At 46.5% G+C, this 144,179-nt stretch overlaps 1 protein-coding gene and 1 long non-coding RNA gene across 3 annotated transcripts; both read left to right on the top strand.

Moving 5' to 3' along the window:
• The first annotated feature begins 37,392 nt into the window (after window positions 1-37,392).
• Window positions 37,393-38,825, top strand: LOC147668697 (uncharacterized). Its single transcript, XR_015303841.1, has 3 exons — window positions 37,393-37,539; window positions 37,968-38,350; window positions 38,436-38,825. It is a non-coding gene; the product is annotated as an uncharacterized LOC147668697 (long non-coding RNA).
• A 1,280-nt stretch (window positions 38,826-40,105) lies between these two features.
• LOC147668696 (E3 ubiquitin-protein ligase TRIM7-like) lies at window positions 40,106-132,775 on the top strand. Of its 2 annotated transcripts, none has more exons than XM_086948502.1 (6): window positions 40,106-40,529; window positions 56,039-56,134; window positions 57,688-57,918; window positions 73,222-73,244; window positions 81,793-81,866; window positions 132,119-132,775. In XM_086948502.1, exons 1-6 carry the CDS (start codon window positions 40,116-40,118, stop codon window positions 132,646-132,648), a joined length of 1,368 nt encoding a protein of 455 aa, XP_086804628.1. In that variant the 5' UTR covers window positions 40,106-40,115; the 3' UTR covers window positions 132,649-132,775. The 2 variants fall into 2 exon arrangements, with proteins under 2 accessions (XP_086804628.1, XP_086804629.1); XM_086948503.1 differs by lacking the exon at window positions 132,119-132,775 and adding an exon at window positions 103,986-104,788 and having other exon boundaries at window positions 40,116-40,529.
• The last annotated feature ends 11,404 nt before the right edge of the window (window positions 132,776-144,179 follow it).

The raw sequence follows: 144,179 nt of genomic DNA, 5'->3' as shown, positions 1-144,179 counted from the left end.
AGCCTGTATGGCAAAGGCATGGCCCTCCAGATTCTGTATGTGCATGTAGTTTGCTCACTTGCACCCTCGGTCTTGCATCTCCGCACATAGGTGTCACGCATGAGAAGCCAGTCTGTACCAACATCACCTGCTTCTGAATACTGGAGATCGAGTACCCCTTTCTTTCTTCTAGACAAATCCCAGGAGAAACACTGATGCATTTGTCAGCCACCTCACACCATGCAGAACAGCCTGTCAATTTTTTTATGGTACGGTCATAGCAATTCTTTTGTTTCACTTAATGTCCCAGGTAGCCTGAGCGCGTTCAACCATGCACGACAATTGTCGCTTATAACAGGCGCCCGACTTGCGGTTCATTTACTCCCGCCAGAGTCTGCCCAGATCCTTGATCCCCACACATAAGGTGAGGTTACACAAAAGGGGTTATCTAATTATCATTTTAAGGGGCCGCGATCTTGACCATTAACACGCTCATGGTTCTACTCTGCATCTATACTCACGTACTGCAAACGATGCCCCTTATTTGTTTTTTAAATAGATTTTATTTATCAAATAGTACATAAGGAGCAGAGCCCTGAACCCCAGAAGCTTCTGCATAAGTTTACATCATCATGACTTTGACTTTTACAAAAAAAGAATCAAGAAAAAATGGATGAACGGAAACAGATCAACAAAGAAAACAAAACAGAACCAACCCTCCCCCATCGCACTAACATCTATTTTCAATTTGCATTTCATTCGGAAATGTAGACACATCATAGGCATCTTCACTCTATTACACCTGAATCCACATCTTATACCAACAGAAACAAAATTATACTGAGACAAGGGGCCCTGCTATAGTGGTGGGTTCCAACTGCAGGCCACGATAGTCCACCCATTGCTTGCAAGTTTTAAAATGTTTCTGCGGGCAACGATGCCCCTTATTGATGGGACGATCGTAGCAATTTTCTTCCCTGACTTTAATTACCAGAGAGCCTGAACACGTTCTCACATGCGCTATGATTGACGCCCAGTACAGGTGCTTGACTCGCGGCTCCATGAATCCTACCAGAGTCTCCAATTATCACGAATTCTCATGTAAGGTGAGGCTACCTGTAAAATGGTCTATTTACCGTTCCTATGGGCAGCGGTTCAGGTTGTGACTACTCTCTGGAGCACAGCCTTCCAAACTTTTCAGGTTGGTGACACACTTTTTGGAGATGCATCATTTTGGGACACAGTAAGGCAGTGTAGCGAGCGAGTGTTTCGAGCGAGCTTGAACCACCTAAGGGGGGTTCGGAGCATTCTCCCCCCGGAGGCAAAATTTGAATAAAAGTGGGCAAATGGTGCATTTTCAAGCATATTTGAGAAAGCAGGAATGTTACCAAAGCAGTTGTGACAAAGACAGTGACTGGCAAAAGTGGGGAGGGGCGGGGCTAGAACAAAAAACAAACGGTGACCATGAGGTTGAACACAGGCCCCTGCAGCGGATGCCTTCGTCCACTGAGCCAGCAGACCCGGCATTGTCAAGTCAAGTCAAGTCAGGGAATTTATATAGCGCGCTACATACCCATAGGGTCTCAAGGCGCTTGAGGAAGGGTGTGGAATTACTTGTCGAATATCCAAGTTTTAAGTTGCTTTCTGAATGCTAGGTGGTTCTGAGTAAGGCGAAGGTGAGTGGGAAGTGAGTTCCAGGTTTTAGCTGCCAGGTAGGAGAAGGATCTACCTCCCATGGTGGTTTTGTTGATGCGAGGTACAGTGTCAAGGGCTTGGTTGGAGGATCGTAGCTGACGGGAGGGGGTGTAGAAGGACAGTCGTGTGTTGAGGCATTCGGGTCCAAGATCGTAAAGTGCTTTGTGTGCGTGGGTTAGGAGACGGAAAGTAATCCTCTTATTTACGGGGAGCCAGTGGAGGTTTTTCAGGTGACCAGAGATGTGTTCTCTACGCAGGATGTCTAGTATGAGCCTGGCTGAAGCGTTCTGGATGCGTTGGAGTTTTTTCTGGAGTTTTGCGGTGGTACCGGCGTATAGGGTGTTTCCGTAGTCCAGGCGGCTCGTGACCAGTGCGTGGGTGACCGTTTTTCTAGTTTCGGTGGGGATCCAGCGAAATGTTTTTTGAGCATGCGAAGAATGTTGAAGCAAGATGATGAAACGGCGTTGACTTGTCTGGTCATCGAGAGTGAGGAGTCCAGGATGACGCCCAGGTTCCGTGCGTGGTCCGTCGGGATGGGTGCTTTTCCAAGGGCCTCTGGCCACCAAGAGTCATCCTAGGCGGAGGGGGAGGTGCCTAAGATGAGGACTTCTGTTTTGTCTGAGTTCAGTTTCAGACGGCTGTGTTTCATCCACTCGGCTACTTCTTTCATTCCTTCATGTAGGTTGCTTTTGGCGGTGTTAGGGTCTTTGGTGAGTGAGAGGATCAGTTGAGTGTCATCAGCGTAGGAAATGATGTTGAGATTATGTTGGCGAGCGATGGCCGCAAGGGGGCTCATGTATACGTTGAAGAGGGTGGGGCTGAGTGACGATCCTTGTGGCACGCCGCAGATGACTTCAGAGGCCTCTGACTTGAATGGTGGGAGGCGGACTCTCTGGGTTCTTCCGGTGAGGAACGAGGTGATCCATTCCAATGCTTTTCCTTGGATTCCGACGTTTCTGAGGCGCTGTAGAAGGGTGCTATGACAGACTGTCTCGAAGGCAGCGGAGAGGTCGAGGAGGATGAGGGCGACTGTGTCTCCATTGTCCAGTAGAGTTCGAATGTCGTCTGTTGCTGCGATGAGTGCGGTCTCAGTGCTGTGTTTGGCTCGGAAGCCGGACTGTGAGGGGTCGAGGGATTTGTTGGTTTCGAGGAAGGTGGCGAGCTGGTTGTTGACAGCTTTCTCGATGACTTTGGCCGGGAATGGAAGGAGCGAGATGGGGCGGTAGTTTTTGAGTTCGGTGGGATCAGCTGTGGGTTTTTTCAGAAGGGCGCTGAGTTCTGCGTGTTTCCAGCTTTCCGGGAAGGGGGCGGAGTTGAGGGAGCAGTTGATGACATCTCGGAGGTGTGGTGCTATGATGGAGTCTGCTTTGTTGAAGATGTGGTGAGGGCATGGGTCCGTTGGGGATCCTGAGTGGATGGAGCTCATCAGGCGGATGGTGTCCTCAGTGGAGATTAGGTTCCAGTCGTTAAGGATGTTCAAGGGGGGTGAAGGTCCTGCAGAAGGTTGGGTGGGTTGGTGTCCGGGTCGGTTGTCGAAGCTGTTGTGGATGTCTGCGATTTTGTTGTGGAAGAAGGAAGCTAGGGAGTCGCAGAGGGCTTGGGAGGGGGTGATGTCGTTGGAGTTGGCTGATGGGTTGGTAAATTCTTTGATGATGTTGAATAATTCCTTGCTATTGTGGGCGTTGTTATCTAGTCGGTCTTTGAATGCGGCTTTCTTGGCAGACCGGATAAGTTGGTGGTGTGTGCGGGTGGCGTTTTTGAAGGCGTCCCTGGTGTTGGTGTTTGGGTCTTTTTTCCCGGCCTTCTCGAGGGAGCGACAAAGTTTCTTCGATTTCTTAAGATCATCGTTGAACCAGGAGGCGTTTTTGCTGCCTAGTTTGCTTTGGCGTTTTTTCAATGGTGCTAGGATGTCGGCGCTGTTGGATAGCCATTGGGTGAGGTTAATGGCTGCTTGGTCGGGGTTTGAGAAGTGGGCGGGAGGGTTTAGAAGAAGCGATGAGGAGATCTGGTCGATTGTGATTTTGTTCCAGTTTCTTCGCAGGGTGGGTTGAGGATTGTTATGGATTGTGGTCTTATTGTAGGTAAAGTGAACGCAGCTGTGGTCCGTCCAATGAAGAGCTGTGGTGTGACTGAATGAGACATGTTTGCTGGAGGTGAAGATGGGGTTGAGTGTGTGGCCTGCAATGTGGGTGGGGGTAGTGACAAGTTGTTTGAGTCCGAGGTTGGCAAGATTGTCCAGAAGGGTGGTGGCGCTGCTGTTGTTGCTGTTTTCCAGGTGATAATTGAGGTCTCCCAATAGAATGTAGTCCTCGGAGGGGAGGGCGTGTAGAGTGATAAAGTCAGTGATGTCGTCACTGAATTGCGCACGGGGTCCTGGAGGCCGGTAGAGGAGGGTGCCTCTGAGTGTGGTCTTGGGGTCGGTGTGGATCTGGAAGTGAAGGTGTTCGGCGCTGGTAAGGTTGGCGTCTGAGCTGGTTGAGACGCGGATGGAGTTCTTATGGACGATAGCGATGCCTCCTCCTGTTTGCTTGATGCGGTCCTTACGGATGATCTTGTATCCTTGTGGGATGGCAATGGTGATGTCTGGGGTTGAGGAGGCGTTCATCCATGTTTCTGTTAGGAAGGTGACGTCCGGTGCGATGGTGTCTAGTAGATTCCAGAGGTCGATGGCGTGTCTGTGGACCGAGCGGGTGTTGAGCAGGATGCATTTAAGGTGGTTGGTGTCAGGTCTCTGATTGGTGTTGGAGGATGAGGAGTTGGTTTTGGTGCCGTCGAACTTGCAGGAGTTGCAAGAGAAGGGTCCATGGGTGTGTCCAGGAGCGGCTTGGACGCAGTTGGGGGAACGGCCGGGGTTAAGGGCTAGGAGGGTGGTGGCATCGTAAGTGAAGCGAGTGGGCTGGGCATTACGGGAACCAGGGGGTCTCACACATCTTTCTCTCTCTCTCTGTCTCCCTCCCTCTATCTCTCCCTCCCTCTCTCTGTCTTCCTCCCTCTCTCTCTCCCTCCCTCTATCTCTCTCTCTCCCTCCCTCTCTCTGTCTCCCTCTGTCTCACTCACTCTGTCTGTCTCCCTCTCTCTCTCTGTCTCCCTCTCTCTGTCTCCTCCCTCTCTCTCCCTCTGTCTCCCTCTCTCTTCCCCCCTCTCTCTCTCTCCCTCTGTGTCTCTCTCTCTCTCTCCCTCTGTCTCCCGCCCTCTGTCTCCCTCTGTCTGTCACCGTCTGTCTCCCTCTTCCAGTCTACCTCCCTCTGTCTCCCTCTATCTGTCTTGCTCCCTCTATCGCCCTCCTCCCTCTGTCTGTCTCCCTCTGTCTGTCTCCCTCCCTCTTTCTGTCTCCCTCTGTCTCCCGCTCTCTGTCTCCCCCTCTCTGTCTTCCTCCCTCTGTCTCCCTCCCTCTATCTCCCTATGTCTATCACCCTCTGTTGGTCACCCTCTGTCGGTCACCCTCTGTCGGTCACCCTCTGTCTGTCACCTTCTGTCTGTCACCCTCTGTCACCTCACCCCAGCTTCCTGGACACACACACAGCCACACCTGAGTACTTCGAAGGTCTTTAAAAGACCATTTACTTGTTAATGAGGCTTTATTGTGAATCGCCCGGCCCCCAGAGAGCAATCAATCAATCAATCAGGAGTTTGTTAAAGCGCGACTACTCACCCGTAAGGGTCTCAATGCGCTAGGGGTGGGGTTGCAGGTTCCATTCCATCAAGGAGGGGGTTTGTCGAAGAGCCAGGTTTTGAGGTTTCTTGCGAAGATGGGGAGCGATGTTGTCTGTCTGAGGTGGAGCGGAAGGGCGTTCCATGCTTTGTCTGCGAGGAAGGAGAAGGAGCGGCCTCCCGATCTGGTCTTTTTGGTGCGGGGGACCACGGCGTAGGAAAGCTGGGCTGATCGTAGGGTCCTTTGGGGTGCGTGAAATTTGAGTCGGCTGTTCAGGTATGCTGGTCCGGTGCCGTGGAGGGCCTTGTGTGCGTGGGTGAGCATCTTAAAGGTGATTCTCGCCTCGACGGGGAGCCAGTGGAGTGTGCGCAGGTGCTGGGAGATGTGGCAGTGTTTTGGCAGGTTGAGGACCAGTCTTGAGGTGGCATTCTGGGTGTTCTGTAGCTTGCGGATGAGGTTTTTGTTTATTCCGGCGTAGAGTGCGTTGCCGTAGTCGAGTCTGCTGGTGACCAGGGCGTGAGTGACTGTCTTTCGGTGTTCGAGGGGGATCCATTTGAAGGTCTTACGAAGGAGGCGGAGGGTGTGGAAGCAGGAAGATGAGACAGAGTTGATCTGGCGGTCCATTTTGAGCTCGGAGTCCATGATCATTCCCAGGTTGCGTGCGTGGTCTGTGGGGGTTGGCGGGTTTCCGAGGGCGGTGGGCCACCAGGTGTCGCTCCAGGCGTCGGGGTTTGGGCCCATGATGAGTACTTCTGTTTTGTTGGTGTTTAGTTGTAGGCAGCTGTTTTTCATCCATTTGACGACGGCTTCCATGCCTTCTCGAAAGTTGCGTCTGGCGGTGTTGGGCTCGTTGGATAGGGAGAGGATGAGCTGGGTGTCGTCTGCATATGATACGATGTTGAGTCCCTAGGTTCTGACGATGGGGGCAAGTGGAGCCATGTAGACGTTGAAGAGCGTCGGGCTGAGGGAGGAGCCCTGGGGGACTCCGCAGGTGATAGGTGTGGGGTCCGAGAGGAAAGGGGGGAGTCTGACCCGCTGCGTCCTGCCGGAGAGGAAGGAGCAGATCCAGTCGAGGGCCTTGTCCTGAATTCCTGCATCGTAGAGTCTGCGTATTAGGGTGCTGTGGGAGACTGTGTCGAAGGTCGCTGATAGGTCGAGGAGGATGAGGGCTACTGTTTCTTCTTTGTCCAGTAAGGTGCGGATGTCGTCTGTTGCGGCGAGGAGGGCGGTTTCCGTACTGTGTTTTTTTCTGAAGCCGGATTGGGAGGAGTCGAGGATTTTGTGTTCTTCAATGAATGTGGCGAGTTGGCTGTTGATGGCTTTCTCGATGACTTTCGCTGGGAACGGGAGCAGGGAGATGGGTCTGTAGTTTTTGAGGTCGGTGGGGTCCGCTGAGGGTTTCTTTAGGAGGGGATTGACCTTGGCGTGTTTCCAGTCGTCGGGGAACGAGGCGGTCACCAGGGAGCGGTTGATGGTTTGGCGGAGCATGGGTGCGATGGTGTTGGCGGCTCTGTTGAAGATGTGGTGGGGGCAGGGGTCCGTGGGGGTCCCTGAGTGGATTGACTTCATTGTCTTCAGTGTGTCTTCGGTGGTGAGGGCTGTCCAGTCATCAATCGCTGGTTTCCGGGTGTCGGGGGTGGTTGGTGAGGGTATAGTGTGTTGGTTGTCTTCGTCGAAGTTGTCGTAGATGCTCTTGATTTTGTGGTGGAAAAAGATGCTGAGTTTGTTGCAGAGGTCTTGTGAGAGAGGGATGTCGGTAGACTCGCTGGTGGGTTGGGCGAACTCCTTGATGATGCTGAAGAGTTCCTTGCTGTTGTGTGCGTGGGTGGAGATTCTGTCTTCAATTTTTTCCTCGTTTCTCTGATGAGTTGATGGTGGGCGTTGGTGGCGGCTCTGAAGTTGTTGTGGGCTTCTGTGGATTTGGTGTTTCTCCAGGCCTTTTCGAGGCGGCGGCATGTGCGCCTGGACTCTCAAAGTTCGGTGGTAAACCATCTGGCTTTCTTGGCACGGGTATTGTTGTTTTTCTTGAGGGGGGCTATGGTGTTGGTGCTGTCCGAGATCCATCTATGCAGGGTTCGGGCTGCGGTGTTGGGGTCGTCGTTTTCCGCGATGGTTGGGGTGGAGTTGTTGAGTGAGGAGGTGAGCTGGTCATCGGTGATTTTGGTCCAGTTTCTTTGTGGAAGCAGGTGCTGGTGTCTGTGGATGGTAGGTGTTCTGAAGGTGAAGTGGACGCAAGGATGGTCGGTCCATGGGGGTTCGGTGGTGTGGCTGAAGGTGATGGAGTTTCCTGTAGTGAAGAGGGGGTCGAGGGTGTGTCCTGCTGAGTGCGTGGGCTCGGTCACGATCTGGCGGAGTCCAATGTTGTGGAGGTTGTCCAGGAGGGATGTGGTGTTGGGGTCCAGTTGATTGTCGAGGTTGAAGTTGAGGTCTCCCAGCAGGGTGTAGTTGGTGGATGCGATGGCCTGCGGGGAGATAATGTCCGTGATGGAGTTGACGAAGGGTCCGCGGGGTCCAGGGGGTCGGTAGATGAGGGGTCCTCGGAGGGCGGCGGTGGGGCTGGCCAGTATCTTGAAGTGAAGGTCTTCCATCAGTTCTGTGGACTCGTCAGGGAGTGTGCTCAGGCGGAGGCTGGATTTGTGGACGATGGTGATTCCTCCTCCTGGGTGGATGGGGCGGTCCTTCCTGGAGATCTTGTATCCTTGGGGGATGGCGATGGCGATGTCCGGTCCCGAGGTGGTGTTGGTCCAGGTTTCGGTGAAGAATGCTACGTCTGGGGTTGTGCTGTCGAGGAGGTCCCAGATTTCTGTGGCGTGTTTGTGGAGGGATCGGACGTTGAGAAGGATGCATTGCAGGGTCTTCGGTTCGGTTGTGTTCTTGTGGGCGGGTTGTGCTGGATCCATGTTCTTGGCGGTGCTGCAGGTGTGCCGGCAGCGGTGACAGCTGAAGGGTCCATGGGTGTCGGCTGGTGATGCTAGCTTGCAGTTGTTGTTGCAGCCTTGGTTGAGTGCGTGGAGTGCTCCTGGGCCGTAGCGTTGGCGGGGCGGAGGTCTAGGGTTCCTGGTGCTGGTCGCGGACGGGTCGTAGACGGGCGCAGACGTGCTTGCCTTTGACGCGCCTTCGGTGCACCAGCCGCGCGCCCGCAGCCCGGGCCGCGCAGTGGCCGCCATTAAGTAGGGGTCGGGGAGGGCTGGACAGCTGGGAGGCGGGAGCGGGGAGGGGAGCTGGATTGGGCCGGTCGTGCTGGGGGGGGAGGGGCCGCGGGGGCAGCAGCGGCGGGAAAAGGTAAAGGGAGGAAAGAAGGGATAAAGAAAAAAGGGAAAATAAGCAGAAATAAGGCACAAAAGAGCAGAGATGCAGAAAAGAGCAGAAAGGTGAAAGATAGAAAGGGTAAAAAAACGGGTGAAAACGAGTGAAGGAGCAGAGGGAGAGAAAGGGAAAATGGACAGAAATAAGGCACAAAAGAGCAGAGGTGCAGAAAGGTGAAAGATAGAAAGGGGAAAAAACGAGTGAAAACGAGTGAAGGAGCAGAGGGAGAGAAAGGGAGAATGGGCAGAAATAAGGCGCAAAAGAGCAGAGGTGCAGAAAGGTGAAAGATACAAAGGGGAAAAAACGGGTGAAAACGAGTGAAGGAGCAGAGGGAGAGAAAGGGAAAATGGGCAGAAATAAGGCACAAAAGAGCAGAGGTGCAGAAAGGTGAAAGATACAAAGGGGAAAAAACGGGTGAAAACGAGTGAAGGAGCAGAGGGAGAGAAAGGGAAAATGGGCAGAAATAAGGCACAAAAGAGCAGAGATGCAGAAAAGAGCAGAAAGGTGAAAGATAGAAAGGGTAAAAAAAACGGGTGAAAACGAGTGAAGGAGCAGAGGGAGAGAAAGGGAAAATGGGCAGAAATAAGGCACAAAAGAGCAGAGGTGCAGAAAGGTGAAAGATACAAAGGGGAAAAAACGAGTGAAAACGAGTGAAGGAGCAGAGGGAGAGAAAGGGAAAATGGGCAGAAATAAGGCGCAAAAGAGCAGAGGTGCAGAAAGGTGAAAGATACAAAGGGGAAAAAACGGGTGAAAACGAGTGAAGGAGCAGAGGGAGAGAAAGGGAAAATGGGCAGAAATAAGGCACAAAAGAGCAGAGGTGCAGAAAGGTGAAAGATACAAAGGGGAAAAAACGGGTGAAAACGAGTGAAGGAGCAGAGGGAGAGAAAGGGAAAATGGGCAGAAATAAGGCACAAAAGAGCAGAGGTGCAGAAAGGTGAAAGATACAAAGGGGAAAAAACGAGTGAAAACGAGTGAAGGAGCAGAGGGAGAGAAAGGGAAAATGGGCAGAAATAAGGCACAAAAGAGCAGAGGTGCAGAAAGGTGAAAGATACAAAGGGGAAAAAACGAGTGAAAACGAGTGAAGGAGCAGAGGGAGAGAAAGGGAAAATGGGCAGAAATAAGGCACAAAAGAGCAGAGGTGCAGAAAGGTGAAAGATACAAAGGGGAAAAAATGAGTGAAAACGAGTGAAGGAGCAGAGGGAGAGAAAGGGAAAATGGGCAGAAATAAGGCAAACAAGAGCAGAGGTGCAGAAAGGTGAAAGATAGAAAGGGTAGAAAAACGAGTGAAAACGAGTGAAGGAGCAGAGGGAGAGAAAGGGAAAATGGGCTGAAATAAGGCACAAAAGAGCAGAGATGCAGAAAGGTGAAAGATACAAAGGGGAAAAAACGAGTGAAAACGAGTGAAGGAGCAGAGGGAGAGAAAGGGAAAATGGGCAGAAATAAGGCACAAAAGAGCAGAGATGCAGAAAGGTGCAGAAAGGTGCAGAAAAGGTGAAAGATAGAAAGGGGAGAAAAACGAGTGAAGGAGCAGAAAGAAAGAAAGGAGACAGAGGTCCACTGGACCACCAGGGATGAGGCGCAGGGAAACCTGCGGGTGGAGGAGGGCCTCGATCACCAACACTCAAGAGTGCAGGGGCAGGGGCACCTCACTTAATGGTGGAGCTGCGAGGGTGGGAGAGCAATTTCACTGACAGTGAGTCAGAGCAGAGTGTCTCAGATTCCGCGCTGCTGCGGCGGTGTTTGCTGACACTTTTTCAAAGGAACGCCTCTTAATTAGCAGCAGTTATGTGCTGAGTGCTGGTTAATACCGGTGTCATCACGCGACACACCCACCAATTGCAGGCAACACAGCACTCTGTCGGGACACACAGTTTGGAAAGCTTTGCTCTAGAGGCTTTGTTCAATTGATATCTCAAACTGTTGTTTTTGATACCAGACAACCTTTCCTTGGGTGTCAGGGCTTTGTTTTGAATGTGATGCAGCTTATTCCTTAAAGCTACATTTACGCATTCACATGATTCCCTACAAAGCACTGACTTGGCCCGTGCATACACATTTGATTGACCTATAAACATTGTTACTTTATGAGGGATACACTTAGAATACAGTCGGAGTATTAGGAGGGAACAATGGGCGTTTCACCATGATAACACGCAAAGTATTCCTTCCACTCCGTTCTCTTCACTGTTACCTTTATATTCATACATAATTTTTTTCACTGATTGATTTGAGATAAGATTTAAATATTTGTCCACCTTAGTACTGTGCTTAGTGCTTTTAGAAATGTGTGTTTTCATTGTGTTTCCCTTCATCTTTACTTATGTTGTTATACCTTATTAGAGAGCTTTAAGTGTGAAAAGACTCAGTAGAAGGTAGAGGTGGACCATGCACTTTGCCCTTGGGTAAGGCCCTTATATACAATCCTCAGGAATATATATACACGATTGATTAAGGTGATGGTGCACATTGGTGTTTTTCTAAAAAGTTACATTAATGCATATGTTTGATGTGTGCCTATCTAGACCAGCTGACCCACACATCAACTCGTTGCCACTGTGTACTGTTGGTCAAGATCTAGGCTTGAATATATTTTTTTGATATTTTGACATTAATATTTACACATGTTTATGTAGCAGAGTGACACTACATAATGGTCCTGAAGAATGCCTGGAACATCTAAGTCACATATGACAGAAACAAGTTGACCGCATACAGAGTGAATATCAATAACCCTGTCTCACTATGATTTTAACCTCTATCCATTAGGACATGGGAATAACATTGTTTTGCCCTCATTGGGATAGATTTAAGCCCCTTTTTCTGTTGCGCTCTGCCCCTCACTCTTACCTTAGAGGGATTAACATAGAGACGTGCAATTAAAACACTCCTGCTCCATTTCCTGTGGGAAAGTTGTAGCCCACACTAGGTGCCCTGTGGTCCCAGTGTGTGGAGGGACCCAATGATAAAGCATGTCACCCTCAGGTGAGTGAGGGTTCTCATCCAAACACCTGGACTGCCCCCACCTTCTGTTCCCATTTCTTTTGTTCTTCCTGTGCTACTCTATACTCTGTGTGAGCTTAATAATTTGACAAATACACTATTGAGGAGGCACCACAGTCCCAAGGTACAGCAGGTTGCGAAGTGCTTTTTCTGCTACAAACTCTTCCACAAATGAAGGAAACCACATCTTTATGGTGGCACTGTTTGTGCATATGGAGAACGATCAGGTGGACACCATGGCTAAGCAGTGTAGGACAGCATTTGCTTCATCAATGAGACTTCATGTCATTCCTTTTGCAAACAATCTTTTCTCTGTGGATTTTAATTTCAGAGATCCACATGTCAGCTGTTGTGTCAGATTCTGTTGGACTATCTCCAGCTGAAGTGATGTTTGGGAGATACGTGAAGGCCCAGCTCACACACAAGAAGGGGGCTTCTCTGTTCGTAGATCATGAGGTGCACATTTGAGATCCTCATCCACAGGAGAGGACTTAAAGTTTATACCAACAGTAGGAGGAGGTGTGCCAAGGAGATGTGTGGATGAGATAGAAAGGCAGCCTTTTGACATAAGCTGAATGAGCAATATTCATAGGACAATCAATGAGTATGTATAATGTTAGTAGCAACACTTTATGGATGCCCGACTACAGGTAGGTACTTCTTCTCTCCATGTATGGGGCCTGATCTCCCTATTCCTTAGGGGATTACCGGATCTAATATCATTCATTTTAGTGACTATATTACCTTAACTCTTACTACGCATATGAAACTGTCCTTCACAGCTTTACACCTTAATCATGGTCTAAGGGTTAGGCAAGTGCAGTGTTAGAAATGGGATTTCCAGTTGGCTAAGGTTTGTGCCAAAGCCAGGCAGAAACAACCACTCTAGTCAGGGCAAGGGAGTTACACGCCAAACATAACCCCTGCTCACCCTCTAGGTAACGTGACGCGAGCAGCAAGGCTAATCCCGGAGGCAATGTAGGTTAAGTATTTGCGCACGCACCCACCAGCAACAACATCCCAGGTCCCCAACAAAAGGAACTCCACACAAGGTTATATATAAAAATAGCCTTTGTATTATACCAAACACATTAGATAAGAACCACACATTTTACAATGGGCCAACAGGCACGGGCAGAATTTACAGGGGATTATATACATGGGACAGGGCCACATGGCCCACTGTCAGGAATTTGCACTTTAAGAACTAGCACTTGGTAGAATTAGCACTTTGTAGGAATAACACTTAGGACATAGCACATATAATTGTAGCACCAAATAGCAAATGTTGCACACAACCAGTAACCACTGGTAAAAGGTAAGTACCACCTATGCAACCCTAACCACTTTAGGAAAATATCACGCAGGGAACCATGAACTCACTAGTATAACTATACTAGGAAAAACAACCACCTAAGCATAAACATACATTTAGGGGTATAGGCCAGAAACTTCACACACGATGCATAAAAACATATTCAGAGGTGTCAGAACACAGGGTGCGCAAAACATACTAAACACAGTACATTTCCTAACACCCAAAGCATTAGCTCATAAATCATAATAGCACATTAATCACATTTAGCGCAGAAATCACATGTAGCACATAACTCACATCAAAGTCCAGGTTGCGCCACTGCGTCAAAACCTAAACGTAGCAGCTGCCCACTACTTGCTGGGCAGCTGAGGGACAAGAACGGGGCCTCAAAGCTGCAGCTGGCACTAAGTGCTGCGCAGTTGGGGAAGGCCAAGGTAGGGATGAAGAGGGCGACTCACTCCTAAGTCCAAAGAACAAGTCCCTAGAAGGAAAACCTAAACATAGCAGCTGCCCACTACTTGCTGGGCAGCTGGAAATAAAACTGCGTCAGGGGGCACTCGCTAGCCCCTCAGGATAAAAGACTACGCCAAAACATTGGAGCCGTCTGGCTCTGAAATAACCAAGGCGCAAAACGGGGGAGCCATCTGGCTCTGGAGAGGGGAGGCAAGAAGGTGGGCATGAACATGGGCCCCCTCTGGACCCCTTTAAGAAATAGATGCCCCCCTGGAGCACATGGGCTCCTAGGACAACTCTACGCCACTTGTGGAACGCGCTGGCTCCTAATCTCATCATGCCCCCTGTTGGAGCCACGCAGGCTCAGGAAGAAACATGCCCCAAGCACTGTAAAAAACGCGGGCCCTTCTATTCCCTCTTTTAAGTCATGGCCCCTTTCAGCAATGTGGACCCGCAAAGCCAATCAGTCCGGAACCCTTCCCTGGGGCTCTGGAGTAGATAGTGGGCACGTGGGAGCAGGCTGGCGCTCAGAAAACCAAATATGCCCGCGCAGTTGGAGTTGTCTTGCTCCCGACATCCCCACTCACCGGCAATACGGGGATCTTCACAGGACTTGGCCTCCGGGGCTCCCCTCGCTCATGGGAGCCCCAGTGCACAACACCGGGCACCAGGACGGGGCGCCGCTTCACCCGGTCCCCCATCACGGGACTAGGACTTGGGGATAGAGCTTGCGGGGCTCTGGGCGGCTGCAGGCAACTTCCCTAGCTGGGCGTCCCTGGACTCTGGGAGCCCCGCACTGCCGTTGGCGGCCTCGGCTGCCACTTCAGATTCACCCTGTAAAAGGCAGGGCCGATTTCGACCAAGAACCCTTCAGTATTTGCCCGGCGTTAGTCGCCTCTCATACCATTCAATATTACCAAACAAAGAGGCAGGCGCTGGAGACTGGAAGGCAAGAAACAGAAGTTTATTCCGACGGAGCAGAACACGTCAAATCAGACAACAGGGTATCTTCTTGAGGTGCTCTAAACGCATCCTTGAGGCCTGGCCTCTTATACACAAGTTTATAGCTTTATTACATGAAACACGTTCTTGTCAATACTTTGATGTAGGGAAAGACATCCTCGGAATCCCCGCCTCAAACCCGTTCCCACATACATTTACAGTAGAAGTTCCCACCCCGGTTATAACAGGTGATGATTGTCACGCCGCTGGGCATTCCGCCGATTCCTGGAATGCATGTGGTTGATCGGATCTCATGGGGTGGGGGCTTTGATCAGTTGGATCCTTTGATGGGGAAGATTCCTACTGCATGGGGGGGCCAATAAATGGCATCCGCAGGGCCAGGTGGTGGCCTGGGAACGGGCTGGGCAGTCGGGTACAGAGGAAAGGGAGTCCATCAAAGGATGGGGAGGTGTTGGCCGGGTGCGGAATGCGCTTCCGAGGCAGAGTCGCGCTGGAGGGGAGGTTTATGGTTCAGGCATGAGAGAGCGGGGGCTGTCAGCGCGGGGGATGCTTGCGAGGTCAGAGGGAGAGACGCGTTAGCTAGCGGCACTGGGCAGGGAGACCATGGTTTTCAAGATGGCCGCTGCTCGCGAGTGCGTACGAGCCTGAAAGGGGGACAAGATGGTGTCGATAATGTTGACATTGCAAACCAGATTTTAACAGTCCTCCCTTTTCAACATGTCTAGCCAGCTTGTCTAATCGATATCGATCTTCATAAAATTCCTGACCTCGACATCGTACAATGCTCTCATGCGTTCGCTTCCAAAGTCCAAAGTCTTAGGGCAGATACAGTTTGCACACAGTGAGCATAAAGGTGGTAGGCATTGGATTCCTAGGCAGAACCCACGTAACACAACAACGGGTATCAGTATAATTGTAAACAACCTCCACCCCCAGTTTTTTACAGTGTTCCAGAACCATCCACCAAGTGACCATTCTTCTTGTTCCTGGTGAACTTCTGAGGAAAGTCTGTGGAGATGCTCGATGGCTTTGTACAATGAGGGTGAATTGTCCGGTATATAGGTGCAGCAGCTGGACCCAATGATGCGGCATGCTCCTCCACGATCTGCTAGAACCACATCTAGAACAAGGCGGTTCTGAAGAGCCACCAAGCGGACCGCCTGAAGCTTGGCTGTGTTGTTCGTGAGGATACCAGCTGTGATGTTCATTGTCGTTTCGACTGCCTGGGTCAAATGTCGGATGGCACGACTGTTCGCCATCGGACCCCAGAGTGGAACAAGTCCCTTCATTGCATCGAGGAACTGTGCTCCAGTGGAGTCGGCTTGTTCAATGTCCTTGGCTCATTTTTGTCTGTGATGGTTCGCTGGAGCCACATAGGTCGGAGGAAGGACAAAGGCAATATAACAGGTGCCCCCCCAGCCTTTGGGGAGCCAGGTGTAGGCCTTTGTACCACAAACAAAGTACATATTCGGTGAGGAGACAAAAGAGGGCGGATCAATGGAGTCCAAGGTTCTGATGATGTGGCAAGCGCTGCGGCCTACCAGCTGTGTCCCAAGCCCTTCGATGCACATAAGGCCTGTGACGTTGATGACAGATAGGGCCACAGTCAGGGTGGCAGCTGTTCGTTTCCGGAGGTAGGAGAAAGTGGGTCTGGTCGGATTGTTAAACACCTGTATTTCAATCCGTTCTTTGACGGGGATGTCCAGATGAATAGAGTCATCAGATGTCAGAGGGCAGAAGGGAGTAGCAGTTTTCTCTGTTTTGTTCTGCCAGACTCCATCATAGAAACGTGCTACAGTCTTACTGGAAGTGGTGTTATCCCTGTAGCTTTCTTGCAGGAGGATCAGCCAAGCGAGACATGAACCATGGACAGAGAAAGGCGAGGGAATGAAAGGGATAGAGTGTCCAGTGGCGTGGGGTAGCAACCCACAGATCCAGCAGTTGGTGGCATTGGTAGCGAGATTGTGCTGGTGCAGCAGTTGCACGAAGGAGTTGTTCCAAAATTCTTTTCGTCTCTCTCGGAGCTGGGGGGAGAGAGAGATCAGATAATGTTCTTTCATTGTGGTCGGTTGAGCAGTGGTCAGGAATGTCTCATGGGCTGGTGCACTCTCTTCCACAATCCAGAGGGTGGTCATAAGGAGGAGGCAAAAGAGAAGAGCGATAAAAAGCGCATAAGTCTTTGAACTGTAGATTTTGTCAGTCTTTGGGTTTCGGTAGTGAATCTTCGGATGTCCGGTTGCTTCCATCATCTTCTTATCGGGCGCTTCCATCATCTTCTTATCGGGCGCTTCCATCATCTTCAAGGGGTTCGGTAGCGGGCAGAACCACAAACTTCGTCTGGCTTTCTCTCCTGACAGCCTTAGAAGTGTTAGGCCACCGTTCTGAGAATTATGACTTAGTCAGTGGTCTGCTTAGCCGAAGCTCCCTCCTTTCGTCGCAGATTATACCCTTCTCTGGATGGCACAGTGGGATCGGGAATCTTTGCCAGTTCGAGTGTCTCTGCGTCTGGATAGCAGTTCAGTGATGGCCGGTCTTTGTTCAGGAGCTCTTCCTGGGTGGTCACGTCTTCGGTCGTCGTCAGAGTCGAGGAGATCCGCTTGCAGTGGTGCGCATGCACCCAGTTGCGTTTTCCCTCCACTCGAAGTGCTGTTCTGGTGGTGATGAGGACTTGCCAGGGGCCGGTCCACCGGGGTTCCATACTCTTAGCACGCTGGAAATTCCGGATCAGAACGAAATCCCCAGGTTGGATGGTGTGTCCGGGACCCCTGGAAGCGTCAGGGATGGCATGCAGCACCTGTTGGTGGATAACAGACAGTGTCTTAGTCAACTGGCATAAGTAATCAGACATTAGGACGTCCGGGACGTCATGAATGGATGTCGGTTTTGGTGCAGACCAGATATTCATAGGCCGGCCGAATACAACCTCGTAAGGTGTCAAGTGGTGTTTGGTGGGGGTGGAACGCATTGAGAGCAATGCCAGTGGGAGTGCGTCTGGCCATTTCAGACCTGTGGTAGCCACTATTTTGGCCAATTTAAGTTTCAGTGTGGCATTATGTCGTTCAACTAATCCAGCAAATTGGGGGTGGAAGACTGCGTGGAACTTTTGTTTTACACCCAACCCCTTTAAGATGAGTTGGATAACTTCGGCTACGAAGTGGGGGCCATTGTCGCTCCACAAAATTCGACAAAGGCCGTAACGAGGGAAGAATTCCTTTAGTAGTACCTTTGCGGTGGCAATGGCAGTGTTGTCACGGGTTGGGTAGGCCTCCACCCACTTGCTAAAGGCACACACAACCACAAGCACGTACTTCAGGCCTTGACATCTTTCTAGTTGGATGTAGTCCATCTGCAGGACTTCGAACGGGTGATTGGGAACCCCAAACCCTCCCCGGGGTACTACAGTTCCTTTCCCAGGGTTGTGTTGTAGGCATATCAAACATTGTTGGACCAGACGTTTGGCGGAGTCTGCGATTTTATCATTGTGCCAGACTTTGGAGACAAGTTCGGTCATGGGGGCTGGTCCTATGTGAGCAGGGAAGTGTGCCATGGTCAGAATGGGAATCAAGTATGAATTGGGTAGTAACCATTTGTTCGTGTCTTGTGTCCGCCAGCAGCCTTCATCATCTTTCAATCCCACCCGTGCCCATTCAGTCAATTCGTGTTGTGAGCTAGCCATTTGAATGTCCCTAATAGTGTCCCTAGCGTCCGTCCATTTCTCTGCTTGTGACCTAGTCACGTACATGCGTGTCGCCGTCCTATTTTCAGCTGTGGTTCGAGCAGTGATGTCGGCTAGTGCATTTCCCTGTCCAATGAGGTCTGTCACTTTCTTGTGTGCCTGGCATTTGATGACTGCAAGTCGTTTGGGGAGGAGGACGGCTTCGATCAGGGCGGAGACTAGATCTCCGTGTAAGATGGGTGTACCATGCGAAGTCAGGAATCCCCTCTCCTTCCTAAGAAGCCCAAAATGGTGAACCACCCCGAAGGCGTACTGGCTGTCGGTGTAAATGTTTGCTAAGATGCATGCTCGGGTGAGGGCAATCAGTTCTGCTGCCTGTGCAGATCGTTGTGTGATGCGTGCCGTTTCCACTACAGTTCGGGCTGTGGTAACTGCATAAGCGGCTGAGGTGGTGCCATCGGGGAGTTTGATGCAAGAGCCATCCACCCACAGCTCTCCATCGGGGTCTGGGAAGGCTGTGTCTCTGAGGTCAACCCTACTCCTAGTCTGTTCGTCCGTGAGGGTCACGCAGTCATGCACAGGGGACACATTGGGGTCGTTCTCTGGTAGGGGTAACAAAGTCGCTGGGTTCAGTGTGGGGCATCTCTTCAGGGTAATATGGGGTGCAAGTAGAGTCAATTCGTACCCAGTCAGTCGTGCACTAGTCAGGTGCTGTGTCTTGGTTTGGTTCAGGAGGGTGTCAACCGCATGGGGTACTAACACCGTGAGGGGGTTCGAGAGTACGATCCCCTCACTCTGTCGGATAGAGATAGCAGCGGCAGCTACAGCTCGAAGACAGGCAGGCAGAGCTCTGGCTACGGGGTCAAGAGTGGCAGAGAAGTAGGCGCATGGGCGCTGCTTGGGGCCGATGGATTGGGTGAGGACTGACAAAGCGCATCCCTCCCTTTCGTGAGTGTAGAGGGAAAAAGGGCTTCGTGTAATCGGGGGTTCCTAGGACAGGGGCTGAACAGAGGGCATCTGGGAGTTCCTTGAAGGAGGATTGGCATCCAGGGGTCCAAGGGAGTGGGGAGGGGACATCTTTAGCTAGCAGGGAAAGCAGTGGTTTCACAATGAGGCTGAAGTTTGGCAACCACTGCCGACAGAAGGAGGTGAGGCCTAGTAGGGAGTGGACTTGTTTCTGTGTTTGCGGGACGGGAATTTCGAGAATGGTCTGAATTCCATCGGGTGTAAGTTTTCTTCCGTCTTTGGACAAAAGGTGGCCTAGATAAGTGACCTGGGGTTGACAGAATTGCAACTTCTTTCGGGAGACCTTGTGGCCATTTTCCGCAAGGAAGTGCAGGAGTTGGATGGTGGCTGTGACTGCAAGTGGAGTGGTGTCAGCCGCCAAAAGAATATCATCGACGTACTGTATCAACACCACTCCATCCGGTAGCTGGACTGCGTCCAGTTGTCTCTTGAGGGCCTGACTGTAAATGCTGGGACTTTCAGTGTAGCCCTGGGGTGCTCGACAAAATCTATATGAGCGGGCTTTTAGGGTGAAACCGAAGAGGTATCGGCTGTCTGGGTGGATGGGGATAGAAAAGAAGGCGTTTTTGAGGTCAATGACAGTGAAGGTGGTGGCAGTAGAAGGAATCAAAGTCAGGATAGTGGTGATGTCGGAGACTACAGGGTACTGAGGTACGACCACTTTGTTAACCTCCCGGAGGTCGATGATGAAGCGGTACGCTTTCCCATCTCCCTCGCCTTGCTTCTTAACAATGGGTAGGATAGGGCTGTTGCAAACATTACTAACTACTTCCTCTACCACTCCTGCATCTACCAAGGACTGAATGATCTGCACCAATGCCTTCTCGCCCTCGGGCGATATCCGATATTGTGGAAATTTCGGGATTATTGCATCTTGTCGAACAGTTATGTGCACTGGGTCGATCATCATGCGTCCTACGTCCGAGTCAGTTTTGGCCCACAAATATGGGGGTAGGGTGTCGAGTAGGGACAAGTCGGCATCAGTAATGGAAAACATGCGTCGGGTGGGGCAAAGCCTGAGCAGGGTCGGGTTGTCGTACAAAAAGACTCGAACTCCATCTTGTGAACACCTAATAGTGGCTCGGAAATGCTTCAACAAGTCAAGTCCCAAAATGGCGTCAGGGGTATTGGAGGAAAGCAAAAACGTTGTGTCAGTGATGTTATTTTCTAGGTCAAAGGAGATCGGTGTGGACAAAGGGTTAGTGGAGGGCGTTCCATTGAAACCTATCGATGTTACAAGTGAGCCAGACAAGGCTGCCCTTGGAATCAGTCGTTTAGATAACGCAAAACGTGTCGCTCCTGTGTCTACCAGACATGGAGACTTCGTACCCAGGACCTTAGCGGTGACATAAGGGCCTTGCTGGTCAACACAGAGCTCGACTGGATCCCTCCCTTGCCCTAGGCAGTCCTATGCGAAGTCGTGAGTGTCATCGCAGTCAGACTGTTGGTTCTGACGGGGACGGTCAAATGTGTTCGGTCTGCCTGGTCTGTCGTTAGTCGTGTCATTCGTGGACCCTCGTCCCTGTCCTCTATTTCTCGGACCACCTGCTACATCTCTGGGGTCCCTATTTTTGTTCATCTCCAACAGAACCGGGCACTGGGATTTCCAGTGGCCGAATCCTTTGCAGAACGCACATTGGTCTTCGCTAATATCTTTCCGTCCAACATAGGGTGCGGGAGCACGGTCCTTAGGGGGGGGATTCCTAGGGGCATTCGTCTGGTAATTCCCTTTGTACTGCTCTCGACCTACAGTCACCCCTTGCAACTGTGCAATCATCACCCTCTCCTTCAAGTCCTTTTTCTTTTTCTCAGTCGCCCTATCATTTTCGTTTTTCTGATGCTCATAATACTGAGCCATCTGAAGGATAGCCGCAGGCTTGGAGGCTGCCCAACTACTCTCGCTGGCCTGCAGTTTCTGAGAGACCTCCTGCGACAGACCTTTGACGTAGTTCTGGACAAATAGGTGGTGTCCGGTTGCAGAGGTCATGTCCTGGCCACTGTAATCGGAAAACACCGTCTCAAACCGGGAGAAATATTCTGATACGTCTTCCTGGGGTTTCTGGCGACAGGCCGTCACGATCAACCAGTCTACTTTCTTTTCTGGGATCAGAGTTTTCAATTTCTGTACAATTTTGTCTGGGAGTTCTAATATGGACTTTAAAGGTTTCTGTCCAGCCTCTCGTTGTCTATCTATGCCATCGAGTTGTGACCAGGTATGTCCGAACAGCTCAAGGTGGTCGACTTTCCGGATTTGCTTCCACACATCAGCTGGCAGACATAACCCGAAAAACAAGTCGATATCAGCTAGGGTCATAATCGTCGAACCTAAGGCGGTACCTAGTTCGGTGTAGAAGGCAGTGGGGTTTTTCCGCAGATCGGGCAGAGATTTTCGGAACGTCAGGATGTCCTGTCGATCCCACGGTTGGTAAACCCAGTTATACATTACCCTCCCTCTAGCATCCCGATGGTTAGCGTCATCGTGTGTTCCCTGGCCTCGTGGGGGAACCCAGTAGGGCGCAGCCTCTCTAATCGGCATCATGGCGCTAGTTTGCTCTATTCGTGGTTCGATCGCTACAGGTGTCGTAGGTTTAGCTTCCAATCCTTGTTCAGTGAGGTGGCGGAAAACCTCGAGCGTTCGCGCAAGGAGATCCGTCACATCACACTCGCCCTCATCCCCGATATCGACCTTTCTATACAGAGTCGTTAGGCTTTCGGGACCTTTGTCTCGATATCGGTCCTCATACGCATTTAGGGCATGATAACACAATCGTACAACAAAGTGTCGTCTGTGGCTCCCAGCGTAGGAGTTGAACATATCCATGATGTGTTCCTCACTCTCCTTTCGTTCTACTAGTGTCCTGACTACCTTGTCAATCCCTGCTCGCTCATCTTTGCTCAATCTGTTCGTTCTCGTGGAATCTGTCTTTCGGGTCTCAGGATCATCTAACATTGTTGCTTGTGCTGTTTCTAGTACAAGGGGTTCGGCCGGCGCGGAGGCCATGGGAACCGAGGCCCTGGTACTACTCTCGTCTGTGCTTGGGGGTGGCGGGTGCTGCGCTAAAGGTTGGGAAGGGGCATGTGGAGGGGGCATGTAGATGATCGGAGGGCCTAATAAAAGATAATCGTTGGCTCGCTGTTTTGAGGGCAATTCAGGGTAGATCGTAGAGGGTGTTCTAACAGGACACTGACTCGATGTTTCGGACTCTTGTTTCCGTTTGGCTTCCTCTCTCTCCTTTATCTCTTCTTTTAGTTTTCTAGCGGCTAGGTGAGCTGCTTTCCGTAGTTCTTTCTGTAATCTAATCTTGTTTCTTTTCTTACGTTGTTCTGTTTCTTTACGCCACATGCCGAAGCTATCAAGCATAGTGGGCGTCGTTTTATTGGTACAAAGGGCTGTTTCTAGCGCGCTTATTTTATCTTCATCGAAGGATCCTATCAGTGGCCACTGACTTTCTCGATCCTTTTTGGTGTATTTATGCCACAGCCTACTATAGGCTATAGCGACTAGTCCATGCTTTGTGTACATGTCCTTATTAGGGGTGCCTTCCAGTGGAGCCGGATGGTTCATCTCTAATAAGTGGTCCGGGCTGAACCAACTACCAATCAGTGGGGAGAAGATGGGCATGACGGGTTACAACGGGGACAAAAGTCTTTACTACCTATCTTTTCACTGCTTACAAAGGCTAGACAGAATATCTCTATTCCACGTTATTTGTAAGCAGAGAATACCTCCAAAGAACCAATATCGAACAATCAATGTTCGTACAAACAATCAATCAGTGGCGAGAAAGAAATAGGCACGACGGGTTACAACGGGGACAAAAGTCTGCGTTACCTACCCTTCATTACCTGCAAAGGAAGAGAGAATCTTTCTATTCCTCTCCGTTTGCAGACAGAGAATCTCCAAAAAGAACCAACAATTCAAAGAGTAATACTAGTATTTTCCAAACCATCGATCAAATATTTCGCAATTTGTCGTGTTACACGACCTTACCCGGACCGCATGGACAGTTTCTTGTCTACCGAATCCAGCGCCCGATCGTCCTCTATCTTCTGTCGCGGCACTCCTGATGGTTCCCAGTCAGGACCGTAGATCACTCGAGAGAGGTCTGTTCGGAACCAGTGAAGTTCGGATGATCGGCTGTCAGACGAGGGTCTATCGGACAGGAGCTCTCCCGATCGTTGCAGTCGTTCACTCTGTCGTTAGGACCTCTCCCACTGGATCCACGTGTCACTGATGGGCCCCACGTTTGGGACGCCAATTGTAAAAGGCAGGGCCGATTTCGACCAAGAACCCTTCAGTATTTGCCCGGCGTTAGTCGCCTCTCATACCATTCAATATTACCAAACAAAGAGGCAGGCGCTGGAGACTGGAAGGCAGGAAACAGAAGTTTATTCCGACGGAGCAGAACACATCAAATCAGACAACAGGGTATCTTCTTGAGGTGCTCTAAACGCATCCTTGAGGCCTGGCCTCTTATACACAAGTTTATAGCTTTATTACATGAAACACGTTCTTGTCAATACTTTGATGTAGGGAAAGACATCCTCGGAATCCCCGCCTCAAACCCGTTCCCACATACATTTACAGTAGAAGTTCCCACCCCGGTTATAACAGGTGATGATTGTCACGCCGCTGGGCATTCCGCCGATTCCTGGAATGCATGTGGTTGATCGGATCTCATGGGGTGGGGGCTTTGATCAGTTGGATCCTTTGATGGGGAAGCTTCCTACTGCATGGGGGGGCCAATAAATGGCATCCGCAGGGCCAGGTGGTGGCCTGGGAACGGGCAGGACAGTCGGGTACAGAGGAAAGGGGGTCCATCAAAGGATGGGGAGGTGTTGGCCGGGTGCGGAATGCGCTTCCGAGGCAGAGTCGCGCTGGAGGGGAGGTTTATGGTTCAGGCATGAGAGAGCGGGGGCTGTCAGCGCGGGGGATGCTTGCGAGGTCAGAGGGAGAGACGCGTTAGCTAGCGGCACTGGGCAGGGAGACCATGGTTTTCAAGATGGCCGCTGCTCGCGAGTGCGTACGAGCCTGAAAGGGGGACAAGATGGCACCGATAATGTTGACATTGCAAACCAGATTTTAACAACCCGGGCCCACTCCTGGGACCCGGGGCTTTGTGCCATCACTGCGGGGCTCCCCCTTCAACATGGGAGCCCGGCGAAAGCTCGTGCCGGCCTCTTCCTTGCCGCGCTCCCCCGATCAGAGCGCGGCTGTGGGCGGGACTTCCCTTTGAAGCCAGAAGTCCCGCCCCGCGTCAGGCACTACGGTGCCTGACTTCCTGTGTGCTGCGCGAGGGCCGCAGCAGTGATTTTCGGGGCACAGAGAGGGGTAGGCACCCTCGAGATATAAAATAAGAGTAGAACTGGGGTGGGCACCCGTTAAGGATGCCAATAAGCGGGGTGAGCACCCGCGGAAATTACTAAATAATTTGAAAATGCAGGGTGGGCACCTGTGCACTGGGCACAATGCAGGGTAGGCTCCTGCCAATTAAAATGTCTCAATAAACGGGCAAAAATGGCGAAGAAGCGCCCCAGGCGCTAGGGGAGAAAGAACTCCAGTTCCACAGAGCAACTAGGGAAAAACAAGGTAAAGTCCTGGGCATAAAGACATGGAGCAACAAGCTCCCCAGCCCAGGGAAGTCCTGCAGTCCCCCAGGCAAGGCAGAGGGGTCCCAGCACAAGGTCCATCAGGCATCCAGGGGCTGGGCAGGGCCCAGGGAGGCAAGCCTTCCCCTGGGCCCCAGCAGCAGCACGCCCCGGGTAGATTCAAGTCAGGAAACAAGAACAAGAACATTTACTTGGGGTCACAGCCCCTCTTTTATACAGCAAATCCTTTGTCTACAAGTGTTAGGTCAAGACATCAGACACACCACAGGAGGCGGAGCCAGCATTGTGGAGGGAAGCACAGCCCTGGAGCACTTTGTTTTGCCCAGCTCCTCTCCCCTATTCACAAGACAGGCCAGGGTCATCAGTTGCACCACAGGGGGCGGAGCCAGCATTGTGGAGGGAAAGCCCAGCCCTATTCAGGTCCCAGGTGCAGCCCCTCCCTGTCATCAACAAGCAGATCTCCCCATTCACCACCGGGGCAGTCCCATCCAGACTCCAGGAGCCTGGCACACCAGTGAGCTCCAGCCAATCACAAGCCAGCAGATTCACTGGACAGACAGGCCAACTTCTAGAAGTGGCACTTCCACACTAGACACATAAACGCCGCATACATCATCGCACAGCGGTCAATCTCACGAGTTCGCACATACCAAACTCGACCTTGCACTCCCCACGCATCAGGAATTACCATGGACACACACATTCCCCATGCATTCCTATGGGAGGGCAGGCCAATCTCACACACGCACTCAGAGAGCGCACGCACTTTACACTGCGCCACAGTGCTAAAGTGCACAAAGACCAGAAATCATTATAATTATATAACACTAAAAGGCAAAAAGTTCAGGGGTGAACCTGCCAGAAGGGCCACGTCCAACATGCAGGAATCTGTGCTCCTGAAGAAGGCCACGGACCCACCTGGGCTTCGTTGTAGCCCAAAACATGTCTACGTATGGATGTGGGAACAATAGGTATTATGTAATATCCACTTCTTGTCTTGGTTTGTAATCTTATCAGTGGCACTGCTAATAAAATTACAAAGGGGGCTCCACTAGGTAATTTTAACAATATCTCTTATTTTCCCACTTATTATTAATGACAACATCTTTGAGAGTTCCCAATCTCGGTTGAGGCCATTCAGGCAAAGACGTGCACTGAATGTGGACAGTTCCCTAGGATGAGACATACCACTAACCAGTGGGTGAGGGTTCTTTTCCCATCACACAAAACCAGCACCACAGAAATGCCGGTCACACATGATCTTCTCTTATGTTCACTACACCTGCCAGTGTCGGGTGGTCTGTGGGATGGACAGTTCCTCCTTCTGAAGAACTTGTTGTTTCTCAGAATCCTGGATGGAGCTCTTTGTGTCTTCCACAACATGTGACTGTCCTGCCACAGAGATGCTGTCGAAAGAAGATTGTGGCCTTGATGAGGCTGAAGACACGCAACCAGTCATCATCGCTCCTAGACTTTCAGAGGAATATCCTAGCTCCAGATTGGCTGATCGCTGTCAAGGAGTGATACTTGTTCACTGCGTGATGTTCTGATATGTTGAAGGGGACATGTAGTGAAGTCAAATCCAGTTGTTGCTCTTCCCGACAGGGAGGAAAGGGAAGTGAAGGAGTGGAGCTTGCAGACTATGCCAGAACTAAAACAGGGAGGACACAGCTGGGCTGAGTCCCATCACACTTGGCACATGTGATAATCGCAGTTGGTCATTAATTGCTGAGTTACCTGGAGGATGATCCAGCAGAGGCCAGACTCAGAGAACTCCCAAATCCCTCAGCCAATTACATCCAAACAGGGTCGGATTGGTAAGGCGGGCACTCGGGCAATGGCCGAGGGGCCAGTATGGATGTTCTAGCTGTGGACTGCTTTTTTGGCATCCTGGGGGGCCGATTTGGTCTGTGTCGTGTGTGTTCAGATGTCGCCTGCGGCCCAGTGGGGCCCTGAGTGGGCTTTCTGGAGACAGATGGGCGTCCATTACCTCCCTTTTCTCAACAGGCAGGGTGTGTCACTTCCTTTCTCTCGCTGGGCCGGCCAATTAATATGTGCATACTGAGCGGGGGCAGTGGGTCTGAGCAGAAGTGGCCTCCTTTGTTTTCAGGTGTTTATAAAACTGCGCTGAAACAGGGTTTTGCGGAAAGGCAATATGGAACTGCGGAGCACTTTTTAGGTCTCGCCTACACAGCGCCCATGCGGTGCATAGGAGGAGACCTTTAGGAATCAATTTGCTTTTTCGTCCAAAAACGTGCACGCTTTGCATTGCTTTCAGTGGCAAGGCGTGCACGTTTGGCGATTCCCTTGCTGGAGTGAGCTTTGAAAACATCTGTTTGTAATTAACTTGCAAACAGATGGTGCCCCTGCGCGCTCCCGCAAGGGAAACGTGCCACTGAAACCCCATTGAGTGTTGCCCTCAGCATCGCTTTAACTTTCGCGGCCACGGGCCACGCTTGTCTTTTTATGGTGTGTTTGTGAGGGAGCACTCTCGCTTCGGGCTCTTTGACGGCGCGGTGGCACCAGACTTCAGGACTCTAGAAATCCATAGCCATCTGCACATTTAAAGGCCTAGCGTTTCAGTCGTTTATCAGCGGACTGTTCCTTCAAGCCCCCGGAATGCAGGCAGCATAATTAGTTTAAAATACAAAACAGGGGGAGGTAGAGGGAAAGTTCAGCCAGGTTCGCCCTCCACAGCAATACTTATTCAAAAAAAGATCTGAAAAATTCAGATCCAGAGAACCTGGCTAACTGCTGGAACATGACACCTTTAGGTCTGTTTCAGAAAACAGGGAAAGAAAACTTTTTCTTTATAGTCCCCTCACTCACCGGAGTTTCCTCACGGTGACATGCTTCATCATTGGGGCTTCTCAACTCGCTGCGGGTTGAGGCGTGCTGCGACTATCGCGATTGCGAAGGAGCACTTTTATATGAAGACTATGTGTCGTGTAATGTGTGAGAAAGGGGAAAATGAAGTGGAGTGAAAAGTTAAAAATATCCTACTAGTGGGCTAAACTAACCTTATTCAGGCTCCTAGTGGATATATTAAAAATGGGGTGGTTTACTAGGTAAACCGGTTCTATTATGGGAACACGATGCCTAGTAAGAGTGTCAACTAGTTTCGAGCTGTACCCCACAGCTCTTCTTCAGGACTACAACAGGTTCCAGCCCTGTGAGTACCACTCCAAAACAGTAACAAAAAGTGAAAGGTATGCCTATATTAATTTTTGAATATACATACTCATTTCATCCAGTTCATTGGCATTTCTGTAAAGGAAAAATACTTCCAATGTTAATGGTACAATATTCATTTACCCAGTGATGTTATCAAAAAATCATGAGTGACATTTCATATTAAAATGGTGTCTCAATAAACTCCTTAGTGATTGTGTGGAACACCTTCATCCTTTTCACACACACACTTTGTACCAGAACCGAGTGGTCCCCTCATCTGCAGGAGCACCCTACGTGAATTATCTGTGGCTATACATTACAACAAACAACACACATGTGACCTGGTCTGTGGGTTCAACACATAACAAGACGGACAAAACAAACATTCAGAGGAGAAATTTCATACTTTTTCAAAGGTTTCACTGAACCTCATGGTCAATCGCGGGAAGGACATATATCCCCGTAATTACCTAGTAGATGAGATAATTAGAAACAAAATAAAGGTTCCCAAATTATTTAGGTATCGGAGCCACACGCGCTTCGAAAACGCGTGGTGATTGTAGCTTTTCTATTCCGATAGCTAGGGTCAGTCTTACTTGTTACGAGGTGCTTGCTCGGCGGTAAACCTACTCGGCTCCCCTTGAGACCGGCGATCGCTTTCTCATGCTGGGAGCAGTGTGTGTTATGCTTCCCCAATGTGCGTCTTGCTTCCGGGTCTGGAGCTAGACTGCGTTTCTAATTCAAAGATGGCCGCTCGTATTGGAACCGAGCGGAGGCCATCTTTGAATTCTCGGGTTGAATACCCGATTGGTATAGAGTTATGTGGGCATCAAAATATATATATATCTCGGAGTTTACCAAATGCAAAAGGGATAGTAAAACTAGTTATTAGAGTTGATACACATCCTGATATTTTAATATTATAATCTGAATGTGAGTGGCGGACAGATGTTATTCTTAATCCACTCTAATTTTAGAATCCATTAACTAGAAAAGGGAGCAACAGAGACCATTGTATATTAGACTGGTCTATGTGTGGTGACACTAACCTTCTTTTTATTTTGTTATGTTTTGCAATAGGGGGTACTCATTCCTTGAAATGAGCAAGTGCTAGCTTGAGGGTCTTTAGTTGATTCAGACTAGATTAATACTGAATTATGGAAGACAATTAGTCATGGGGGGTTTTTTAAGTTAATTCAGAGATCAGATTGCAAAAGACCAATAGCAAGATTCTTAGCATGACAATCGCTATAAACAACGCATATAGGAAACTTACGAGATTTTTGGAAGTTCATTGTTTTAAACATATACAGATCTTAATCTCTCATCCATGGTTATGTATGCAGGGTGGATTCTGCTACCTGTAACACAGTTCTTAAAATTTTTACCCTTATTTTGCCAGAAGGCCCCATGGAATGGTGTCATTAAGGCCATGGGTGTCAGTTTTCAGCTTATACACCCAACGTTGTTCTTTGTTTAGGAGGCGCTGTTCCAAGTTATCCTGTCCATACAGTCTTTCAAGAATTACCCATTTCATATCGTTGGGTGTATGATTACATTCAATGAAATGGGATATCATTTTTGTTGTGATTCTCTTCCGTCTGATATTACTTCTGTGTTCAACTATCCTAGTGCTCGCTTTTCTCGTTGTCATTCCAATGTGATGCAATTGACAGTTGCAAGTTATCATATATACTACTCCAGAAGTATTACAATTCGTAAAGTCCTTCAATTCCCAAGTCATGTTGTTATTGAATGTTATTCTTTTTGTGGCTTTTGTCAAATGACAGACGCTACAATCGCCACAAGGGTAATGTCCTGTGGGCACTGTACTGATAGTTCTTTGTTTCGGGTTTTTGTGTTCTTCTTGTGGGCGGGTATGGACTAGATGATGGACTTGAGACTTGAGCAAAGTAGAACATGAAGCTCTGAAGAAATTGTCATCCCAAAAGGAAATTACAATAAAGCCAGCTGATAAGGGTGGAGCGATAGTGCTGCAGAATACAACCACCTACAGGCAAGTCTGTCTTGACGTCCTAGCGGACCAAAGGAACTATGTGAGAATTACAGAAGACCCTACCAATCGTCTCAGAAGGGAGATAGCCTATCTAACAGAAGAAGCCACCGCCAATAACTGGCTAACGAAAAAAGAAGCGGATTTTTTGGAAACCAAAAACCCAATAGTCCCTTACTTTTATACGACACCAAAAATTCATAAATCCATAACACATCCTCCGGGCAGACCGATAGAATCGGGCATAGGATCTATATTAGAACCTTTATCCAAATATGCCGATGCTTTCCTGAGACCACTGATTCAAGCCACTGAGACCTATCTACAGGACACAAAATCGGTCCTTACAGTATTGAGAGACCTACCATTTGACCCGACTAAGAATATTCTGATTGGATTAGACGTGGAAAGTCTTTACACTAGTTTACCCCATGCCGATACCCTTCAGACATTGGAGGATGTTTTATTTGAAGCAGACTGGGAGTACCAGACACCACGCCATGTCGTCTTGGAAAGTTGCCGCCTGGCCTTAACAGAAAACTTCTTTCGCTTCGAAGACACCCTCTTTCGACAGTCCCATGGTACTAGCATGGGAAGTACTTTTGCGCCGAGCGTAGCGGGACTATACGTTCACCACCTGGAAAAATGGAAAATTCTTAATGATTCTAACCCTTACAAACATCACGTGAGTCTTTGGAAAAGGTATATCGATGATGTCCTTCTCATTTGGGAAGGTACGGAGATAGAGGCACAAGAATTCTTGGTTTGGCTAAACCAACAAGATCCTTTTCTCAAATTCACGCACACTATGAGCAGGTCAGAATTAGTGTTTCTGGATTTAAACATTATGGTTAATGGACTGTCTCTCAGCACTACGACGCACTTTAAACCAACTGCAAGAAATTGCCTGTTAGTGTTTGATAGTTTTCATCCGAGACATTTAAAAGAGAACTTACCCTTTGGCCAGTTCTTGAGACTGAGACGAAATTGTAGTTCCAAAGAGGATTTCAACCAACAAGCCAATGACCTCACGAAAAAACTACTGGACAGACAATACCCAGCACATCTGGTGAAAAAAGCAAAAAAACGAGCTGCTAACAATAATAGGAAAGCATTATTGGAGCCAAAGACCGTCAAAGAGAACTGTGAGAAAAGACCAGTATGTATCACTACCTACAATATTGCCTCTAACATGGTAACAAATATCGTCAGAAAACACTGGCGCACCCTGAACTGTGGGAGTCTGAACATACCAAAACGGATGTTCAGCCATAAAAGAAGTAAAAATCTGAAAGATCATCTAGTCCATACCCGCCCACAAGAAGAACACAAAAACCCGAAACAAAGAACTATCAGTACAGTGCCCACAGGACATTACCCTTGTGGCGATTGTAGCGTCTGTCATTTGACAAAAGCCACAAAAAGAATAACATTCAATAACAACATGACTTGGGAATTGAAGGACTTTACGAATTGTAATACTTCTGGAGTAGTATATATGATAACTTGCAACTGTCAATTGCATTACATTGGAATGACAACGAGAAAAGCGAGCACTAGGATAGTTGAACACAGAAGTAATATCAGACGGAAGAGAATCACAACAAAAATGATATCCCATTTCATTGAATGTAATCATACACCCAACGATATGAAATGGGTAATTCTTGAAAGACTGTATGGACAGGATAACTTGGAACAGCGCCTCCTAAACAAAGAACAACGTTGGGTGTATAAGCTGAAAACTGACACCCATGGCCTTAATGACACCATTCCATGGGGCCTTCTGGCAAAATAAGGGTAAACATTTTAAGAACTGTGTTACAGGTAGCAGAATCCACCCTGCATACATAACCATGGATGAGAGATTAAGATCTGTATATGTTTAAAACAATGAACTTCCAAAAATCTCGTAAGTTTCCTATATGCGTTGTTTATAGCGATTGTCATGCTAAGAATCTCGCTATTGGTCTTTTCCAATCTGATCTCTGAATTAACTTAAAAAAAAACCCATGACTAATTGTCTTCCATAATTCAGTATTAATCTAGTCTGAATCAACTAAAGACCCTCAAGCTAGCACTTGCTCATTTCAAGGAATGAGTACCCCCTATTGCAAAACATAACAAAATAAAAAGAAGGTTAGTGTCACCACACATAGACCAGTCTAATATACAATGGTCTCTGTTGCTCCCTTTTCTAGTTAATGGATTCTAAAATTAGCGTGGATTAAGAATAACATCTGTCCGCCACTCACATTCAGATTATAATATTAAAATATCAGGATGTGTATCAACTCTAATAACTAGTTTTACTATCCCTTTTGCATTTGGTAAACTCCGAGATATATATATATTTTGATGCCCACATAACTCTATACCAATCGGGTATTCAACCCGAGAATTCAAAGATGGCCTCCGCTCGGTTCCAATACGAGCGGCCATCTTTGAATTAGAAACGCAGTCTAGCTCCAGACCCGGAAGCAAGACGCACATTGGGGAAGCATAACACACACTGCTCCCAGCATGAGAAAGCGATCGCCGGTCTCAAGGGGAGCCGAGTAGGTTTACCGCCGAGCAAGCACCTCGTAACAAGTAAGACTGACCCTAGCTATCGGAATAGAAAAGCTACAATCACCACGCGTTTTCGAAGCGCGTGTGGCTCCGATACCTAAATAATTTGGGAACCTTTATTTTGTTTCTAATTATCTCATCTACTAGGTAATTACGGGGATATATGTCCTTCCCGCGATTGACCATGAGGTTCAGTGAAACCTTTGAAAAAGTATGAAATTTCTCCTCTGAATGTTTGTTTTGTCCGTCTTGTTATGTGTTGAACCCACAGTGTGCAAATTATAAATACATAGAAGTTATTATTAGCCACGCTCGGGGACGCCACGTGCCCGTTAGAGTGCACTGTGTTTAGTACTCGTAGCTTACAGTAGACTAAGTGGCAAAGCTAAGACATTTATACAGTCCCTGTTGAACCAACGTCTACACCCGCATACACGCCATGGCCCGTTTCAGTCCAGTGCAAATCTGAAGGGCTCATCGATGCCCCCTGGAGGGTGTGAGGGGTAAAGGAGGTTTCCAGTGTTGCAGTCATCATTCCAGCAGGTTTCTTTCAATGGAAAGTTCACCTTGCTCTACCAGGAGTTAATCTTGGTCGCCTTAGAAAGCCAACTAAATAAATGTAAGGTACTTCTTGCATTCATTTCCAGTGACTAACATGTCTGACTCTGATGAGACCACACCTGACCTCGATGTAAAGAGAACCTGGTTTCTAGAGCTCTGCATACTGCTGGTATTTATGACACCCAAATTGCCTACATTTATGATAATCAAAGAGGTGTGTGCTGCACGGCGCAGTTTGGTGAGGAGAAATTGTTTATTTCTGCGCGTCAAACTGACCCCTTGGTACTGGGAATCTGAACCGGCCGAGTTTGCATTGGAGAATGTTACCTGCAGTACTATTTACAGCTGCATGCGGGTGATTCCTTCGGATTGCGTTCCGACCGTGCATAGGGGGTTTTAGATATTGCCATATGCGGGTCACCTAGCAAAAAGGCGACGGGTGCCCTCTCTGCCCTATTTAGATGCAATCATGTCTGAGCGTTGGGACAGCTGTCACTTCATGGCAGGTGTCCTGCATCCACCAAAATCGAAACGAGGCCTCCCTTTCGCTGTGCGGGTGGTATGTTCCAGCCAGCAAGTACATATGATTGGAGTGGAGGCAGGGCCACCGGTGCCAGTGCACGGGAAGATGGAAGGCGTAAGGAGGTGGGGGAGGTCAAAAGGCCATGCAGTGACGTTACACCGTTTGCTTTTTTAGGTCCTTTCCCTTTCAGAACCTATTCTGTGTCTTGTTTAACCCGTGGTTGGACATGGTGTATAGATGACGTCACGGATGTCAGCGGTTTAATCTAGTTTAATTCTCATTTGGCTGGTTGGTGCAGACGGTTTCCCCACATCGTATCTCATCGTATGACGAAAATGTCACAGCCATCGATGACTAGTGACTCAGAAAACGAGAGGGTATCAGAAAACACAAAAAGAAATTAGCCCAGAGAAGGTACTTCTGAAGATTTTCATGATTATCAGGTTTTTTTAGGCCAACAAAGGAGACAGACCCGTGGCTTCAGGACGCGGGGGAGGGGCCGTCAGGGCTATCGACAGAAGGAAGGGATAATGAGAAGACCCTATATGAGAACCCGCAGTCAGAAGGACTGGGAATAGATAGGAATACTCAGAAAGCACCAATAATAAACTTATCGGATAAAGTACTTACCAGGGAAGAGGTTGCAGTATTAGAAAAAGTTTTGGGCTTTGCCCCTAGTACCTCTGGATGTAGGTATTTCATGGAGAAGGATGTACGGGATTTTTCCGCAAAATTAGAATTAAATTTTTTTTTTTAAATAAAGAAATGAGGTCTACCAATAACAAATCTGGTCTTAAACCTCCTTCCACTTGGAATCCCAACATCTCAATGGTTAGTCAAGAAGTTGACACTTTTGAAAAAGTAGTATCCATAGGTTTGGAGAAATTACTGGAAGAGAAGCATTGGAGTCAAAATAATTTGACAAGAGGAGAACAGGATGTTTTAAAAAAACTCTCTAACTGTGAGGAAATAACAATAAAACCCGGAGATAAGGGAGGAAGTGTAGTTATCCTCAACACCAAAGATTACAACATTAAGATGCAGTCCTTGCTTAGCCATAAACAACATTATCGAAATTCCAATCTAGGAGAATGGAACAGATTAAAAAAGAAAGTGAGAGATGTAGTTACTTTAGCAAAGGAAGATCTGATCATTTGTGAGGATGAATTTAAATTTCTGGTAAATGACCATCCTAAAATACCAGCTCTGTATGGACTGCCAAAAGTCCACAAAAATATGATGGATCCCCCCATGCGGCCTATTGTCTCTGGTATAGACTCTATCACAGAGCTGCTTAGCAAATATGCTGATCACTTTATCCGTCCGTTGGTAGAAGAATTACCATCGTACATAAAAGATACCACGGACATGATCTCTAAAGTGGAAGGTATTGATTTTAATGAGGAAACCCAATGGTTAGTGTGCTTGGACATTGAGTCCTTGTACACAAATATACCACAGCAGGACACTATCACTATGATGAGTAAAATTTTAAGTAACGAGGAGGGTGATCTCTCAGCCCAAAATACTTTTATCCTTGAATGCATTGAAATTGTTCTGTTGAATAATATTTTTCTATTCAATAAAGACTTGTTTTGTCAAATCAAAGGCACGAGCATGGGAGCCACATGTGCTCCCAGCCTAGCTTGCCTATACGTAGGAAATTTTGAAAATCGACATATCTATAATGAAGTCAGTCCCTTCTATGAGAACATCAAACACTGGTCTAGATTTATAGACGATGTGTTTTTTATTTGGGAAGGAAGTGAAAACGATTTAAATGCATTCCTTGAATGGTTAAATTGTGGGGACTTGAACTTAAAGTTTACAGCTAACAAGAGTCAAGTGGCAGTTGACTTCTTGGACATTAAGATCAAGGCAGTGGAAGGCAAACTGTGTGTTGAGTTATTTGTGAAACCATCCGATAGAAATACGTTGCTCCACCACACTAGCTACCATCCAAAATGTCAAAAGGATGGGATCCCCTATAGCCGATTTATCAGAATCCGACGTAATTGTACAGATAAAAAAACATTTGAGAAACATGCCCAGAATCTAAAAGATAAATTACTACAGAGGGGATACCCAAAAAGATTGATTAGAGAAAGCTACAAAAGAGCCAAATACCAGAACAGGGAAATTTTGTTTGAACAAAAACCCAAGGGACAGCAACAAGATACGGGGATTGTGATGGTATCTGACTACAATGGCATGAGCTTTAAACTTAAAAATCTTATCAATAAGAACTGGTCTATTTTGAATAAAATAGGTGAAAACCCTTTCCTAAACCTATTTTCTCGTATAGGCGAAACAAAACAATTCGGAATTGTTTGGTTCGGTCATACAGAGAACCTAGAATAGGGCCTCAGCTGAGCATTGACCAAGGACGACCTATCCGTGGTAATTTACCATGTGGCACTTGTACCCATTGTAGTTCAATGGTAAAGACAGACAGAATTGACCTGGGAGGTATCTCGCATTGGATGAATGAACACGTGAACTGTAGAACATCCAATGTGGTATACATGTTAATTTGCCCTTGTCAAAAGGGCTATGTCGGTGAAACAGGCCGAGAGATGCGATTGCGCTTAACAGAGCACAGATCGTCTTTGAAGAACCATAAAAAGAACGCTCCATTAGTGGAACATTGGTTGGCGGAAAACCATAAAGTGGATGAACTGAGGTGGTTTATTTTAGAAAAAATCAAAATATCACAAAGAGGGGGTAGTTCTGAAAAAAGACGTAAACAGAGAGAGCAATTTTTTATGTCCGAATTCAGAACATACACTCATGGGTTAAACAGCAGAGAAGAGTGGAAAGGATCATTAGATAAACAAATCTGCCCTAATATTCTCTGCATTGAAAACCATCCTAAAATACTTGGTCAAATTAATAGTAAGACTGCACATAGGATTTGTAGACGATGCATTACAAGGTTTGAATGTACAAAAATCATGATGTATAGAGTAAAGTCATAAGTAAAAGTATAGATAAATAAGACTATGTATGTAGGATCCATACGAGAGTCACCAAGAGGGACAACTAAACACTGACTCAAAAGAATAACAGCATGTCTGAATGTTTCTTAGAAAAATATACATAGAATGTGATGCAAGAAAAATATTAGGTGAAGAAACATGACATGCACCTCCAGGTGGTGTAGAGAGAGACAAAACAATTTTTGTGTATATTAAATCAAATCATGTGATTGTAGACCTCAATGAACAAGTGCATAGACTAATATGTGTTTATTTAAGAATTGTTCTGGTTTATGATATACTCTGACTATGTTATGAAGGAATACTGGAGAGGATTATTATTGAATATATCGGTCTAATGTTTTTATAAATGCATAATATTTTGTGTAATTGAATGTCATCACAAATTAACTATTGATGATAATGAACAAAAGAACCTGTATTGAACATAAAACGAGTACACTACTGAGCAGGTGTCTGTAATTATTAGAGAAGTCTCATGGATAGGGACGCCTTGGTATGTCATGTGTAAATACTGAATTTCTCTATGGTCATAACACGACTGATCATTATATATAAAATAGAAAAGAGAAAACGAGGTTCGTTTTTTCGAGTAAAAAACTACAAATATGACGGCGTTTTTCCATATAAAACAATACTCGATAAACTGTATACCGATATAAATAGGTTACATGAGAGTTGTTCAAAACGGGGAGTTGATTCCCATGTTATCAATTTGGACACTAACTATTATAAAGGAACATTATTACTTAACCAAAATGTTAAGCTATATTGAACCCTTTGGAAACCCGATGTCCTAGTCCGTCCTTTAATGAATACACACGGCTAAGAATACCGCCATAAACTACAAAGATGGCGTCAACAAAGGCGAATACGATGTCGAACAATCACCTGTTTCCCATCTAACACAATAATTGAGAGATCGAATGGGTATGTAAACGCGGTGGTTCCGAAGCAGTTTATCGTGCTCCGGGAACCAGAGAGACCGGGACGGGGAACCGCTGCTGTATGGTTTTAAGGTAAGGGAAACACGAGAGGCTAGCGTGCGCTGAATACGGGAATTGAGAACCACTCGAGAGCACTATTTAGATATTGTGGACAATTTTGTTGATCTGCGCACTGAACAGGTGGGCTCTTATACAAGTAAATTTAAGTAATTGTTTGAGCAGGAACCCTTAAACTATAGACCCTGAGACCATTATTATTTTAATAACGAATATCGAAGACACACGAAGCTGCGATGAATTATTCTACGCAATGGGAACGTGAAAAAGTACTATGAAATAGGGCCACTTTTGTTGAATCTATGATCAAAAGAAAGGCTACCTATTAGGTTATTCATAAAATTTGAGATAATGAAGGATCTTATTATATGAGTTAGGAGCGTGACACATAATCTGGTCTTTGAAGATACGACCGTAATGAGACGATCTATTTTATGATTTAGGCATACAGGATCCTACAAAGATTACAAAGAGGGATCCACTTGGGACACGACAGAGGAGGCATATTACCCCCCTGCCAGCAAAGGTGGAGATTGATAAAGCCTGAGAGCCCCACGACCGGTGCAAAATTAGAGAAATGCACAGCTGTCTATACATTCAGTAAGTGTGTGACTGGACCTTTTGGTTCTATTTTTTTAAACAAATTGATAAACTTTATGACTAAAATTGAACAATATTTCTATACAGAATTTTGGGAGAAATAGACTACTGAAACTGATGTCCTTCGTCTAATGTGACCCCAGGGAAACAAAGGAGGAAATTGATAAAGCCTGAGAAACCCAAGACTGGTGCAAACTATAGTAAAGCGCGGCAGTCTATGCATCCAGTAAGTGAGCACCTGGACCTATAGTTTCAATTCTAAAATAAAATTATAAACTTTATGACTAAAATTGAATAATATTTTCATACAGAACTTCGGGTGAAATAGACAACTGAGACTGATGCTCTTTCGTCTAATGCGACCCCAGGGATACTCATCTGGTACCCACAAAACTGAATTTAGTAAGAAGTAAGATCTGTTTATGACCTTTAACATGATCAGCCCGCTAGATTGTGAATTATGACTAAAAACTGTGCAATTATATTAATTGTATGTATCTCTTTTAGAAAGAAGACTCTATGTTTTTAAACGATTCTGTCCTGAGGAAGGTGTACCTTAATAAACGAAGCACCGAAACGCGTCGACACACGGACTATTTTTATGTATAAAGAGAATTTTTTTTATATTTGTATATTGTGTAAAATGTATTTGCATGAAATGTTGTTATAATTTATGGATGTGATGAATTGTTTATTGTCCGATAAACATACATGCAAAATAAATAATTACGAAGATACACACATGTTCATGGAATGATTATATTTGTACAGAGGGCTTTGTATAATTATGAAAATGGTCTAAGCAAATGGTTTTATGTAAGTAATTTACATGTAAGATTTTGAAAAAAACTCACAGAAAGGAATTTTTCTTTTGTTACTGTAATATTTCCCGGTCCTTTCTGGGTTCAGTTGGGAAAACTCTCTCTTTTTTAGAACCACTACGTCATTGTAACCACATTGCACGGTGAGTACATGTGTCGACAAATGTATATACTTACCCTGCGATGTGGTAGGCACTGTCGTGGCGGTGGTATTTTTGTAGATCGATTTGGCCGGTAGTCCGCACATGAGGTCTACCACTCACGCTCACTCACTCGCACTGATGCACTCCCTGCACATCAGTCTGCAAAATATGAACCCAGGTGACGTATTTATACCCTTTCCAGTTGAGCAAGGTTCGTGAAAGAGTGTTGATTTTGGCTCCTAAATCCAGACCAATAAAATTGTGTATTGTTGTGAGTAAATGTTTACTCGCCTGTGCAGGATAATGCAGTTTCCATGGTTAGGGCCAGGAACGCGAACAACGGTCAAGGCCCCCTGAGGTCTCTGAAAGGCAAAAGAAGTTTAACAAGCATTGGCATAGCAAATAGGTCTCGCCTTTGGGACCTTATAAGTGTTTAGTTATCCAGCACAATATCCTTGGTGGAACAACATCAAGTGTTGCATGGTTAAACACTTATAAGGTCCCAAAAGCGAGACCTATTGGTTATGCCAATGCTTGTTTTTAGTGTGCCTGGGCCGATTTCTAATCCCAATCCAACACTGCATGTGTCTTTTGGATTCGTTGCAGCTGAAACTCAAATATTTACACTTTGACAAATATTGTGATCCTGGGCAACTCATTTTGTATCACTTTCAAAACCGTTCTCTGTTATTGATGTCTGTACCCCGATGCTGTAGCTGTCTTAGTCTATGTCATGAAAGAGCCCTCCTCTCGCGCTGACTGTGAATGCTTCTCAACGTGCTTTCGAACCGCTGTAAAACCTGTCCGTCCAGTCGCCTCCTGTTGCCAGGGTGCGCATGAACTTGCAGTATTCATTTTCCACTGTTTCAGTTCACTGGAGTCACATTTCACATGGTTCACACACATTGTTTTGGGTGGTGCTTGGCATTCGCCAGGGTTAGGTCACACGGCTCTTGTGCACTTCCTGAAGCTCGTCTGCTGTGAAGTGAACCTTAGGTTTCGGTTTCATTTCTCGCTTCCTGGCACCATGGCTGCCGCGAGCCCCTGGAACACCCTGAAGGCCGACGCCTCGTGCCCCATCTGCTTTGAGTTTTACAAGGACCCGGTCACCACGGAGTGTGGGCACAACTTCTGCCGCGCCTGCATCCTCGGGTGCCCCCCGGGGCCGGACCAGGTCCTTCACTGCCCCCAATGCAGAGTGGCCTCTGCCCGGGGAAGGCTCAGGCCGAACCGGCAGCTGCAGAGCATTGTAGAGTCGGTGAAGCAGCTCTCCCTGCAGGCAGAGAGGCCAGGGGAGGGGGCCCTGTGTCCGGAGCACGAGGAGAAGCTCAAACTCTTCTGCCAGGAGGACAAGAAGCTCATCTGCGTCATCTGCAGGGAGTCCAGAGACCACAGATCACACACTGCGCTCCCCATAAAGGAGGCAGCCATGGAGTACAAGGTAAGGAGCCTAGAGGCATCAGATCACACTTTTTTTTAATTTTATTTTATTTATTCAATTCAATTCAATTCAGTGATTTATATAGCGCGCTACTTACCCAGAGGGTCTCAAGGCGCTTGGAGAAGGGTGGGGAGCTACTTGTCGAATATCCAGGTTTTAAGTTGCTTTCTGAATGCTAGGTGATTCTGAGTGAGGCGAAGGTGAGTGGGGAGTGAGTTCCAGGTTTTAGCCGCCAGGTAGGAGAAGGATCTTCCTCCCATGGTGGTTTTGTTGATGCGAGGTACAGCAGCAAGGGCTAGGTGGGAGGAGCGTAGCTGGCGGGAGGGGGTGTAGAAGGAAAGTCGTGTGTTGAGGCATTCGGGTCCAAATTCGTAAAGTGCTTTGTGTGCGTGGGTTAGAAGGCGGAATGTTATCCTTTTATTGATGGGGAGCCAGTGGAGGTTTTTCAGGTGTCCAGAAATGTGATCTTTACGCGGAATGTCTAGAATGAGTCTGGCTGATGCGTTCTGGATGCGTTGGAGTTTTTTCTGAAGTTTTGCGGTGGTACCGGCGTATAGGGTGTTTCCGTAGTCCAGGCGGCTTGTAACCAGTGCGTGGGTGACCGTTTTTCTAGTTTCAGTGGGGATCCAGCGAAATGTTTTTTTGAGCATGCGAAGAATGTTGAAGCAAGATGATGAAACAGCGTTGACTTGTCTGGTCATCTAGAGTGAAGAGTCCAGAATGATGCCCAGGTTCCGTGCATGGTCTGTTGGGATGGGTGCTTTTCCAAGGGATTCTGGCCACCACGAGTCGTCCCAGGCGGAGGGGGAGGGACCTAAGATAAGGACTTCTGTTTTGTCGGAATTCAGTTTCAGATGGCTGTGCTTCATCCATTCGGCTACTTCTCTCATTCCTTTATGTAGGTTGGTTTTGGCGGTGTTAGGGTCTTTGGTGAGTGAGAGGATCAGTTGAGTGTCATCAGCGTAGGAGATAATGTTGAGGTTGTGTTGGCGTGCGATGGCCGCGAGGGGGCTCATGTATACGTTGAAGAGGGTGGGGCTGAGTGAAGATCCTTGTGGCACGCCGCAAATGACTTCAGTGGCTTCTGATATGAATGGTGGGAGGCGGACTCTCTGAGTTCTTCCGGCAAGGAATGAGGTGATCCACTCCAGTGCTTTTCCTTGAATTCCGATGTTACTGAGGCGTTGTAACAGGGTGCTATGACAGACTGTGTCGAAGGCTGCGGAGAGGTCGAGGAGGATGAGGGCGACGGTGTCACCATTGTCCAGTAGAGTTCGAATGTCGTCTGTTGCTGCGATGAGTGCGGTCTCAGTGCTGTGTTTGGCTCGGAAGCCGGACTGTGAGGAGTCGAGGGATTTGTTGGTTTCGAGGAAGGCTGGTTGTTGACAGCTTTCTCGATGACTTTGGCCGGGAATGGAAGGAGTGATATGGGGCGGTAGTTTTTGAGTTCGGTGGGGTCAGCTGTGGGTTTTTTCAGAAGGGCGCTGAGTTCGGCGTGTTTCCAGCTATCTGGGAAGGTGGCGGAGGTGAGGGAGCAGTTGATGACATCTCGGAGGTGGGGTGCGATGATGGAATCTGCTTTGTTGAAGATGTGGTGAGGGCGTGGGTCAGAGAGGGATCCTGAATGGATGGAGTTCATCAGGCGGATGGTATCATCCGCGGAGATTGGGTTCCAGTCATATAGCGCAGACTTTACCCGAAGGTGTCAGTGCGCTTCACAAAAGGAACAGATCTGATACATGAGGAGAACATTACAAGTGAGCAAATTACAAAAGCAAATGTTAAGTTACATGAGGCGAAAGTGACAATTGCGAGCAAACAAAATACAAGAGGTAGCAAACGGTGCATTATAGGAGGAAAAAGTGACGTGTGCAGGTTACAAAAGCGTACAAAGTACAAGTAGAGGTAACAATGATGGGTTTATTGTTAAGTAAATTTTTTCTGATCCATCCATGATTGAACCAGGGAGAAGAGAGTGAGGAGGAGAGGAGGAGGAGTTCAGTTTTGGAGGGATTCAGAATCAGTTGATGTGTTGACATCCAGTTTTGAATGGAGTCCAGAGTAGAGCTTAGGACGGAGAGATCGTGAGTGGAGGCAACCTTGAGGTAGATTTGAGTGTCGTCTGCGTAGAGAAGATAGTGGACCCCAGATTTACTTAGGAGATCTACCAGTGGTTCTAAATAGAGATTGAACAGTGTGGGTGCAAGTATAGAGCCCTGAGGAACACCTTGACCCACCGCCAAAGTAGATGAAAGACTGTTCGCTATTTTGATCATTTGGGATCTATCAGAGAGGAAGGAAGCAAACCATTTAAGCACGGTGCCCTCCATGCCCATTCTCTGTTTTAGAGTGTTGAGGAGAGTGTTGTGATTGACAGTGTCAAAGGCTGCAGAAAGGTCAAGGAGAATTAGAAGACAAGACCCCCCCCGAATCGAGTATCCGCAGCGCGTCATCAATCACTTGCAGCAGGGCTGTTTCAGTGCTGCAGTTTTGGATGAAGCCAGACTTAAGATTGTCAAGAAGATCATTGTCCTTGATATGACGAGAGAGCTGTTTCGATACACATCTTTCTGTGATCTTCGCAAGAAAGGGTAGGTTAGTGATGGGGCGGAAGTTGTTGAGGTCATTCGCATCAGCAGTGGGTTTTTTAAGCAGAGGGGTGATCTGCCCAGTTTTGAACGGGACAGGAAGGAAGCCTTGACAGAGGGAGAGGTTGACCAGAGTGGTCCAATAGGGAAGAGAAAGGGTATAGAAGTAAATGGCAATGGCACTAGGGATAGGGTCAAGAGAATGGTTGGAGGGCTTTGTTTCGCAGATGCAATTGAGGAGTGCATCTTCAGAGATGGGGTCAAAGTTCTGCCAAATGGCTAGTGATTTGCGCCCCTTGGAGGGATAGGATGAGCGACCTGATCCACCAGTGATTTCACTTTTTTGTCAAAGAATACAGCGAAATCCGCTGCTTTCTTTGTAGAATCCTAAAATTTGGAGGTTGGGGGAGAGCAGTTAGTATTCTTAATGAGATCAAATAGTTTTTTGGGTCTATTTATGGCTAAGTCAAGGAGGGTTCTGAAGTGAGACGCTTTCCCAAGGAAGATGTGCTTGTGGTACTTGGATCTTGCTGAACGAAGCGTGGTCAAATTATCGGTGGACGGCGCTTGCCTCCATTGTTTCTCCCGGAGTCTTAGGTGCTTCCTTTCTTCATAGAGGGATTTGTTGAACCAAGGTGCTGATGGAGTGGGCCTTTTCTTTTTGCTTTGGAGAGGGGCGACGTTATTGTTTTCGATTGCAAGGACTGTGAGGCATTGGGAGGTGAGTTCGTCAACATCTAGGTTCTGGTCTAGCCTTGGAAGTGACAGCAAAGCAGATTCACAGAGGGAACCGGTGTCAATATTTTTAGTGTCACGGAACCCTCTTAGGTTGGCCAAGAGTTATAGAGTGTGCTAGGTGAAGAGAGAATGGGATGAGGAGGTGGTCAGACAAGTCTACATGAATAGGGGTAGCGATAGAAAGCATGCCTGCTTTAGAAATAAGAAGGTCCAGGATTGAGCCCTTGGAGTGTGTTGATTCTGTGCAGTGTTGGATAAGATCGTTCGCAGAGAGGAAAGTGGCCAGCGAATTCGCGGAAGAGTCTTGCGGTAAGCCCCAGTGGAGATTGAAGTCACCCACGAAGGTCACTTTGGGAGTATTGGTTGCTGATGAAGTCAGTGAGTTCCTCCATTAACGAAGGGCCGCTGCCAGGCGGGCGGTAAATGGCATGGAATCTGAGGGGTGAGCGGTGGTGCAATTGAAGCTCAAGAGATAGGCATTCAAAAGTGTGGAAGGAGCTGATAGGAAAAGCCTTAAGTTGAAGGGAGTTTGTAAAGATGACTGCAACACCACTCCCAACTTTGTCAGTTCTGTCATTCCTAAATATAGAATAGCCTGTGGGTAATAGGAGATCAAACATAGAGTGAGAGGTATCGTGGAACCAGGTCTCTGTGAGGAAGAGCATGTCAATATTGTGAAAGGTGATGGTATCGGAGATTTCAAGTTTGTGTTTTATTGCAGATCTGCAGTTGTGGAGCAGACAGCGCAGCTCTGTCAAGACTGTTTTGGTGACGGGGGCACTTGGGCTCTGAAGGGTGATCTGGATATTGAACTTATACAGGGGTGCTCGGGGGGTTTAGTTGGATGCTTGGTTCTGACAGAGGAGATGGTCGGAATAGTGTAGATAGTTGGGTTACTCGGAGATACACGTTGAAGACGGGTGGCGTTCAAGGGCTTGTGTGAGTTAACGATGTTTGCAGACGACTGATTATGCTTGTCTATACTGGGGTAGGGGGGCGAGGTGCATCTCGTGGGAAGGTGAGAGTTTTCCAAAGTGTAAGGAAAAGTGGAGATCTTGGAACTTAAAAGTGAAATGGTAGCTACAAGCTGGGAGATGGAGGTGATAATAGAGCCTAGCATATTGTCCAGAGAGAGTAGGGCAGAGCACAGAAGGTTGGGTGGCTCGATGGAAACAGGAGGGGGTGAAATTGGTGGTGAAGGGCGGGGAGAGCTTGGGGGACAGGAGGAGAGTTGGGGTATAGGGTTCATAAGTGGGGAAATGTGGAGGTTGAGAGCGGGAGTTGGTGTATCAGAGGCGAAGGGCGGGTTGTCTTTGTTGGCGTTGCAAGAAGGAAAGGAATTAAGGACATATTTAGGGGGAGATGGGTGTGGATCATGGCGGTGGGGTAGAAGGAGAGGGGAGGACTGTGTGGAATCATAGGGATGTAGGAGGGTAGGGCGGAAAAGAGGGGAGGTGGTTGGAGAGGTCCTGTCAGCTAGGAGAGGTGGCTGTGAGGGAATGAGCCTCTGGCAGAGTGAGGGGGTTGGGAGAAAGGGAAGTTGAAGAAAGGAAATGGTTCTGCTGGGCCAGAGGGAGGGAAATGGAAAGGGTTACCAAGGGGGGAGAAGGGGTAGCATATCAATGTTGGAGGAGTGGGGGGAAGAAGAGGGATGCAATGGGTTTGTGGAGAAATTGGGGTAGAAAGCAAGGGGAGGAGGGGGTAGAGAATAGGGGGAGAGGGAGGAATAAGGGGAGCGTAAGGAAAGTTAACTGGGGGAGAAGATTGGAGGAGAGGTGGACTAAAAAGGGGGGTGGCAGGTAGGAATATGTGGGAGGAGATGAGATTGGAGTACCGGGATGAAGTGGCCTAAAGGGTGCAGCTGGCACTACTTGCTGCGCAGCTGTTAATGGCCTAAACAGTGCAGCTGGCACTACTTGCTGCGCAGCTGTAAAATGCCGAAACGGTGCAGCTGGCACGACTTGCTGCGCAGCTGTAAAGGGCCTAAACAGTGCAGCTGGCACTACTTGCTGCGCAGCTGTAAAGGGCCTAAACAGTGCAGCTGGCACTACTTGCTGCGCAGCTGTAAAGGGCCTAAACGGTGCAGATGGCTCTACTTACTGCTCAGCTGTAAATGAGGGAAATGCCCCCAGGGCACTCAATGTGCCCGTTAGATGGATAGGTAGAAACGTTGCAGCTGCCAGCGCTGTTGCGGCACAGCTGTACTTGATCTATTGTCCGATGGTAGTGTTATATCAGTGGCACATGGATGAAGTTAAGAGGAGAATTCCTGAACCAGATCAGTGGGATACTGTCAGTTTCAATTTGCCCCTTACAAGATGGCCCCCAAATGCAGAGGGTGGATCCAGCCCATTTCACTCTCTATGCACAGCCGAGCATAGAGACCAGGGAGGAGGGGGCACCCCTCTTCAGTTTCTTTGACCAAAGGACAAGATGGATGCCCTGAAGCAAAAATAAAGATAAATAAAGTTAAACAAAGTGGGTGTTGTCCCTCAATGAATAAAGGTAAACAAAAAGGGCGTTGTCCCTCAATGGTAAAGCGCTAAGGGCCGCCCCCACCCCTCCGACAGTGACAAAGATGCACAGTGATCTATGGGATCCTCCCTTTTCGCCTGTGCAATCTGGTCTGTGCTCTGTAGTCGCCTGGTCGGAGGCCCGAGGATCACAAGAAGTAGCAAAGAGCTGGCGGGGCGTACCCCAGATGGAGAAGCTAATTCCACGGCCACGCGCTCCCAGGGGGCCCGCTTACCGCACACAAAGAAGTTGTCCTCAGCACGGCCGCCCCCTCGCCCGCAGGGGGGATATCCAGGGAGTCATCAGTCAGGGCAGTTGAATTCAGGGCAACGTCCCCAAGGGCAGGGGGTGACGCGCTGTCTCCCTGGGCACTCAGGGCTGCTCCGGTCGGGCCCTCCGCGCACACGAAGGCCTCGCAGGGCACTGTGTCCCTAGTGTAGAGAGCCACTCGGGCTCTCCACTACAATGTTGCGCCTTGACACGCATTCACACACCCCTCAGGGCGGGCACGCCCCGAGGGTATAATAAAGAAAGCGGGAGACCGCTCGGGATCTTTCCGGCTAACCCACTAACCTGTGGCAGTGTCCAATTATTGCCGAGTGTCCCCGTCCACGTGGTATGCCCCTACCTACCATCGCACATTGGCGACGAGGCCGGTTTGAGGCCACGCGTGCCGGCCTGTCTCCAGCCCAGGAAGAGCCTGCATGCCACTGGCTGGAAGAACGGGAGCTGCTTGGCCCACCCGCGTCACTGCCCGCATCCGCCTGCGCTCCGGCTTGAGGCCCGCCCACGCGTCTCCCCGTCGGGAGCGCCTTCAGCTGGCGGGGCTCGCCGCGAGGCGCCCATGGTTGAGTCCTCCCACTTTCCCCCCTTCTGCGCTTCATCCTTCGGCCTACCTGGCCCAATGGCTGCGATCCCGGCGCCTGCTCCGGCTCCAGCGACGTGCGCAAGCGTCGCCACGCGCCCGAGGCCCAGGAGGAGGGGCGAGTCGGCGCGAGCAGTGCGGAGGCCGGCAGATCAGAGAGCTGAGCCTCTCAACCCCCAGAGTCACCGCATGTGGAGCGGACATTGTCGCTTGGCCCGGAACAGTGCCCACTGTGTGCTGAAAGACCAAATTAAACAAGCACTGGCTAATTCAACGGCCATAGGGAAGACACGGAGGACACTGTAAGAGCCCCATCTGCCCCCTAGTCTGAGGCAACTGACCGGGTAAACACACGGGCGCTACCCCCAGAGTCAAGAAAAGGCGCCATCAAGCATTGGCGAGGACAAATGATATAGAGGGGCAGAGTACGGGCGTGGCTAGCCAGTCCACATCACCCAGCTACAGAGGGTGACGGTGCGCAGCGCATCGGGGAAGCGCGCCCGAGAACAGGTGCCAGGCAGAGAGCCCGTCACAGACCAGGCGTGTTCTGGAAGGGATCCATTGATTGTGGCCCACACTGAATCATGTCACTTCCCGCGACAGGGGCAGCAGGAGCAGCAGTTGCGGTCCAAGCAGGGGGAGACCAAGCGCAAGCACAAGCGCAGACACAGGCCATGATCCCAGCGCCCCAGCCACCTCACCACGCGCATACAGGCGCGGCGCCACTTCCCTCTTTCAGCGAGGCGGCAGATCCCGCGACGGCTGCGCCCAGGTGGAAAGCCTGAATCGGAAGACTCAACCACTATTTCAAGGGCACCCGTGAAACTGACGGAGAGGTCCCTTCTCATTCTCTACGGAGGCGCGGAGATATACGATCTATTTGAAACGCTCCCCAACACAGGGAGAGACAACGACTATGACGCAGTAGTTACCGCGCTCAACGCACATTTCGACCCACAGCTCAACCATGACTTTGAAAAATGTAAGTTCAAAAGGGCGTGGCAAACAGAGTCGGAATCAGTGGACATGTTTTACACACGGTTGCGCCGGCTGGCCAACACCTGTCCCTTCGCCAACCCGAAAGAAGAAATCAGAGACCAAATCATTCTGGGGTGTCGATCCAAGTGGCTGCGGAAGCTTATCCTCTGACAACCAGGGATCTCGTTGGACGAAATACTAATCCTTGATAGGTCCCACAAACTGTCTGATGCGAGGGGTGAAGAAATGGAGGCCGCCCTGCATACTCCGGTGGCCACGCCGGCACAGACAAGAGTCACGCCGATCTAATCGGAGAAGGTAGATGCGATTCAGAGGAGGCCGCCAGCGAACCGCCAACAAGCCAAGGCAGCGTCGGGAAGCGCATGCGGATACTGCGGCGAAGATCATCCCGCCACAGCGACATGCGCGGTGAAAGGCAGAACCTGCTCAAAGTGTGGTCGGCTAAACCATTTTGCGAAGGTGTGATAGGAGTGAAGGAAGATATAGAGCAGCCGCTCCCAGACCCAGAGGCCTGCCGCAACGCGTCCATCAGCTGTCGCTAGACCAGGAATCACCGCCACCACCAGACAGTCAGGCCCAGGAGAGACGGCGGAGGTACGAGGATGACGAGGATGACGAATTATACGTCGTCTCCTATGTCAGCAGAGCGTCCACAAAGAAAAGACCCCCGCCTATGTGCTCGATACATGTGGATACTACATGGGGGTTAGGCCCAATGACAGGAACCAGGTAGGGCCTAGAATACAAATTACAACAAAGAGTACCTGGGTTCCCACTTTTTGAATTTCAGAAAACCACACTATATTCTTTTAGTGGTTGGGTTTTATTATTTAACCTCTTATTTTCTTCAATTTGAATATTTTATGAATAGGAAATCTCTTCTATTCTCAGAAGACATGTAATACAATAACACCACTTTAAATACACATATATACAATTACTCTTCGACGAAATCAATTTGACAACATTAACACACTTATGTACAACAATTGCTCCAACTTGCTACTTGATATAGTTCATCAATACAAGCAGCATGTCAAATATTTGCCTATTTATCAAATACCATATCACGATATAGTTAATTCTTTCAATCTGTGTGGATGTCTTAGTTAATCATGAAAAACATGAAAAAATGCCCTTAGTTAAATCATTCAACCATCTGGCGTGCTCCCTGCAGGGAGGACGCCAGATGGTCTGTTAGACATGAAGAGGAATAGTGAGGAAACCGCTAGTGGTTGAAGAAAACCTCAGGGATAAAAAACGTGGGGACTGGCTCCTGTGGCGTGTCGGAAGATCCAGGCTCGGCAGAATAAAAGAAGATAGCCGCGTCCAGAAAGTCACTATAATTCTATACAGAGTTGACCCCACCCCCTGAACCTCTGTACCACCACGCAGTACAAAATACGATTTGCGTGCACAAACCAGAAATAGATTTAAGAATAATTATCGCTGGCTGCCACCCACACTGTGAAAACTATTAAACATCTATAACTTAGGAATCACCTAGAAGATTATCCATCTTTTGCCTAGAATAAGAAGCCCTGATGAAAGCCTGTGAAGAATATATACGTGGCTGGAAACGCGTCGGCATTTTTTCATGATTTGAATGATTTAACTAAGGGCATTTATTCATGTTTTTCATGATTAACTAAGACATGAGTCTTGTGGGAACCCAGGTACTCTTTGTTGTAATTCGATACATGTGGATGGCACAGAAGTAAGAGCCCTTATCGACACAGGAGCTTCCGTAAATGTTATGGATTCAGACCAATACGACAGGATGTCGCCCAAGCCTGTCCTAACTCCCTCCCGTGCGAGGATATATACCTACGGAGGAACTGAACCGATGGCACTGAGAGGAGTTATCCAAACCACCGTCGTAAATGGGGAATACTCGACAGACACCAAATTCCACATAACGGAAGGGAAGAAGGGCACCCTGTTAAGCTGCCACACTGCAGAAGACCTGGGGCTGGTATTCTTTGCCAACCGAGTACATCAGTCACATGCAGACACCCTGCTGAAAGAATTCCCAGCGTTATTCCAGGGTCTAGGGAAACTCAAAGGAAAGAAGTTCCGGCTGCACATCGACACCTCTGTGCGACCAGTGGCCCTTCGACATCGGCGAGTGCCATTCAATCTGCGGCCGCAGGTGGAAGAGGATCTCAGGAAACTAGAGGACCTCGGCGTGATTGAAAAAGTGTCAGGACCAACCCCGTGGGTGTCCCCGCTGGTTGTGGCTCCCAAGCCCAAACAACCAGGAGCGAGATCCGCCTGTGGCTCCGAACGTGGCTGTGAAGAGGGAGAGGCACATCAATCCCACCATGGATGATATCGTGGCCGTTATATAACACTACCGTAGATTGGGGGTCCAGAGGGATGATAGATTATAGACTAATAGGTGTACGCTCCCTCAAGTAGACTAAATACAAGTATAGAACACCTTAAGTCTAGAACATGTATATATGAGCCAATGTTTAGATATCGTGGCCGTCCTGAACGGGGCGAAGTGGTTTTCGAAGCTAGACCTCAACTCGGGATACCATCAGCTCGAATTGGAACCGGAGAGCCGGTACATAACCACGTTTTCGACACACGTGGGCCTACCCAGATACCGGCGGCTGAGCTTCCGGGTGTCCTCAGCCGCAGAGGTATTCCAGAATGCCATACGGGAGGCGCTGTCGGGGCTGAGGGGAGTGATCAACCTCAGCGATGATATCGTGGTGTACTCCGACACCCTAGAAGACCATCATGCCTACCTTCGAGCCACCCTACAAAGACTGGTTGACTGCGGCCTGACCCTTCACTGGTCGAAATGCTCTTTTTATCAAGAGTCCATTGACTTCTTCGGATATACATTCACGAAGGAGGGGCTGAAGGTGGATCCCAAGAAGGCTGAAGCGATTAGAACAGCAAGCACCCCGCAAAATCCCACTGAAGAGCAGAGTTTTCTGGACATGGCGACGTACTGTGGGAGGTTTATCCCGAATCTGGCGGATCTGGCAGAACCTCTAAGAGCCCTAACGCACCAAGATCAGAAGTAGGACTGGACCGTAACCGCCAACAAGGCCTTTCAAGACATCAAGGCCAGCCTCCTCGACAAAACGATGATGGCCTACTTTCAACCCAGACGGAAGACGGAGCTCGTCGTCGACGCTAGCCCGGTGGGCCTAGGTGCGGTGCTCCTGCAGGAGTATGGACCCGAAGTGTGGAAGCCGGTGGGGTATGCCAGCAAAGCCCTGACGGACACCGAAACCCGATACGCCCAGATCGAACGTTAGGCACTGGCTATCAAGTGGGCGTGACAACACTTCCACCTGTACCTGTGCGACCAGGAGTTCAGTGTGGTGACAGACCACAAGCCACTTGTCCCTTTATTCACCGGGTCGTCCAGGCTAGCGCCCCCGAGGATCGAGCGATGGGCCGTCCAGTTGCAAGGGTACAACTTCAAAATCATGTTCAGGCCAGGAGCCTATAATCCCGCGGATTATTTGTCTCGCCACCCGGATGCCACCAAACCAGCACCGCCCCTGGAAGACGGACCCGGATCGGAAGCGTTTGTCCACATGATATCAGAAGCTGCCTGTCCCGAGACTATGACGCTGCAGGAAATCGGGGAGGCCACGGCAAGAGATGAGACGCTGTCACGCGTCAAGCACGCCCTAGATGGGAATCGTTGGGCCCGCTTCATGGACGGTGCGCAGGGCCTCCGGCCGGAGGTCAGCCACACCCGACAGCAGCTGTGGCAGGTCAGGAGTGAGCTGAGTGTGGGAGACGAAGGGGTGATTCTGAGAGGACACCTCATCGTGGTGCCAGAAAGCCTTCAACCAAGAATACTAGCAATAGCACACGTGGGACACAAGGGGATGGCCAAGACAAAAGCTCGGCTGAGGAGCAAAGTCTGGTTCCCGGCCATGGACAGCAAGGTTGACGAAATGGTGCGATCCTGTCATGCCTGCACCATAACTGGTGGGGATCCGGTGCCGGCGCCAATTATAACGGAGGAACCACACCACACACCATGGACACACCTGAGCATAGACTTTGGAAGCTTACCAGATGGCAGACACACGCTGGTTCTGGTCGACGCCTTCTCGAAGTTTCCAGTGGTGGAGGTGATACCATTGATTGCTTTCCCCCAAGTCAAGAAAGCTCTGAACCGTGTATTCGCCATGATGGGGCTTCCTGAGGAGATTAAATCCGATAACGGACCGCCGTTCCAAGGGAGAGAATTCCAGAGTTACCTTGAGACCCTCCAGATCAAACACAGAAAAATCACCCCGCTGTGGCCCCAAGCAAACGGAGAGGTGGAGAGGCTGATGAGGACTCTCAACAGGGCGCTGCGAATTGCTGTGGACAATGGAGAGGATCCGGAAGCAGCCCTTGATCAGTTCCTAGGAGCTTACAGACAGATTCCACACAGCACCACTAAGTGTGCCCCCGCACATTTATTATTCAAAAGGGCACCTAGGTACAGCATCCCAACAGATCACACATGGATGCCAAGAGAGAGAGATTAAGATGCTGTTCAAGCCCGGAGGCGGGCCACGAATCAGAAGGCAAGTGAAGCACGGCACGCTAAAGAGCCAACTCTGCACGTAGGGGATCCTGTGGTGATCCGAGATCGACACCCGGGGTGGAAGTTTCAAACCCCCTACGAACCGGAGGTGTGGACAGTGGACAGAATCCAAGGAACCATGGTCACCGTCCGGAGAGGCAATCAGAGTGTGACTCGCAACGTGTCCTGTTTCAAGAGAGCGAGAGAAACCAGTGTGAGCCAAGACGAGGAAGAAGACAGCAGTCTGAGCTTCAGATGTTCGCCGGCAAGGTCATTGCAGGTGGAGAGAGCGGGAACTATGTCGCCAGGTGTGGCCAGTCCAGGTGCCAGGCTCACTCCGGGCGAGGCGGTTACCCCCTCTGGCGGTGAGAGCGGCGAGACAACCCCGGCTGGGGTTGTGGCGTCCCCGTGTGTCCAAAGCCAAAGATACAACCTTCGGTCCAATCCGGGCCCGAGCCAAAGGTTGAGAGACTTTGCATGGACTTCCCCGTGATGCCCAGCGGTAGATGAAGAAGCGGACTAAATTGAAGGAGGGCTGTAGAGAGCCACTTGGGCTCTCCACTACAATGTTGCGCCTTGACACGCATTCACACACCCCTCAGGGCAGGCACTCCCTGAGGGTATAATAAAGAAAGCGGGAGACCGCTCGGGGTCTTTCCGGCTAACCCACTAACCTGTGGCAGTGTCCATTATTGCCGAGTGTCCCCGTCCACGTGGTAGGCCCCGACCTACTATTGCACACCTAGATGCACAGGGTCCCGCACCGCACTCGATGAGGCATCTGCAGGTGTCCGGGGCCGGCGCAGCAGATAACCGGTAATTCCAGAGGGACTCCTCCCGGCCGCCAGGCAGGAGCACAAGATCGGGCGTCGCGAGGCCGCGGGTTGTCCCCCGCTGTACACGGAGCGGGCGCGCGGCCTCCAACACAGCCCCGCGCCGCGGCCTAGGTTGAATGCGGCTCTCGGAGGCCTCAGCGCAGCCATCGTAGGCACGATTATACCAGCCGGCGCCCAGCATTCAGCGGCATCTCAGGTGTGTGTTTGTGGGCTTTTAGATATTACGATTGTTAGGATATAATCAGCGTACCGCTGATGGCTCGCGGAGCTCTTCCTCTACGCATCCATCTTAATCTCCTTGTGCGCCCTATAAAGGAGGCAGCCATGGAGTACAAGGTAAGGAGCCCAGAGGCACCAGATCACACTGTGCACCCCATACAGGAGGCAGCCCAGGGGTACAAAGTAAGGAGTCCAGAGGCATCAGATCACACTGTGCCCCCTATAAAGGAGGCAGCCTTGGAGTACAAGGTAAGGAGCCCAGAGGCACCAGATCACACTGTGCGCCCCCCATAAAGAAGCAGACATTGAGTGTAAAGTAAGGATCCCAGAGACCCAAGATCACACAGTGCACTCCCCATAACGGTAGGGTGACACAGAGAACAAGAGTCCAGGTGTACACAGCCTGATGGGGAAACAACTCGGGGAAGACAATGGCAGGGTACGGGGTGGGCGTTCACTGTTCTCCTAACAGATCTGTTGAATCCTGTCTCCCTCACTCTGGATTCTAGCTGACCACAAGTGCAGGCCACCTTTATCAGCCATCTTGTACAACCTCCCCATAAAGCAAATCCCAAATAAGATCTGCTGTGTCAACAGTCAAATCGTGACACACATCCTTACTCACTCAGCTGCACACACACTAAATACACACACATGCAGCATCCACTCAATTGGATCCAGTGAGAGACACTCTTGCAGGGTGCTGCCAGGTCTTTTTAGAGGTAGAGCCGAAAGGTAACTGTCCTTGTGCTGGTGCCGGTAGAAGGCCTGTCCTGCTGTATGGATACGTTGCTGCCTCTGCTGTCTGAGTCTGACTCATGGTACTGTATTGGATTGCAGCATTTATGTACCGCTTACCAACCCTATGTGTGACACTGAAGTGTTTGCCTACAATGGTTGCACGCTATAATGGGTAGGCTGTGTTGTTGGAAGGATGTTGTCTTTGTTTTGATCCTATGCGGGAAGTGCTTGCACATCATGTGTGAGGACCGCCAAGGTGTAGTTATTGTATGCGATGCAGCGCGTACAGTGTGTGGATGAAGTGTGAGAGACAGGCGCTCAGTTTATAGTTTTCAGTATGATGGCAGCTTTGAACAGGTCTGCAGATCCCTTTATGGTATTGTCTGCTTAGCTGGGTACTGCACTGGGTTGTCCAAACTAAGATTTTGTGTATAGTTGTGGTCTTGAGTAGTCACATGGTACTCTTTTTGTAACCGACAGCACTTCACTGCTCTCCTGTGGGTGTTCCCTTCTTTACTCATTCTCTACACTTCTCTTCCATGTAAAGTGCGTCTGTGAGCTTGAAATATCGTCCACTTTTGCATTGCTGTGTGTGTACATATAACAGTGAAAGTATACGCTGGTGCTGTGCTTCCCAAGCGTTTGAGAACCACAACCCAATTTTTAGAATGATAAACTTTCATGACTCACACTACCTATAACAGACATGAGGCGTGAGATTTTTTTAATGTAACTAAAGCATTGTGTAGTCCCATACTGTCAGACAGACAGCACAAATCCCGTTGAAATGTCCACTACATTTGCACAGACATACATTTTATTGCTAAAACTATATTCCACTCAAATGATAATGTGTGGAAATCCGGTTTCAGTGAATATTTATCATTTGTTTATCACCAAGGTAAAGTGTCTAGATTTGTTTTGATTCTATGAAAATATTTGTTTGCATCACACTTCAGAATGACAAAAAAAGAAATGTGCTTTATTTTTGGCTTCCTGACTGCTGAATGGGTACGGTTTATTTACAGGTATTTACATTTTTGGTGTGTTAAAAAAATGACATCCTCCAGCTTTCCTTTCACACCACATGTATCCCAGTGAGATTGTCACATAATTCACTTTACTTTTCTTTCTCTAACTGCAAAGTCAGAGGAGTTTGTAAACACCAATTCCCATGTTAAGAAATTAAGCAGCAATTTGTCAGGAGACAGAGCCTGACATTTGCCCTCTGTCTTTGAAGTGCAGCAAATGTGACAGATAAATACAGAATTTAAAGGCATCTTTATTTATTGCTTGCACTTTTATAACCCACCAAAACATTCTTTGCCGACCCACAGTTTAGGAAACACTGTGCTAGTGCAGAGGCAACTTTGTCTGTGTTCCTTTTCCCCAGGTAGCTCTCCTAACTGTGCAGGTGCAAACTTTCATCCCATGTCTTTTCCACCCTGCAGGATGAACTCCAGAGCTGGCTTCGCCTTCTGATGAAAGAGAAGGAAGGATTCATGGCATCCAAGCAGAAAGTAGAAGAGGAATTTAAAGCTATAAAGGTGAGAGGAAACTACTGCGTCAACGTAGGCATGTGTGCGTCTGTGTGCATCTCTGTGTCTGTGGCGGCATGGTCGTTGTTGCCTGTGTTTTGTGGCTGCTGGTTATTGGAGCTGTCTGGAGACTTCTAACTCACTCCTGAACTAACGTCTCAACAAGAACCCTCGAAGGACATTGCTTCTCAGTGAATCTCTTCATGTTTTTATTGGTCCACAACATCATCACTTTCTGATTGGATGTTGAATTGTCTATGCATTCACCTAAGAGAATCCCTGTCCTGTGTGGCAGTCACAGTTGGGTTAGGTGCTAACACAAAAAGAAATGCAGCAGTCGTACTCATTTCACCTCAGCAAATTACTGGAACCCTCCCCTAATAATAATAATAATAATAAAAGGGGTCTTATCATGCGCAAACTTAGCCCAATGGGCGCCTAGTGCCATATCATCTCTGACCACTCCACTGCACTACCATATAACAGAACTACCCTTCCGCACTAGCAAGGCACCACACTACCACCTCCAGCACTACACTTTTAATAAGGGGGAATGGGTGTACAATGCTGCGTTGACATAACTGTGTTAGTGTTGTACCATACAGTCAGGTTGTATATTGTGGTGGGAGAGGTGAGAGTGCCAAGCGTGCGGTTAAAGCGTAGTGCCCGAAGTGGGAGTGTGGTGCTTTGGTAGTGTGGAAGATTAAGGTGGAAATGTAGTACTGTATACTATTCTATAAATTACACTGTTTTAGGGTGTGGTATTATACACATACACAAATCTAACATCCCTACACAAGTGGATAATGATCCCGCTGTCCTGATGAAATGCCGTCATCCTTTGGACTATAATGGGCATGAAACATGTTGACCCTTTTTTCTTTTCACACACACCAGCTAGGGTCTGAGAGGTCCATCATATCCTGCTCTCAACTTGATTTTCAAATTTTTTAATCATAACAAAGGAACCCAGTGAATAAAGAATCTTTGGGATTCCTGTAGTTATTTTTATTTTACACACCCTCCGTCCACTTCTACTCAGACACGTTTACCACACGCCCCAACACTCCACTCAACTCGCATTGGCAAAAAGAAAAGACCTTCCGCAAAGAGCCCCCCTCTGCGGGGCTTGTTGGGCATTACAGCGCCAGCCCAACGAGGAGCTGCCCGATAATGAAGCATAACACCCCTTGAGGTGTGTGAGGGCCCTTACTCCTAAAACGAGAGCACCCTTCTGTACAAATCTAGAGCTCCCTTAGCCCCATAGGAACTGCATACTTTTTTTTCAGTGTATTCGAATAGACATTCGAATAGACCTTGCGCATAACCTAGTCCTCAACTCCCTGCGATCTAATGGAGGCCTCCAGTGGAAAACATAACTGTGTTAACAAAACTCAATTTCATATTTGAAAGTGGTTCCTCAATTAATATAATTGAACTTAAACAATTTACCAATTTGGTGTTGTCCTCATATATAGCAGCAGCTTGTCTTTTATGGGTCTCTTAAATATTTGGTCATCGACCAACAGAATCGACAACTAACTTATCCTTCCTCCCGACAGAACAAGTTGGTGGCTGCGAGGCAGAGAACTGTGGCTGAATTTCAACGACTGTATCAGCTACTGAAAGCACAAGAGCAGGCCATGCTCAGGAGACTGGCGGAGATGGACAGGAAAGTCACCATGTCCGAGAACGTGAAGGTGGCCAAACTATCAGGTCAAATATCACCTCTCGATGCCCTGATCAAGGAGATCCAGGCGAAGTGTCGGCAGTCAGCAGAGGGCTTCCTGCAGGTGAGGATCTGGTGGGGGAGCACGCGTGAAGCTTGTGCTGTTCATTGTGTAATCTGGGAACATGTCTGGAGTATTGTATCAGTTTTGTTAATAATTTATGAACAGCACACGGGCATATTTACTACCCTTTCGCGTTCCATGTAAGGGAGAGCAGAATGCGTCATATATAAGATATGGTGCACTTCTGCTCTCTCCTAGCACTGGCACCACTGTGTGTGCCTAAATCCAACGCCGGCACCCTCACGTCATGCTGAAAGAGTGCCTGCATTACAGGCAGGACGGTTTTTGTGCAGGAAAGAATGCCATCACAATGCAGCACACGTAGAAAGAGGAAGTAACGCAGAGATATTGCTCCTTATTATGCCTCTTTCGGGTAGGCGCACCATTTTTGCACAAAAAACAGCTTTACAAGTCTTTGTAAATCTTTGTGTGCGACAAAATACATGGATGGATAAACAAGAACGTCCATGATCAATCCATGTAACGCCTACGCAACACAAAGTAATGCAAGGCAGAGCTATGTGCTGCGTGGTTTTACTTTGTATTTACTAAACCAAGCAGTGCCTCGCAAATCGACTTTGTATGGCTTATGACATGCCCAAACTGATTTTGTGTCAGGGCTGCACCACAAAGGTGAGGCGACCCCTCGCAAAATCGTAGTAAATCTGGGCCCTACTATCAGAGCCCTAGAACTTATTGCATCTGTTGCACGCTCTGAACACAGCACATCTCGGCATCTTCTGCTCACACAGTCCGCTCCTTCTCTCTGCACAGAGCTTCCCCTGCAGTCAATCGTTGAACGTATCTTTGCCTTTGACACTGTACATCGCTCCGCTGTCTTTTTGCTGGGCTCGGCTATACAAGTACTGTATAGATACATACATATATATACTCCTATTATGCATTCAATGACCAGAATGAGTTACAGATTGTTGGTTCCAAGGTATGCAGAGCACACTGTATTCAGACAGCCTGTATTTCCAGTGCCCGTGTTGAAATAAACATGTACGTCCTGTGGGACGAACACTACAAGCACACGCAGAGCGAAGGTTCTGATGTTCTGATAACAGAATGTCATCTGCCCCACAAGCCACACAAAGAATCTTTGCACCTCTAGTCTGTAGCTCCTTGTTTGTGCTAGCCACTCCACCTACCTCTAAAATTATAGAAAATCGCTAATCCAGTTGGGGCCAGGGGAATCTTCCTTACTTTTAAAAGCATTATATGCAACCAAATGTATTGTATGTGTCACCAAGTTGGATGCTAAACACCTTTTGTATGTTTGATAATCCCTTAGTGTGATGGTTGGGTTCTGCCCCTCGATTTTAAGCAGATTTAGTTTTCAATATTTCCTTTTAGTTTAAGACATATTACCATCTCATTCCTCTTGCTTGTCACTACCCTTATATTAACTCATGTCATCGAAACAGACAGCTCTGGTAGGCATTTATATTTTTCAAAAGTCTTGGACATCCCCAATGCTCTGACAACTTCACCCGGAAGCCCTGTTTGTAATACTCAAGCAGTACCTCATCGTTTGGAGAGGATAGGAGTATGGGATAGTGACTTTAAACAGCAGTACTCACTGTAATGTGGAGTAAGGGACTATTTGGTGATAATAATCCTGTTTTGTTAGGAGACTCTGTTACCAGCTGTTGTGTTATGCATATTCGAGGAGTGCGCTGTCACTGGGGAGGGGAGGTATCCTGGTGCTTAGCAGGTGTCTGTCTAGCCAAACCTAGGACCTAGTAAGACTGCTCGAAAAGCGAGGTCTTTAGCTTCTTGATAAATGCAAGAAGTGGGAAGGGGCCTCGTATATATAGCGGTAGGCCCACCCACCGGATCTGGTTCTTTATGTGCATGGGATTTGTGCAAGTAGATCTCCAGATGAGTGGAGGGGTCTAAAGGTTTGTGAAAACAGATGCGATTGTTGTGGTGTGCCAGGCAGTGTTATATAGAACCTTAAAAATGTGGGTGAGGAGTTTGAATTGCGCTCGTTTGTAAAACATTTTACCAGCAGTATTGTATGGAGCAGAGTTGTGGGGTTTTAGTAATGTGGATGCCCTGAAAATTGGTCAAAACTAGTCAAAAGTAGCAAATGCTTGTCTTGTGTTGACCAGGATGAATCATTAGACCATTTCCTCTTTGTTTGCCCGTTGTATTGTGCTCTGAGGTGGAAGTGGCTGCGTCCAGTATGCTGTCTGTTGGGCACAAGATCTGCTCTAACAGCCAGTAGAATCTTGAGAACTGACACTTCCAATGTAGTAGTGACTGGGGTAGCCAAATACATTAGCTGGGCATGGATTATCCGGTGTAGGGTTGCCAGAGAATGTTCTCTTGGGCCCCAGGTGGATAATAGTATTTCTCTCTAGCACCATTGTGTCATTCATTTTTATCAACATATATTGTAATATAAATTATAATTTCTGGATTTAATACTTTTTTATCTATGTTTATATATCTATGAATTTTATTTATATGTACATTACTAGCATCGGATTTTATTGAATGGATTTTATGGTGATAATATAACTGGGATGTTTTTATTAATGAAATTGTATTAATTGTATGCTAGTATGTCTTTTATGATGAAAATCGAATAAAGACTTTTTTGAATTGAATGGGGAGTCAGTGGAGATACTTCAGGTGTGGTGTCAAGTGAGTGCGGTGTGTGAGGTTGCAAGTGATTCTGGCCGCCGAGTTCTGAATGGTCTGCAGCCTTCTGGTGAGTTTTCTGTTGATTCTGGCATAGTCCAGCTTGCTTATGACCAGGGTGCGTGTGATGTTTTCTAGGGGCTGATTGGGAGCCAGAGGAAATCTTTCTCAGCATATTCAGTGTATGGAAGCATTAGGGGGTGACAGCGTTGACTTGGGTGGTGATGTCGAGTTAGCTGTTGATGACGATCCTGAGGTTCTTGGCATTGGTGGTGGGCGTCGGTCTAGCTCTGTTGGCCACCAGGTGGAGTCTTACGGTAAAGTGCTCTTCCCAGAGATCACAATTTCCATCTTGTTCAGCTTTAGGCAGTTGGCCTTCATCTAGTGGGTATTTTCACTCATGCAGACATTGAACTTGAGCCGCGCACTGTCTGTCTTGTCCTAGAGAGAGGAATGAGTTGCATGTCGTCGGCATAGGAGAGGACATTGATGTCGTGAGAGCGGATATCCTGAGAGCTGCACTCTCTAACCAGATAACCTCTGACATTGAAATCTTGATGTCACCCAGCTCATGAGCAAGGGCACATCCTGCACCCCATACTTAATTCATTCAAAAGTAACTGGCCTGTGTCCCACCTTTATCATCAATACCTTGGTGACGTCATGTGTCTTTCAGGTTTGCGGGCTCTCCAATCAGCAGTCTTTCAAGAAATAAAATCCACCCTACAGTGGAATGGCCTGAGTTGGATCTCTCTGAATGGCTGCATTTCTTCAGCAGTTTGACACTCCCTTTCTTACCTAAGACAACTGGTCTTTATTATAAATATGTTTGTGACTGTTTTCAGATTAAACCTGGGCAGTATGGCTTTGGCTACCTGTCTCTAGGCCACAAAAAGAAAAGAATTGAGAACACTGCCAATGGTATATTCAGGAACGTTATACAAACTGCCAAAGCTTATCACATACATGCATGTATATTTTTATTAAATGATAATAAACACATAAAAAAAAGTACAGCCATAAAGACAGTACACAGCTGAAGATGCTGTTGCACCTCCAAACTGAAAGACTCCAACACATCTTGTGTTAATGCATTGAATAAAGCTTTACCAAAGGCTTATACTGATTATACTGAATCTGCTAACAACCGGATATTCAAAACGATCTATGGCCTTTAAATGCCACACTTTCAGATTCCCAGATTATCCCCTTCCTCTTTCTACGTAATTCTCTTTTAAGGGTTTTTTTCTTCAATTTTTTTACAGTATACGGGATCCGATTTAAGCCGGAGGCGTCTGTGCCCCAAGTGATACTCCTCGCAGCAGGGTAGTCTCCAGCCTGAAGTATCCACAGCAAACGCAGAAAGAGGTGTGAGCTTTGTGCATTGGGCTATTGACAACTGCACCAAATAGTAATCAAAACGATACAAAAAGGACCTGACGCACCCTTGTCACTATGAACAAAAGAGAGCGGAGTCTTTAAAATGGCGGTGCTCATGAAAACGAATCAGCAGCTCCTCACAGCAAAATGAGATAATCATATGTCCAAAGGAGCCCTGTCTCCTCTTTCCCCACTTTTATGGCTCTGTCTCCTCCCTTCAGCTACAGGAATGTCAGCAACAAACTTCCACTGTCTGGGGAAAAAAGCTCCCGCACATCTTGTGCACAAGACCAGGCCATGGGCTTCCAAATAGAACCTGTAGACCCCTGTGCCTCAAGTGCACACACAATGCATGTGCCACACAGGCCACCTTCATGCTCATGCATAGCATACCATTGGAATGTTAGCACTAGGATCTGGGCTAGCGAATAGAAACAGCGATTTACAAAAGTGTGCAGTGGTCAGTACAATAGATTCACAAATCGTGGCGTGTCGCCACCCCCACTGTCCATGCTGCACCCACGACAGGGGCAGGAGTTCACTTTTGTGACAGTATTTAACGACTGTATGTTAATGTGTCCCTATGGTGTTCTTCCTGCTTGCCTGCAGGGTAAATGTCAGCTGAAGGTGTGGGGTCAGGGATTTGTGCTCCTTTGCATTAGCTCTCCCATCTCTTTCCGTTGGTATGTGAGCCTTGGGGTTTGGTGTACCTTGCTACAATTAATCAGACGCCCATCTCCGTCTGGTCTCTTTCACTCATTAAATAATGAGCCTAGAACCCTTGTGGCTGTCACTTTTTATCTAATGCTGATGATCAACATCTGTTAAAGCGAAGAAACTTTGTATTCTATGATATGTTTACCTCTTCCGTATAGGTTATGCTGAGGTAATATGAATTTTTATGGTCAATTGTGTCCCCTAACGTAGACCCCAACGGCTCCATGTACGTGCCTCAAGTACATGTATGTTCCCTCCACAACCCGCTATGAAGACGCAAATACATTTGCGTCCATCGTTAACATGTCCTCTTTCAGATCCACCATGAATGGATCGAATATTCAGTTCCTAAGTATGCCGTGCCACCGTCTTTACATGGTGCACTTTCACGTTTTCCTGGCTCTGGCGAGTTAGGCCCTGATTTCTGCCATCGAGCCCTTTCTGTCTTCTGCCTCAGAAGCTGCAGCCTGGATCTGCATCCATGACCCTTGCCTTACTCCCTGTGCGGCGAGCGGTGCCCGGCTCGGCCTGCCTGCCTGCCAAGACAATTCAGCCTTCAAGTTATCTGCTCCGCTCCTCGAAAATACATTCCTGTCTAGCGATATAGGTAAACATCTTCCCAGCTGCAGAGTAAAGGGCCCGGCCTTTCTGTCTCCGTGCAAGTAATTCATTGCTCCCGTTACCATGGTAGGCCCATGGCCCCTCGCATTACACTTAGACACGTAGACACATATGCACGCACTAGCAGTCAGTATAGAATAGCCTCTGCCCGAGAGACCTTTCCTTCTAGATAATACAGTTCCTCAAACACAAGATATCAGATATGATTTGGGTTTAGGTTGTTCTGACCCGCCAGACTTCTGTCTCCCTGTATAGTGCTAAATGTCAAGTCCCCTTCACTTTCCAGTTCCACGTCAATCACACGTCATGTTGCTTGCGCGCGCATCCAGCCACATATTTCTGCTGACACTGCAGAATTCCTCTATGGAACCACCCACCTGTGACACTTTCATGTGACGTTTCTAGTACACACCTCCGTGTACGCCCTCGTGCACGCCTTCTGTTACGTACATGTGTTCTTATCTCGTTTCTCTCAGCTGTTACGCCTTCTGTATCCATCACCATTTTATGCATTTACTATATATATTGTACTCTGTTAATAAAGCATTGTCTATCCCTTCCTGAACCTTCGTGGTGATGGAACATGATGCCTGGTTCGAACCAATTCCATTTTATGGAATAAAACCCTTATATACTCAGATGCCACGGACTCTGCCTCTCATTTCTGATTGAGTTATTCTTATTGAACTTTACCGCATAGAAATTCCGCATAGGTAAACTTTATTTACCACATAATTTGGCGCCCGAATAGGGACCCCTCCCCCACCTTACGCGCCGGCGGTGCGTTGCAGGCCTAGTCCCCTGCCACAGCCGTGACGGACAACTACGCGTACCCGCAGGATTTCCTGTATCTCCCTCAGGCCAACGGAGGTGACTGAGACTGCGATCGACACCCAGACGAGGCGGTGAGGAGTGCGGAGGATCCCGACCAGAGCCCAGCCGAGAGAGCAAGGTCCGAGGTGTTCAGAGGCCCACCAGTTCCGAAGTACCTACGTCACGAGCCGAGTCGAGTCGAGTCCAGTCCGGTCCAGTCCAGTGTCGAGTTTCCGAGGCCTTCCGTTCCGTGCTTCCCGGTGAGTACCGTTGCTGGGGACGCATCTAGACGGGTGCATTAATTTGTGTCCGGTCAAGACGGGTTTGGGTACACAGACCCGGTCTGCACTGTTTTAGCAGTGTATCTGTACTGTTTAGCAGTATATCAAGTATCAAGTTATCAAGTCATCGTTCGTTCCGAAATGTTTTAATGTGTTTTAAATGTCGTGGTATGAGTGATTGTTTGATCTTCATTACTGTGTTTATTGTATTAGTTGTGTTCAAGTCCGAGTAAGTATCAAGTGTCAAGTATCAAGGTTCAGAATGCCGCTGTTCTCTAAACTGAGACAGATAGGAACTAGAAAAGGGATACTAGAGGAAGCTGTTCCCATCCCACCCAGGGACACTCCCGGATATTTTATGTACCACAAGCACGGCTTAGATGCCGTATTATATCTCGACTTATTGGTGGACCACACTAAGGATTTAGCAGAGAATCAGAAATGGCCCGTTACAGGGACATGGGATGCCGAGTGCATCATGAGAGTAGAAGAAGCATTATGGAAAAAGAAAGCCAGACAGTCACAGAAAGATGCCATTGAACTATGGCGTAAAGAATCACACAGACGGACAGAGAAAGCACTCAGAAAAGCAGAGAAAAGTAGAGAGGATTCTGAAAAAGCTAAAGAAAAGGAACTACTAGAAGAAGGAGAACGAGTTAGAATGGAACAACACGATAGACGGAGTAATGCCATTATGACAGGATTGTATCCAGTCCTGGCCGAGGGCCTGCCTAACGCGACCCCGGAAAGACCGAAAGATCTGCCCCCTCCATTGGTTCCGACTAAATTACGTCACAAGACCGCAGCAGATATTTTTCTTTCTTCCTATTTAGACGATGTAGCCCCCGAATATACCAATGTCCCACCTGCACCTGTACCACCCCATGATCATCAGCCCCCAGGTCCGCAACAACCGACCCTTCCTACACCACTTCATGCACCCCCTATTAATTCGCTTAATCCTTTCGGGTCTGGCTCAATCCAGGTTCCAACCCAGTTACAGCAGGTACCGACCCTACAGCCAGTTCATGCTCACACCTCCGCTACAGGAGGCGCTACAGGAGGTTACCGTACCCCGCCACCAGTACAGCGATTAACTGTTAGAGAACTGGCAATGCAACGTACTCCGAAACCAGCCACAATTGAAAAGCTTAAAGAATATCTTACAGACTGTAGATATGATCCAATACCAGGCCAAGACGGTTGCATGATATTAGCCTCAATACGTATAAGACGTGCTGCAAACTTTTTAGTTCTATTTCCAGGAATGGCAGATTATCTAGACAGGATATATCATTTCGTTCAGACTGGGGAGGGTCAGGAATGTATTCATGAGGCCATGGCACACCAGAAAGTAGACACTCAAGGTTTAATATTAAGATTCCTCATAAACTGTTTCATAAGAGAACGAGACCAGCCTGGTGTAAATAAAGGTGAGATGGAGGTTCTAACTACATGGGGTCAGAATATTGCAGACGAAAAACATGATAGACAGAAAAGTATAGAGGTCATGTACAGAAAAATCCGTAAAGAAATAACAGTATTTCATGAAAAACAGAAAGCTGAAAATGAAGCAGATAATGACAAGAATGAATCCTCAGAGGAGGAGCCGGAACATACAGAAACAATAGCATATGTAGGAAAGAGTAGATCTTTTAATAAAACGTTACGTCCAGAAAGCAAGAGACTTTTTCATTCTGCTATGTCAAATCCGAAGACTCCTGAACATCTATTTCAGGCTACCGATAAAATACTTCAAGAACGAATGGGATACCATGTACTCAATTCCATGGATGAACAAGAATTAGCCAGGTCAGCAGTACAATGGGCTGACAATTCCGATAGATATAATGATGATGCATTAGCGCAAACATTTTTGAATCTTTCCCCCGACGAACAGCGACTAGCTGGTATGTATATGATACAGCACCTCCTTACGTTGTATAAGAGCCAACGTTCTGATCCAGGTCCCCTACCTGATGTATTAATAGAGTTACTCATGAATAAATGGAGAGGCCTGGGTACCGATTTAATTAAAGTAATTCTAGAACATCGACACAGATATAGTGCCTTCCTGAATCCACAGTTTATTTCAGCTCCACCCCCAGAAAGGAAAATGTTTTACATAGACAGACAGAATCCTTTACGAGAAGTACATCCAGTCAAGAATAATGATAACACCCTTACACGTGTGTATGTATACACGCCTATAACTAAAATGGAATTGTTAGAAATGAAGAAAATAGTGCCTAGTCATGGTAAAGACCCAGCAGGTTTTCACCGTGAAATAAAAGACATGTTACTCATGGGTGATTATACCTATCCCGACATTATGAAAATATTGAAAGTGTTATTGCCTGCCGGTATTTACGAGAAACTCAAAGAAAAAGAATGGGAGGTGGGAGACAAAAAGATCGATTGGGCTGCATTAGAAAACGAAGAAGCGACCCGAACCCCAGGTCTGGGTCTTGGGGACAAAACTAAAGCATTACCAGGATTGTTAGTACAGGTCTTGCCACGATTATTAGCAACTAAAAAGGAGGACTGGGATGCAATCTCAGCCTGCAAACAGAAACCCGATGAAGACACTAGTGATTTTTATTCCCGATTTGAGAAATGTTTCATTATTAATAGTGGCCTGAAAGCAAGTAGCGAGTCATACCTGCACCTTTTTGTATCCAAATTAGTCGAGAATTCATTGCCCCAAGTTAAGAATCGCGTATTAAAAGTTGAGAGCACATGGCAAGCAAATACACCTTCCCAAATGTTACAAATGTTACAGTATCACCAGAACAGAATAAGGGAAGAACATGATCACGAACAAAGACGTATGAAAGACACGAAAATGAAAATGCTCGTTGCTCAGTCAGTTCCGGTTGACGGTCAGAAAAAAGGCATGACACAGTCCAATAATTCGGCAGCTCCTGTTAAAGGGACATGCAACTATTGTAAACAGCCAGGTCACTATGTAAACGATTGTGCAGTTTTAAAACACAATATATCCACAGGTAAAACTAAAGAGAGACCGCGTCCTCCTAGACAGGATCAGGCCCAACAACACGTTACACAGAATGTACAGCCTATGCATGCTCCACAACAGACAGCCTTTTGAAGTCCTCTAGATGGATTATATCCAGATGGAACGTTGTCGAGGATTCAAATATGTCCTCGTAGTTGTATGTGCACTTTCCCGTTGGACGGAAGCATATCCAGTCCCAGATTACACTGCTCCGACCACTGCCAAGCAGCTGGTACGTGAATTTTTCCCCAGGTATGGTTTGCCCCGTATCGTGTACTCAGATAATGGTCAGCCATTCTCGTCCGAGCTTATGAAGCAGGTATCACTCCTGCTAGGATATCAGTGGAAGTTCCACTGTGTCCGACATCCCGAGGCAGCAGGTCTCGTGGAACGACACAATCAGACCCTGAAAATACGTCTTGCCAAAATTTGTAGAGAGAAAGGCGTTGACTGGATAGTAGCTTTACCAGTTGCACTCTTTTACATGAGAATGATAGCACATTCAAGAACAGGGCTATCCCCGTATGAGGTGGTCTTTGGTAGGCCGCCGAATATGTGGGGGACGCCTCTGCCTCGTAAGATCACAGATGTTGACTGTAATATGCTGACAGATTACCTTGCTTCCTTGATGTCTGCACTACAATCATGTCGTTCACAGGTAGCTGCAGCCTTTCCCGACAACACCGAGGTGAAGCCACACGAGATCGTCCCTGGAGAATACGTTTTTATCCGGAACTTCGACAGGAGGAGTCCGCTGGAGCCCCTCTGGCAGGAGCCGAAGCTTGTTTTATTAACTACAAGGACAGCAGTGAAAGTGGAGGGCCGCAAGGGCTGGCTCCACTCGAGTCATGTGAAAAGACACTATGGACTACAGCCAAAACCAGACTCCCAGCCCTGCCCCCTTCCAGAGACTGATACTAAACTCCCTTTGGTAGAGAAAACTCCTTCCCAAGATTTTCGTATGAAGTTGAGGTCTAGCAAGTCAGACAGTTTAATTGTTTAAGTCCTCCCCTAGGTGAATCGGTTAGACAAGTTCCTGACATGTACCAGTTAGACCCCAATAGAGAGAGAGATAGACAGAAACAGATCAAGAAACATGAATATTTTAAATCTCTCCGCAGTCACTGCATTGTGACATTATTGATTATGTTTTTTCTGAGTCTTATGATAATTGCTGCAAGTATATTACTACACATGTACTTTCCTATTTTCACACGTGCACATTCTTCTTCAAATGACACTGTCGAGCATACTTTCAGTGAATTGCCCCCGCACGAGTTATCTTACCGACTTGCGCTGCGCAACAATACATTCATCAGTATGTTACATCATTCCCATCAGACCAGCAATGCTACCAATTGTTGGATATGTGGCCGACTCCCTCCCTATCAGAAGTACAAGGGAGTTCTGCCCCTCTTTCCGTACCCGTTCACACATAATGGTTCCTGTGGTGCATGGTTTAGTTTAATGAATTCTTTAGATTCTGATTCCGTAGTTTACCAGGGCAATTGGGTATGGGGAAATCTGAACACAGTTTTGCATAAAGTTTGTTTCCCTGACAAGGAGGGTTTTCCCCTAAGGATAGGGACCGATCTAGAAAATGAAGTATATGGATTAGGTAATTTTACACTCAACCTCATGATTCTGAATGTCCAGTCCGATATAAAACCAGTCTTGCCCGCTATGTCAGTATTACCAGTCAAAGGTGAATTATGTGTCAGAAAGAATGGTTCAGTACATCTAGGACATAGTGAATGTACCACTGTGATCGAATTCAGTGATAAAGGCAAGTCTACATTCAAAGCTTCCCGTCATTCCTATTTCATATGTGGTCATACAGCATATATACGCTTACCTCTAGATTGGGATGGTACTTGTTACATTGCATTCCTTCTGCCACCTGTTTTTCTAGCCCCTTCTGATTATCATAGGGACTCCCATCTAGTACACAATAGATCCAAGAGAGATCTCCCGATTGTCGACTATACTGAAACGGCATGGGAGCAGTATACAGACTTCAATAAAGGTTTCTTTCCCTATTTAGGTACTGTCTTTAATAGTAAACTGATACGTAAATTGACTAGAACCCTCGAAGCAGTAGTGAATGAAACTACTTCCGCCCTAGGCAACTTAACAGAGGAACAGTCTGCTATGAGACTTGTTGTTCTTCAAAATCGTCTCGTTCTTGACGTCATCCTGGCTGATAGGGGCGGAGCTTGTAGAGTCATCGGATCGAGTTGCTGTGTTTTCATTCCAGAAAATGCACCATCGGTATATAGAGCCATAACCCGTCTCCACAAGATTGCAAGTCAGATACACCAGAATCCAGGCACCTGGACTTGGTCCGGTTGGTTCTGGAGCGTGTTATCAGCCTGGGGATGGAAAGTCCTATCCTTCCTCGGAATAGCCCTTCTCATAGTATTCAGTTGTTGCCTATGTTTACAGTGTGGACCGGCTATTTGTGGTTTGTGCGCCACATCATGTATTCCCCATTCAAGTCCACGTTCTGAATCCCGCCTGAAAAAGGAAGAGCAAATGATGTTATATGAACAAATTGATGGACTAATGAAGATCGATATATCATGAAGGGTCCGTAGGGGACAAGGAGGGAATGAGGTAATATGAATTTTTATGGTCAATTGTGTCCCCTAACGTAGACCCCAACGGCTCCATGTACGTGCCTCAAGTACATGTATGTTCCCTCCACAACCCGCTATGAAGACGCAAATACATTTGCGTCCATCGTTAACATGTCCTCTTTCAGATCCACCATGAATGGATCGAATATTCAGTTCCTAAGTATGCCGTGCCACCGTCTTTACATGGTGCACTTTCACGTTTTCCTGGCTCTGGCGAGTTAGGCCCTGATTTCTGCCATCGAGCCCTTTCTGTCTTCTGCCTCAGAAGCTGCAGCCTGGATCTGCATCCATGACCCTTGCCTTACTCCCTGTGCGGCGAGCGGTGCCCGGCTCGGCCTGCCTGCCTGCCAAGACAATTCAGCCTTCAAGTTATCTGCTCCGCTCCTCGAAAATACATTCCTGTCTAGCGATATAGGTAAACATCTTCCCAGCTGCAGAGTAAAGGGCCCGGCCTTTCTGTCTCCGTGCAAGTAATTCATTGCTCCCGTTACCATGGTAGGCCCATGGCCCCTCGCATTACACTTAGACACGTAGACACATATGCACGCACTAGCAGTCAGTATAGAATAGCCTCTGCCCGAGAGACCTTTCCTTCTAGATAATACAGTTCCTCAAACACAAGATATCAGATATGATTTGGGTTTAGGTTGTTCTGACCCGCCAGACTTCTGTCTCCCTGTATAGTGCTAAATGTCCGGTCCCCTTCACTTTCCAGTTCCACGTCAATCACACGTCATGTTGCTTGCGCGCGCATCCAGCCACATATTTCTGCTGACACTGCAGAATTCCTCTATGGAACCACCCACCTGTGACACTTTCATGTGACGTTTCTAGTACACACCTCCGTGTACGCCCTCGTGCACGCCTTCTGTTACGTACATGTGTTCTTATCTCGTTTCTCTCAGCTGTTACGCCTTCTGTATCCATCACCATTTTATGCATTTACTATATATATTGTACTCTGTTAATAAAGCATTGTCTATCCCTTCCTGAACCTTCGTGGTGATGGAACATGATGCCTGGTTCGAACCAATTCCATTTTATGGAATAAAACCCTTATATACTCAGATGCCACGGACTCTGCCTCTCATTTCTGATTGAGTTATTCTTATTGAACTTTACCGCATAGAAATTCCGCATAGGTAAACTTTATTTACCACAGTTGGTATGTGAGCCTTGGGGTTTGCTGTACCTTGCTACAATTAATCAGACGCCCATCTCCGTCTGGTCTCTTTCACTCATTAAATAATGAGCCTAGAACCCTTGTGGCTGTCACTTTTTATCTAATGCTGATGATCAACATCTGTTAAAGCGAAGAAACTTTGTATTCTATGATATGTTTACCTCTTCCGTATAGGTTATGCTGTTTGACTTAATTATTTATCACAGATAATGCAATACACAGGGATAAAATGGATTTTGTGCACTTTTTAGGTCTCGCCTAGGCAGGGCATGCGCTGTCTCTCCGAGACATCAAGTAATCTATATGTTGGGTGAAACTCCTCCTATTGCCGGGTAATATCGCCTGCCACTCGCCATTTGTTTAACATTGGCATACCTCTTGTTAGCTGGGTATTTACTGGCTGTTGAACTGATACTGACTTCCGTGTAGTCTGGAAGCAGCAGCGCCTACCTACTGTTTTCGGCCGCTTTTGTGTTTGATGCATGTTTTATGGGGAACTTTCTTTTACGTGTCCTTAATGCTTTTCACCCTTGGCGGAGCCCTCTCACTCCCGCAGCGCAGCGTTAGCTTTACACATAGCTGTACATATTAATTGCTTAGCTGCTTTTAAAGGCCACCACTTTCCCTTATTCCCAGTTATTTCCTGTAACTGCCTCGGGCGACCCGCCGCTCATCAGTGCTTGTCTGTTTAATAACACTGTGCCCCCTTAACAATGGCGCCTAGCACATGCACCCCCCTCCGGCGCCGTGCTTTTATGCTTGCCCGTAACTTGAGTTCTTCTGTCTATAGGAGGATAACATGCTTCAGAATGGTTGCTGGATGTTACACGCTCCTACCTCGGTGCACGGGTTAGGAGTTTTCAACTTCAGAGGCGAATATTTCCCACACTATATTTGTTATTTGGTCTGAATTATGTATACGTAGTATTGAGGCATTACATACCCCAGGAATCATTTCCATGGTTGCCGTGATTGGTGGATTAGTCCCAGGATTTCAGTCATGTATTAAAAGTATAGAGGCACTACAATTCCCATAATTCCCCACCATACCTGCTTCAATTGGTTGATTAGCTTGACCGAGTCCGTTACCTTGTTTCTTAAATAGGCCTGTGTTTTTTAGATGCTGTTTGGACGGGTGGACTTGCGGTATATTTCACTAACTGTTACCACTAATTTGGGTTCTCAAGTAAGGAGCGCATATGTAAATTTGAATGTCGTAAAGTGTTTGTTGCTTACCTATTTTTATAGGAACTACGAGGATACATTTCTATCCTTTTGGTTCAGCCGTAGTTTTCTATTTCCATATCATAACTGTTTTGGCGCATTTACTGCAATGTTTGTTTTAATTACTATTCACTAAAGGATAGTACTTTTTGCCTCCTCCTTTCACTTCATCATAAGGCCTCCCCCCTATCCTCTAAGGACAAACGCATCGCTTCCCTACATTAGAATGCTCTGCCTCCCTCTCAAAAAATAGAGCCGCTTATTTTGACTTTCATATACACAGGACATCACCATGTGATCTGCAGTCTACATGAAAGGGGAGGACTGTGCTTAAGCATAAAGAGGGAGGACTAGCCTAATGTCTAAACCATCTCATGTTACTGGAGTGTTGGAGCTGATGCACCTTGATATGTCACAGGATTAAGGCAGCTTAAAGGTACCAATTACACAAAAGTCATTTACGCGAGTTTACGCTATTTGCGTTGTAAATGACAATGCCTTTTATTTATGTGTTGGTTTTGAAAACAGATAAATAAAAGGTTTTGTTATTTACAATGCCAATAGCTTACAATTTCGCAAATGCGAGACTTATTGCATTGCAAATGCTTGTTTAATTTCCTCGTCTTATGTATGTTAGTATAGTAGACTTTTCTGAGGACATATATGCATGTATAATGGATGCATACGTTTAACATAAGGTCCGGCTTCAGACCTTGCTGCATGTACCAGTGCGTGCCTTGAACTGATGTTAGTCTGGTCTCTCTCTTGCAGGACTTCAGAAGCACCTTGAGCAGGTAAGTGGTTTATGGTTTCACCTTTTCTGTTACTGACAATTGAACGAGCCAGGCTGCAGTTCTCCAGTGAGGGGGGCGGGGAGGGGTAGTGGTGGTGGGGAGGGGGTGGGTGGGTAGCAGGGGAGTATTTCATCTTCCTGGTCAGTAATGTTTACGTCTGATTTCCTTTGGGCTTTGAATTTTAAGACCTAAGTTGTTGCCGCCTCTGTATTCTGGGAACATGAGGACAATGTTGCTCATTAGCACAGCACAGAAGCTCATGAACTGTAGATCTGGTCTGGAGATAGGGACACGTTAAGTTGTCTTGTCAACCTCTTCTAATAAAAAAATCAACAAAAATACAAGCCTATATATGCATATATTGAGGAGATATGGGGTTAGACCTTTTCATCCATTGGTTTGTTCAACTGCCCTACACACATGTTGCTTCTACCCACCACAGCGTACAGGTTGGGGAAAAGGGTCCGCCCACTTCTGCCATTGGCTCTCTTGCATTAAGAGTGACAGTGCAGATGTACACATTTACATGAGAAATAAGTGAATTTCAGAGCTAGGGCTTGTGGACCAATGCTTTTATTTGGAATTGAATTTATATTTCTTTTTGTTGCGTTTCTAAATATTTTAGTTGTCCTGGTACGTTTCATCAAGGTCTTATTATTACAGTAATTCAAAACCAGTAATAAATTTTCTTTGCAACAATAAATCATATTTTCTGTGAAGTGCATTTAGCCGAAAAAGGATTTGTGGAGAGGATGTAGTCTTACAGTTAGAACTGTCGACCTGGAAGCTGGGGAACCGGGTTCGAGTCTTGGCAACCACGCTCAGCATCCTGTCATTCTGGGCAAATCACTTAGTCTCCCCGTGTGTAACAAAAATGAATGTCTCCGTCTGATACCCGATGTCTCGGGTCTAGTTCGCTCTATATAAAACTCTTTAAAAAAAAATAAAAAGGATTTGTATAGGTTTGCTAACTAATCCTTCCTCCTGGACGCACACAAAAAAGTACTATTAAAATTATTAAAGTTTTTCTTTTTTTAAATTACTAATGGCTTACTACTACACGTTTTCTGTTTATTTTATTTTTTTCGGGCATATGCTTCTAATTCGGTTTTTAGGTTTTGCCTGCGTAGGCTGCGCATGTGCAGTCTCGCTGGCAAGATCTAATGATTTTGAGGAGCTTTCACTAGCGGGCTTTAAGCCCCGCCCCTCTTTCCCAGTGGCCGGCGTCACCGTTTATGCTAAACGGTGGCCAGCCATTGGGAAAGAGGTGCCGATGACGTACACTTTTTCTGCCATCCCACTTGGATGGCCTGGCCTGACTTCCTTCTGGCGTAAAAGGTTTCTTATCTTCATGGGGTCAAACACATGGTCCCATAAAGATAATAAACCTTTTACCCCAGAAGGAAAGCAGGCCGAGGCCGTCCAAGTGGGATGGCAGAAAAACTGAAAACTCTACGTCGTGGCGGGCGCTTGTTTTTTTTTACTTCTCGTATAATCGCGGCACCCGGGCTTTATTTTTAATGTTAAAAGTAAAGCGCGGTTGTCACGATTATACCAAAAGTAAAAAAATAGAAACGAACATCTATTTCTTTACATTTGCTATAATCGTTGCACCCGCGCTTTTCTTTTAACACCTTAACCGAGGCTGTTATTTCACGGCAGTGCGGCGGTTCCGCGGAGTGGGCGGGGCCGCGGCGGCCGTTGGACGTTCGCAGCACCAGCGAGGTAGTGCTTGCGACAGCCAACGGCCGACGGCAGCAGGGAAGGGGTTAACGTTAAAAGTAAAGTGCAGGGGCAGCTATTATTGCAAATGTAAAGAAATAGATGTTTGTTTCTATTTCTTTACTTTTGGTATAATCGCGGCACCCGTGCTTTACTTTTAACATTAAAATTAAAGCGCGGGTGCCGCGATTAAGTAAAGAAATAGAAAAAAAAACGATTTCTTTACTTTTGAACCCGCGCTTTACTTTTAATGTTAATGTTAAAAGTAAAGCGCGGGTGCCGCGATTATACGAAAAGTAAAGAAATAGAAAAAAAATCTATTTCTTTATTTGTGCACCCGCGCTTTACTTTTAACATTAAAAGTAAAGCTTCGGTGCCGCAATGCTTATTTCACCTTCGAGGCCCTTCCTGGCTGCCTCTTCTCGAGCCCCCGCCTTTTGCCGCCCTTCCCCACCATTCCCAGGTTGGTATTGTCTGGCAGGGTCTATAACCTGAGGCTATTGCCTTGGAGGAAAGTCAGTCCCGGCCATTTCAAGCAATGCCCTCCCTTTCACACTCGTAAACATCTTCACAGTATACAAAAGTGACATTTGTGCTTTCTTTAACATGACTGTGAGTGACCATAGGCGGTTACAATACTGTAGTCGAAGTGTGCATCTTATTACAATGTTATTTAGATGGTGCGACATTCTGTATACAGGCTCGGGTGCTTATTGCACACTGTGTACCGCCCCGTACCGCTCATGATGGGCTCTTAGGAACGCTGCAGTACTTTTCACGGATGCGCACCAGGCGGAATGTGGCTCGGAGCCATTATCATACTGTCAATGCGACAGAGCTGAGCCACACGGGTATTTAAACTGTTCAGTGGTGCTGTGAATATACACAGACTGTTTAATACTAATCACAGCCAACACAGCTTTTTTGATGTGATTTTGTTATGCGTACCCACCATAACGCATTCTCAGTCCTGTGAATTAGTAACTTAACCAAATGTGCTTAATTACAAAAAAACACCCTCACTGTCTCTCTTTTTTTAAAGGACACCGTCCATGATGCAGAATTTAAAATTAAAACTGGGTTTTACGTAGAGCTCAAGGCGGAAATGATCAAGCGATTTTTTTAAATGTTGACTCGTAGGGGGAGTCATAGCCGCAGCTATGGCGGGGCCTGTGGAAGCCGGACCAGCCATGCTTGTTCTAGCTATGACCCTGGGATCGTCCCACTGTGTCTGCTTCGGTGAGTCCGTGGGGTCCTTCCAGATTCTCCCAGTCTAGTGGTTTGCACTGTGCCGCTTCCAGTTCCTCGTCCCCCCCACACACCCAGCGCCAGTGGTGTAACAATGGCGCTGGGTCGGGGGAGTGGGGGGGGGCAGTCTTCAGGCTCTAGGGGGCCAACTCCGGTGGCTGAAAGTATCTGCTGGGTCCAGAGGAGGGAGGGGGGCGCACTAAAAACCCTTCAGGGAGGCCCCCCTAAAGTTTTGTTATGCCATTGCCAAGCATGTCCTAGTGGACCTTCTGTGACCAACCCTCTGTTAATTACTTCTCTCTCCTCTTCTGCCACATTCAACTACCCTGCATCCGCCCCCCCAACCCCCCCAGCAATGCACCCACCATTGCATGTCCAGCCCTCAGGCCAGATCCTGTGAAACTAATAGTCCACCCACATGGGCATAAGAGATTGTGTCTGCTCAGCACAAACATTACTAGTTCTCCCACACCAACTAGTGGCTAAAGACATACTTTCAGGAGTCACATGTTGCAATACAAGAATCACTTGCAGCGAATCAAACCGACTCACTAGCATTGTACCCCATCATGCTAGTTTGATTTGTTCCACACACTCATGGTAATCTACTTCTCCAACAATCACCGCAATTGAACAAATAGTTTGTCAGTGAATCTCCTTTTGTGCACCATGGCTGGGGTAACACATTCTGAAGCTACGCAATCTGCATTCCTGGAACTACCTGGGCCACCCAGTGAACACGAGTCAGTAGATCAAAAGCTTCGTGCTGCATTTGGTGGCCACTGAGTGAAGCTCAATGCAGCAAACACTCTCTGTTTGGGTGCTGAGGGCAGACTGTTTTTTGATAATATATCACCTGTTGAAAACCCGAGGGGGATGGAGAATGGGACCTTCACACAGAGGTCAAGAAAAGAATGGAGGAATATTTTGATATTAGTATTAACATCATAATGGACTGTCACAATATTAAACTCCGGGCAAAACAGGTAAGGGATGCTGGCAACTTGGCACATGCTTGCATCAACCTGGGTATTTGGCAATACCTGCACGCCGTATGTTAAGGCTAAAAAAAAATCCTGTGCCACAAAAACCCAAGCTTCGACAAAGGCAACAACACCATCAAATGCAGCAAAGGTTCTGCAAAAGGATTGAAAATGCTCAAGAAACCAGAAGAACGTGACCACAAAGTGAATCTCGTTCGAACTACACAACCTAGAGGTGAACGTACTAAACGGAGAAATAAAGAAAACAGTGTCAGACCTGATAAGTCCAGCCACGCTGAAAGTTACTATTGTGGCTCAGGAAGCCAATTGGCATCCTATAACAAGCATTGGCATAGCCAATATGTCTCGTCTTGGGGACCTTATAAGTGTTTAGCCACGCAACAGTTGATGTTGTTGCACTAAGGATATTGTGCTGCATAACTAAATACTTAGAAGGTTCCCAAGGCGAGACCTATTGGCTATGCCAATGCTTGTTTAATGTAACTGTCACACCAGCTTGCCAGAGCTATTAGGTTTGCCAATGTCTGTTATTAAAATAGCATTTATTTTATGTTTTAGGTACACTGTCTTTATTTTGAAATTAACTGTAAAGAAATGTCATCTCCTCACCTTCCTTGTTTGCTGCTGCTGAGGCAGAGACACACAGATGCCTACAGGCCAAAATCTCAGACATTTATTTTTCTCAATTAAAGTATGCCTGAATTTCTCCTTTGAGGCAGCAGCTAACAGCAGATAACCTTGTGACATTTGAAAGATAAACGATTTTGAGATTTCTTTGTGAGATGAAGTTTATAAATCATTTTTTGATACAGAATTATTAAGGACTGCCTCGATCCAGCCAGCCAACACACCAAACACATAATTCCTGCCTGGGACTGCCTTGGCATTCATGAATGTGCTTGTTAGAGGTGACCTTGTGTTAACCTTTCCTTAAGAAAGGCCTCACTAGAACTGTCCACATGGGCCCTGTCCAGGAGAACTCCTTAGCCTGATTCAGCCAGACCAGGGTTATTTGGGCTCAGTGGGCCCCAGGAGGTCCTGCTGGCTTCCAGCCAAGATGGTGGCCAATCCCTCTGCTGTGCTGCTCTCTATGGGTTCATCATCATGTGTACAGAAGGCTGAGGAGCTCTTACCAGCCACCAGAGGACTCTGCCATTTTGTGAGTTTCTACTGCCTGACAGCCACTAGCTCAGGACTTGAGCGGTGTTATTTCGTTTTGACACTGGACGTAGGTACTCTGGAAATGAACAGCGGTGCCTTGTCTGTTTAGTTCTGCGCTCAGATCCACAGATTTTGGGACAGTTCTAGATTTTGATGCCTTTCCTCTGACAAAGCCGCTAAAGGAGAGCCGAGCGAGAAAAGCACCTTTGTGCTTCTGGCTTTCTTACATCAAGATTCAACCATCAAGAGGAATTTTCTACTGGTGGACGCTTCTCCACAACGATGAGTGTTTTTGAAGGATAAAGTCTTATGGGAGCAGCAAAGGATATCCCAGTATCCACACATTGTATCTGTCTCTGGTCTTCAGGATGGTTTGTGCAGCATACATATGGCTGTCTCTGATGGGAGAGTGGCTTAAGATTTAGGGAACCTAAAGACAAGGCATTGTACTCCAAAGCCCCTGTTTGGTAACTGGCACTGCTTGAGTGCGAGTCATGTCACCAAGTATTCGAATGGTGGACAATGCCTGGAAATCCAAGGTAACTCCCACAGTCCCCATTATTAGGATGGGAGTGGATGTTGAGCCAGTTCCATGTGTTGAACAGACCTTTTGTGGCTACTTGAAGATGCTGAGCCTGTCTTCTGAGCAATACATGAAGAACTTTTACTGGTGGAGACTCCATATTAGGGTCAGGCAAGAGGGAAGAAGAATTTGAAGGCCATATTAGAATAAAGCACCATAGAACACCCACTTGTTAAAGAGGAGTTTGGGCAGATTAAATTGAAAATAAAGAGTGTGTGAGGCACACAGAATGCTAATTCGTATATGGTTTACAGAAATATAATTTGGCACAAAACTAGAAAAAGGTCCTTCTCTAAAATTGTATTAGGGAGATATGAGGAGTTCGGGTAATAGAATAGCTCACTTTTCAGGTGATATTGAAAGGAAAAGGAAAGATTCAGGGATGTCAAATTGCAGCACATGGGACATGTGCAAGGTTATAAAAGGGGAAGAAGAAAGGTTAAACTGTACAGCAAATGATTGCATGCCTTCAGCATTTTTTATTTTATTTCCTCTTTATTTTTAATTCTGCTATTTACATACTCCCATAATCTGGCTCAGGTGAGCTTTAATCCCAGCCTTCCAGATCAATCTGATTGGACAGCGATGCTGGGCAATGGATGCAGCATCACACTCAGTTTAATATTCCTCTCAGCCACCCTGGTACTGTTGACCCTGCGGGGATCTTACAGTGTCTTTGTACCTTGGGACCAGTCACAGAGGGCTGTATGAATCCTATGCCACTTCATACCCGACAGGAGGTTTAAGGTCCAAACTGTCCATTTCAGGAGAACATTAGATGCATCCAAGCTGAATGCTTTCAAGATAAGACTGAATTCAGCAAATCTTTCCCAATATTTCATGATCAGGGTCTTCGCTTCTGGGGATAATTAACCCTTTGAGACTGCAAGACGGACCCCAGGTGTGCTGTTGAGTGCACTCTGCTTACTTCACCCTTTGCCCCATGGATCAGCAACGCTGTCACAAGCTGCTCCTTCCAAGTACAGTTCTTTAAGGCTTTATTGCTGTGATTGATTACATATTGCAATCCCATCTACCCCTGCCTACAATTGATGTACATTCTTGGGCTTTAGGGGACCCCAAATCTGCCACTGCAGCTGTCACAGGTGTCCAGGTCTGAGAGGAGATACTCTTGATTCCATAGTGGAGGTTAACGAGTGAAGCCATTAGTGGTGTAAGGTATAAAATTGGGCGGGCCCCTGACATTCCCATATCTCAGATACTAATAGGTTTTGGGCTGACGGCGGTCCCTTCAGGGATGACCTCCTCTCTCCTGTGCGCAGTGGCAGCATGGTCCTACGTCATGCGTCAGGAGAATACATCACAACTGGCTGCTTAGTTTTAAATATCTTCACAAGGCAGCTGCAGTTTGTATAGTAGGAACACCAATGAAGTATGTCGAAGAGGTTGGTCTTTTAAACTCTTCTTATATTTCTATTAGAGCCACACAATTTTAGTCTGACTGACTTACGACAGCGTTTAGTCATTTCAAATTTCTCATCTCCTTCAAGAACCGTATAATATACCTTATACCCTAAGTGCACCACCGCACCTTGCTGAAGATGAGCTGTATCTAGACTTACTGTTGGCTTCCTTCAGAGGGAGACCATAGTAGGGTGCCTGACAGAGGTTAGCTGATGGATGATTCTTCAATCTCTCCATTTCTCTGCCTCGTTTAGAGCTCTGGGATGTGTGGATATCCAGATGGTAGGGTCCTGGTTGGTCTACTATCAAGAGACCTCTGGGCGGATCGAGCGTACGGGGCATGGCCTGTTTGGGGCACACCTTCCAACACTATGCCTGCTGCATTTTCCTATCTGGGACTGCAACTCACTGGCAGGAAAATCTCAACACAGGCAGCACATATCTTTGGTTTTGGGGGTCAGTGATCAAATACAACAAATACAACAAAGTAAGTGGAGACAACCATGCCAGCATGAAGCCGCAGTTTTATTCTCAGCAGTCAACTTCAGAGGGATACATTCTACCAGCCCAGCAGCATGCTGTAAATATGTCAGGATGGCAGCTGCACAGTAAGGCAGTTGAGGCCTTTGATGGTACATACTCCTGTAGTAGCATGGTAGACCCTTATCCGCTCTTTGCTTGATAAGGACAAGTGTAGGTAGGGTTGACTCGAGATTACAGGTAAAGAAGCTGCTTAACGCTCTCTGTAAGGAACAATATTTATCTGATGGGTTGTGTGTTCTTCCTAAGTCTTTCTGAGGGCCGGAGAGGGAACAGCAGGGCATCTTAGCACAGCATCTAGAAGGGCGTGTCTTCTCCGTAATGTCGGTTGTATGACATCATATCGACAGCCCAAATATTTGATACAAAAATTTCACTGAAAATATACTGAGGTCCAAAATATTGACTTAACATACATATAACATGAAGTACCAAAATATCAACCACAAAAATATTGTGAACCAAAATACAAAAAAAAAAACTTACATTCATTTTTTTAAAAGAAGATAATAAAGCTCAATTAATATGTGGGATTTACCTTTAACAGCAGAGAAATGATAGATGTCATATCTAAAATTGCATAGCTTTTTGACAATTTTAAAATTATAATTATGGACATTCGACCAATAAATATTAAGGACAAGAATCTAGTTAAAGTCCACCTGGACAAATAAATATTTGAGTATGTCATATCTGTACTGTAAGACTCCCTGTGAGATGTACTTGTGCGACAAGGGGTTCTATATTCACTCTGTGATCCTGAGGTCTGTGCAGTTCGGAAGAGGGATTGTGTCGTGTTCACCCTTGATGTTCTGAGAGCTGTGATTGCTCTGTTTTGAGTAAAACGTATAATCTTCTGTTCCAGATGTGAAAGTGCGAAGTTTCGGAAACCAGAAAAGATCGTTCATGAACCTCGAGAGCCCTGGTGGAATTATAAAGGTAAAGGCATCTCTGTGTCTTCTTTGAGCGTGCAGTACTTAGAAAATGAAAGGAATCCAGTACATTATCTCTCTTTTCTTAGCGGTTTCGTCAATAAATCAATCAATCATATCATTTGTAAAGCACACTACTCAACACCTGCGAGGGTCTCAAGGCGCTGGGGTGGGGAATGCTGCTACGGCTCGAAAAGCCAGGTCTTGAGGAGTTTTTGAAGGTCAGCAGGTCTTGGGTCTGCCATAAGTGGATGAGGAGGGTGTGCCAGGTCTTGGCGGCGAGGTGGGAGAACGATCTACCGCCAGAAGTCGCTCTTCGGAAGCGGGGGACTGTGGCGAGGGCGAGGTAGGCGGAGCGAAGCTGGCGGGTGGGGGTGTAGAAGCTGAGTCGTCTGTTGAGGTACGTTGGTCCGGTGTTCTGGAGTGCCTTGTGTGCGTGGATGAGGAGCTTGAAGGTTATCCTCTTGTTGACTGGGAGCCAGTGCAGGTCTCTCAGGTGGGGTGTGATGTGGCTGCGGCGAGGGATGTCGAGGATCAGGTGTGCAGAGGCGTTCTGGATGCGTTGGAACCGTCTCAGCAGTTTGGCTGAGGCTCCTGCGTAGAAGGCGTTTCCGTAGTCCAACCTGCTGCTGACGAGGGCCTGGGTGACCGTTCTTCTCGTTTCAGTGGGGATCCACTTGTACATACTGCGGAGCATGCGGAGGGTGTTGAAGCAGGAGGAGATGACATTTACCGGTTTAGTCATGGAAAGGGTGGAGTCGAGGATGACCCCTAGGTTGCGTGCGTGGTCAGTGAGTGTTGGAGCGGTTCCCAGTGCGGTCGGCCACCAGCCGTTGTCCCAGGCTGAAGGGGTGGATCCGAGGATGAGGACCTCCGTCTTGTCCCAGTTCAGCTTCAGTCGGCTGTTCCTCATCCATTCAGCGACGGACTTCATTCCTTCGTGAAGGTTGGTTTTGGCGGTGTGGGGGCCCTTGGTGAGGGAGAGGATCAGCTGGGTGTTATCGGTGTAGGAGATGATGTTAAGGTCGTGGCGACGGGCGACATGGGCGAGCAGTGCCATGTAGATGTTAAACAGAGTTGGGCTGAGGGATGAGCCCTGGGGTACGCCGCAGATGATCTCGGTGGCTTCGGAGCGGAAGGGGGAAGGCGGACGCTCCGTTTCGTGTGTCTCATTTATAAGTGTGAAGCGTAAAACACAGCACAGAGCAATATGTACTATGAACAGCCTGCGTCTGCTGTGATCCTCTGCACGGCTGTCTTACTCAATGCACAGCCCCGCATCATCAATCAATCAATCAATCAGTGACACTTGTAAAGCGCGCTACATACCCGTAGGGTCTCAAGGCGCTGGGGGGGGGGGGGTGCCGCTACTGCTCGAACAGCCAGGTCTTCAGCTTCTTCCTGAAGGAGAGGTGGTCTTGGGTCAGGCGCAGGTCGGACGGGAGGGAGTTCCAGGTCTTGGCGGCCAGGTAGGAGAAGGACCTTCCTCCTGTAGTTGCTCTTCGGATGCGGGGGACGGCGGCGAGGGCGTGGTTGGCTGATCGGAGGTGGCGTTTGGGAGCGTAGAAGTTGACTCGGCTGTTGAGGTAGCTCGGGCCTTGGTCGTGTAGGGCTTTGTGTGCGTGGGTGAGGAGGCGGAAGGTGATTCTCTTGTTGATGGGGAGCCAGTGAAGGTCTCTCAGATGTCCGGAGATGTGGCTGGATCGTGGGATGTCGAGGATGAATCATGGTGTAGAAGTGAGTGTGCGCTGTCTAGCAATGGATTTGTACTGAAAGCATACCATTCCAGCTCATACTCATATGCCGAGGCAGAGTCAGAAGGAATGAATGCATTGGGTGCACTCATAAACGTCAGCACGCATGCAATGCAGGGTATACATTGCGAAATTAAGACATGTCCCTATGTTAGCGTCTCTTTCAAGGAGGTGTTATTTTTTAACACAAACCTAGGTCTGTCTACCTTAGTTGATCGTGCTTTGCGTCAAAACCTATGGGTGTTTGCACTGATCTGCCCAAGTAACTCCCCAGTAATGCTTCCTTGATGCAATTTGACATAAAGTGCGTTTTGCATTGAGACAAGGGCAACTTCCAAAGCAAAAGGCTTTTTGAACTAGAAAGTACACGCCAATGCATCACTCTGCATTTCCTTGTATCACTTTCCTAATACCCAACGCCTTTGTAAATCCCTGCCTTGACTTTGTGAGGAATACACATACATGAAAAGAGACTCCTCCTGAGAAGACAGCCAAAGGTTTGTTTATCTCCTCCCCTGGCACAAGTCTAAATGAAGGTCTTTCTGTGCATCAGCATCACTGCCAGCCGGTCCCACATCACACGTAAAACATTCTTATAGTCCTGTTTCTTTTAGCCAACAACATGTTGCATTCTGGTACTGGCAGTTCTGCTTGCAACATGGCACTGCTCATGGAAGCACGCGCTGTTCACTCACAAGACTGGGCTGACTGCAGATGGCACATTTGACATGAGTCTACATGTCAGGAGTGTGTTAACGGCATGTAGTTAACATTTCTGGAGCTCTCTAGGTTGCGAATGGGTGTGTGTACTCACAATATGTAAGCAGGACATAAAGTGGGTGTGATATGAGGACAATCCATGGGGCTCCCTGGGCTCCCGGGGCTCCCAGGATCTGGTCCCGTCAACCAATCATATTGAAGGTCAACCTGGCTCTGGCCTAAAAGTGTGAGAGACAACCCACATGTGTTAATGAGAGAACTCAGAATACCAGGAAATAATTTTCCATCATGGACAGTAAGTAACTATCAGTTAGAGGAGTGCTTTACCAGTGGACTCCAGCAGATGACACCAGAGAGTTCATTCCCATGCTGGTGACAACAGGGTTGTTGAGGTGAGTACTCGGGCAAAAGAGGTCTGCCGGGGCATGTAGTCAGGGCCTCAAACTTATGCACCAGTGGAGGACCATCATCATCATCATCATCATAATAACTTTATTCGGTCATTTGTACAAAACACCAACAAAGTATACAAAAATAAAAACAGAAATAAATATAAGATTAAAATAGTATTAAACCATTACAAGCGTAGGTACAAATGACACCCGGATCAATTTAAAAACAAACGTATAAAGATACATAAATTAATTCGACCTAGTCGAGTTAAAAGGGATGCTGTGCAACCTCCAGGCTTTTAGGGTAGTATACCATATGTGCCGACTTGGTATTTTAAGATGCATAAGTAGCATATGGGAAGAAAAAGTTAAAAATGTACTTTATTGCTATACTAGGAATGTTTTGCGAATCAACCAGAAGGAACATAAAAAGCGACTAAGGGCAAAAACTATTGGCCCTGAGGTATCTGCTTTTAAAATCCTAAACGCAGTCTGGTACTGCCTAACACCTAGATTTAGGTATAAGGGTCGAATCCATCTCCTTAGTGCAAAAAATACAGGATGTGTTCTTCAGTTTTATTGACTTCGCGGCAAGCCCAACCAAGTTCTGGAGCTAGGCCAGTCGCTCTTTCCCCGGGAATTTCAATAGCAGATTGCCGTATCTAAACCTGATGTACAAACTCTTATCAAGAGGTGGTGAAATCAGGTCAAGAAAGGGTTCAAACAAAGAGCTTGATTTGATATTTAAAAATTTAGATGATAACTGTCCATTTCTTTGGTTATTAGTATAGTTTTGCCCTACTGCACTCCAGTACGTATCACATTTGGTGGCCCTTTCTGGGCTCTCCCACAAGACCATCAGGTTCAATAATTTGCACCACTTGGCGATATGTCTGAACCAGGGTAGTTGTTTTGCCCCATTAAGCACTAGGACCTCCCGCAATGAATTGCAATAATCTGTTAATTGCGGAGTAGTCCATAGGCGCAGCCAGTAAATTTGTGGTCTCAGGGCTGCTAAGTCACCTATTCTTTTTATCCCAAGATCATAGAAGAGTGGTGTGAGCGGTTGTAGGGGTGGGAGGGGGGCTGGGAACGCTCTCTATGCTGGGAACAGGTGCTGCAACAGTAACAGGCTGACCAGTATACTTCTTTAGACTTGGTTTTATTTTTATGGTACGTCTGGTTCTGAATGTCAGTCTCTCTCTGGCAAACTCCAGCTTATCCGTGATGGTGGTGTCCTGTGACCGGGGTGTCTTCAGGGGCCGTCTTCCCGGGTGCAGCATCTCCGGAACCCAAGGAGAAAGAAGACCGACAGAGGGAGGCCGTTAGTTACTTGTCTGATACTGTCCTACCCCCAACGGGACCCAGTGTTTGTGAGGGAGCACCGGTGATATTTACAATTCCACGCGTGTTCGTGCTCAGGCAAGGGAGGAATGATGTGAGGAACGCAGGTAAAGGGAAGGGAGTGGTAGCGGGTATCGGGAAGGACACAGAAAAGGCACGCACAGGGGTTTCTACACTATGTACACGGGGTACTCTTTCTCCCCACCCAGGTCGCCCAACGCCGCCGTACCTGAGAAAGCCACACTCCTCCCTCGGGAGTGTGGCACGGCGGATCACGGGGTCGTTGGCCTCCTGGCTCTCCTCCGCTCTCGGTTCTCCCGTCTTCTCCACCTTCTCCTTGCTTCGCCTTTGGACTCTCTTCGCCTTCTCCGTCTCTCAGTCCCGCGGTGACGTCACACACCGCATACAGGGCTTCCCCCTCTTTCATCCATCCAGGTCCTCCTACGTCAGCCGGAGGCGTGGTCTCGCTGAAGTCATCGTACGCCCAATTAAAGGAGCCGGTATTATTTTCCTCGTCCGGTTCCGGCTGTGTTCCCCAGTCATCCCTCGATGTGCCAGTCTGTGGGGAAGGAGGGGAGTTAGGATCAGGGGCCCACCAGTCTTCCCGGCCTCCCGTCCCGACCCCGTTACACTCCTCCCCCCTTGGATTCTCCTGATCGGGGAGAACTGGCACCCTCAACAGGTAATCCGCAATGCCATTGTCCACCCCTTTTTTGTGCACTATATGGAACGAAAAGGGCTGGAGGAACAGAAACCATCTAAGTATTCTGGAGTTTTGGGTCATGTTTCTCTGCATCCATTGCAGGGGAGCGTGATCTGCAGAGTGAAAGTCTTCCCCTCAAGGTAGTATCTCAATTTGTCCACAGCCCAGCATATCGCCAGGCATTCTTTCTCGACCGTGGGGTATTTACACTCTCTAGGGTGGAGTTTCCGGCTTATAAAGAGGATGGGGTGTTCCAGCCCATCCTCACCCAGCTGCGACAATACGGCCCCAATCCCGGTGTCAGAGGCGTCGGTTGCTAGGGAGAAGGGTTTCTCAAAGTCTGGTGGTATCAGCACTGGGCTGGATGTGATGGCCCTCTTTAGGTCCTCAAAAGCCCTGTTGGCTTCTGTGGAGGGGCTTTTCCCTAGGCTGTTTTTGGTGTTATTTTTGAGGAGGTCCGTCAAGGGAGCGGCTATCTCAGCAAAATTCATTATGAACCGCCTATAATAACCGATCAGGCCTAAGAAAGCCCTGAGTTCTTTTTTGGAAGAGGGAAAAGGGGTATTAGTGATGGCTCTTATCTTTTCCTCCTGAGGGGCAATGACCCCCTCCCCCAGCATGAACCCCAGATATTTTACTCTGGGATAGGCGGCCCTTGATTTCTTCGAGTTTATGTGTAGGCCAGCATTTTGTAAGGCCGTTAGGATTCGGTCTATGTGCTCTAGGTGGCCCTCCCATGTCCTACTGAAGATGACAATGTCATCAAGGTACACCGAACGGTACTCGTTGTGAGGGGCCAATACTGTGTTCATCAGTCTCTGAAATGTAGCCGGGGCTCCGTGGAGCCCAAATGGTAGCACCGTGAACTCGAATAACCCATCATCAGTGGCAAAGGCTGTTTTGTGTCTGTCTTTTTCTCGCAGCGGTACCTGCCAGTAGCCCTTGGTCAGGTCGAGAGTTGTGATGTACCTGGCTTCTCCTATTCTTTCGATTAACTCATCCATTCTGGGTATTGGAAAAGCGTCGAATGAGGAGATAGCGTTCAAGGCGCGAAAGTCCATACAGAACCGGGTGGACCCATCCGGTTTTGGCACCATCACTATGGGCGACGCCCAGTTGCTTCGTGATGGTCGAATGACTCCGAGTTGGAGCATGTCCCTGACCTCTCTTTTTACGTCTGCTCTCCTGGCAGCCGGAATACGGTATGCTTTCTGTTTGACCACCTTGCCTGGTTCTGTCTCTATGCAGGGCTCGGCTAAGTGGGTATGACCCGGAATGTCCGAGAACATGGGTGAGAACCGTTGCAGCCTTTGCAGGAGTTCTCCTTTTTCGGATTCCGTCAACTCTGGGTTAATGGGAAGTAGGTCTAGAGTGGTGCCCTCGTCTCGTGATGGCAACGCTAAGTTGGCTGTTTTGGGCGGGGGCCCTATCCATTTCTTCAACAGATTGATGTGGAAGGTTTGTTGCCGTCCCGGGGTGATCTGTACACGGTATGTTGTTTTACCTATGGTCTCCACCACTTCGTAAGGCCCCTTCCATTCACTTCTGAATTTTTGTGTGGAAGACGGGAGAAGCACTAAGGCCCAATCTCCCTTGTTCATGGTCCTCCATGTCTTGCCCTTGTCATATTGGTGTCTCTGTTTCTCTTGGGTTCTCTCCAAGTTGGAGTACGCTAGATCCATCAGTTTGCCCAACCTGGATTTTAATTGTTTGGTGTACTCCAACAGCGATCTTTGTTCGGCCGCCTCCTCTTTTTCCCAAGCGTCCTTGGTGATTTCCAAGAGCGATCTGGGCTGACACCCATATAACAGTTCGAAAGGGGAGAACCCTAGGCTGCTCTGTACTTGTGCCCGCAATACATATAGAGCCATGGGCAACAACATGTCCCGGTCTCTGTTCCCAGCGGTTAGCATCTTCTTCAGTGTGGTCTTGAGCGTGCGATTGTACCGCTCCACCAGACCATCCGTCTGGGAGTGGTAGGCCGAGGTACGTATGTGTCGCAGTTCTAATGTTTTGCATACTTCCGCCATCATTTTAGAAACAAAGGGAGTCCCCTGATCTGTGAGTATCTCCCTGGGGAACCCCACCCTTGAGAATAATTCGATCAGTTTGTCTGCTACATTTCTGGTTGTAGGAGCACTAAGGGCAAGGCTTCTGGGAATCTGGTATTATAGTCGACAATGACTAATGCTTAGGTGTGTCCCCTGGTTGTGCGGGGAAGAGGACCAATAAGGTCCATTCCTACCCTCTCAAAGGGGTTGCCTATGATGGGTAACGGTTGGAGGGCTACCGCGGGTGGTCTGCTCATGTTCTTTTTCTGGCAAACCTCGCATTGACGGCAGTAAACTTCAGCCGTTTTGTAAATACCAGGCCAGAAGAAGAGTCTTGTAATGTTCTGAAGAGTCTTCTCGGCCCCGCTATGTCCTGCCGTCAAGTGAGCGTGGGCATAGAACAATATCTGGTCTCTGAAGTCTTTTGGGACAACTAACTGTGGAGGATCGCCTGCCTTCCCTTCTCTGTACAACAGATCGTTTATGATCCTGAATTTGGGATACCCTTGGGTCGGTGTCGTCTCGGCTATATGGGCTGCCTCCCAAGCGTTCAGAAGGGTTGGGTCATTGATCTGTGCAAACTTGAAACCCCGATCTAACTCCCAGGGATCAGTGGTTAAGTATGCTCCCCGTGGTTGTCCTTCTATCTTTCCCCAGAAGAGTCTAAGAAAATCAGGGTTGTCTACCCCTATGATCAGGTCCTCAGGTAGGGCTTCCACTACTCCCACTTTTACTGCACAAGGATCTCCTCCCAAGAGCCTAAGGGTGAGGAGAGCTACGGGGTATGGTTTCATGGCTCTGTGTACACATCTGATGTGTACCACTAAGTTGGAACCTAACTGGGAGGGTGGGACCAGTTGCTTCTTTATCACTGATTGTTTACAGCCAGAGTCTAAAAGGGCTTTCACACATTTACTGTTCACTTGTACCCTTACATAAAAGGATGGTCCCATCTCCGCTGTATACATCACGGCTTTTGGGATATAGCCAACCTCCATAGGTTCTTCTGATGTTCTTTTCCGGGGACACATTCGGGCGATGTGCCCCCACTCCCTACATTCGAAACACTGCGGTCCCCTTGTGGTGGGTATCTCATATCGCATCGGTCGGGTCTTCAGTGGTTCCGATGCCGGTTTAGTTTTTTTTTAGGGTTTCGCCATCCCTGAGGCTGCTTTAAGACCTTTTTCTGTTTCCCACGGAAATGTACGGGGCATTGCTCGGTTGTAGTTAGAGGCCATCACAATCGCTTGTTCAGCGGTAATGCCCGAATGCTGCCTGAGCCACCGCTGGGTGCCGTAGGGCAAGGCCTCCATGAATTGCTCCAGATAGATGCTGGACATCACTTCCTCTTTACTCCTGCTCCCTGGTTTCAACCATTTATCGGCAGCCATCTTCAGTCTCTGGTACAATGTCTTAGGGTGTTCCCCGGCAATCCCTTTTTCCTTTCTCAATCTAAGCCTGTAGGCTTCTGCATCAAGCCCTAGGTAGTCTAAGATCACAGCCTTGATCGTTGCATACGGAGTTAGCCCTGCATGGTTGGCCACTTGGTAGGCCGCTTGGGCTTCGCCGGATAATAGGGGCGCCAGGAAGAAGGGCCATTTTTCCTCAGGCCACCCACAGGCTCTGGCCGCCCGCTCGAAATTGAGGAGAAACGCATCGGGATCTTCTCCTGGTACGTATTTCTGCAACTGCATTCCGGAGGGATGGGGTCCATATGTCCGTCTCTCCGTTGGTATAGGAATGCCGGGACCCTGTACTACTTTTTGTAGACCCTCAATCTGGGCTGCAATGGTGTTTTTAAACATGTCGCGGTCAGCATCTGCAGTCGAGATCTGTTGACTGATAGCCCATTCCAGCTTCTGCTGCCCCTCTATCAATTGCTGTATCACTTGTTCCATTGCTGACTCCTGCAAGGAAGGACCAGATCCCACTTCTGACACCAGTGTAGGCGTGAGAGGGGGGCTGGGAACGCTCTCTATGCTGGGAACAGGTGCTGCAACAGTAACAGGCTGACCAGTATACTTCTTTAGACTTGGTTTTATTTTTATGGTACGTCTGGTTCTGAATGTCAGTCTCTCTCTGGCAAACTCCAGCTTATCCGTGATGGTGGTGTCCTGTGACCGGGGTGTCTTCAGGGGCCGTCTTCCCAGGTGCAGCGTCTCCGGAACCCAAGGAGAAAGAAGACCGACAGAGGGAGGCCGTTAGTTACTTGTCTGATACTGTCCTACCCCCAACGGGACCCAGTGTTTGTGAGGGAGCACCGGTGATATTTACAATTCCACGCGTGTTCGTGCTCAGGCAAGGGAGGAATGATGTGAGGAACGCAGGTAAAGGGAAGGGAGGGGTAGTGGGTATCGGGAAGGACACAGGAAAGGCACGCACAGGGGTTTCTACACTATGTACACGGGGTACTCTTTCTCCCCACCCAGGTCGCCCAACGCCGCCGTACCTGAGAAAGCCACACTCCTCCCTCTGGAGTGTGGCACGGCGGATCACGGGGTCGTTGGCCTCCTGGCTCTCCTCCGCTCTCGGTTCTCCCGTCTTCTCCGCCTTCTCCTTGCTTCGCCTTCGGACTCTCTTTGCCTTCTCCGTCCCTCTGTCCCGCGGTGACGTCACACACCGCATACAGGGCTTCCCCCTCTTTCATCCATCCAGGTCCTCCTACGTCAGCCGGAGGCGTGGTCTCGCCGAAGTCATCGTACGCCCAATTAAAGGAGCCGGTATTATTTTCCTCGTCCGGTTCCAGCTGTGTTCCCCAGTCATCCCTCGATGTGCCAGTCTGTGGGGAAGGAGGGGAGTTAGGATCAGGGGCCCACCAGTCTTCCCGCCCTCACGTCCCGACCCCGTTACACTGGTGTAGTAACAGGTAATGAAATGAGAGCCCTTGCAAAATTATTTTCGCAAATCTTTAGTTTATTTACAGAGATAAATCCCCAAATCTCTGCTCCATAGAGGGCACCACTTTGGGCTTTTGCACGATAAATTTCAAGGGCTGGTGAGAGGGGTTGGGTATATGATTGTTTTTAAAATCTTAATACTGATTTAGATCTTTTGCATAGTAATCCCAACTAAGCATCTAATTCAAATTTATGCCTAAATAATCAAAACTTTTTGCCCGCTCCAAAGGTTCGTGTAGAATCTTAACCTCTCATATACCGCCTGTACTTTTCCGAACACCATAAATTTAGTTTTCGAGGTGTTCCATTCAGGTCAGTCGAAGAGAAATCCCTGGGTACACACTCACGTATGGACTTGCTATACTTTCATACCCATCTGTCTAAGCATTCAAACATCAACAGGAAAGACTAGTTCAGTACACTGTATTTGCAAAATGTTAATTTCCACACCAGAATTGGAACGTTCACAGTCTTATTTTAATAAAAGCATATACAAAAGAAGATTGGCACAAAATGACAGGTTACAATTTCAAAGAACACTCTTTGAAACAAGTGGAATAAAAACAAATATTCATAACAGTTCATTACATATACAAACAAGTTCAAATTAAATTTAAAACAAAGAAGTCATGAAAGAACAGGTATCATAGGCAGATATTTCATTGAATCACAGATCAAAAAGAAATTTTTTTTTTTTACAAACAACCCCCTACACTCACTGTGGCTTACTGATATTTTTGCCACTACTAATTTCTGGATCCAAAGGTCCTTAATTAATGCAGAAGTGACGTCAACAGTACCATTTATGTATGTGTATCAATTGCTCACTGGACCCTACTTGGATTCTATATATGAAAAAATGCGTCGACGTGTTTCGGTGCAGAAAACATAAGATACTGTAGCACCTTCTTCAGGACTTCCGTATTTGGGGTCACCGGCTTCAATGAATAATGCTTAACACCCTCTCTGTGAATACACGGGGAGAAAAGCAAGATATCACTATTTTTGAACAGATCTTGGTACAATAGCATGATCTAATGCTCTTACCACATAGATACAGATGGTTCTATAACCAATTTCAATTTCTCTCACACATCTTATTCTTATTATTTCGATTTATCTATCTTTTGTCCTTCTACCCACTATCAGGGTTCATGTGTTTACATTTAGACATACAAGATACGGAGACTCTCATTTTCCCTTCTATACATGTAATCTCACTCTGTATGGTTTATACATTTCATTACGAGCGTTCATTTTTTATGGATAATATCCCTCCGTTTCCATTTTGGTGTGGAAATAGGTATAGGTATAAGGGTCCCACTACATTTCTTGTCTAGAATTTATAAGGTCCTCACTCACATTTAAGCTATTACAATCAAACACATTCTTACCAAGTAGGTGTAGGACAGAGCACCCCTATGGATGTTTTTTTGAGTCTCCGTTCCTGGCTTCTAATCTGAGGTGTAGTTCATCCTAATGAGAGCACATGGGACACTGTCAGTATATCTAATCTTTTAGTCCCACCCTTTTTAAAAATCCGATAATAAGGGCCATTTACCTCTTCACGATTGTTGGGTTCAAAGATGGGGAACCTCTTCTATCCTTTACAGATCTATGTGGGTGCTTCCACTCCTTTTAGCCACCTGTGTGGGTATCTATACCAACAGAGAACATTATTTAGACTGAATCCCCCCACTTCTTGGTAGTTAAATGGATCTAATGGTACAGTCGGTAAAGGTTAGTTTTTTGTTGCCTTACCTTAAAAGTTTATAAAATCTTTCTTGAACGGGCATATATCTGCATAACTCCGTCGATGAACTGGATATGTTCTGTCAGGGTAAACAAATATACATGTATATGTGTGCATCTTGGAAATTAAACTGCCTATTTTTATTCGTATTTTTATTCGTACTTTGGTTTATCTAGTTTCAGTTGTTTATCTATCTCCCTTCTTAGTATACTATCACAGGAATTTTCTCTCAGTGTTTGGTATGGCTTGATTCTATTTCCCTGTTCCCATTTATATTGCCATTGTATCCGCTGCATGGCTTTATCTGTTCACTTAAACGGTCCCTCTCCCCTGCTGTCTCAGGAGTATTCTATTTGCATTTGGTATGGCTTATTTCTGTATCCCCGTTTCCATTTGTCGTATATATTGCCATTATATCCGCTGTGAGGGTTTGTCTGTTTACCTATCCCTTCCATTCAGGTCTCCTCTCTTTGCAAAAGCACAAAAATGTATCCAGTAGTGCCTGTAAACCCATGGGAGTCATAGATATCAATAAAGAGTTGTCCGCGAAGAGCAAGATGGGAACTTTACTGTTGTTCATTGAAGGGGCATCATTCTTACAACCCATTAAATAACTAACCACATCATTAATGTACAGGGAAAACAATGTGGGGGCGAGAACACACCCTTGGCGCACCCCACGTTGAATCAGAATCCTCTCTGTCAGTTCCCCATTTTCCCCCCACCTGATCTGGGCATAATTATCCTTGTGCAATCTAGCAATCATAGACACCAAGTTGTTCGGGGCTCCTTGATCGAGCATGGTCTTCCATAGCAGATTACGCGGAACCAAATCAAATGCGGCCCGCAAGTCCACAAATGCTCCATAGAGCTGCTGTTTCCTGAGTAGGACGTACTTCCAAGTCAGCAGGGAAAACCTAAAGGCTTGGACGCACGTGCTAATTTTTGCACGGAAGCCCGCTTGAGCAGGGGACAATACCATATTAACATCCATCCAATCTTGGAGTTTGTCTAAAACTTGCCTGGCAGAAATCTTCAGGAGATCATCGATTAGACTGATAGGTCGATAATTGGAGGGGACAGCAGGATCGCCCTTTTTGAAGATAGGTATTACCCTGCCCCCCTCCAAGTTTCAGGAATGTCCCCACGAGCCAGTAAACAGTTTATGTATGGTCCCCATATAGTTGGTTCTGATTTATACAAATCCCCCGGTATCAGATCAGGTCCTGGGGCTTTTTCTGCTTTTAATTTACTAATTGCAGACATAGTATCCTCTAAGCTAAAAACTAGCGAAGGAATATTATTATTTGCGATCTTATTGAAAACAGGGTTATCTATGGTTGGAGCAGCCTGATCAGTTTATGAGTCCGTCGTCAGAATAATAACGCGAGAAGTGTTCCACCCAAACTTCCTGTTGAATATGGTGATTATCAGGGGTAGAGTTTTCCGCATTGCCCTTAGATACAATAGGCCAAAACATGCGGCTATCTCTGGCATGGGCTGCTAAGACCAGATTGTTCCAATTTGTTTCAGCATGTTTGCGTTTCTGCTCTGCTGAGTGATAACCTATAGGTGTTACGGGCAGAAACTATATCCAATCTGTTGCACTCCCTGACTTCTTTTTTTAATGCCTTTTTGGCTTCCTTACAATCGTTGTTAAACAAGTTGCAGTCCCTTGCGCTAGTGGGTCTTCCAGCGCAACTCTGTTTTAAAAAAACTGATTGTAGGGCCGTGAAAAGTTCTTTATGTGCTAATGTAACATACAGGGCATCGATTAAATCAATACTATCATTATGGCTACACAAGTTAGTTAGAGAGGCAACTAAAAGCTCGTAGATTCCACGTTTGAGGTCCTGGTCTGCTTGAACTTTAGACCATGTGACTCTTCTACCATTATTGGTTGGGTTTGTCTCTATTGATTTAGAAATATAGCGATGAGCATCCCTATCCAAGACCTTGCCCTTCAGTTTTAAAAGCAAGGAATTATGGTCACTATCTGTCCTTGGTTCAATGATCATATCCTCTAGTAATGACCATATTCTGAAGTCAACAAAAATATAATCTATTATGCTTTAGTAAGTACCTCTCTTGTAAGTAGCCTTCCGTCCTATGTCCGATTGTGTTCTTCCATTACAAGCCCTCCGGGTCCTACCAGCAGTTAGGGAAGCAGCCTGTAATGAAACATTTGAGTAGCGTTTGCAACCACATTGGGGGTGGCCCAAATCCCGCCCTCCTCTTCAAAGGAAGCACTCAGTAGAGCAGTAGGCTTATCGCAGTATTAAAATCCCCAGCAACTATAATTTTGGAGTTCATTTGAAAACTCTCTACTAAAGCATCTAATTGGGAAACTACCATAGACTCACTATCGAAGGGTTCTGACCTTGCATAAACATTTAGCACAGTCAGAACTAACCCAGACGGAAAGGTAAGCTGAATGCCCATGATATCAAGTGAATCTATCAAGAGTTGGTTGTATCTACAAGCTAAGGTGTTTTTAACCAAAATTAATAGGCCACCGCTAGCCCTACCTGACGTTTTGGGTGGAAGGGCATCCACACAATATGAGATATAGTCATTAATGTGCACCTTGTCTACAGCCCATGTTTCTTGGAAAACACAAATATCAGAATTTCCTAAAGCAATAAACCAATCGGGGTCTTGGAGTTTCGAGTGTATCCCTGCTAGGTTCCAGGATAATAAAGTTAAACTATCGTTTGACCTGTTTCCACCAACAGGAACACCCTCGGAGCCATCAACTACACCATCGGTTATATGAACAATTCTATCCTCCGTAGGCATATTTAGGAAATTTACAGCAGCGTGTCCGATGGAAGAGTAATCGTCTTGTGACTCTTGGATTACAACACTGCCAGTACTCTGTTAATCTACCACTAGCTCTACAATGTGTGTATCAAAAATAAGTACAGCTTCCATACAAGGGCTACCTGTAGTAGATTTAGCAGTTCAGGCCCCAATCATAACTACATTCTTCTTCTGTGGTCAGAGTCCAGGGTGTCTGTAGAGGATGGTTCCTCTGAGGGTGGTGTTGGGGTCTGTGTGGATCTGGAAGTGCAGGTGTTCGGAGGAGCTGAGGGTGTCGTCGGTGTTGGTCGAGACTCTGAGGGTGTTCCTGTGGACGATGGCGATTCCTCTTCCTACTCCGTTGGTGCAGTCCCTGCGAGTGATCTTGTAGCCTTCCAGGATGGCTCTGGCAATGTCGGGTGCCGAGGAGGGGTTCAGCCAGGTCTCCTTCAGGAAGGCGACGTCTGGGGTGGTTGAGTCGAGTAGGTCCCAGAGTTCAACAGCGGGTTTTTGAGCGGAGCCGGTGTTGAGAAGAGTGCATCTGAAGTAGTTGGGTTCTTCTTTCCTGCTCGGTGGGTTGGCTGGTGAAGCTGCAGTTCCGGCAGGAGAAGGGTCCTTGGATGCACTTTGGGGCGGCCAGGAAGCAGGTGTATGATTGTCCGGCGTTGAGTGCTTGGAGGGTGCTGGCTTCGTAGTGGGGCAGGCATCGTGGCATTCGTGGGGGCCAGGGGTGTGGTGCTGGTGCTGGGCGTGGTCCAAACCGGGAAAACCGGGCACAAGAAATGCAGAAGGGAACAAAAATTAGGCAAGCAAAGCAAGTCTGGCAAAAGCAATGCAGCAGCGTGGCGAGTGACCTGCCTGCGAGCAGGGTCAGAGGTCGCTCCTTTCACCGCTGCGTGGCCTCCCTATGAGGGGAGATGGGAGGGAGGAGCAGATGGGAGGCGGGAGCGGGGTGGCAGAAGGGAGAGCAGGGGGGCGAGGGCGCAGCGGCAGGAAAGAAACGGGTGAGGGACGGCAAGGGGAGCTAAGGGAAAACCGGGCGCAAGAAATGCAAAAGGAAAACAAAAATTAGGCAAGCAAAGTCTGGCAAAAGCAATGCAGCAGTGTGGGGAGAGACCTGCCTGGGAGCAACAAAAAATCTCCCACCTCCAACCATCCAGCATCCAACAATATCTTGGTGCCACAATAGACACCTCAAAAGGCCTTGCATATCCCAATCCAGCCAGTATAGCAAGTATGCAGGCCCTCATAACAAAATTCCAACCGCAACACTCGCTGCCAGCTTGAGTGTTTATGCAACTAATAGGGATGTTGGCCTCTTGCATACTCATAGTACCTCACGCAAGACTCCATATATGCCCCTTACAGGAATGCTTAGCACGTCAGTGGAACCAAGCATAAGGTCAGTTGACAGATCTGGTGTTGGTGGACGACCGCACACATTGCTCTCTGCAGTGGTGGAACACCCAAACCCTTTCCAAAGGGCAACCGTTCCTAGAGCCGGTACCACAAGTCGTGTTAACAGCAGACGCATCACTCTCCGGCTGGGGAGCCCACCTACTACATCACACCATACAGGGCAGGTGGACACCACAGCAAAAGCTACTCCACATCAATCATTTGGAACTCCTAGCAATATTTCTGGCATTAAAAGCATTCCCGAAAACACGTATCAAACAAAGCTGTTTTAGTTTGGACGGACAATATAACAGCGATGTGTTATCTACAAAAACAAGGAGTGACGTACTCTTTACAGCCCTTTCAACTAGCACAGAGCATATGGAGATGGGCAATTCCTCAAAACATATTCCTTTTAGCCCAACATCTTCCAGGAATACAGAATCAGATGGCAGATCTATTAAGTCGTCAGACCCAACAGATTCACGAGTGGGAACTTCATCCACAAGTCCTCCAACAGTTTTTACAAAAGTGGGGACATCCAGAGATAGATCTCTTCGCCACACATTTAAACACAAAATGCCCAATTTTCTCTGCCAGATATCCACACCCATTGTCCAAAGGAAATGCAATATGGATGAATTGGTCAGGCAGATGTGCCTACGCATTTCAGCCTCTCCCACTCATTCCACTAGTGGTACGCTGGCTGCAACAACAGTCACTAACACTGATCCTAGTTGCTCCAACATGGGCCAGACAACCCTGGTACATAACCTTGCTGGAACTATCAGTAGTACCGCACCAAATCGACATCTCTCCCCAAAACTCTTAACACAGAACCATGGAGAGATCAGACACCCAGATCCAGCACAGTTCAACCTAGCGATCCGGCTCTTGAAGTCCTAGACTTTGGTTATCTCAATCTTCCACCTGATTGTATGAATGTCATCAAAGAAGCTAGGCGTCCCACCACTAGAGCCTGCTATGCAGCCAAGTGGAAAAGATTTGTAATATACTGTACCAATAACACAATCAATCCTCTAGATGTGTCTATTCAACACATCATGTTACCTGCTGCATCTTCAAAGATGTAATTTAGCATGCACATCAATCCGATTACATCTCACTGCCATAGCAGCATATCTGCAAAATAGACAACATCTATCATTATTCAGGCTACCTGCCATTAAAGCATGTATGGAAGGCCTCAAAAGAATAATTTCTCCCAGAGTACCACCCTCTCTAGTGGGGAATCCAAACATCGTCCTCACTAGGTTAATGGGTCCTCCATTTGAACCTCTGCATAACTGTGAGCTACAATTTCTTACATGGAATGTCACTTTCCTTGTCGCTATCACATTTCTCAGGAGAGTCAGTGAGCTACAGGCACTAACTATTACAACTCCATCATAACAAAGTGGTTCTCAGAACAAATCCCAAATTCCTTCCAAAAGTTATTACTCCCTTCCATCTCAACCAGTCTTTAGAGTTGCCAGTATTCTTCTCGCAACCACAAACAGTTGCAAAAAAAGCTCTTCATACACTACACGTAAAAAGAGCACTTCTCTACTACATTGATAGAACAAAACTTTTTCATAAAACAAAACAATTTTTTGTTTCCTTCTTACCACCACATAAAGGCAATCCTGTATCAAAGTCTGGAATTGCAAGGTGGATCGTCAAATGTATACAAATTTGCTATCACAAAGCAAAACATACACTTTATATTCCCCCTAAAGCACTGGGACCACAAACATCACTCCTCCCCAGCGCAATGTGGCCATCTTGCCTAGGGACCCTTCCCCAACCCAAGTCGGAGCTCAAAAGTCTGGGTTTCTGGTTAGAACAGGACCTTTCTCTTAAAACCCAGGCAAAAAAAACCGCAGGTACCTGCGTAGGCCTACTTCGCTCAGCCAGGAAAATTCTCCCCCTGCTCCCTGCCCCCTCTCAAAAGCTCCTAATACAAGGGCTGATATCATCGAGGCTAGATTATGGCAATGCCCTTTTCCTGGCAGCCCCTGAAGCAACCCTGAACATCTTGCAGAGAACTCAAAATGCCGCTGCTAGGCTCCTGACAGGCACCTCCCGCAGAACATCAGCTAAACCTGCATTGAAGACCCTTCACTGGCTCCCAATCCGTGAAAGGGTCAAATTCAGGGCACTGTGTATAACTCAAAAAGCTCTACAAGATCAGGGTCCCCCGTTGCATAAAACTAGGCTCTTCCCATATAAACCCAACAGATCTCTGCGTTCCTCCCATGGTAACTTGGCCACAGTACATAAAATTAAGAAAGCCCGTACTGGAGGACGTCGTTTCTCAGTTGCAGCAGCAATACTGTGGAACGCCCTACCCATCCATCTTCGAGCAGAAACGAATCACAACAAATTTCGCAAGCTTCTCAAAACCCACCTGTTCCCACAATAATTTGCCTATTCCCTTCCCGTTTTTTGCTTCCCCCCTCAGTGGCTAGTATAATCCCAGCGCTGGGACGCCCCCGGGCAGCCATGCGCTCTAGAAATCCCGTTTTCATTTCATTTCATTTCATTTCATTCCACTCTCAAAATAGGGGCTTCCATGGCTTTTTTAGGAAACATTCCCTTAGATGATATCTGCAAAGCAGCTACATGGTCTACACCACACACATTCACACAACACTTTTGTGTAGATGTGCAAGCAAAACAACAAGCTAGTGTGGGCCAGGCTGTACTCAAAACACTATTTCAAACTACTGCAATAGATACTGGTGGTCGCCGCTAGGGACAGTACTGCTATGCAATCTATGCATAGTGTGTGATCTGAAGCTCATATGCCTCAGACGGAAAATGCTACTTACCAGCATGCATCTGTTCTTGGCATATAGAGCTGCAGATTCACACACACCCACCCACCTTCCCGGCTACCTTTATCTGTTCCAGTATTATCTTAATTAGATACAACCTACATGGACATCTCTTTCTGGTTTCACAATCTCCATCATTTCCCTTCTTGGCGAAAAAACAATCTGAAGATGGAGTTGATGCCCATGCGCACTATTGTCCAAAGGAGGAGTCACCTATCTCGTGACTTCTAAAGACTTGTTCGAAGACAATAACAAACTGCAAACATCCGGGCCCAACACCAGATGGCGATCTATGCATAGTGAGTGAATCTGCAGCTATACATGCCAAGAACAGTGGATACTGATAAGTAGCATTTTCCTTTAGAAAGGAGGTATTTTCTTGCCTAACTATCCAAGCCTGCCGCTGTTAGGTTGTGTATTCCATGTCTGGTTTGTGAGTGACAGGGGCTGAGGTGGCTCCAGGAGGGTGAGTCAGCACAAGGCTGAATAGACCTATCTGCATGTAGAGTGGTGGGAGGAGTAGCACCTTGACCTGCATAGGACTGTGCCTGCCTTCCGCAATGCTGGCTTCACCCCCTGTGGTTTGTATGAGGACCCTGGCCCACACTGACAAAGGAAGAAGGTGGACACTGGCAGAATGCACCCAGAACTGGTTTGGGCTAGGTACAGGATCCTCTGCCTTCAGAGGACAAAGGATTTACTGGTATAAATAGTGGGGCACAGACCCCAGGACTTTGAATCACTTCTGGGAAAACAAGACAAACCTTTGCTAAGGAGAAGAACCAAGGAAGCTGCAGGAGTTTGGACTGCCCCTCTGCCAGTGTGCTGTTTGCTGGGTTGGCCTGCAGTGGTTTCTTTATTGCCAAGCAAAAGAGAAGGAACGTTTAAGGAACTTTTTTATCATCTTGCTGAATATTTCAATCAAGGGCTTGAATTTGAGCTTGCCTCCTGTCTGAAGTCTCAGGGATACAAAAGAAGTCACCTCTTCTGTTTACCTGCATCTGGAACTTGCTGTTCTAGCTGCTACAGAAGGAAATTGCAACACCGACACCGGCGAGCGATGCTGCACTCTACATCGAAGCCGTGAGTGCTGCTCCGACTTACATCGTAGGCCTGATGCCGGCCTTCGTGCCACATCGAGGCCAGCTAGCGACATCGTAACCTGCCGTAAGCCGTGAGCGCTGCTCCGACTTGCGACGTAGGCCAGACGCCTGCTGTTGTGCCGCATCGACTCCAAAGCCAACATCATCGCAGAGCCGATCCTCGACGTGGGTGATCAAGAATCCATCTACATCGGGACATCGTACGGAACCAGGGTTTCGGCACCATCATAACGTCACCCCTTCTCCAGTAAGGAACTGACGCTTCCCCTGCTTTGCGCAAGCATCGAAGATCCGACGCATCGCCCCCCAAAGCAAGGAACCGACGCCGCACAGTGCCAATGACACCACATCTCCCCGATGCCGCTAGCTGTCTTTGTTTTCGCTTTTCCAAAATACTGTTTTGTGTGGGTTTGTTTTGACTCCGGGCCCGACACCGCGCACCTCGCGGTCGGCGCCGTACTTTGGGATTTCTTTGACCTTGACGTCGTGATAACTCCAGTTGGGGTTATCTGTTGCTAAAGACTGCTTTTAAGTGAATAACCTATTTTTGAACTACCTTTACCATCTTGAAGGATTATTTTCGATTACAGTATTGTGGATTTTTGTCGTTTGTGGTCTTGTGTTAAGTCTATATAAAGAATACTTATTTTTATAAAACCTGTGTGGTGTGCATCTGTAGTATTTTCACGGTATTACTGTATGTGTTCACAAGTGCTTTACACATTGCCTCTAAATAAGCCTGTCTGCTCATGCCAAGCTACCAAGGGGGTGAGCAGGGGTTATCAAGAAGTGTAATCCCCTTTCCCTGACTAGAAGCAAGGGTCCCTATTTGGTCAAAGGTGCAAACCATTGCCAACTAGAGACCCTCAGTTCTACTAGGCAAGATGTACTTTGACCACTTATTTTGAAATATAAGGAGCATTCTCATCCTGGATATTCATGCATAACCTTTAACAGAGGCCCTTAGAATGAACTAATTTGGTGCAGGGCCTTTAGTTAATTTTATTCACCTCTACTTAGACCAATCACCTCTATAATCACAACACAACCCTACATTAAATGCAAACCCTGACTTTGGAGAACATTAGATATATTACTACTACAGATGTTGGGTCAAGACTAAAAGATCTCTGGCAAAGAGTTCCCTTGTGGGGCCCTTTGGGGATTGCAGAGCCGGTCCAAGGAGGAGCAGGGCCCAGTGATGAAGCTGCCACCTCTTGGGGGCAAGAGCTTGTGCTTCAAAAAGAAGACGCTTAGCATGACCCCTATAGGCCCTGAACATGGAAGGCCAGACCTTTACCTTGGAACTGCACACTCAACAGTCTAACAATATGTGTAGGCAGAGTGTGTGCTGGTCCACAACTTCTCTCTGTCCCTCCCAGTCTTGGGATATGTTATCATTCATGATACAGCTGCTGACATTAGTCTAAAAACCTTCTGAAATGCTTGAAAATAGCTCAACATAAATCGTGAGCTATCATCTAGTTAACATCTTGACAAAAAAAGTGCACTGAAAACTAACTCTAACCTACAAAGTTGCAAATTATAATGCTGAAAAAACAAATAGGTTCTAATCTTACTTTAGTGGGGGATGTGCAACTATTGTGCAGATAAACTACCAGGACCTGAATGTACTAAGTGTGTCCATTGTCATGCTGCACTAAAACCCCACAGCTGAAGGTGACTTGTGGGCAGTCAACTTTGGAATACATTTGACGCCTTCCGCTGACTAATGCCAGTGTGTGGGCAAACATGCTCTACGCCCAGCCCCCACTGCGCCAGGCAGAACTGGTACATGACATATGGAACATGGTCTATCAAACACCCTTGAAAAACCTCTTAAAATTAAGTTGTGGTTCACGGTACACAAATAGAAAGCGCCCTAAAATGTTCCAATTATGGTTTACAAAGCACATCATAGCTCACCCCCGCCATGCTCAGTACACCCCTGAAACAATAGCATGAAAAAGGGCTTTCTACAAAGAGTAAACATGGTTATATATGCTGAGCATCATACAATAACTGGTGAATTTCAGGGCTTTTTCAGTTTTAGGTGTGCAGAATCATAACTCGTATTTTCGGTGGAAAAGTGGGATGAAAGTGTGTCTGTCAAGGGCTACAGGCACCAGAGCAAAGGCTTTACTGTTGTGCACAGCACTACTTTTATTGACTTTGTATGGCTAAGTAAACGTATTGCCTTCACTGCCAGTCCTGACATAGAATTCCACTGTGGCACTCTATGCACCAGGACCACCTCTACAACCTCAGCTCTTTCTGAGCTCTTTCTGCAGTCCTGGCCTGTTTGTGTGTTGAGTACCAGTATGAGTTCTGTGGTCACAGTAAATCTAAAGTCTCTCCTCTTTCTGCAGTGCGGGTCACTCTGGATCCAGACACAGCCTACAATAACCTGATCCTGTCTGAAAGCGGGAGACGTGTGAGATGGGCAGGCAGACAGGAGACTCTGCCTGACAATCCCAAGAGATTCACTTTTGACCAGTGTGTTTTGGGGACGGAAGGGTTCAAGTCGGGGAAGCATTACTGGGAGGTGCAGGTGGTGGAGGAGGGAGGAGGTTGGTTTGTGGGGGTTGCAAGGGAGTCTGTAAGTAGAAACAGATGGTTACCTGGGGGCGGGATCTGGGCTCTGTGGTGGTATATTGGCGATTACAAGGCAGTCACCGTCTATCCATACTCTTCTACTAGTTCCTCTCCTGATTACCCCTTGTCTCTCCACGATCCCCCCAAGAAGCTGGGGGTGTACCTGGACTACGAAGCGGGGCGGCTGTCTCTGTACAACACTGACACCATGGAGCTTCTCCACACCTTCATCAAGGCCGCCTTCAATGAGAGAATCTTTCCGTTCTTCTGCCTCTGGGGTGCAGGGGTACGCATTGTATAGAACCTACATTGTCCATCCATCTCCACCTTGGTGTCCCATCGTCTCTTATTAGCCATTTACTCCCATCGGAGGTGTTTGTGGAAATTCTGTCGCTACCGACTTTAGGTGGACTTACGACTCTTTGTATTTGTATGAAATACAAGTTTGTGTTTTCCATGTCTATGTCTTATACATTTATTTTCTTTAAAATAAAAACATATCACCTGTTGCCATTTTCCTTGTAATGTTATCTACCAATAGCAAATACTAATCATTAAAACATTAACCATCATTGTCGCTGCTGGTCCAGTGATGTGTCGTCTGAAGGAAGTATTAACTTTCGATCTGTGTTATTTTACTTTGGCTTGAATACTTCCACTGCCAATTAAAAGCCATGTGTCTGTCAGTGTCCCAAGGACAGAGATGTCTTCCTCATCAGTTCATGCAGTTATCACTGCAATGAGACTCAATATACTTTTAAAAAGATGTCAAGGTGGGAATACAGTCAGGGCATCCGTCGTGAAATAGTCACGCACTGCTCTAACTCACTAGGGTAAAAGTGAAGATTCATCTGCTAAGAAGTGACAACGTATTCGCAGTATTTATGCTTCTGCTAAAAACTATAATGGTCTTTTCATGTTCACTGGGTTATCTTGTAGAAGCAGCTGACCTACAAGGGAAACAATCAGTATTATCGCAAGTGGAAGCAGTATATTGCAACATCAGGTAAAGCATGGCAAAGTGAAACAAAGAGTGAATAGTTAAAACTGCAATATCTTAGCAAAGTGAACACATTTGGAACATTTAAAAAAAATAAGAAGGCATAGCTGCCAGAAAGAAATATTTTGGAAAGGGGTACACAAGTGCAACTCGAGGCATTCTCTATTTGAATACATGAAATATTTGCAAACCTAATATCTATCTATCTATTTACACACACACACAAACACACACACATACATATATATATATATTACCTACTGGCGGTCGCCAGTAGGTATATATAGTTAGGATTTTTTCTCTATGGGATTTTTGAAAATTCTATGTCTAATAACTTTGGCGTTTGTGGACGGAATTGGCTGTAATTTTCAGGAAAATGGAACATTTTGTTTCTGAGCAGCCCCTGACAATTTGGGGGGGTTTCATCAAGGGGGGGCCGAGAAAAAAGGGGGGTCCCAAAACGCATTTTTCCCATGTTAATTTCCATAGGGCGGTTGGCCTCACTTTTAGCTCGAACGGCTGAATGGATTTGCACGAAACTTGGCAAAATTGTAGGGACTGTTAGCCCGATGTGCCTTTGCTAGGTCTCAATATATGTGCTCCAGTGGATTTTGAGTAATTTAGGTTCAAAAAAAGATATATATCTGGGCGGAGCCTAACCACACATCTGATCTGATTGGCTGTCAGCACTTCATCCAAGAAGTGTTGGCAGCCATCCTGGGACCAATATACATGATAGCACCTCATTAAAAAGCATTGTAGTTAATAGAGGGTTTTAGGACTTTAGTTACATTATAAATCATTTGTTGATGGTACCATACTCGTTTTAGGAATTGTGGTGGGTTCTAAGGTGATTTTACCATGTGAAAAAACCTTCTGCTGTGATATCATGAATATTGTTTGAAAGAAAACTAATATCTCATGATTTTCCTACAGTGGTTTGGAAGGGGATCTATAAGCTAAACTGAAAGCATATTTTCTGTAAATTCACATTATCTTTTTCAGTCATGTGAAAATGAAGTCTGACATTCTCAGTAAAACATGTACATCCAACAAGGACAGAGACTGTCAGTTGATTCCTTTGTGTTCTACTGCAGCCTCCTAGAGTGTTCTAAAGAACAACTAGAGCGCTAACAGTCCTACTTATTACAAAGGTATGGCACACCTGAAGCCATCTTGATTGGAATAAAGTGGTAACTCTTAAAACATTTAATTTAAAAAGAAACAACATGAGGGGGTATATTTTGCCATAGAAAGTATGATTAGTGCTGCAGAATGAAAAATTAGGGCACATTTTGAGTGACTTCTCAAATCCTTTTCTATTTCACTAAAACATTCTGACATGCAGTCTCCCAAAATGGCCACCAGAGACAAAAGAGCCCAAATGTAGCCCAAATATCACCAGATGTAGCCCAAGTATAGCCCAATGACAGAATGTCCCAGAGTGTTCTAAAGAACAACTAGAGCGCTAACAGTCCTACTTATTACAAAGGTATGGCAAACCTGAAGCCATCTTGATTGGAATAAAGTGGTAACTCTTAAAACATTAATTTAAAAAGAAACAACATGAGGGGGTATATTTTGCCATAGAAAGTATGATTAGTGCTGCAGAATGAAAAATTAGGGCACATTTTGAGTGACTTCTCAAATCCTTTTCTATTTCATTAAAACATTCTGACATGCAGTCTCCCAAAATGGCCACCAGAGACAAAAGAGCCCAAATGTAGCCCAAATATCACCCAGATGTAGCCCAAGTATAGCCCAATGACAGAATGTCCCAGAGTGTTCTAAAGAACAACTAGAGCGCTAACAGTCCTACTTATTACAAAGGTATAGCACACCTGGAGCCATCGTGATGGGAATAAAGTGGTAACTCTTAAAACATTTAATTTAAAAAGGAACAAAATGAGGGGGTATATTATGCAATAGAAGGTATTATTAGTGCTGCAGAAAGAAAAATTAGGGCACATTTTGAGTGACTTTTCAAATCCTCTTCTATTTCATTAAAAAATTCTGACATGCAGTCTCCCAAAATGGCCACCAGAGACAAAAGAGCCCAAATGTAGCCCAAATATCACCCAGATGTAGCCCAAGTATAGCCCAATGACAGAATGTCCCAGAGTGTTCTAAAGAACAACTAGAGCGCTAACAGTCCTACTTATTACAAAGGTATGGCACACCTGAAGCCATCTTGATTGGAATAAAGTGGTAACTCTTAAAACATTTAATTTAAAAAGGAACAAAATGAGGGGGTATATTTTGCCATATGAATTATGATTAGTGCTGCAGAAAGAAAAATTAGGGCACATTTTGAGTGACTTCTCAAACCCTCTTCAATTTCATTAAAAAATTCTGACATACAGTCTCCCAAGATGGCCACCAGAGACAAAAGAGCCTAAATGTAGCCCAAATATCACCCAGATGTACCCCAAGTATAGCCCAATGACAGAATGTCCCAGAGCGTTCTAAAGAAGAACTAGAGCGCTAACAGTCTTACTTATGACAAAAGTATGGCACACCAGAAGCCATCTTGATTGGAATGAAGTGGTAAGTCTGAAAACACTCAATTTAAAAAGGAACAACATGAGGGGGTTAATTTTGCCATAGAAAGTATGATTAGTGCTTCAGAAAGAAAAATTAGGGATCATTTTGAGTGACTTCTCAAATCCTCTTCTATTTCATTAAAAAAATTCTGACATGCAGACTGAAACATGCACTTTGAATACCAGCAGCAGACGTCCCTGGTGAGCAGTAGCTTTACTACAGTGATCTAATGTGCAACTAGAGTGCTAACATTCAGAATTTATGGCAAATGTGTGACACATCTGAATGCCTTCTTGATGGAACCAAAGTAAACAAGCATTGAAAATGCAATAGATCTCACCCTCGTTTAAGTTAAAGCCATTCTGTTTGTAATGAGGTGGCTTTTTAGCTTTGCTTTTATTAGTGTTTTTTCAACTTTCATGTAAATAACATGCATCTGTATGCATATAAGTATATGTATGCATGCATTTATGTTTGTATTTATATAGATATACAGATGATATATGTTTATATATGTATGTATATATATATATTCACTGAAAAAACCATAGGTTATAGACCATATATAGTTAGGAATTAGCATTTACAAAACCTTGAAAATTCACTGAAAAAACCATAGGTTATAGACCATATATAGTTAGGAATTCGCATTTACAAAACCTTATTTTACTCACACAAAACCATTGAAATTCCATATATAGTTAGTTGCACTAACTATATATCGCGCACCCGCAATCCACTGCTGATGATGTCACATATTACATCATTCATGACATGGTCAGTGACATCACTGATGACATCACTGATGACATCTCAAATGACATCACTGATGACATCACTGATGACAACATCCAGTGACTGTATGTTTCTGTAAAGTTAAAATATGTCTTACATATTGAAGAATGAGTGGATGTATAAGTGTCTGGATGAAGGATTTAGTAGGTGCATGACTGACTGTATGAGTGAGTGATTAAATGTGTCTCACTGAGTGCATGGGTTAGTGACTAAACTGTCTTAATTTGTGCATCATTATGTCTGTTGTTCTGTAAACTGTTGCATGTGTTGATAAGTAGCTATATGAGTAACTATATGGGTTATTGATTGGTTGCACAAGTATTTGTATGGGAGACTGAGTGTGTGTGTGGGTGGCTGGGAGGTGTATGACTCTGTGCATAGATGTGTGAGCAGTTGATTCACTAGATGTATGGTTTCAAAAGTGCATGTGGAAACAGCTGTATGGGCGGTTGACTGTGTGCATGAGTGTATTGGTGAGTGAATGGATATCTCAGTGCTACATGTCAAAGTAAGTACATATGTAAAACACAGTACATGTGAGAGTTGACATATATAAATAACTGTGCATAAGAGCCAGTGAATGTGTGAGTGGCTGTATGGATCATTGTGAACTTGTATCAGGGATTGTATAAGAGAGTAAATATGTGTTAGTATATGTTTGAATAAGTAAAGTTTGTATAACTGTATAGTTGAGGAAATGGAGGTGTGATTGATTCTTTGCATGACTGACTAGGTGTGTGAGTAACTCCATGGATGAGTGACAGTCTGTGAGTGTCTGTTTACACTGATTGTATCTAAGGTTATATTAGAGTCTGAAGAGGTTCATCTTATTATCACATGAATGTGATCAGTAATGTCAAATGAGATGTCATCAGTGATGTCATCAGTGATGTCATTTGAGATGTCATCAGTGATGTCATTTGAGATGTCATCAGTGATGTCATCAGTGATGTCACTGACCATGTCATGAATGATGTAATATGTGACATCATCAGCAGTGGATTGCGGGTGCGCGATATATAGTTAGTGCAACTAACTATATATGGAATTTCAATGGTTTTGTGTGAGTAAAATAAGGTTTTGTAAATGCGAATTCCTAACTATATATGGTCTATAACCTATGGTTTTTTCAGTGAATATATATATATATATATATATATATATATATATATATATATTTACACATATATATGGCTCAACAACCCGTTCCCAGTAACAAGCAGGTCCCAACACGATCAGGTTTTTTAAATTAGTTTATTGCGGCTTAAGGTAACACGTTTCGACCATATCCACGGTCTTCTTCACAACAATGCCCCATCGCCATTTTGTGCCTTAAATACTCCCCCAACATTTAAAGTGATAGTGCAAAATTTCTCACAGTATATTTAACAATAAAGTTTTTCAGCACTTGGTGAACACAAATAAAAAAATAATTTTTGTTTAACAGTTCTGCTAATTTTAAATCACACCACATTCATAGATCTCTGAGCTTGATCAGTAGTACAAAATTTAACTTATTTGGTGACTAACAAAACCGTGTTTGAATCTAACTCACACCCTGCATATTTAAGTCATCAGGAGCAGTACTGGGGAATAAAGGTTGTCACTCTCTGTGCATCTGATTTAATATCTCAGTTCTGTTTGATAGCGTTTAACAGCACCATAAATACTTCCGGGGTTCGGAATCCACCTTGATCTCCCATCACTTAAACATTGATAGTATCATAATAAAAAAATAAAAAAAGCAATTAAAGTGCATAGTGCCATTGCATTCCTCCCCATTAGCCTCTACTCATAAAAACTAAAGATACATTGCATTATGAGCCAGTGCTCTAAATACATAAAGTGCTTTCTGTTCAACTATAGCAGCTTCTCATTAGATTAGATGCCAGACACCACCATTCATAGCATTCTATTGCACTCCAAACTATAAATATATAAATACAAAGTAAATGTGAGTCGCACCATTTTGCTCATAGATATTTACTCCTCTCTCTGCAATTCGATACTTTTCAAAGCACATGAGAGAATTGCCTAATTTCATGTGCAAACTTATATACAAGTTAAATACACAGTGCAGTTTCTTTCATAATAAAGTGCCATGTGCAGAACAACATTGTACATACAACTTCAATGCCTGTTGGAAAACTATGTCTTAGCTGACACAAAATAAAATATCATCCCATCATCTGGAATGGTGCCTTGTACTTCTCTCAAATGCTATTTGAATAGTGGGCAAGTGCCCTAAAGTGCAATATATCTCTTATCTGTCCCCTACACCCCTTCTTAAATTGTCTTTCCCAATTCTAAAGTGCCCTGTGCTCAAAGTTAAAACCGAATCTCATTTATCATACAAACTTTTCTATGGATTAGCTTGCAGACCTGGTTCAATATGTGGAAATTTTTCAACTATAAATGTACATGCAGGTCCTCTTTGATATTCAAGCCTGTAGGGACATTTGTGTTGAATCTTAGAATGTGTTTCAACTCCAACTGTCTCATGCACCGTTCTCTGTTTCCTCCTCTACTACGGACTAGTACCTGGTCTATGACAAAGTACTGTAATTCTTCAGATTGCTGTCATGTACTTGCTCAAAGTGTCTGGCCACTGGAGTCCTTGTTGACAATTTCCCTGATATGTTCCAATATTCTCAAGTGAACACTCAGGATTGTACTGCCTATTTACATTTTCTGACATGTACACCTTACAACATATACTACATGATCACTTTTGTAGTGTAAGGGATGTCGGATTGTCCACAGTTGATCTGTCAGGGGTATTGGCAATTGACTAATGTTGACATACCTACAAGTCTTACATCTATGACATTTTGTAAAGCCTCCTCTACCAATCAACCAAGACCCACCTACTCTCATCTCTGGGATGCTCACTACAAGGTTGACTCTCATTGACCTCGCCCTTCGAAACGTCATTAAGGTTTTTTTTACTTATCTTTTGGCCAGTGATGGGATTACTGCATAACAAATGCCAATTCTTCTGAAAATTTTGTTTTACTTCCCTGTGTTCAGTATTGAATCTGGTGATAAATCTAGGTTTTTGTTCAGAGTTGTCCCGCACACTTTCTGAGAACAACAGTTTATCTCTGTCTTTGCAATTCGCTTTCGTCTTAGCTTCCCTTAGTCCTCCCTTATTGTATCCTCTGCTCTAGTTCTTGTTGTGCGATCTCCAGTTGTGTACCTTCACTACAGTTTCTCCGCCTCCGTAGGTTCTCCGCATAGGGGATACCGTACTTCAAGTTGTTGGGAAGGAAGTTCTGAGCATGTAAAACTGTGTTCCCTGCTGTGATTTTCCTAAAGACCTTTGTATGCAGCTTGCCTTGCTCTATGTAAACAGTCAAGTCTAACAACTCAACAGATTTTTGGCTTATATGTAAAGAAAAGTGCAAATTGAGAGTATTGATATTAATCTTCTCCACAAATTGTTCAACTGAATTTAAAGAGCCCCACCAGATAACAAACAGGTCATCGGTGAAACATGACCCTAATACAATATTGTCCAATATCTCTTCTGAACATGTGGCGAGTAGCACCTGCTCCTCTCACCAGCCCATATGCAAATTTGTATAGCTGGGGCGAAACAGGTGCCCATGGCAGTTCCTCTCAGCTGGCGGAGAAGATCTATGCCAAATAAGCCAAATTAGTAAGGCACCAATGGATCATATTTAAAATCATTTCTGAGTGTCTACACAGGGTAAAGGGCTTGGAGTTTAAAAAATGTCTCACTGCTCTCATGCCATCCTTATGGGAGATGATTGTATGAAGTGATGTTACATCTAAAGTCATTAGAATGTAATCATCTACCCAATCAATGTCATACATTTTTTTCGTTAAAAATCGCCTATGTCCTTGAAATATAAAGACAGGTTTTTAACTGACTCCTGGAGAAAAAAATCTACAAACCTGGACGTGTTTTCAAAAAGGCTGTCAATTGCTGAAATTATGGGCCGCCCAGGAGGTTTTGCTAGATTATTGTGAACTTTTGGAATCAAATAAAAAACAGGCAACACAGGCTCATTAACCTAAAGGAAGTTAAATTAATTTTCCATCGGTATAATTCACTGTGATATGCAGTCTTGATTCTCATCACCTCACTTTTAGCTATTTTCTCATAGCAATCACTCGCACCCAATTGTGCCATGGCCTCTTCCATATACATTTCTAGAGGCCAGAGCACAATGTTGACGCCCTTATCAGCCTGTCTCACCACTATGTCTTTTCCATCATGTATTTTAAGAATAAGTTGTCTGTACTGTATCTGCTTGTTTTTCTCATATAACTGACTAGTGGTTCTACCCTTGGATTGTAATTCCTTGAGGTCTTTTATCACAGCTTCTGAAAACATATCAATTTTATTCCTAGGTATTACCGGGGTAAAAATTGATCTGGGCCTTAAGGAGTATTTGGCCTACCAAAGACACTCAGGCCCTGCTCTTGGAAAAGCCAGTCATCCGAGGCTTTCAGCTGATCCTCTCTCGATAAAGAATTCAAATCACGCAATATGTTCAGATCTACAAGGCTAAATTGCCACCTTCCTCGTGACCTAATGAACCATCTATTTGGATTTTACTCCTATAGTCAAAACACTTTTTCGTCTTCCTAACAAATTTGTATCAATCTACTCTTGTTTGCACGTAATCAAACTCTGTTGGAAAACAAAATGTCCCAATGATAAAATCCTTGATTCTTCCTTGCTCAACTCCATGTCGGTCAAATTGATAATGTTTATACTATCATCTGTCATCTCTATTTCTTCTTCAATCCCGTTGATTGCTTGCTTCCTTTTTCTCCCGATCTTCTGCTTTTCATTTTCCTCTTCCCCTTCCTCCCCCTCTCAGATTCCTGCCACGATCCGCTAGGGGTCAGAGGTTCAGGCTTAGATCCCACCGTAAAAAACATAGTTCATCTTCCACCGATAGTACTGGGGCTGTGTGTCTACTTTCTTCAAAATGCAGCTAGCAGTAGCCACTGATTAAAATTAAAATGTTTAGGTTTTGTTTACCTTTCTTCAATAAATTGTTGATAAACCAAAGGTAGTGGGGAAGACGGAGAATATATGCAATTCTGTGGCTACAGTGTTTACTGTATAATTATGATTTACTGCATTTGCCTCCTAAATTGTAAATGTTGCCCAAAAAAGGGATGAAAGTAATGCTACTATAGAATATGATAAATAATTTGCATTTTTGCCACAAAATTTTGACAACCCTGCCACATAATCTATGCCCCAAAATCCTACAAGCCTTGACAATGTTAAAGCTCCTTAGAGTGGTTTGTGTACTGTCATTATGATGACGAAATCTGTATTTCCAGGCAACTGATACATATTTTCAATATTTTATGGTTCCCTGTGATATGTGGGTTGACATACCACTGTTTTTATGCAATCAATCAATCAATTCATTTGTAAAGCGCGCTACCTACCCGTGAGGGTCTGAAGGCGCTGGGAGCGGTATAGGGGGGGCTGCTACTGATCGAAAAGCCAGGTCTTGAGAAGTCTTCTGAAGGCCAGCAGGTCCTGGGTCTGTCGTAGGCTTGTAGGGAGGGTGTTCCAGGTCTTGGCGGCGAGGTAGAAGAAGGATCTGCCACCGGCGGTGGTTTTCCGGATGCAAGGGACTGTGGCGAGGGTGAGGTTGGTCGAGTGGAGGCTGCGGGTGGGGGTGTAGAAGCTGAGTCGGTCGTTGAGGTATACTGGTCCGGCATTGTGTAGAGCTTTGTGTGCGTGGATGAGGAGTTTGAAGGTGATCCTGTTGTTGACGGGGAGCCAGTGCAGGCCTCTCAGGTGTGGTGTGATGTGGCCGTGTCGGGGGATATCGAGGATCAGTCGTGCCAAGGTGTTCTGGATGCGTTGCAGCCGTCTCAGGAGCTTGGTTGTTGTTCCTTCGTAGAGGGCGTTCCCATAATCCAGTCTGCTGGTGACGAGGGCCTGGGTGACTGTTTTTCTTGTGTCGGAGGGGATCCATTTGAAGATCCTGTGGAGCATTCGGAGGGTGTTGAAGCAAGAAGCAGAGACGGTGTTGACCTGCTTCGTCATGGAGAGGGAGGAGTCGAGGATGACCCCCAGGTTGCGAGCGTGGTCGGTGGGTTCTGTGGCTGTTCCTAGCGATGTTGGCCACCAGGAGTCGTCCCAGGCTGAGGGGGTGGGGCCGAGGATGAGGACCTCAGTTTTGTCAGAATTCAGCCTCAGCCTGCTGTCCTTTATTAATACGGTGACGGCCTTCATTCCTCTGTGGAGGTTGGTTTTGGCAGTGTAGGGGTCTTCGGTGAGGGATATGATCAGCTGGGTGTCGTCGGCGTAGGAGATGATGTTGAGGCTATGTTGTCGGGTGACGTGGGTGTAGCGATCACCCTGGGGGACAAGGTCTGGAGAGGGCGGCTAGCGGTAATCAGAAAAGGAAGTTACCGCATATCGCCACTAGAGGGAGTTCGGCGACTGCGGAACTACAATCCCCAGAGGCCCATCAGACTAGGAAACGGAAGCGTAATGATTACAAAAGCCTTCGGAGGTAACGGCTCGGGGCTTGTCAATCAAGACCTTGAGCGTAGTTTGGACGGAGCCATGCCGGTTTAGTTTGAACGGAGAACAAGGTACTTGTAAGTCCTGAGCAGAACGGAGTCTGTTCCTGAATCTTCTCGAGACAGTTTCTTGCAACTTTGTTACTTTCAGCGAGTTCCCGCAATTGGTAAGACGGACGAACTCGCTCTAGCCAGTGGCGTTTGTGAGACCCGCGCAGGAGCGCCTTGTCGTCTCCGTCACTGTATCTTTTCTGGGTAAATTCATTTGGAGCCTCGAGGCGTGCCGGTACCGGTACGCTTTTCCAGGAGAATCCTTTGCTGATTTTGTTTTACCATTCCTTGCTGATTTTGTCTTCATTTCGAACCAGGATTGTTATTTGCCGGACTGCTCTCTAGACGTCTTGGTTCTATCGGATGAAGTCTTGTTTCCTGTTTTATAATCCTAAGGGCTTTTTTCCACGATCCAGTCCCACTGCACAGTTAGTACCTTTTAGTAAAGTACATCTTGTCATTTATATCCTGTACCGGTCTGGGGTTCTAATTGTTGGTTATTATTCTTTCCCCATCTGCAGAATTCACCGGGGGTCCTAGAGACTGGCAAGAGAGTGGGTGGACGATATCCATATATTCCTAGAAAGCCCATTGGGACATCTTACTTTGGTTTTATCCCCCTTTTTCCCGGGAGGCACTTACGCATAGTTGTGTTAACCTACACTGTGTGTGGTGCGTTCTGGAGACGAGGGGGGCTAGTCATCCTTCCATCGTTCCTGCTGACATCTTTCAGAGGTTAGTGGTAATTTCCATTGACGTCGTGACAGTGGGCGAGTGGTGCCATGTAGATATTGAACAGCGTCGGGCTGAGGGATGATCCCTGTGGGACGCCGCAGATGATCTCGGTGGTCATGGAGCGGAAGGGTGGGAGGTGGACGCTCTGGGTTCTGCTGGAGAGGAAGGATGTGGTCCAGGCCAGGGCCTTCTCTTGGATTCCGGCGTCATGGGGCGTGCTGTTAAGGTGCGGTGGCAGACCGTGTCGAAGGCTGCTGATAGGCCCAGAAGGATGAGGGCGGCTGTTTCTCCTTTTTCCATGAGGATCCTGATGTCATCGGTGGCGGCGATGAGGGCGATCTCCGTGCTGTGGTTGCTGCAGAAGCCGGACTGAGATGGGTCCAGGATGTTGTTGTCTTCGAGGTATCTGGTCAGCTGTCTGTTGACGATCTTCTCCGTGACTTTCGCCGGGAAGAGGAGCAGGGAGATGGGCCGGAAGTTCTTGAGGTCATTGGGGTCCGCCTTGGGTTTCTTCAGTAGGGCGTTGATCTCCGCGTGCTTCCAGCTCTCTGGAAAGGTTGCTGACTCGAAGGAGATATTGATTGTTTTACGGAGATGGTGTGCAATGGCTGTGCTGGCTTTGTTGAAAACGTGGTGAGGGCATGGGTCAGATGGGGATCCGGAGTGGATGGAGTTCATGGTCCTGATGGTGTCTTTGTCGCTGGCGTTGGATCAGGCGGTCAGGCGATTGGTGCGGGTGTTGGTCCTAGGGGGGGGTGGTCTCGGTTGTGGATGTGGGGGTAGCGGAGTCGAAGCTGTCGTAGATGTCGATCATTTTACGGGGAAAGAAGGTGGCCAGTGAGTCGCACAGGTCTTGTGATGGTGGAAGGTCGTTGGTGCTGGAGCTGGGGTTGGAGAGTTCTTTCACGATGTTGGAGAGCTCTTTGCTGTTGTGTGCGTTGCTATCTAGGCGGTCCTTGAAGGCTGTCCTCTTGGCGGTCCTGATGAGTTGGTGGTGTCTGCGGGTGGCGCTCTTGTGGGCAGTGTAGCTGTCTGGTGTTCGGTCGCGGAGCCAGCTCTTCTCCAGCTTCCGACAGGTGCGCTTGGAGGTCCGGAGGTCTTCGGTGAACCATGCGGCTTTCTTGTTGGTGTGATTGGTGGCGGAGGTCTTCAGTGGGGCGAGGGTGTCGGCGCAGTTGTTGATCCACTGAGGTTGATGGCGGCGGTGTCGGGGTCGGCGGGTGGTCCCAGGGCGAGGGTGGGGGTTAGTTGGTCCTCGGTGACCTTGCCCCAGCAGCGGCGTGGCATCTGTTGGGTGTGGTGGTGTGTGGTGGGTTTCCTGAAGGTGAAGTGGACCCATCTGTGGTCTGTCCAGTGGTGTTCGGTGGTGTGGTTGAAGGAGATGTGGGGACTTGCGAAGAAGATGGGGTTCAGTGTGTGTCCAGCGGCGTGGGTGGGTGTCGTCACAAGTTGTTTGAGTCCGAGGTTGGCGAGGTTGTCGATCAGGGCGGTGGATTCGGCATCGTTGTTGTTCTCACGGTGGAAGTTCAGGTCCCCGAGGAGGATGTAGTCCATGGAGGCGAGGGCGTGCGTGCTGATGAGGTCAGAGATGGAGTCGCTGAATTGTGGTCGGGGCCCGGTTGTCTGTAGATGAGTGTTCCTCTGAGGGTGGTGTTGGGGTCGGTGTGGATCTGGAAGTGCATGTGCTCGGCGGTGGTGAGGGTGTCGTTGGTGTTGGTAGTGACTCTGAGAGTGTTCTTGTGGATGATGGCGATTCCTCCTCCCACTCCGTTGGTGTGGTCTCTGCGGGAGATCTTATAGCCTTCTGGGATGGCGATGGCAATGTCTGGTGCTGAGGTGGTGTTCAGCCAGGTCTCTGTCAGGAAGGTGACGTCGGGGTGGTTGAGTCTAGGAGGTCCCAGAGTTCGATGGTGTGCTTGCGGGCGGAGCGGGTGTTGAGGAGGATGCATCGGAGGTGGTTGGGTTCTCTTGCTGATGGTTTGGCGGGCATGATGCTGGTGAAGCTGCAGTTCCGGCAGGTGAAGGGCCCTTGGGTGCGCTTCAGGGTGGCCCGGTAGTAGGAGTGGTCTCGTCCGGCATTGAGTGCATGGAGGGTGCTGGGGTAGTAGTGCAGTCTGGTGTTGTGGTGGCTTCGGGGTCCAGGGGTTCTGGCGCTGGGTGTGGTCCAGGCACGGACGGGCGCAGACGGGTTTGCCTTTGGCGTGCCAGCGGCGCGGCCGCACATCAGCCGCCATATAAGGGGATGTGGGAGGGAGGGACAGCTGGGAGGTGGGAGCGGGCGGTGAATGGGAGCGCGGGGGGGGCAGGGCCGCAGGCGGGCAGCGGCGGGAAGAGAGGGACGGGGGAGGCGACACAGGGCAAAACTAAATGCAAGAAACAACAGAAGGCACAGTAAAAAGAAGAAAAATAAAATGAAGATAAGTAAAAAGAAAGTCAGGAACAAAACTGGAGCGCAGAGTGCAGAACGAGAGGCAGGCACAGCAGGGATATTAGCGGCAAACTCTCGAGGCGGCAGCAGCTGGCTGGGAGGCGGGAGCACACAGGCGGAACTGTGCAGTGTGGGGCGGCCTTACCTTGCAATAAATCCACCAAAACTGGATATATATGTATATCATGTCATTAACCAGTGTGGAAATAATTTGTTCTACATACAAAACCACAGAAATATAAGGACTATATTTTGTTCAGCAGTTCTCTCCCTCCAAATGTAAAGAGATACTTGAACGAAGTGAAAAATTCAGTGATTTAAGGCACGAACCTATTGAAGATCAAAACCTGTGATCCACAGGTTACACACTGTGGTGTGCTCAAGGCAAATTGATATTGTTAGTAAACCTCAAGTCTGTGGTAACAGGTTGCATTTAAAAAAAAGTACACCTGGGGTAGGCTGGCAGGGAATCCTGGGGCTACTAGGTTGGAAGGCCTCTCAGGAGCAGTAGTGTAGACTGTCTGAGGGGTTCTGAAGAACAGAGATGTGGGTCTGAGTGTTTGTAGTGATCACAGTGAGGGCCTGGTGGCTAGTGGGTGTACTTTGAGATTGTTAGTAAGGAAAGGGCCTGACGATCATCTGAGGCTCTCTTAAAGGCTGTCTGATAGGCTCTAAGATCATCCATTGAAGGTTGCCTGATGATCTGAGGACTGCTGAGAAACCCAGAAGAACAGCAAAGCAGTTCCAGTGGATGACAAAGACCTCAGCAGCAAAGCTGTGGCTGCCGCTCCAGGAAGGCCTTTGACAACACCCTCTTTACAACATGCTTTGTTGGGGGCAGGAGAATCTCAAGATTAGTTCAATTTCTCCCTGTAGTGTCCTCCCCAGCCCAGGTACGCGCCTATGACTATGCCACACACGAAGCTTAGTATTACACGTCTTTATTCTGCGTGTAACTGCGAACTCCACATTTTAAGCCAGCTTTCATTACATTCCGCTCTAACACTTACGTCACAGCTCTATGGAGTTCACCGGAGCTAACAGGGTTCCGTCATTGCTAACTTCCAAAAAAATACACTCCCAAGCAATTTCTTGATCACACTGTCAGCAACCACCGGCCCGTAGCATGTCCCATCCCCGCACCTGCTTGTATACACTGTTGGGGCCAGGAGGCCATTACAATAGGCCCTGCCACGCTGGACTTTCTACTGCCTGCGGTATACTTGTTCTGTGTGTAAGGTGGAGTATACATGGCCGATCCCTGTGCTGCATCTGTTCTGCATGTGTCGTGGTTTGTCAGCAGCACAAGATATATATCACCACTAACCTCGTCTGCAACAGCCAGCAGGAGCGATGTCGTGAAGAGTATCTTCCCGATTACCCCGAGCACTTCCCCTACGCACTGTCTATGTTTCCCAGTGTGAAGAAAAGAAGTACCCAAGGGAAAAGGGAAGGGGACAAAATAATAAACGTTGGTATACTTCAAAGGTCTGGTCTAGATTGACCTTCCTGTCTTGCCTGGATGTAGTCTGTACGTAAAGAAAAAGGTAGAAAGACATTAAGAGACACCACATACATTCCTTAAACATGCATTAATTCCTATTCATAGAATTATATGGCAGCATGTACCTAATGCAATGAGCATCCCCTAGAACAGCAGGAATATAGGCTTCAGGAGTTTCTCATAATACCGATAAGAATAGCCTTCCTTGAAGAAGCCCAATGTACGACTTGAACTTCTATAAGCAGGAGGACGTCACAGTGTATACCCTGGCAAGTCTCCTTAATAGCCCCATAATGTTATATTATGCATACCAGGAATTCCTTACATTCCTAGCCTCGATAATAAGAAATGGGAGTACTCAAGGAAATAAAGTGCTACGATAATGTGTAAAACAATAATCACGTCTCTGGAGCCCCAGGCGTATCTTTTCTGCAAGGTGCAGACAAATAGCTCTGCGTATTACAAGTTAAAGTTCCTGAGAGGAGACGTTTCCCGGCGTTGTCTACCACTCTCAAGGGAACAAAAGAAATGCCCCACGGTATACCCCGAGAGGAGAGCACCTCCTGGCGCAGTCTTCCACTCTCAAGGGGAACAAGAGAATTAGAGACACAGCGTCTCTCTCTCGAGTATCCGACGGAATCCAGCAGGGAAGCACCTTCTGCTACGCGGTCAAATTCGGATTGTCAAGCACCTTCCTCAGGAAGAGGAGGGGCTTATATCAATATCGTGTCACCTGATTGCTCTTACCCCACCATGGCCTTGTGGGATTTGTAGTTTACCTGTAAAAAGGGTGATCTAAAGGAGTCACAGGCACAACAGGGAAAGGTGTCCTGTGGTTTACGCGTGTGCTAACTCTTTTGCCCTTCTGGAGGCTGGTAATCGCGACAGCATGTGAGGAAAGATTTGACCACAGATACCTCTGACGCGTCTGATCGGTGTTGTTTCAGGGAATGTGTGGTTTGATGCTGCATCAAAATCAGAAGGAGGGACTGAGGGCTAAATAAAAGTCCAGCACACACGCCCCCAAAAAGAACTGGAAAACAAGAAGGTGTGCAGTTCCTATTGAAGGGAGGTCAGCAAATTCCTGAGTCATCAAGTCCGGAGGATCTGATATTTCAGGAGCAACAGCCCTCACACACCCGTGGGGTGTCATGCTTCATCATTGGGCAGCTCCTCGTTGGGCTGGCGCTGCGATGTCCAACGGGCCCCGCAAGAGGGCTCTTTGCCAGAGTTCTTTTAGGCTGCCGTTTGTGAAGTGCGACTATGGTGGAGAGAGAGTAGTGTGTGAGTAGAGTGCTTAAGACTAAAAATAACTCTTAGGGAATTAAAGATTGGGTTTAATGTGTTAAACCGTAGGTTATGGTAAAAACAAGGGTAGGCCAAGGTGGGTATAATGGTCCATATTTGCTCAAGGTATAGGTAGTGGTCAACATGTTTCTTGCCATTTAAGTCGTGGAAGATCAAGGCAATTTGTCAAGACAGTGAAAAACAAACAAAATACAACTACTAATGAAACAGTCAGAGGTGCATGTCTTATCTAGTGCTGTGCTGTCCCACACACAAAATTATATATAGAATTCCTTTATTACGATCAACAAATGTACCGTCCGCTAGATACAAGGGGCAATGCTCCAGCGCAAAGCGTCGTCCCGCGGTTCCGGATCGCCGCTGACAGCGTGTGACCTACCCGTTGCTCTGCTGGTGCTAAGTGTAGCGTAAAAGGGTGCCTTATTTACAAAGCAGGGTAAGCCATGTTAAGTGGCTTAACGCTGCCTTGTAAATAAGGGGAAGCCCCTATCGCCACTGGAACGTCTTTAAAAGTGACATTGTGGTGGCGATAGGGGCTTGTAAATATGCCCCAAGGCGGCTCAACCGTGCAGGGCAGCTCGTACATTAATGCTCCTCTGCTCAACCACTGAAGCTGAGCCACATCTAATGAGGTGAGAGGGTTATTATATCTCCACCTTTGGGGTGAAAGGTGTTTATATGACTAGCTGTCACATACCGCTTTACTTTAGACCCTAATAAATCAACTGAGTATTATATTTTGTGTTACTTGTTTATAAACTGTCATCACCCTCGAAAAATGAGCCTATGCCCAGCACAACCCAGGAGAATCAAAGCCCAAAATGCAGCCGCTTGCCCATTCATTGAGCGAGCAGTAGTGTCTGGTCCCTGAAGTTCAAGTTGCTATGCTGCTACTGCACTGGTGACTCTAGGTTCGGATGAAATGATCTTACCAGAAATCCCAAATGTGCACATTTCGTATTGGTTTACATTTGTTATTTTTTTTTATGTTAAAGAAAATAAGGATACATAGAAGTAAGGTTTTAAGTTCTGGACCAGTTTAGAGGGGAAGATGTAAGATGATCTTTCTAGCAGACTGGTTAAAGACCAGATATATTGGCAAATTCGGCCCAGAGAGAGTATCTACAGACTGTTTGCATGCAAGAAGGAAGGTAACAACCCAGGACGTGCACTAAGCCACATCCCAACTGGTTTCACTTCGAGGAGCTGGGACGTGGTAGTAGACCTGCTCGGTACAACTTAGAAGGGACTAATACCAGTTGTGCATGACCTTATCCCCATTGATGCTGCCGTTGGCCGCTGAACGTTCGGAGCACTACGTGCCTGGTGCTGCGAACGTTCAACGTCCGACGCGGCCCGCCCACTCTGTAAAACGCCCAGCACTGCGCCGAAATAACGGCCGCAGTAAACGGGTTAAACATAGGAACTTCAGTCTTGATTCTGTGTCACATGACAATGTGGTCCAAACCTCCTCTCTACTCCTACCGACCAAAAGAGTCCTGCTAAAGAAAGCTTAAAGATAGATATGGTTCGTCTTGAGTAAAGGTGGTTTGTAAGAATGCTATAAAGGCCAGAGACGACTCCCCTGGATTTGCCCCATGTCAAGAGACATTGCTTTACAAAGAATGCGGGAACACTAAAAGGGTGGAGGTTTTCGAACTGTTTTATTTGGATGACCCCTCTTGATACCAAGCTGGTCCACCGCAACCCAGTTCCATAAACCGAGATGTTATCATTATGCCTGACAGATGAAGGTGTGGATAGTAACGTATCGATCACCACCTTTATGTGCATATGCTTTCACTTAGTCTATGTGGCTCTAATGTGACTCTAATTATGAGATTGTATAGTGTGGTGGGAAGACCAGATCTTCAAGATGTACCACTCGAATTAACTGATTTGATTTTCTTTGTGGATGGTTCTTGTTTGAGAGACCATCAATGTATTTTGAGAGCAGCATATGCCGTGTGCACAATTGCATACATTGTTGAAGCATCGTCCTTTTGTACACAAGTGGCTGCATTAATAGCCACTACAAAATCATGCTGGATGGCCAGTCGATTGAGTGCTAAAATCTACACAAAATAGTTATGGAGTGGTTCATGGCTTTCGTAAGCTTTGGTCTGGTAGTCCAATTTAAAAATGAACCAATAATTTTGGACGTGCTAATGCTTTGCAGTTGCCCAAGAAGGTGTTATTGAGGAATGAGCAGCACATTAGAGTGGAGCTGACATGGTAACTCTTGGCAAGCGTCATGTTGATGAGGTTGCAAAATATTGTCCTCCTATGTCCATCACACTGAAAATACATAAAGAGTGTAACTCTGAATGGGAGAGTATAAATTGATTTTTATCTTAGGGAGTCCAGACTTTAGACAAGTTGAGAATTTTGCAAAGTAATGTATCTGATGTTGAAAGGAAAAAATGATACATATTGATGAATGCAGTTCTGAACCATATAGTTAGGTATTTTCATGGTCCTACACTTGCTGGATGCCGTGATACGAATCTTAAATTGGTTTAATCTTCCTTTCAGAGCTGAAGCTTTTTGTCAATGTTGTGCTATTTCTCAGCAGTTAAATGTTGGCACGAAGACTGCAATTGAGGTATGCTGGACAGTCTTATGGCCCCATAACAAAATAACAGATTGGCTTTGTTGAAATGTCCATGTGTAATGGTTTATGTTGCATTCTAAATAACGTTACATTCTAGTTATTGTCTGTTTGTTCTCAAAGTGGATTGGACCCTTTCAAACTAGGAGGTGTGATGGTATGACCATAGCTGAGCTTTGACTGAGGGAGTTAATCCCTACATTCGGTTTGTCGACTTCTTGACAATCATATTCCAAGAATCATGCACCGCATTGAAAATAGATCAGTACTTCCAATGTAGCTATCGACCTGAAGCATTTGTAATGGTTAAGAGAGTGAATATTTTTCTGAAATTAAAGCTGTCAAAAATGTGCAACTTAGGTCCCTGAAGAAGCCAGATGCATTACCTTTCGCACTAATGAGTCTCAAAAGTACTGCCAATAAAGTGACTGAACTTTCTCCAAATGAGGGTTTAGCATGGAGAAGGATGCGAGCTCTGGATTCTTCTGCTGCAGTACTTGTAAACATTGCTGATGGCCTTGTGTTAGACTATTGCAAGAGTGTGGCTGCTGTGGTATAACCTATCACTAACCAGTTAAATTTAGATCCACCATCATCAACTGAAGAGCAGTGCAATGATCTGGTTGCTGGTGACTGGATCATGGTGAAGAAGCATGTGAAGAAGAGTGGTCTGGATCTCTGATGGTTTGGACCCTTTCATATAATACTTGTGATGAACATTGCTGTGACATAAGCAGGCTTTTCACAGTGGATTTAGGTGTCTCACACAAAGAGATTAAAGACTGCAGATGAACCACTAATTCACAATGTCCAATTCAAGTTTGCTTTGTGGATCCAGAGGGGGGGGCAAGTAAACCAAGAAGAAGAAGAAGCACTGAGTGCAGCACAACAGCAGTCAGCAAGAGTATATTCAAAAGTGCAAGTTTCAAAAACCTTCAGAGTGGATAGAGTTGTTCTAGTGGAAACCTGCACAGAGCAGGTGTCATGTGAAGATGAAGATGCACTAGTTGTCTCGCTTGGGTCTGAAGATGAACGCTTGCTCCAACTCCAGTTGTCCTGAGAGTGTGAAGAAAAGAAAGAACACCAAAAGAGAGTTGCAGACTCAAAAGAGTGGATTTATTTTTATTTAATTTTTTTTTTTAATTTATTTTATTTTATTGCATTTGTTACGCGCAACAGCTACCCACAAAGGGTTTCCCGGCGCGGAGATTTGTACAGGTTAGCAACACTACGAAGTATGGAATTTAGATGTTAAATAGCCAAGTTTTTAGGCTTTTGCGAAATCTGCCGTAATTATCTTCCATCCGAACTGCAAGGGGCATGGAATTCCACAGCATTGGGCCTTGATAGCAAAACGACCTGCCTCCTACACGGGAGAGCTTAAATCTGGGAATGGTGAATTTCTGTTGGGTAGAGGAGCGCAATGATCGCGACGGAAGGTACGGACGGACCAATGTCATCAGGTATTTCGGGGCTCTGGCCATGTTTATTTTGTGCATAATGCAGAGTGCCTTAAATCTGATCCGCTTTTCCACCTTCAACCAGTGCAAATCTCGCAGATATTTTGTGGTTGAGGTGTGTCTGGGAATTTTGCATATTAACCTAGCTGCAGAATTTTGGACTACCTGTAGTTTACGTTTTAATGCTTTATTTGCACCAGGTACAGGACATTTCCGTAATCAATATGGGAGGTAATCAAAGCATTCACCACTGTCTTCTTGGTTGGCTCAGGTAGCATCCAACAAATTTTCTTCAGCCATTTTAAGATAGCAAAGCATGTTCCTGCAGTTTTTTCCACCTGTTTATGCATCTTAAGCGCATCGTCTATAATGACTCCAAGATTGCGTGCTTGAGTCACTGGGACGGGAATCTTGCCCATTTCAGTTGGATAGTGATGGGGACCCCACAAATTTTTTTTATTCCCTAGGATGATAACCTCCGTTTTGTCCCCATTCAATTGGAGGAAATTATCCTGCATCCATCTTGCGATTTTCTTCAGGCCACTTTTCAGGGTGGAGTCATCTTCCACTGTCTCGGAAGTCAGGATAACAACAAGTTGGGAATCGTCCGCGTAAGAAAACATCACTAATCCTGTTTCCTCCACAATCTTGGCCAGAGGGCTCATGTATAAATTAAATAATAAAGGACTTAAAATTGATCCCTGGGGAACACCATGCTCGAACTTGTGAATGTCGGAGCATGCATTCTGAGAAAAGACCTGAAATGACCTTTCCTTCCTTTAGAAAAGAAGTAAGCCATTCCAATGCTGGACCACAGATACCTAATGATTGTAATGTTGAAACCAAGACCGCATGGGATATTGAATCAAACGCGGCACTGAGGTCCAACAACACCAGAGCCACAGTTTCTCCTTTGTCCAGCCTACTCCTGATATTTTCCATCACCCCCAAGAGCGTGGTCTCCGTTGAGAAGCCGACTCTGACACCTGATTGGCCGGGCGGTAGTAGTTCATGGGTGGTAACAAATTCAGTTAAGATGTGGTTTACGTGTTTTTCTAAAATTTTTGAGAAGATTGGCAATAGTGAAATTGGGCGAAAGTTGGAGGGCTGATTGGGGTCTGTTTCTGCTTTCTTAATAATGGGTTGAATCGTGGCATGCTTCCACTCCGATGGTACTGTATTTTCATGCAGGGACCTATTTAATAAACTTGTGATAATATTCAGTACGTTAGGAGAAAGTTTTTCAGGATTTTACACGGTAAAGGGTCTTTCGGGGATCCTGACTTAATCGAGCTGAGCAGTTTGATAAAAATTTCCGTACTCAATTTAGGCCATTTGTCTAGGACATTTCCTTTATTCAAAGGCCGCTCTACCTCCGATCCACACTCTTGCTCCTCTCCAGGAGGAGGAGTTGCCCCGGGGTGTGCGTCATATTGTTTAGCTGTCACTATTCCTTGATGGATTTTATCCACTTTCTGAATGAAAAATGATCCTAGGGCTTCACATTGATCTTTATTTAATTCTGGGGTGCTAGCTGTGGTTTTTGACCCAGCCAGTTCTTTGACCATTTTAAATAGCATTTGGGAGCGGTTCAATGCCTCTGATATCGAGGAGCAGACATAGTTTGCTCGCGCTTTGTCACAAAGAGACCGATAAATTTTCAGCTTGTTTTTATATTCTGTTTTTGCTTCTAGGAGATAGTACTTTCTCCATCTTCGCTCTAGAACCTTACATTCCGATTTCTCCTTTTTTAATGTTTCGTTAAACCAAGGTGCCGGTGGCCTCCTCCCCTTGCACTTTGCTTTAGAAAGAGGCAGACAGGTATCTATAGCTACCCTTAACCAAGTATGAACTTCTTCAGACAGAGATTGCACCGACCCATTTAAACACGGGCGGTGTGCCTCTAGATGATTATTCAGCATCTCAAAGTCTAGATTTTTCCAACTTCTTATCAGTCTAGGATAGTCCAATGGGTTGCTGCCTCTCTGGGGGGCAATCTGCAGGGAAAATCCAACCAGATAGTGGTCTGACCAACTAAGTGGAACTGAAGGCAAAACCTTGACATCCCTTAAATTAGAAATAATTGGGTCCAATAAATGTCCTGCACTGTGAGTGGCTTCAGTATTTAACAGCCTCATGTTCTGTACAGCTAAGTCTGATATAAAGTCTGCTATGGTGGTGCAAGCTGAATTCTCCAAATGAATATTAAAATCTCTGAGGAGAGAGAAGTTCGCAGCAGACAAAACCAAGGGGCTTATAATTTCAGGTAAGGCCGCCATCCAATCCGTCGCTGAACCTGGTGGACGATATGCCAGCATCCCAGAGAGGGTAAAGTTCGGAGTAACTGCCAGCTTAAAAATCGCCGCCTCCCCTTTGATGGTAGGGAGTCTCAGAAGCTCACAGCTATATTCCTTTTTGAAGAGGACGGCTATACCCCCTCCTATTTGATTGAGGCGGTCCAACCTGACAATCGCATAATTATCAGGCACGGCCACTGCAATGTCCGGCCCTGAACTCTCTTGGAGCCATGTCTCAGTCAAAAAGAGAGCGTCCGGTTTATCCTCCAGCAATAAATTAAAGATTTCATATTTATGCTTAGGTAAAGATCTACAGTTTAGGCTCAAGAACAGAAGTTTTTTATCCTTCCCTTGTGGTAGCGCCCTCTTTGTGTATGCCTTATCGTCTCCTCTATATGTGATTGTTGTGGATAAACCACAAGTCGGGCATGAGGTCAAGTCAATGTCAAGGTGTAAGTCCGTGCAATCCTGATGTATGGGAGTTCTCAGTTCTTTCAAATCATTAGAGCTATATTTAAAAACAGGACCAGAGTTGTTATCTAAGGCCACAATCTCAATTCTACTATCTGGGCCGATATTACTTACAGGTTCCACGAGTAGAAATGAGCAGGATGTATGGCCATACATCCTGCTCATTTCTACTCGCACTTGGAACCTGTAAGTAATATCGGTGTTACAAAATACAAATTACCGTGCCTGCTTAGACGTGCACAATTTATGTGCTCAGGGGCGGGAGCTCAGGGCAGCTAAGACGCTAACCTTGAGCCTCCAGCAAGATGGCGGCCAAGGAGAACAGCGTCGGTTCGATCCCACTCTCAGGTCGAAATCGGCTCTGAGTGGGGGACGAATGTGTGGGGTAAGAGCAAGTTTCAAATGCACATTTAAATTTTAAAGCACAAAAACGATTTTAAAACAAGTTAAAAGTGCCTATTAATTATAGCAGCAACACTGCCTCTCGGCTTTCCGCCTCAAGAGGTGTTACAAAATACAAATTGGATGAAGAGACACAGCAGGACTTAGAGCAAGTAGAGACCAATTTGAGTGAGAAAGAGTTAGAAAAATGAGTTGCCAGAAGATCTACAAGAACAAGAGTTTCCAATAAAAAGTACTCAGCATCGGAATGAACATATTTGACTAGAATTAAGCTGGAGCAAAGAGGCATTGACTTGATTTGTTCATTTCTGAAGAACCACTGTGGACATGCGGAAGAAGAAATTTGAAGAAATCAGTGTTGACATTTATTTTGATGGAGTGCTGAAATATAAATTTAAAATGTTGTACCTTTTCTGAAGTACCTACATTTCCTTACACTGGTTAAGATGTACATACATTTTTTAGAAGATTTGTTTTTGTACTTCAGGTATGCAGTTGAAGGTGGTAGGTTTGATATGAGCATTGTCTGAACTGAATCTCCTATCAGTGACTTATTGATTTGAAGACATTAAAGATGTTTGCACCATATATAGTTACATATAGAATAGAAGTTTAGATTCTTGCTTTGGATTTTTATTTTATTAGGTTTATGTATAGAAATGAGTCATGGCCAACATTGAGAAGAGTTGCTGTTTAGCTTTAAAAACAGTTCTGTGGTTTTCCCTGATATGAATTTTAATATGTATTCTGGTAATGTTTCACCTATCTCTGAAAGTCTAGAATCATATGTCAGTACTATTGCTATTGATTTAGAGTTTGGTGGATGGAAAATTCCGTCTTAATCGTGATGGATATCATGTCCACTATATGACAGGCACATTATATTTAGTGGCACTTGTAATACAAATAATGTATGTGACAGTAACCCATCTGACAAGCTGTAAATCAGGCTCTAAGTAACAGTGAAATATGATTATTCGGAAAATGTTTCTTCTAGCTTGTTGAAAAAGTATTTACTAATCATGAATGTCTTAAATTGTTTTGTATGTACATACCTTGCTGCTTCTTTTAGAGACAGGGTTACGTATAATCAGTATACCCCTTGAACTCTAAAGACAACCCAACTCAATTCACCCCACATGCCAACCCTGCCAGCCAAGACAGCCACAATACTCAAGATTAAGTTCCTCTCGCTAGACAACTACTCGATCTGTACCCAACCCTGGTACCGGTCAGGCACAGCGTAAACCTGTTTGCTATCAGCGTAGTTGCCGATACCACTCATATGTTATTATAAGGAGCTATCACCAGGTTCAAGACAGTCTCATCCCGTTGAAGACCTTGTGGTAAAGCAGAATATGATCAACATATTGACACTCTCACGAGACTATTTGCCATTGGCTACCATACAGTCAGAATACAATTCAATCTGGCCTGTATCAATTTTAAGGCGCTACATTCAAAAACACTGGCGTATCTAGCTCAGAAAGTGGTGATATCTGGAGGAGGCAGGTACTCCCAGGGCACAAAAGATCTTTTGCTGAAACCACCATTCTTCCAGAAGAAGAAAACATACAACAGAGCTTTCGCATGTGTCGTACCCAGAATCTGGAGCTTGCTACGGCCAAACTTTAGAAGAATACCATCCTCATCAAAATTCAAGAAGAAAGATAAGATCTTCCTAATGGGTACATTCTTTCCATAACTCGCTACAGAGGAGTCACCTAATCGTCTGACTATTAATCATCATCCGGTCCCTACAGATTTATAATCAGAGAGCCCCTCAAGACTTCCTTAATGAAACGCATTGGGATTTAGACAACCTCTTGTAGGGTACCCTATCAAGTTAAGCTACTGAGGCGAACGTTTAGCTAAACTTTGAATTCTGAGTCCTTAGATGGTATAAGAAAATTTGTAATTTGACGTATTCTTTCAGTCTCAGATATTATTGTAAGTGCTTATATTCTTTCCAGGCCCCTGTTTTGTATTGTTCTTCACTCGTAAGTTTATTATGATGCTTGCTATTGTCGCAATCGGGACCCTAAAGGGTCATGTTCGCACTATATAAAACACTAGATAAATAACTAAATAAGGGAGATGAGAGCACACTGCCTCATACCCCAGCACAGTTTGAACCTTTGCATTATGGTGAATGCAGCTCACAATTATCGCTTACTTGAATAATAGTAGTAGTATTTCATTAAAGTTTGTGCTATTCATCTCTAGGCGTGTTTCTGGATTTTATCCTGCATCAGTAGAGATCAAAAACAAATTTACGTCTGGGGTTGCTGAGAATGCTGCCACAGTGCTCTCAGGTCTCAGTACCTCTTACAGGCGCACAGGTGCGTCTCCAAAACCTTGTCAGCTCAATGGCTCATGGGAGCCTTTTCAAACAGAAGGGAAACCCTCACCATTGTCTGTCCCAATGGTAGTTGGAACCTTCGCCGTTCTCTGTCCTGATGGTAGTTGGGACTCTTACTGTCCTCTGTCCCAAAGGAGGTTAGAACCATCAAGGTTGTCTAGCCCGACAGTATTTGGGACCCTCAGCGTCCCCTGTCCCGGTGGCAGTTGGAGCCATCACCGTCCTGTGTTCCTGTGGTGGTTAGGATCCTCTGTGTCTTCTGTCCCGGTGACGGTTGCAACACTCACCATAGTCCATCCTGATGATGGTTGCACCCTCACTATCCTCTGTCCCAATAGTGCTTGCACCCTCATTGTCCTCTGTCCCGGTGGTGATTAGAACCTTCATCGTCCTCATCCCCATTGGTAGCCGGGGCACTCACCTATCCCGGTGGTCACATTTCCTTGGGATCATGTTTCTGAAGGGAAGTAGGTTTGTGACAGCATTGCAGAAGTTTTAAAGCCTGTTCTCTAATTTGAAGTTTTACAAAAGCAACAAATTATAGTAGTTTTTTTTCATGGGCATCATGCTTTATTGTATGTGCCATAAAGTGGCCCTTAATGAATCATGCCAAGGCCTTGAAATGTCACACCTGAGCACCGTATGGACATGTGAGACGTTAGCAAGTAACATAGAAGGCACCTTTCAACATTAGCTGTTTTCGTTCGATTAAAGATAATGTTAATCATGGATCTTCTGAGCTTCTTCTGCACCTGTTATCATGGCAAAGTATTGTATAATGTATCTATCTAGCTCTTCAATAATTGCAATGCAAGTAGAAACCGATCATAAGGGGGATATGGTATATGCAAACTAATTTTGCAAGCACCTTTGTGGTGATGTTCTGAAATGACCACTTACAAAATCAGAATCCCGTCAATTTATAAATGCATCGCATTCTAGGCACTCTTTCAGGTGGATCCTTGTCAACCACGAAGGGCTTCTTCGAACCTCTCCAGCTTTCAGAAACCTCCAAGGCCCTAGCTTAGTTCTAGGTGGCTCCAGAGTGGATGTTCCATGATCCCTCTGCCATTTTTTGTATTAACTCCCACATGTTGGTACTTGTAGTTCTGTATTTCTAATAGAATAAACAGGACTGCAGGTACCAGAGGACAAAGATAAATATGTGAAACGGATGATCCGCTCACTCATAGAACACAGGATCTTAACCGCTCTCTAACCCTCCCCTTCTTGTGGGTGGCTCCAGTGTCGCATACGTGTGATTTCTGGTGTATGATAACTTTGCGCAATTGTGACTCCATGTTCAGGAGGCGGTTCTGTAACACTGATCTCTGTTTCTACTGAATGTCATCATGGTACTCTCTGTCCTCATGTTATGTCTCTATGGTCTCTCCTCTTTCTGCAGAGCTGGTGACTCTGGACCCGGACACAGCAAGCAATCAGCTGATCCTGTCTGAGAGTGGAAGACGTGCGAAATGGACTTCTGAAAGTGAGCTCTTGCCCGCCAGTGCCAACCCCAAGAGATTCACAAGTGATGGGTGTGTGTTTGGGAGGGAAGGGTTCCTCTCAGGGAAGCATTACTGGGAGGTAGAGCTGCTGCAGGCCGAGCATTATTGGATCATTGGGGTTGCCAGAGAGTATGTGAGCAGGAAAAAAGATGTACCTAGGGCAAGGATTTGGGCTTTGTTGTGGTATATTAGTCAGTATACAGCTATCACCGGTGATCCTTCCCATACGTCCGGCTACTCTGAAGACCACCTACTATTGCAAGACCCCCCCAGAAAGATAGGGGTGTATCTCGACTATGAAGCAGGGCGGCTGTCTCTGTACAACACCGAGACCATGGAGCACCTCCACACCTTCACCAACGCCGCCTTCACCGAGAGAGTCTTTCCGTTTTTCTTTCTCTCACAAATAGAAATTCGTATTATATAGACTCTGCAGTTTCTCTCTCATTTCTATAATGGTGTCCATTATTCTTGGATTTGATGTGTCACACTAGTAATTTATTCCTGCATAATGGGTCTGTTTCCAGAATCTTCTAGCTGACTTGTTAATCTTTTGAGTGCACAAGCGTCCTCAGGATGTATGCATGAGGTATTTGTATAGTGGCAACCTAGCCGAACCGCAACAAAGCGCTATGCCGTGTCTTTGGCATCGATACAGTCAGCGACGTGTAGACTTAGTTATAACACATCAAATTTAGGAATAGTAGCCAAAAAGGAGCAGCAGTAAGTCCAGCCCACATGTGGTAAACCACTGACACTGCAACACCCTTCCACTAAAAATAATAGAGGTAGGGGCGTAAACCCCACAGGACATAATGTTGAATTAAATTACACTACTTAAAATCGTAAAAAGTATAAATACATTTAATTTAATACAAAACAATATAAAAATAAAGCATCTTTTATTTTATTTTAACATATTTTATTAACCTTTTCTAAATTTAAAATAAAATGTAACATTACTTTTTATAAAAATATAATGGAAGTACTTTTAAATTATTCTATACACCAACTTCAATAGTTTATAATACAAAATAAAGAATATTTTTTCTTTTAATGTAGATGCGATTTTTGGTAATAAATCTTTAAAACATTCCTGGCAATTTAATATAATTAGATTAATTAAATATTCAAATCCAAATAAAGATAATAGTGTTGTATCATTTTTTTTTAAATTTCTTCTATGTTAAAAACAGACAAGAATATATTTTTGCCTATAGAAAAATATAGGGAAAATAAAAATAACAAAGTAGATTAAACTTAAAAATAATATAAAAATATGGTTATGTTAAATAATGTAAATTATTTTAAATGCAGAACAAAATTTAAAATGTACAGCACTTACAGCTTAATTTACATGCTACATTTAATGATTTTGAATTTACTAGATTAACATTATTTTTCATAAGTTTAACCCTCCCCTGCTGGTGACGGAACCACTCCGTCATCAGCCGCGGTCGCGCTGTGCTGATGACGGAGCTGTTCCGTCATGGCCCGCTCGGCACGCCTGCGCGGCGCGGATTCCGCGCCTGCGCTGGACGTTCCATTGAGCGGGCGGGGCCGTGACGGAACCCCTCCGTCATGAGCACAGCACAACCGCGGCTGGTGACGGAGCGGTTCCGTCACCAGCATGCGCCCGCCGCACGGCCGCCCCGCCCCTTTAGCACTGCGGCCGAATAGCCGCCACAGTGAAGGGGTTAAATCGAAACAAAATCTCATCTTAGGTAAAATATATATGTAATTTAATTATATTTTAATAAAACATTTTTGCACACATGTTTACATTTGAGAAAAAAGGTGAAATATGTTAAAACAAATAAAAAAATATTATTTGATATGTTTCAAATACTAAAATACATTTATTTATGCTTTTAACTATTTCAAATAACGTAATTTACTTTAGCACTATTTCCTATGAGGTTTTATTTTGAACCCTACGCATTTATTTTCGACTGGAGGATGTTGAACTAAGTAAGGGCAGTTGTGTGTGGTTCTGGACTTACTCCAGGTATGAGCGGGAGTACCATTTACTACTGTTTTGAGACCGTTCTAGCAGATTTAGAAGAGAAGTTTGTGGATAGGGTGGGCTTACTGTTTTGTTGGTAGGTGTCTGTCTCTCCCAAAATCCCTCTGTAATCCCCTCTTAACTCCTCGTTAGTCCTTCCCAAATGTCAGCTGTTTTGTAGTAAGAACACCCCATTTTAAGGGTGTGTGGCCGAGCATGATGTTGTCAGTACCTACTTGCTGGGCCCTCCAGCCTATGGGCTGCACATGTGGCAAATATCAGTAATAGAAATACAAATATTGCCATCAAAGACCCATCAGTAAAACATCAGCTAAAATAATCAGCATGAGGACAAGCCGGAACAGTGAAGAAGAGAGGCTGAACTCCGGTAAAGAATAATGTGAGATCAGGAAGGTGTGAAGTCTACTGCTTGGAACTTGGGTGGATGGATTAAAGAGTTGTGCCGGCTGCTTGCGGAAAGGAGGTCTCGGCCCTTCTGGAAGTCACAGACGCACGCTGTAATGGGTGGCCCTCTGGGTGAGATACCCTGGGGTCTGAAGTCGGACAACTGGAGCCCGGGGGTTCTGTGTGGCTCATGAAGAAGGCCCCTGGAGAGCTAGCAGGCAGGCAACTGAATGGCACATGGCACCACAACAGGTAACGCAATTTGGCAGTGTGCACTATGGAGGAGAGAGACAACAAAGCTGGCAGAAATATGCATGGTTGGCAAAGCAAAAGTACAAGTACCGTGGATTGCATATTACCACTTACAGATGGGTGTGACTCTGCAAAATAGATCTCGAGAGTGAAGGCAGAAGAAGAGAGCAATTAAACTAGTACAGATAAGACTGACAGCACTTACCATTACTGACAGTAGCCAGATAAGTGGGGCTACCACTCATTACAGATTTGTTAAAGATGGTAAACTTGCACATAAGTAAATCTACACATGTATGTTTACTCTTACACTTTTGAGTAACTTTACTACTTGAGGTGTTCACCTTTTAAGACTATTAAATGGTGTTGACATGCAACAAGGAATTCATTAGATTGAAAGACAAAGGGCCTGATTATGATGTTGGGCGGACATACGGTAGCAGACGCAGGACCGCCTGACTAGGAGTCGGAGGTCCCACTGGTCGCATTATGATGCAACCGCCTTCACAACCGTCGCAATGTGTATTCTTTGTATTGTGGTGTGTGCTACGGGCTGCAGCACATGTAGCAATACAAAAAAAACACATTTGACATATCCCTGCACTATGTGGCAGTTACTATGCGATGGCTGCCACATGGTGCAGAGATATGTGGGTGGGGACCATAGGTGCCCCCCAGGGCCCATATCGGAGGGCCAGGGGGGAAGGGTGGCCCCCTACGGTCCCTCAAGTCACTTTCTGTCTGCCTTTTCATGGCGGGTTAACAGTCATGAAACGGCTGGCAGAAAGGGACATTGTAATCCCTACGGTGGTGCCACCACCACTGTTGTAGGGATTGCAGTCCCTCCGATGGGCTCCTTGAGCCCGTCGGAGTAGGGGCAGTCGGACTCTCCACCTGCCCTCCATCCACCCGCCATCATAATGCGGCGGGTGGTCCAGCAGGGCCCCACTGACGTCCATCATAATGAGGCCCAAAGTTCCAAAGGCAACAGCACTATAATCAAGCATAGGTAAATACACAAGAGTGATTCCACCAATGAAAACTGAAAGGCAAGAACTGGATCAAGCGCAGCTGGATTTAACAATGCTGGAAGTTCTGAAAGCAATAAAAGATACAGAAAATCACTTGAGGCAAAAGTAGATGTGGAGGCCATAGATGTGGGTCTAGATAGGGTGGACCTCTACAATATTACAGACAGAGTGACCCAGGTTGAAAAGAGGCTGCAGACACATGGCACACATTGGCCGCAATGTGGAAGAAGGTGGATGATCTCATGCAAAGACCAAAGAAAAAACTTTCCTTTTCTGCATGGCCACCCCGGATTGTATGCCTTTTGCTGGATCCTATATTTTTGCTGGCTTTAGAACTCTCTACACCTTACCCCTGCACACCAGTAGATGAGTATCTGAACTCCCCATTTTAACACAGTTGAATTGGCATATTCCTAATTTAACATGTCTTTATGACCCAAACATATGGTATAAAAGTGCCATCAGTCAGTTCGCTCTAGATCCTCAATGTTGCAGCGTGACTTGTTAAAATAACCCTTCGAAAGGTAGAAACCTCCCTTTTAAATATTAGTAAGTCACCCCTACGTAAGCCTCTGACCCCATAAGGCAGGGTACATGGTATTTAAAAGTAGGACATGTAAACATTTAAAGTTAGCATGTCCTTGCAATTGTTGAATTAGGCATTGTGCATTCTCTCCTTAGTTCTGTGCTACCTGCTGCTCAGCCAGTGTGTGTGTGTGTGCATGATGTCATAGAGTCAGAATGTTTATGTATGCTTAAGAGATCAGTTGGAGAGAGCAGGAGGCTGCTCCTGGTGGGGCATTGATGTTATATTTACATGACTTCTGTAACCTGTAACAGAGACTATTATCTCCTATTAAACTTCATCATAAAAAACCTACGAGACCTGCCTACTGAAGATCATTCTTTGATTACAACACCCCCCGTAGCTATTTTCACTGTAGGGTAGCTGTCTGGCCCATAGAGAAATACTAGCAAGCAATATTAGAACACTGGAATTTTGAGAGCTCCACTTGAGACAATAGAGTAGCTCCAGGCCTACAATGGATGGTATAAGTCCGGAACTCCAACATTCAATATTTGCCTTCATGTTTCTCTTTTTATTTTAGAACATTCTACCATCAGTGGGAGGAATGTTCTAATGGCCTTATAGCCCTCCTGCCTCGGACTCTAGCGGTTGGCTTGGGCCTATAACTCAGTTTTGGGGACTTTAGCAACTGTTATAGCTCTTGGCAGTGGGCTAAACAGTTATATTAAATACCCATACACTCATCAGCAGCAGAATCTACTACCTCGCAGCAAAGATCTGGAACACCCTCCCTCTTCACCTCAGGCAATCACTGTCATTGCCTCAATTCAGGACGGACCTCAAGACTTGGCTCTTCAACTGAACCACAGCGTCTTCGACGGACCAGCCACCTCTCCCCCCCCCCCCCCGCACTCCCCCCCAAGCACCTTCAGACCTTTACCAGTGAGTAGTTGCACTTTAAAAGGCACCTGATTGATTGAAATACTAAAACTGTTTCTCAGGAATGGAAAATAATTAAAGCACTAATAGTTTTTGAAAATCCAATTCAATGGTAAAGTTGGATTTTTAATAATTAATAAAGAACATTATTTTTTAGAAAGGTACCCTTTACCTGCCTTAACTTTCAGAAATCTAATTAGCATAATCCTCCTCTGGATGTCAGCCTGTAAAAGGCATGAAAAAGGTGTGTAATGCCTACGAGGAGTTAACAATAGACTGACCTGAATAGGCAAAAATGACTCCTCTGACCTCCAAAAAATATGCAGAGACAGGGGCCATGGTATAATTCTTGACAGTGTAAACATCTGCTTGACAGGGACATGTAACACTACGGGCATACTTGAAAGGGAGAGAACAGGACGCCAAGACGTTTCTTGTGTATCCACTGTCTAGTTGCTATAGGACTCTGAGTTTGACCTACCAGAGTTCAGTCTCTGGGTTAGTTGTGGGTATAGTGCCTGCCTCAAACTGGGCATTAGTGTTAGATGTGGGTGGATCAAATAGGATTACCATAGTACACTGTCCACTCACACACCCAGCCCTCACAGCCCAGGTTTAATGTGGGAAAGACTTTCACCATCTTATAAATGCCCTTTGCCTGGCATTTTAAGCCTTTTTGCATAAAGGCAAACATGAACTACTGAAAAATTGGGTAGGGTTGGACCGGGAACTTTTAACCTATTTGTTAGGGTGGACCCAGGAGTCACCTGCAACCTCCTTGCTGTATAAATGTGTCACCTCCAGGCAACAAACTTCAGAACACTTTTTTGACCTTCAGAAAATCAGAAGAGTACTGGACCTGTTGTCTGTGTCCTGAGAAGAGCAGTGAAGGAATGGACAATCTCCCACTTGTCCCCAGGACAAAAAAGTGGACTCCAAGGGTGAGTTGGCTGACGACCTGTGTGGCTACAGGAAGACAACAAGCTGCAAGAGTCCTTTACTTCGAAGTGCTCAGCTGACCAGTGGCAAGTGGACCTGGACCGGATCCCGCTGTCGGCCTCTGTCTGACACCCTGTTATTCTCCCTGTGAATCCCTCTGCCTCCCCGAGATTCTGGGCGCTTTAGAAGTCTACTCCTGTGGTGGATTGGGACTTCAAAAACTAAGTAAAAAGCTATAATCTTTGACCAGATCGAACCTGTTTAGTTTATCTGACCCTCGCTCCATCTGGGTTGACTTCAAATCGAACATAGGTTCCAATCTACCACTGCCGTTATCATCAGCGCTATTTGCTTTATGGCGCTATTTTTCTTAAAACTTAAAACATTGTATCTGCTGTAGTGTATTTTTTTCATTTTGGTGTCATTTTGTTTATCAAATTGTTCTCTATTTTTCTAATTTGGTTTTGGATTTCTATTGTTTCCTATTTTGACTTTACCTGTGTTGTTACTGCATAAGTACTTTACACATTGCCATGGGTTAAGCCTATTTGCTTTGTTCCAAAGCTACTAGGGGGTTGAGATCAGATGAATGTATTTACTGACTTTAAGGGTTCACCCTGACAAGGGTTGTGATGTTTCTTGAAGAGGGCAGTCGCCCACCCAAAATAATAATCCATTTATTACAAACATGTATCTGGAAATGAGAGCGGAAGAAGCAGAACAATAGTGGGGAGAAGATGTGGCCTAACGGCTAGGGCAGTTGATCTCAAATCTGGGGATCCAGGTTTGAGTATCGGCAATGACGCTCAACATTCTGTGATTCTGGGCAAATCCCTTAATCTCCCCGTGCCTAACAAAAAGGAATGTGTCCTCGTGTAACGCAACTGGTGCTATGTAAAGCGCTCTGATACCCAATACCTTCGGGTCAAGTTCGCAGTATATAAAATTCCGAACAAAATAATCTCCTGGTTGGACTTCCGGAAAGAGCAGAAGGAGTGTGCCCAGGATTATTCCTGGAGGACTAGATTACAGCTAAACTGAAACCCAAAGAATGGGTGCATAGAATGCCGGTGGCCCCACCTCTTCCAGTTGCTCTGGCCAGGTCAAACATATTTAGACTGCTCAGCTACAGAGACAGAGATGACATCCTACAAGAGTAGCGTAAAAGAAAGGAAAACCATATAAAAATTCAGGTAGAGGGTGCAACAGTCATGCTGTATCCTAATTACACACTCCAAAACTCAGAAACTGCACTGCTCATTGGAGGCAGTAAATGATATGTGTCGAGGCCTAAATTGAAACGATATTATGTTCTTTCCAGTGTAATTGAAAATTCCCTACGGAAACAAATTGCAAATTTTCACAGCACCCCAACAAGCCTGGGAACTGCTCGAGCTGATGGACAAGAGAGACGACAGGTAGAAAAGGCATTTTAGTAAAAAAGCGAGGGCAGGCGACCGAGAAACAGAGACAATGAAGCCCACATTGTGAAGGATGGACAGACAGTACCCGGTAATAGTGAAATATCTGGAGGGCTTGTAGAGGTATGTCCCTTGCAGTCATATGTTTTGGTAGTTTAACAGAGGACGAATTGGGGGGACCAATCCCCTCAAATGACAGCAATGGATTCAAGCTGACAGCAGTCTAGGGAGCGACTCCTGAACAGGCGTTGGGTCCGCAGAAGCAAAGATCATAGTGCCAATATCGGCCCATACCCCGGACCGCTCCTCTTCCAAATTTCCCAAATAACAGACACCACACTATGATTTGTTGAAGAAAGTTGTTGCAGCTTTATTAGCACATACATTATGCCAACATGTTGGGTTATCTTACGGGCGATCCATGAGCAGGCCGCCTCTCGCGACCCACCCACCTGATGAGCCATAACCCCCCAGGGTGTTAACCGCGGGGTGTTGTCAGTTTCGGAGAAAGGGCTAACCCCTCCCCTTGGCAGACCTCTATTCCGCCCTTGTCCCGCCCCTCCCCCTTGGGGGCGGAGCGTTGTGGCAACCCCCGGTTGCTCAGGTCTACAACCGCCCGAAGGACTAACGGGCGCCGTCGGTCCTCCAGGATCCATCACAACGTGAATCTCCCTGGGGATAATTCTGCTCTCGCACCCTTCTGGTGCTCCTGTAGAGGGTACCCCTCTGTACCTTCCTGCATTGGATCGCCCTGTAACTCCGGCTGCAACACAAAAGACAGTAATATTAATAGCAAACCCCCCCCCCCCACTTACTGCCCGAAAGCAGGGTAAGCGGATGGGAGGGAAAAACAGCAACGGGCAGTCACCAGCTCGGGGTCCCGGCAGGGGAGGGCAAGGGTCAGCGCGAACAGCAGCCAGGAACAAAGAGGGCACTTGACCCTCGCCCCCTAGGTTATATAGCCTCCTCGGACCCCTCCCCAACCGGAAGTGACATCACTGGGGGACCATACGGTCCCCCCAACACTAGACAGTACCGAGGTCTGTGCCATCCTCTGGCACTAAGGGTGGCCGCCCTCGTAGGTGGCCATCTTTGGTGGCCCGGGGCAGCCATTCATAGTGCCAATATCGGCCCATACCCCGGACCGCTCCTCCTCCAACTTTCCCAAATAACAGACAACACACTTTGATTTGTTGGCGAAAGTTGTTGCAGCTTTATTAGCACATATATTATGCCAACATATTAGGTTATCTTACGGGCGATCAAAGAGCAGGCCGCCTCTCGCGACCCGCTTACCTGATGAGCCATAACCCCCGGGGTGTTAACCACGGGGCGTTGTCAGTTTCGGGGGAAGGGCTAACCCCTCCCCTCGGCGGACCTCTATTCCGCCCCTTGCTCACGCCCCTCCCCCTCGGGGGGGGGGAGCGTTGTGGCAACCCCCGGTTGCTCAGGTCTACAACCGCCTGATGGACTAACGGGGCGCCGTCGGTCCTCCAGGATCCATCACAGCGTGGATCTCCCTGGGGATAATTCTGCTCTCGCACCCTTCCGGTGCTCCTGTAGAGGGTACCCCTCTGTACCTTCCTGCATTGGATCACTCTGTAACTCCACCATGGCTCTGGGTGTGGCCGCCGCTGCCCCAGAGTCCCCCCACACACTAGCTTCTTATTGGTACAACTTGCTGCTCCCAGTGCTTCCGCCATATCAAGCAAAAGAGGCCATATCAACTTCGGGTAAATGCACCCAGTCTACATCAAAGCACACAGTGCATTTGGTAAGTAGCAACCCAAGCCTGATGAAACAAGATCTCCTATGCTTCAAGCTACTCCCAAGTTCGTCGGGCGACACTATCCACCTATCCTTGGCGCCATGGACCTATTGCACCACAATTGCAATCGCCGGCCTCCCTCGGCTCAGGCAAGGACAAGTCTGCTCTCTTCCTCAGCCCCGCCAAGGTGGCACGCCACCAAACTTCCTTCTCACTTCTGCCACCCACCGGACAGGGAACTGTAACAGAGATGTTCCTGAACTTCACAACTAACTGCAAACTGTGCTTTGCAGGTGCCCGTCTCGTGCTCCATCCCCCAGTCTATTCCTATTCTGTACAGCTGGCCGACCAGCAACCAACAAGCCCCTATCAGGTCAACAACTCCACTGCCAGTGGCATGGTGTCCCCTGACTCGCATATGGCCTCACACCCTTACTTAGACATACTGGGGACATACTCACCATCAAGGTCCCACCAGACGACTCACTTCCATGAAGCCGACCCTACTGTAGGCTAACAAACTCCCCGCAATGCTTAGCCTCACTGGGGCGACACGTAACCTTCAACCCATGGGGACCTAATTGTAAGTCCATGACCTCTCAACTATGCCTGCCAACTGCGTTCTGGTTATGGCTTAAAACACTGTGTAGAGGATCTCCTCATGTTTGACACTTGTACAAGTCGTCCCCCTGTGCCTGGCCTTCGATGGACCCTATGAAGCTTGTAACAAGCAGCCTATCCAACTGTATATACAAGTTGTGCAACTAGATGAACTAATCCTTCCTCGCTCTTACTTCCTGGCATGTGAACACTGCCAAAGGAATCCCTGCTTTAGTACCTGAAAACAACTAAGTAAATACTATCTAGGTGAAAGCTTACCCGAGCACCTAGCCACGGGCCCTGCACAGCGTGTCAACCCCTGTTGTTGAATTTTTGCTGTTAAAATTGCCTGCCCACTTCCGGACCCTTCACGTAAAACCAGCCAAACGAATCGCTTACATGGCCAAATATGTGCCAACATGTGTCCCATGAATTAACATGTTAGAGGCATACTGTGTCCCCCTGATCCAAAGTGGAGGCAGAGCTGAGAGGTCTTAGTGGGATCAGACTGGAGGAGGTATGTGAGTGGCTAATGCAGGCCCAAAATTCTGTGCAAACTGATAATGCATCCCCATAGTGCCAATGGGCCAGAGTAAAGGAAAGTGGCAATGCTGTGGTACAACTATGTGATTGTCTCAGCGTGGGCCAGGATGCAGCAGTTAATGTGTGGCTTATGCAGGCCCAACTAATCTGCCGGGCTATCCAGCCTGTTCAGGGAATGTGCTGAATATTGTCTGGTATATATCCGCAATGCCAATTGCCTCCCTGTAGTTTACAAAAGGAGCACTACACTTACAACACTCAAAGCTGCTTAGTTGCCCAAGATAAAGAAGCCACAGTTAAAGCTTTCTTACATAGCCAACCACGAACTAGCCACCCCCCTTCAGAGCTACACGCGTACAACTGCTATGTGTGACATTTCCATTATTTCAGTGCACGATGAGTGACATTGAAAAACTAAGAAAGACACTTTCTTGCTAGCACACAACACGAAGATGAGGGAGACCCAATGTCAGAATTACGCCCATCTGACCCACAAACATTCTAGGCAGACCATGGATATAAGGCTGCTATTGTCAGACATTCCATAGCTTGGAGTGCGCATGTGTGAGACAGTGACCTATGCACGAAACCTTGGGAGTAAAAGTGCCTGGTCTTGAATGAGACTGCGTAGCGCAGATGGGACCGAGTATCACAAAATTACACAGTCAGTCAGAACTGCCTGGCCCCGTGAGACCGGAGATTTTAAGAGAAGTCCTCCATGTACCCCACTATGAGGACCCGACCAGTCTTCTACCATTCTACCCATGAGGTTACTTGTCCAGTCACAAGGAGCTGTGGCCAGACAGGAAAATAAGACTTTGTTGCTGTTTGGTCATTGCCTTATGTTGTTAAACAATAACTGTGGGTATCGTGGAAGAAAACAAAATTCCACCATTCTGAACTGATCAGCCTGTGCCAAGGGAGTAGTCCCAACATGGGTTTTTCCAATGTGCTACAGGTATCGGAGCACCCACCCGTCCCTCAGTGGATGGGGCCACAGTTGTTCAAACTGCTAATAAAATCATTAGAGAACAAACGGCACAGCAATCCATTAATGCACATGAGATGCATAATATGCCCAAATCAACCAGTTGTTGAGTTGAAAACACATTTCCCATTATCTTTCCGTTGAAATGCTTGATTAGCCCCTGTTCTGCCACTGCATCCAGCGCGAACACCCCCATTATTGCACCGTAAAAGACATTGTCCAGACTCAAGTAAGAGAGAACATCCAATTCTGCACAGGGCTGCCTAATAAGTCCCAGCTCCCAGGTACTATCCATGTATTACTTCCATGAGTGAAACCAGCACGCGTCCCACACCCCGGATAGTAATGACAACTGGGGAGAAAATGGGAATCCCAGACCCTAACACACTGCCCCCAGTGTGCTATGATCCTTATACCTGTTGATAATTCAGGTGGCCCCCCATGTGGGTGGGGCCGTTCTTGTGCGCGGTTCCTGCATTAGAGACAGAAAACATTCATTAAAATGCCCCCCCCCCGATCCACGATGTGCATTCTCTGC

Source organism: Lissotriton vulgaris, unplaced genomic scaffold (genome assembly GCF_964263255.1).
Source record: "Lissotriton vulgaris unplaced genomic scaffold, aLisVul1.2 SCAFFOLD_3633, whole genome shotgun sequence".
Lineage (NCBI taxonomy): Eukaryota > Metazoa > Chordata > Amphibia > Caudata > Salamandridae > Lissotriton > Lissotriton vulgaris.
This window is presented reverse-complemented; position numbering and strand designations above follow the sequence as displayed.

Coding starts and splice junctions, on each gene's coding strand:
- LOC147668696 (XM_086948502.1), top strand. CDS start 40,116: ATGGCTGCCGCGAGCCCCTGGAACACCCTGAAGGCCGACGCCTCGTGC. Junction 40,530..56,038: donor AGGCAGCCATGGAGTACAAG/GTAAGGAGCCTA, acceptor TCCACCCTGCAG/GATGAACTCCAGAGCTGGCT. Junction 56,135..57,687: donor AGGAATTTAAAGCTATAAAG/GTGAGAGGAAAC, acceptor TCCTCCCGACAG/AACAAGTTGGTGGCTGCGAG.